The sequence below is a fragment of the Syngnathus typhle genome, linkage group LG7 (assembly GCF_033458585.1).
Source record: "Syngnathus typhle isolate RoL2023-S1 ecotype Sweden linkage group LG7, RoL_Styp_1.0, whole genome shotgun sequence".
NCBI classification, from domain to species: domain Eukaryota; kingdom Metazoa; phylum Chordata; class Actinopteri; order Syngnathiformes; family Syngnathidae; genus Syngnathus; species Syngnathus typhle.
Window position 1 is genome coordinate 7,487,167 of NC_083744.1, and position 119,454 is coordinate 7,606,620.

Sequence of the window (119,454 nt, forward strand, 5' to 3'; positions counted from 1 at the left end):
ACAGTTTCAACACCAATTAATGATCTCTGTGGCATTCATCAAGTTGAAGGAAATACATATTTTCATGCATTTATTCATTCATATGGACGACATAGAGTAATCAAAAGAAACGGGTTGCAGCAGTGTCAAGGCCGTCTTGCGCGCTGAGGTTATGCCCGGTGTGTTTAAGCACAATGATCAGGCATTATAACCGAGACCTATTTTTAGTGCCGCATTGTGTGATGTAAAACGATAAATGCACACTGATTATGATAATCTCTTAAATCCTGCAAGGCCGTTCAAACCATGCATGTATGATGCTTTATCATAGCCAAGGTATGGATTCAAGAAGAAGAATAGGGGAGTAAAACGACTATGTGGATTTACTTTGAGATATGAGTATGAAATTGATATACAAGTTCTCGTATATCAAATATTTTTTCCCCCATTGTAAACAATGGCAATGCAATGAATCCATTGCAGAATTCAAGCAAAATGTGATTCATATATTTCATTGGCGCTTGGCAAACCAGGTAATGGGGCATTACCTCCACCAGCTGCTATTTTCTTTCCACTGCAGCAAAACCAATGTGAAGCGATCGTGGCCGGATATTGTGATGTATGCTGCCACTGTCGTCTGTCGAGCCCTAGCTGAAGTGTGTTCAGATACAGATTTGGTCATGGAACAAATTGAACTCGTATCTCAACGCACCACGGTACGTTTAGAGCATGGGTGTCAAAGTCAAGGCCCGGGGGCCAGCTCCGGCCCGACAGATCATTTTATGTGGTCCGTGAAAGCAAATATTGTCTGTCAACTTCAATGACCCTTGCTACAATCAGTACCTCAATATTTGCCATGTGTAGTAATCGTTTAACCATTTTTACAGTAACTTGAACAATAATTTGTTTGTACCTTCAAATTAAATTTTAATGCACATCTGCAATGCAATGAAACAAAATGTATACATTTTACTAGTACTTCGACTACTAATAGTAATAATAGTAGGAGGAATAACTATTATTATTTTAAAGGAAAACTTATGCAAAAACAAAAGAAATGCAGTTCATTCCCATTGGAACGCAGTTCACGGCCTCCCGCGTGTCCAGGGGCAGAGGGGCTGTGAGACGGGGGCGAAGCAGCGCCCCTGGCAAGCCTAGTAGTGGGAATGTTTTGTCCCCTCCTCTTCCGACGATCGAACCAGAACCATTCATCTCTCCCCTCCTTCGGCTTTCACATCCGGGTTACGCACCAGTGTTTGTCTCCTGCGTCTGTGTCTGGACCGTGGAATCATTTCGCCCTCACCGAAGCAAGCACCGCGACGTGCCGCAGCCTGTCTCCCGACTCAGCGACTCGCAGACCGTGCACAGCTCCTGGCGTGAGTCGGTTATGCCGCCCAGCTGCGGCGAGTCGCACTGAGGCGGGCATGAGGCGGTGGTGGTGATGGTGAGATAGTAGGCAACCAGCCCGTCTGCGGTGAACCAAGTCGCCTCTTATAACGATGTCGAAAAGCCTCAAGAAGAAGAACCACTGGACCAACAAAGTCCACGAAGCGGTGATCAGCCGCAGCAAGGACGGCGAGCTGGGCTTCGAGCTGAAGGGGGGCGCCGAGCTTGGCCAGTTCCCATACTTGGGTGAGGTGAAGGCGGGGAAGGGGCTCGTCCAGAGTGGCAAGCTGGCCGAGGATGAGTTGCTCCTGGAGGTCAACGACATGCCCGTGGCCGGCCTCACCAGCCGGGACGTGCTGGCCGTCATCAAGCACTGCAAGGACCCGGTCCGCTTCAAATGTGTCAAACAAGGTGAGCAAGCCAGCCACAGCCGCGACGTATTTACGTCAATTTGCATCGGCGCGCGCGCGCGTGGATCTACATGATCATCTGCACACCTTTCCCTCACTTATTGTGCGCTGTCAATGGAATTTAGTGGGGGTTTTTCCCCTGGTAGCGGATTTTCACAAAGCACAAACAGATGCTAGCTGGGCCTGTTCTGAGTGGAGCTCCAGAACCGGAACCAGTAATAGTAACCGCAGTTGTGGGTATCACAATCCGGAGGGGGCGTGCCCGTCCCCGGCATGTTAGTGTCTTGCTCCGGATGCTGAAGGAGACAGTCACTGACTTCTGCTGCAAGCACACACACTGACCGACACGTGGATGCCATTACAGGGTTGTTGCAAACATAAATCTGTCTAATTAACCACGGACCTGACTCTTATTGATTACTGCTGCTGAAGTTAATGTGGCTTCAAGGAGCAAAATTCCAAATTCAATTCACAAACACTAGCAGATAAACAGACAGCTGGCTGGGTGGCTGAATACAAGAGGGATGAATGATCGGTAAAAAGATGGACGAAAGGGCAGATGGATACATGAGTCATTATAGTTGGGTTATAAATGCATTTTCATGAAAAGCTGAGTGGCTGGTTGGGTAGATGGGTGGATGGATGATAATTGCCTATTGATGGGTGGAAGGAAGATGATTGAATAGACTGGTTGGATAGATGGGTAGATGGCCTAATGGATAAATGGATGGCTATTGTATGTGGGTTTAATACACAAAACCCAGAAGACGGACGGACGGATGGATGCATTTCCAAACTGCCCTGAATGATCTCAACCAGTATGAATGGTTTGATTTGATCAAGATATCTGGAAGGAGATATGCAAAAGAAAAAAAAAATCAGGCTACAATGTGGAATTATTTAAAATTTGGAAATGCTGAATGTAAACAATGGACTCGTGAAAATGGGTTCCCCATTTTGGTAATGTGAAAAATAGTCCCCAGATGTCGTGAAAGTGCTGAATAGTTTGAATCTCAAAAGGAAATGATTACGAACTTTTCTCCTCTAAATTCCTTGAATAGTTTGCGTGTGTGTTCGTGTGTGCGTAAAATGTAGAATTTTCGGAACGTGAAATGAATTTTTGGAATCATTTAAATGTTGAATTTATGTAGAAGCGTAGAAGGTCAAAAACCATCAAAAAAATATATATATATTTTTTGGTGTGGGCAATTACATCCGTGAATGCTTTCTTCAGGCAATCAATAATAATCTTACACTTTGCATTTTACCCCTGTTTAGGGCAGCACATTTGTACCGCCTGTAATGGGATGACGAAGCATCCCCAACGCTATAGCGGATGCGTGTCGACTTGCACACTAAACTCCAAATAGGGCTTCAAGTACGATTTAGCGTTGGTCGTGGTGAAGATGTTTCCTCTTCCGCGGCATAAAAGCAGCATTCCGACAGCGTCTTGTTTTCTGGGACACGAGAAAAGCACAAATCAAACACTCGGGCCGGTTATTTTTGGAGCGAGCCGAGGATTTGCCTTCCTGGGCTGTTTGTGGCGCTCGCCTCCACGTGATTGATTATTGAGTTGGAGCTGTTGACAGGGAGGAGCGGCCTGCTATGTACTAACAGGTTAAATGCTAATGCACATCTATCTCACACAGGTCTATTTTCTCCTCCCTCTCTTCTCCTTCTCTTAGCCAGTTAAACATGATGTGTTTATTGAACTCGGCTCCTCACACTACTCCGTGTTCTTCCTTGAGCTCGATGATTGCTACTGTCACTGGATATTTCATGAGGCGCACTTGATCAACATAAATAGAAGAGGTGCTTGCTATAAAGATGGCTCTCGTGATTTTAACGAATGATTTTGTCGATTAATTGATGACTCTAAATTTTAAAATTCCACTCCTACATTAAAAACAAGATACTTCAAATTGAATTATTACATCAATTACATCAATTAATTATGATTCAGTTTGGTTTGCAAAATAAAGACAAATGTTGATCATTTCTTAACAAAATAAAAGCAGATATTTACAAACGTTTTAATTTGATTCAACGCAGATTTAAGTCTGCTTTCATGGAGGACTACAGAAATCAGAATTTTTTTTATAGTTGAGGGACTAAAATGATGAAATCAAACAATGTCCCTTATGATTGAGCCCAAAAATTTAGAAGAACTGCAGTTTGATGCAGTTCCAGAAATGTAAGATAATAATATTTTTTGCCAAGATGCTGATAGAGGTGCCCTTGAGCAAGACACTCAATTTGTGTCATAAGTGTAACACAAGCTTACGAGGCCTTCTGGAAATTGAGTTTTCGCCTTCAGCGATTGAGATTAGTATACTAAATTTAAAATAAATCTAATTGAATGCCAAAGTTGCAGCTTAGAGACCGGCCACTCCAAATAGAAAGTACATTTTGTATATCTGTTTTCAAATGATGTCAAAATTAAAGACTTTAGGGTGACTGTACAAACATCTGAAAAATCTACTCAAATAACTATAAGTCTTTGTGATTCGGTATTTCCCAACACCGCGTTACAGATGGAGATGGTGTGAAGGAGCTGGTGAGAGAGCGTGAGAGTGAGAACACACACACCTTCTGGGAGATTTTCTCACCGACGCTTATCTATACGTTGAAGAGGAACAAAAATACTTTATGACTGCTGGTTCTTTAAATGAAAAACACAGCAGTGGTTTCTATTGCAGCGTTTTTCTCATAAAAGGGGGGGGGGGGGAAAGGTGTTTGATTTGGTAATAATTGACTCAAAACAGTCAACTCTCTCCTTTTGTCACAAATAGCACAAATAGTGATAAAAATAAAATCCCAGCTATTTTGGGTTGTTTTTATTCTGATTATTCTTGGACCTTTAATTGACGCACGCCGTTGCCTTTGGTAGCAATCTCAACATGGTGCAATGTAGAAGTTGGCGTCCATAAAGCTTGCAAAGCAACATATGGCAAATCATCCATTTTTTCCCCCTACTCATTTAATTTACACTTTGGCGCTGAGGTTTTGTGAGTACAATATGTGCTGATTAAAGAGAAGAAATGAAATGATTTGAAAAGGTTGGCATGGCCTGTAACGTATAAAGGGAGCCTAAAAAGCTGTCAATAAATACAGTCAATCCACACTTCAGTGTACTAGTGAGGTAAAACTACTATTGGTCATTTTGGTGGCTACTATAAAGGGTTCCGAAGGCTACCAGTGATTAATTCATGCCCACTAGTTGGACCTAGTAAAGTTACTAAATACAACACAGTAGTTATCTGAGCGTGTTAATTGCATACTGAAGAGCGCACGAGCTTGGATATCAAGGATTTGAAAAAAAAAAGAATGCTCTCCATATCTTTCCAAAGCCTTCTTGAGATGATGGAGGGACAGATGGAATTGAAGGGAGGTCACCTCCCCTCCCCTCATTTTTCACTCTGGTGATGTGAAGCAGTCCTGCGAATCAGTGCAGAACATCCGATCGGTTCTGTGGTATTAATAACCCACCGAGCTAGAAGAGAAAGATTTTATTTCATTAAAGACGGGAAAAAAAATAGAACAAATTGGAGCTTGAAGTGTCACGGCTACGGCCGGAGGATCAAGCTTCACATGGAAGACAGCCTGCCAGTGAACGTCCAACTGGTCCGCTTGAGAGAATTGGGTCAGCAGCGCTAGTGTCGATGCTGCTGGGATAACTGCCATGTGCTTTGATGATGGTGATGGAATCACCATGGGAGAGTGTATGTAAAGTACAGACGAGGAAAACAAAGGCGGTCATCCGATACGGCATTTAAAGCGTGGAAAATAGCTTGAAGACTAATCCATTCACTCTGTTGAACTTAGTAAACAGCGAACACATTGTAAGCCTATTTCAACACACCCACAAAAAAATGCAAGAATAATAAATTATAGTTGGAGCAAAATCAATATCTAGATACTATGGACACAAATTACTACATCTAATAATCAGCATCTCTGGTGAGCATGAATTACTTTATTTAAATGTTTGACATTTTGGTCACATCCATGTTCACTTCTGAGAGCCAGAAGCACCTCCGTATCTGCGGTTGATGCTTTCCACCAGCAGAGGACAGCAGCAGGTCACTCTGATGGCTCTCAGAGTGAAACAATTTTGACCTTCTGCTGTCTGTCTGGACACACATTAGCCTGCCTGGGAAAAACAAAATATGTCATATTAGTAGCGGTTGTTAAAGTGATGGAGAAATGAAGTGAATGAACTCGGATAACCTCACGATGCAAATGTTGTAACGTTGAGTCATGTGGAAAGAAACTTTAAACTCAACTGTGAAGCAGGTCCAACTTCTTTAAAGGTTTCTGACTTCTTTCACCTAATTTTCTGCAGGTTATCAAAACCTTCATCAAAATGAACGAAATTGCTCCTGAACAATTGAGCCACGACTATCTCTAAGTTGAAGCAAATTTTCTTTAATTACTTCTTGTGCCAGCACATAACCACTTTTCCAGCTTTTCTCAAACTCTGCTTCAGAACAATCAAGACTGAGGTACAGAAATAAGCCAGTCGAGACCTGCTGTCAACTGCAACCGACTTTGTCCCATTAAAGACGTTCCACTTCCTTCGCCAACACGGCGCACCTAAAGTATTTTCCCGCAAATCTGTTTGCCGCTCGAAATCAGTTGTGAAGTGTTCAAGTCATTCCCCTAGTTACATCAAACTTTGAACGTGAAACACAATAAGGTTAGTGGTCTATGTAATGATGTTAGAATCAAAATGGCGTGTTTTCCACTCGACTAGTTAAGGGTTAAGCTATCGCCTCTCGTTCGGGACGTTATCTGCTGACTGTCATATTTGAGTGGGTGTAAGTGATGAAGGGAAGAAAGGAGCTGACAGGTCAGTACAGTAGAATGGAATTCGAGTCATTCCCGTTTGGACTCAGAACCGTGAACGAGGGCCTTAATCTCGACGGACAGACTTGATTAGACTATCTGGACCAGAGCGGCTCAATGAAGCATCGCAGAGTAGAATCATTATGGCCCCCCTCAGCCATAGATGCAATTATTATTTTATTTTTTTTATCTTTTTCAGAATTCAACCAGCATCACAGTCTTATTTCTTGGCAGACGCACCCCCCCCCCCCCCCCCTCACATTTTCAGGGCAGTTGTTAAAAACAAGAGTGTTCTCCACAAGTAGTTGAAATGGGACCTTTTTCAGACAACAAAAAATGTCTTCCTCTTATTTTATCAGTGTATTGTTTGCTATGTTCCCTCATATTTCTTTTCACAGGAATGCCAAATGTTTTGGCAGGTCATTGGCTTACTTTAGGAACATACTGCTCCATCAAGTTTGAGCAACACAATCAGCGACGATCTTTTCAAAGCTGCTCTGAAAGCAGGACGTCACCAAATTCATTGATAGCCACCTCACGCTGAATTTATCTCCCGAGCTCTGATATTAAGGGAGTGACGGGACTGTTTTTATTGGTCGGCTGTCAGAGGAGGATGCTGTCAGGAATATTAGGCCAACCGTTCCTGTGCCCCCCCCCCCCCTTTAATCTAGAAGTCTGGCTCTTGGTGGTCTCTTGTCGTTGTAAGGGCTCGGCTGTCGTAAATATGCGTCTGGTCTTGATTATGCCGCCGTCGAGAAAAACACGCAGACAAGCATCATCATTAGGATCAGTCTCAGGGTGCGGGGGTTGGAGTAGGAAGATCAATATTAAGACCTTTACGAGAGAGTCCGTGTCATTTACTATTAATAATGGACTTGGCTGTCTGCTGTAATAGCACCATTAGGAGTCCTGGAAGGAAATTGTTCATCCACGGCTAGAGAACACAAAGTGTACACATACATTTTAATGCACGCCCACACGCAGGACACACGTAGGCTTTCTAGGGCACCAAACTCAAACTTGAAGGTGTCAAACTAGGACACGGGAGGATGTTGTTCTACATCAGGAGTGCCCAGTATATCGCTGCGTAGGGTGAGGAAAAAAAAAAGGTTTTTGGTGTGCATATTATTATACATCCGTCCATTATATGTACCGCTTGTCCCCCGGGGGTCGCGGGCGTGCTGGAGCCTATCCCAGCCATCATCGGGCAGTAGGTGGGGGGCACCCTGAACCACTTGCCAGTCAATCGCAGGGCACACAGAGATGTAGAAACATTTGCACTCATGCTCACACCTAGGGGCAAGTTGAGTGTTTAATATGCATACTAAGCAGGTTTTGGGGATGTGGGAGGAAACCGGAGGACCTGGAGAAAACCCACATGGGCACTGGAGAACATGCAAACTCCGCACAGGGTGGGCCAGAGGTGGAATCGAACCCGCACCCTCTGAACTGTGAGACGGAAGTGCTGAGATGAGGTGGTGGCCAGGAATTTTAACTCACTGGACAGTGCTCTGCGCTCCCAATCTGGAACTTTACTGACAATTTTTGAATGAAAAAAAAGGGTAAATATTACTCCAAATTTGATTCAATTTGAAATTGGCTCTGAGTATTTTAGCCTTTTCCAAGTGTTAATTTTTTTACTCTGTGTTCAAAGTGAGACCCAAATTACCTTCGAGTAAAATGTACTCATCAAATTTACTTACTAATTTGTGTGTGTGTGTGTGTAGGTAATGAAATCTGCCTTTAAAATATCAAGCTGAATGTGTAATGTAATCAGAAATGTGCAAGAGTGTGCATGAGCTAGACATGTCATTAATTGAGGCTGAGAAAGGAACAAAAAAAACAATAGTTGAATGCTGGTATTACTGCACATCACACCAAAAAAAAGCCTCTTAAAAATGTGGTCGCAATGTATGCTGTCATGAAATCAGGCGGTTCTGGTCATAAACACAAAAAAAGCCTTCATAGACTGTGTATGTCATCTGCACTGGTTTAAGATGTGATTGCTGTTCAACGTGATGGTATTAACAATTATTGGGTGTGGGCCATATTGGTGCTTGGATTCCCACTTGTACATCTTGTGTGGATTTAAACATCCACAAGCTGTCCGTTCCTTCCCTCAACCCTCAGTAGTCGTCCATCTTCTCGCGCTCCATCTTCCTGACGTTCCCTTGGCGCTGCTTTGCCGTATCGATCGCAGCTCTCCACCGTCACGATGGCTTTTAATAGCGCTGAACCAGAATTCGTCTCCAGAAAACCTTTTCTTATTTGGCCAACTGCTTTGTGATCTCTGCTGCCCTTAGGTTCCCATACCTTGTGTTAGGGTGGTGCTCTGCAAACCCTAACACCTTTGCATCTGCCTGTTGTCATTGTTTTGTCCTCATTATGTAGTTTCACTATTATTTAAATATTATGCTCTCAAGGGAAAAATAATCAAGTCATTTGTATTTGTAGACGTGGTCAAGTTGATTTCAACTTGAGGCCGCAATCCCCATCAACATACAGCAGGGCCTTGGGAAAGACATGATGTTAAAAAAGCAGTCAATTGTGTGGAATTGGGTGTTGATCAATCTTGACTTGATATCTTCAAGCACTCTTGACACCCTCTCAACAAATTTGTGACATGAAGATAAGCAACGTGACCCCAGATGTTTTTTTTTCTAATGAATGATTGTTAATTACTGTAAAAAAAAAAAAAAACATTATTCCTGAAAATACACAATTTACTTAGTATTTTCTTAACTCAGATATAAACCAACAAAAAAATATTTTTCCCCAGCATTTAGCAATCCCTAATCTGGACAGCTAATATATTTAAATTTGGGGTGCACAGACATTGAATTGCTCTCTGGGTGAAAGCCTTCCTTTGCAAAGATTAGTTTTACATTGTTTATTATCGTGGTTGTATTTTGCTGTATTGTGTAAAACTGCACTGCAATGATAAACGTAGTGAAGCACAGTTGGAATTTTTAGAGGAACTATTACAATAGAAACAAATTAGACCTAAAGTCCCGGAATAAAAATTCTTCCAACTGTAATTTAAATGGGAATACATTTTGTGACTCCAACACAAAAAAGGACCATTTTAATGAGCCCAAACATTCTCATTAATGTAAAGTACATATAAAATGGGGGTGTTTTCACCGAAATTGGTCTTGCTGAGCTGACTTCGACCTTCTGTCGTGTCGTGCATACATGCAAGCGTGTGTGAGTACGGTACGACTGGTGCGTTTGCATGCGGGCTTGTGCTCCCGCAGCATGACCACGGGCTTGTTTACATTTTAGAGACGAGTGAATTCAAGTTAGCGAGAACTCAATGTGGCATGACTGCACTTCACCCTCAGCCTCCTAGGAGATAAAGTGGGCACGTCGCAACTAATTATGCCTTCCCAAATTGGACAAAGGGCTCATGTTGTTTTGCACCTCGTTCTACCAGTGTGCCATTAAACAGTATGTTGTGATTTGACTGTGTAATAACAGCTTAGAAAGTTCTCAATCCAATGTTACACTGTATTGTTGGAAGGAAAACAGCATCTCTGATTCTCTGCTGTTGCCATGGTAACCTTGGATATTTTGCTCTTTAGATATTGGTGGACCAGCAGGATTTGTTTTGTGTTGCGTTATCATCGATATGTTTCTGTTGAATGCAGTTGTAGATGCGGTAGTTGCTGCCTCAACTTTCTCTGGCCGCAGCATAATTGAGATTCTCACCAAAATGTCATCGATTCTTCCTTGGCCTGTTCCCAAACCCTCCACAAACAATCACTATTGTACTTTTTGTACTGTCAGTTGTGACTGCTGCAGTAAAGGCTATTAAAACAACAAATTTAGATTTGGCCTATCACCACAACTACAGTATTAACAGCTTCTTTTGGTATTAATGGCAATCATGGTTTTGTACGCTGAGTGACCTCAAACAAATTAGACAAATATTATATTGTCTTTAAAAAACAAAAAAGGTAACAGTGCCCTAGCTTCTGACAAAGAGTAGCAGGTGAGGTGTAAAGTAAGTCGGACTGCATTAATACAACCGGATTAAGCGAAAATGTACTTGAAAGGAACGTTAATAACAAAAATGGTCTATGTTAAATGAGGGGGAGAATATGCAAATCTTCTGAATGGGAGGAATAGTGTTAAGAACCTTGGTACTTACAGTCACTAGAGAAGAAAATAACAATGATGGAGTTCACGTTAGGTTCAGCTGCTACTGGACTGGGTTTTTTTTTAAATCCCTGTAGAAACATACTGAAGGGCCCTGTTGTGCTCCTTTGTTGACCTTTTACTCAATTACCATAACATTTGTGGTACGGGCTCATAAGTTCTCCTATTGCATTATGCATTTAGTATGGACACGGTCAGAAATATTCATTTAACAATATGCTTATTGTTGGGATTTTGGTGAATTACTATGCTATTATATATATTAGCCTATTAGCCCATCAATTGGTGTTCAGTAGTGTATTTTAAACATTAGCTTTTTTTTTTAGGTTGTCAAAAATAAAGCTCTTGTGAAAGTAACTCATCGTAAAGTTATCAATCGGTAAAAATATTAATGAATTTAAAGAGCAAAGAGGTTCATACAATTTATCAAAAATGAACAACTCATTTTTGTTGTAGAGACTCTTAATCGCGTGCGTGTGTGTATTTGTGTGTGTGCGTGTGTGTGGCTATTCAGCGAGAGGCAAATCAAGTGCTTAGTAAACAACTACTTTTGTGTTGCCAAGCAACAGACAGATGCACCTATTACCTGCTAAACAGATAATCCATGCAATGCTGTGTGAAGCTTTGCCTGTGGTTGCTAAGGGTTACACATTAATAACCCCTTACTCTTCTTGTTCTTGTGGTGAAAGTGGGAGATGATGGAATCAATGGTAGACATCTGAAATAAATAGAATGCTGGGCATCATGGTGCTCTGGTTGTTAGCATGGCTGACTCACAGATGTAATTGAGTGTGAATGCGTGTTTGTCTCTTTGTGCCCTGCGATTGGCTGACGATCAGTTCAAGGTGTTAACACTCAATCCCACACAAGATGGGATAGGCTCAAGTTCACATGTGAACCGGAGAGGAAAAGGACAAAATGCGTGAATGTGGATATTTTTGTAAGTTTGGTTGAAGGAGAAGGCTGGAGCTTTTGGTTGATGTTGTCGTTGACGTGTTAGTACAGGAAAAACTCCAATAGTGTCCATACATATGTTTAAATTTCCGTCTTCTACAGATTGGTCGGGAGCCAATTGCAGGGCACACACAGACACTCACATTCACATCAATTGCATGCTTATGAAATGCGAGAGGAAGCCATTGGACTGAGAAAACAACATTTTGCTTCCCAATCCCTTCAAGTGTGACTAAAAAAAAAAATGGTCCCCCTCCTCACTCTCCGCTTTTCTCTGCGTGACATGCAAGCACTTACAGCTGACAATGAGGCGCTCGAAAGCAGCTACGGCACAATCCAAGTTGAGGAAGGACGACGCATGTCGGGGCCTTTACAGATCTTCGCAATCACACTGCCTCGGTCAAATGGCATGTGATTTTTTTTTTATCTTTTTTTTTTTTTTTACTGGTGGCGTAACCAGAGATCGCTTGAGCTTTTTTCACCTGTAAGTACGTGTGAATTCATGGCGATATGATCTGTTAAATCTAAATTAAGATGAAAACAACTCGACTTGCAAGGAATCAGCGATTCTCAATCTAAATGAGCATTTTTCTTGCCTTTTTTGTTTAATTCCTCACAGCGAGCTCAATTGACGGACAAGAGGCCATGTGGCCGACGTGGTCTGGCGTACTGCTTCAGTGAGCAGAAGGCGAGCCAATTGCCGTCTGCCTTGATGGCTTTGTGATGGATTGCGGCTGTCATCTGTTCCCCTCTCGTCGCAGTGTGCTATAAAGCGTCCCCGGGAAGTGCTCGGCGTCAACGTACCGCCAGCCTCATAACGTCGACGGAGGCGCTTAGAGTGCTCATTTTTATGTTGATGTGTTTTTCTTTGCTGGTGTTTGTTTACGTCTTTGTATTTAGACCAAATCGGCGCTTGAGGCGTCCTGGCTGGCGTCTGCAGCTGTGAGCGCATCCTCAACGGGTTATATTTTAGATATTTTTTTGTGCTCCAGTTGGTGATGTCGACACAAGGTCGCGCAGGGGGAGCATATGGTGGGCGAGATGCGGAGCATTTGAGGAACATCAGGGAGCATCTGGGACCATTCGGACGCAGAAATAGAAAGTAGCTTTATTACACACACAAAAAAATGAAAGCCTCCCGTTGGGATACATTGAATTTATAATAGGTGTTACTCTGTGTGGAACAATGTAATACTTGTATGCTATTATACTAATTTGTCTTGTGTAAGTCAATGCAGCACGGTGAACCATTGGCTAACAGGTTTATAATAGTTTGGGATATTTCAGCATAGGTAATCGGTTTATATTTTGGGTTTTGAATTTAGTGAATTTTATTTAGTTCTTAGAGCAAGTTTATTTGAAAGCACTGTTTATTTATTTATTTATTCTAATATATGGCGTATTTGTCGAGTGGAAGTTAAAATAAGATCACTGATGACTGTTAAACCTTCCTTCTGCTGAACAGTAATAGCAAAATAAAGATATTTAAAATGAGCCCCCGAACGCTCAACTACTTTTTATTATGTTAATTGAGGGAAACAAAGGACATTTAATAGTTAATAATAGTTTTAAAAACGTGAACATTTTTAAAGTGTTTTCATTTTTATTTTAGTTCTTTAACAAAGGTGTTTTTTTTTTTTTAATCTTAGTTTATTGCTTGACAGTGCATGCAAGCTTTGGGTATGCTTCTGCTTGAGTGCATTGGGCCAGGACAAGCAGTCAAACACACTGAGGAGCATGGAGCAAATTTGGAAAATGGCCAACCAGAACTCCTGATGTCACTTGGTAGGCCACGCCCCATGAACTGCACACCATCACAAAAAAGGATTTTCAAAATCTTTTTAGTGGTACCCAAACCTCCCTCTAGTGGTTTGAGAAAGAGTCAACACCTAATAAGTACAGTTCTATTTATTTAACTTTTATCTCAATACACTTTGAATTAATTTTCTTTTCTTTGTTTTCAATCATTTTATTTATATTTATTTTGGGACGATTATGAAATTCCTTTTATATGCAATCAATTAAGTGCACTTCTTTATTTTTCTATACTGAGGTGCAATGTTGATTTTCAAAATATGCATAATGTTACTCGGTCTTAGAATCATCTAAAATGTTTTTAGAAATAAAATATCAACTTTGTTTTCGGGATCATTAATCTTTAGAAGTGGAGCGCAGTACCGTCTGTACCAGACTGGTGGTGCTGCGACACCGAGGCTTCGCCGCTCTCGTCTGGTTGGAGTCTCCGGCCTCCCGCTGGCAAATCTCCCTCTCCTCCTCCTCTCTTCTCTGCTCCCCTTCTTCTGATAGCCATCGTCTCTCCGCATCTGTCGCTTCTCTCTCCACATACACCCCCCCCCCCCCTTTTTGGGTTCCATCACCGTGCTCCTTGCCGGGATTAAATTCGTCTGCGGCCGGCTGCTGAGCGCTTGAACAGCAGCAGCTGAGGATCAAGAGGAGGACTCGGAGGAAGGAGGAAAAAGAGGAGGATGAGGATGTGCGGCTGTCGAGAGTAGAGGACGCCAGGGAGGACGGCGTACTGTCTGTGGATGTATACCGGGATTATTTTTGGAAAGCAACATCTGGGCCGGATGCAGATGAGGTGCATGGACTGCACTGTCTTTATGTCTTCACATACGGGCGTGTGTGTTAATGTGTGTGTGAGTAGCTCCGAGCGCCTGCGTGCATGTGATAAGGTCATTTTCAGTGCGACAGTATGAACCCGCACGCTTTTTGTTTTCTCTCTCTCTCTCTCATCCATAATGACCTTAAACACTTCATTGGCTTCATTTGTCTTCTCCATTTGCAGTACGGTGGGCGAGTGGTTAGCATGTCTGCCTCACTGTTGTGAGGTTTGGGGGTTGAAATCTGGTCGCTTCCACATTCCAAAAACATGCATGTTAGGTCCGTTAAAAGACTCCAGATTGTTCGTAGGTATGAATGTGAGTATGAATGGTTGTCTCTAAGTGCCATGAAATTGGCTAGTGCCCAGTTTAGGCTGCACCCCAAAGTCAGATGGGCTCCAACTCACCTGTCACTCTAATAAGGAAAAGCACTATAAAACATGTCTGGATGGATGAATTCATTTTTGCTGTTTTTTTTAACTGTTCCAAAGGCAGCATGGTGATTTAGTGGTTAGCCTGTCCGCCTGGGGTTGAGCTTCTGCATGTCTTTCCTATGTGAAGTTTGCATCTGCTTGCTCAAGGAGATGTATCACCCATGGCATTTCAGAAACATGCATACTAGCTTTATTTTTTAAACAAAATTCCTCCTAAACGTGGATATGAGTAATATTATTTTTTTATCTGCCCTGCAACTGTTTGGCAATCCATCCAGGGTGTATGTAACATGCATCGCTCCTTTAAAGTCATCTTAGCGTAATGAAATAAAAGACTGAATAGTCTCAAGGTGTAAATGTGAATGATTGTTTGTCAATACATTTCTTGCTGTAAGGAAACAATAGTATAGTCTGGTGCGATATGTCATAAATATGCCTCAAATCAAAAGTTATTCCCACAATTGATTTTATTGTAGTTTTTTGTATGGTTGGGGTAAAAAAGCCTATTAGGGTTCACCCCTCAATCACGACACCCTTTTCAAAATGGCTGTTTTTAGGTTGAATATGCCACATAATGACCCCTCTATGATGCGTACAATCATAAACTTGGTGTCTTAACTTATATTTTATAGTATAAATAATATTCTGGTAGAGAGCAGATTTATCACTCACAGAGATTTCATTTTATCAAATCAATATCACACTGCCACATGTATGACTTATGAAATAGAGTTTCTAAAAACTTTCATTTCCCCAGCAGGGAAAAAAAATACAAACCCATGTGACCCTCTGTGAAGAAGCGATTGCCCCCTGAACCTGATAGCGATTTGTGCCACCTTTGGCGTCAATCACTGAACTCAAGGGTGTGCGATAATTGGTCTCCAATATAATCATCCATGCACTCATAGACGAAAAAGCTTGTAAAATTTCATATTTTCTGGCAGCCAAATCGTTTTTTTCAAGATGGCTACCACTTCATTATCCCTTCACTATATACCAGGGCATCATCTGAAAGTATAGACGCAAAGTTTGATTGCGTGTAACTTGGAAGGGCGTTGTGTTGCATATTGAGTTAGCCAATTTGAAATTATATCAAATTGGGAAAATACAATCTGGCTCATTTGAACACCAACTAAGGCACAAAAAATCCCCAATAAAATCAGTTTTGGTAATAGTAATGACCAAAATGACTAACAGCCCCAGACAAATAGAAACTTAAACAAATTTAGCTCGATTGTCATTGATACCTCCTGCAAATGTGTGGTTTGTGGCATCGTAGTTTAAATTTTAGCAAATATTAACAGGCTGTCCGCATTATCTGTCCATGGTCTATATGTCAATGAGGATAAGACGTAGAAATAGATGAAAAAATGATAGACCCCAATTGTTTGGTCTTCAATGAAGACTTCCTTGTGAGATTCCACTGCGCGGATGCCGGTAAAGCCCCATGTCGCCGGACGAGAGTTAATCGGAGCGTTAATCTGCGCTGGCCGTTAGCCACGCCGCCGTCAACTCGATGTGGCGGGGAGGTCGCTCGGGTATGCATGAATGAGGAGACGTGTTTGTAAACGCATGCCATGTGACCCTGTGGCTCATGGAGGTGATGGCGAGGCCGCCGAGGTTCTTCTGACTCTGTCTCCTCCTGGTGCTAATTTGGGGATGGCGGCAGGAGGAACTCATCACGGATGATTGACTGCAAATGGGAAAAAGGGTTGGCGCGTCTCATCTTTCCATCTATCAAGTGTAAATGGCGTTTTTTCACAAGCAATGTATCCAGCTAGATTGTGTCATAAAGTCGTAGTTTTGCAGCTGAGCGTGAATGGCTTTCGCACTCTATATGTGCCCTGCGACTGCCTGGCGACCAATCCAGGGTGTAGTCTGTCTTTCAATCAAAGTCAGAAGGGATAGGCCCCAGCTCCCCGTGACCCTGAACAGAATAAGCGCTAGAGAAAATCGAGTTTGACAACCTTACATGTTTAATGTCGCAAATCAAAAATGTCTTTTTATGGAAGCACTAATCTTCTTTCAGCTGCTCCAAGTCATACATTTGTACAGTAACGAAATTTGACTATTTCCACCAAACGGCACTGATAAGGTTGATCGCAGGGGATCTCAGTAACCCTGATTGATTAATTGACAGTTGCAACTTTTGTCAATCATCCGAAAGCAGGACACTTGACTTAGTCCATGCTTTCTGTCCATTGATTCCATAAGCTAGGTGTCATCTTTTTCAGGGTGTTCTGTCCTCTACGGGGCCTTTGTCATTGGAACTGCTGACTTTGCACTTCCCTAAGGGATGGCAAGTTTACACAATTGCCATGATGTGTCAGTGTATTTGTGTGCGTGGGTGTGATTGTGAGTGTGTGCGGCAGCCTTTGTTGTTTTGTCTTTGGTGTCTGAAGCTTTTAACTTGATTGAACCGTGCGTGCTCTTATAGCAAGCACACAATTCTGATAAAACTTTAGCATGTACCTTAGTCAAGCCCAGTTATGTACTTTTGTGGACTACTTGTAGCCAACTTGTTTGCATGGTGTCACGATTGACTTTGGAGGGCTGAAGAAGATTTTGGAAAAGGTTGGAAGATTTGGAAATTTTGAATATAATCTCATCAGAATTGGATGACGGACCATGCCCATTGTGCTTCAACAAGTTTAAATTGTAGATTTGTCGGCTGTATGCATATAATGAGCCATGGGGCCACTCGCAAGCCTTCTCAGCTTTTCTTTTGTTCACAGGGGGGGTTGTTGACAAGGACTTGCGGCACTACCTCAATCTTCGCTTCTCCAAAGGCTCCGTGGACCACGACCACCAGCAGATCATTCGAGACAACCTGTACCTACGCACCGTTCCCTGTGAGTCTCCCTCCTCCACCTCCTCTCAGCATGCATTTGTGCAATTGTCTCTTTTATGACCTTTTTATCACTCACTTAGATAGATCACCCTTACCTCACCTGCCCATATCATTTCTTTTTCTCCGATTGAGTTTCCCTGCTTGCAACCCTCAGGATGTGTTGTGCGCCTTCTTCCATTTTTTCACATAACACACAGGCTCTTTTCTATCAGTCTCTCGCCGCGTAGCGCTCCTTCCTTTGCTATCGTCCGGCTGCTGGGCTTTCAGCCTGAGGTTTCCACGGCAACCACGGTTGCATGGATGCTCCAGCCTCTTGTCTGGAGGCTTCTGTTGCATAGCTGCCCCAACCCCCCGTCAGCTAACACACATATACACATGCACACACACACGCACACACACACAACACGCTTAACACACGCTTAGCACACGCTTAGCACACTGAAAACATCACTTGGTTGGTACCATGATCCTAATGGGTCTTTTACGTTAACACACACACAATGCCTCAAGGCTACATTGCATCGTCGACATTTTTTTTTCTTTGCGCTTTCTCTCTGCACCTTTTTGGAGGGCAATGTCTTTGCTGTCAGCGCACAGCAGCTTGTGAATCAGTTTCAAGGCTGAAACAGGTCCCTGCCTGGCATGACTCTGCAGACGACTAAACTCGTTATAGTCCCATTTAATGTGCCATGAGATCATGTTGTGCATGCATAAAAGCTTGATGGAGAAGGAGTGTGAATGCCGGCGTGCAAACATGCTCAATGCGGACGTTCTCTTCTGCATATTTTGATTGGGTTGCATAATGGATTTGATTGTTGTCTTCTTGTTAAGTCAACCATATTCTCAATTTGCTAGTGTTTTGATTGAAAGCCTTCTAGTAATGAAAGATAAACCGCAGTGTTTTTAATTTAGAGCTTCACATTTTTGTTGTTGGGTAATTTTGCATTGGATTATGAAAATTATAAAATGAAGAAAATGGGGAAAAAAATCTATAATTTATGCAAAAAGGCTCAATGGAAAAGGAGTGTGAATGGTGGCGTGCAAAATGAAGATTGCCAATGTAGAAACTGGGCGAATGAACCAAGAAAACAAGCATCTTGTTCGTTACGTCGCTTTTGTTTTGGTCGTGCATTTTGTCCACACCTTTTCCTTGCTCACCAACCCATTAAACCTTGGCTCATACGTCACTTTTCAATGAAATAAAAGCTACGTCTGGCTGTGGAAAGACTCCTCTGTGTGATGTGCGGGTACAGTTGTGACACCCCCGTAATTAAATGCCGATCATTTGACAAAGCCCATACAGTGTTATGGAACATTAGTTGAACATGGCATCCTGTGCCTTACTTTGGCTTCTTAAACATGCCATGTCACACTTGTTCTGCCGCATGACCTTTTGCAGAGGCAGCGGGGGGGGGGGTCACCTACGTATGGCCTACTCCATTTTTTCATCAAGCCACTCAGCATTTACATATTACCAAGATATCCTGTAATATACGTATGTTGCCTTCATAATTAATTAGACTATTTTTTTTCTCACTGAGGGATGGGCCGTCAATTCACAATAGTCAATCACTTTATGCTACCCGGTAATACCCTATACCGCCTGTTGTTTACAAACATGATGAAAATATTTATAGAAAATGGATGACAGATAACTAGACCTTCTTCTGTCGCTGCATAATGTGTGCTGTTTGTTGAGTGTGCTGCTCTACCTTCACATGCAAAGGTGTGGATACGGCGATGGCCAGCGGGCCGCTTTGTCGTTTTGCTTGGGAGCGATTGTGAGAATCCGTTTTTCCTGCCCGAGTCGCCACTGCTCTGACCACTGTGCTGTCAGTATGCGTCTGTCAGCTTGATGAGCAGACGCCATTCTGCATCATAACATGCTGTCACGCTGAAGGACGTGGGAGGAATCGTATCTGTGCGCGTGTATGTCTGAAAGTCAAACTGCTGCAAGGCTCGCATTCAGGCATCAACAGCTTCATTGTTAATATACAACTCATTGTTGGCTTGAACGTTTTATTGTACTCTATACTGCAAGCAGCAATTCATATATAGTAGTATGAATACCACTAGAGAGAAAATGCACACATCCAACACTTAAATCCTTCAGTAAACATGTAAACCTCAAGTTACAATCTATCCTGTTTATAAACAATCAGTGCACAAAATGTTTGTAGAAAACTTTCCTCTGTTTACGTACGACTGTCTCTTGGGTTCACTAACAGTCTTTGCATGGACCAGCGCGTGGGTTTTTGTGCACGGTTGGCTCTGTGCATAATGCATTGTTGCAAACTGAAAACTAGTTATCCGTCTATGCTGTTAAGTAGAAAACACTTGCTTTTGTCTGTAAAAGTTAAGCCTTCGAATACTTGATCATTCAATGTCAAATGCCATTTTGTTTTCGTTACAAAATACAATCAGCAAAATGTAGTTTTCTTTAATCAAGCAATGAATTCTTAATGTTGGTGTGATCACTCCTCCTACTACTACTACTACTACTACTACTACTACTACTACTACTACTACTACTACTACTACTACTACTACTACTACTACTACTACTACTACTACTACTACTACTACTACTACTACTACTACTACTACTACTACTACTACTAATAATAATAATAATAATTTCAGGCCAAATGCTAACAGACTATGCAAAACACTCTAACCCCACATAGATGGGTTGATGAATAGCATTGATAGTCTGATAGCAACAGATATTTGAACACAAATGGTGCATCCAAACATGTAGACAATGCTCACAGTCATGTATTGCGAGTTCCAAGGGATATTGGTGCAGCTTTCTGAGTCACTTCGAGTAGTTGGGCAACTCTTCTTTGTTTGTCTGCATGATTACCATACTGCATCCTAATGGCCAATTAGCACACACTGAAAAGAGCTGCAATTAATTCATCATGATGCACTATTGCAGCAAAATATTAACTTAATGGTAATGTTTTATGATGGTATATTTTCAAAACATACAATGTTAAACGTGTAAAAAAAACACACAATATAACAATATGTTGTCTTTTTTTTTTAAATTTTCGATACAAATGTTTGGAGTCACAGAATAGATTTCAAGGCACCACTATATGTGCCATGACTCCATAAGGTTGTGTCAGTAGAGGATGTTTTTTTTTTTTTAATGTAAGCGGTGATCGGGTCTTGAGGGAGAATGGTACAAGAAGCAATGGCGGTACAGATGGATGAGCGAGGAAGCACGATAGAGTGATGAGTAAAGCGCAGATGTGTGGCGAAACACGGTGGATGTGTAGCCAATGGGGGTGGATTCCAGGGAGCCTCTAAGTCATTCCCCTGGAGAGCCATCTCCCCTCAGCCTACGCGTGGGGGAATCAGTAAAAGGTCTATAAATAGCTGCAACAGTGAGTCGTGCGTTCCCCTTCCGCAGATAGCATATAAATACATGCAGCTTGTCACTTTTCATCTGGACGCATACTGGACACCCAGCAGTCTGCACTGACAGGGAATCCTCCCCATGGAGAGGAGGAGGAGGAAGAGGTGAAAGTGATGGAGGAGATGTAGATGTTGCCTGGTAATCTGGTTTGAGTGCTGAAAGAGGCTGTCAAGTAAACGAGATGATCGCAAGGCGGGGGAAATGACACCTTTAACGTCTGATGCTCACAGGGTACCGTAATTTTCGGACTATAAATTGCTCCGGAGTACAAGTCGCATCAGCCATAAAATACCCCAAAAAGTGAAAAAAAAAACCATATATAGTAAGTTGCTCCGGAGTATAAGTCGCATTTTGGGGGGCAATTTATTCGACAAAATCCAACACCAAGAACAGTCATGAACAAGCAACAAACGATAGTATGCTAACGTGACATAAACACAAACGAAGAGCTGAGAACGGCCGTGACGTAAAATTCAGAGTTATTCAAAGAATTATTACATAAATAAAACGTTAATAAAACCATCTGTGTCACTCCAATTCATTAAATCCATCAATCGTCCTTTTTCAACAATGCGTGCGCGCCGCTGACGCCACTTGCACTTCAAAATATTCCACAGGCCCATATAACGATATATAAATTATATATCAAATAACTATTATATAAGCAATAGTATTATCAAACCATCTGTGCACTCTAAATCATTCAATACATAGATCAAATTCCTCGTCCTTTGTCAACAACGCCGCACGTGCGCCCTGACGTCAGCCTCGTCGTTATTCCACATATCTACTATATAACTATATTGTAGCGTTAACAAAGTTCAAGGAAAGACGTGGGTTTGGTAAACGGCTCTTTATTTAACAAAACAAACTTCAAGGCGTGTGGCGGCGTGGAGTTCCAGCCACAGAAGTGGAAGAGAGCTCCATAGAATAGGACCGGGCGTGCGTAAAAGCCATACCGTTTTTTTCCATGTATAATGCGCCCCCATGTATAATACGCACCCTAAAAATGGCATGTTGATGCTGGAAAAAAGCCTGTACCCATGTATAATACGCACCCAAATTTTGACTCCTACTTAAGTCCGTAACCGTAAAATTATTTCAGAAAAAAGATCATCTTTGGGAACAACCGGATGTTATTCTGCCGGTCAGTATCACTGCGCATGCGCTAGCAAACTCGATAGCGAAGAAATGTTTCGGATTTGTGTAGGGTACATTGTGACAGCAAACGAGCAGGTGATCGAGCAAGCGTCTGATACGAGAGCATTGTGTTCGTATGGAGCGTGTTTGAAGTGAACAGCAGAGAAGAAAGCGCATCTGTAATGGCGGCCTCCGTATGATATCCGGATTAAAAAAATAAAATAAAATTGTACCCATGTATAATGCGCACCCCAGATTTTAGGACAATAAATTAGTTAAATTTTGCGCATTATACATGAAAAAAAAAGGTAATAGTTTTTCAAACCTTCTGTGTCACTCCAAATCCTTAAATCCTTCAAACTCTTCGTTCGCCGTGTCACTTAGAAACAAAGCCGCTAATGATGCCGGTAGTACGTGGGGTCCTTTGTCATCTTCGTCATCCCGTGATCAATCTTTGTCCTTTAAGTAAACAACCGCCACGCCACGCCGCGTCGGGCTGCTGACGTCACTTGAAGTTCAAATTACAGTAATCCCTTGCTACATCGCGGTTCGTTTATCGCGGGTTCACTTTTTTTTTAATGAAAATGTTTGGAAAAAAAACACATAGAAGTCGCTCCTTATTATAAGTCGCCCCCCCACCCAAACTATGAAAAAAAAATGCGATTTATAGTCAGAAAATTATTATTAGGTATTTTTAATGCAGTTAGTAATGTGCTGCAGAGTGCTTTCAAGTCCATGTTTACGAAATGGCTTCAATATGTTCCCATCCAGAGTTGCAAAGCAGCACAAATAGCTTTGTATAAACACATAGTGTCAGAATGGTGTGTTTAATATGTTGTTTGTCATGACTAAAAGCCCAGTAGCTTGAATACACAATGGATGAATAATTACTGTATGCACAAAAGATAATGACACAATAGTTAGTAATACAACACAGTCAACTTTTTTGAGTTACGAGTTTAATTTGTTCCGTGACCAAGCTCTTAACGTGGGTTTAAACAAATAATCTACCTCCCTCCCTCACACACACACACACACACACACGTAACCACACGCCATAAGAGAATCTATAAGTGGCAGTCAATGATCAAGCACATAGTGAATAATCACAAGGGAAGCAAAATGTTAATATTTTTGTGTAGCCCGATTAACCTTTCAAACAGGATATGTGCACATTTACGCGAAGCTATAAAACAGATTAACTGTTAAGTGTGGTTAGAATCTCCCCGAAGAGTAATTTCAGTTCAGTGCTGTAGTATGTCCCTAAAACTGCACAAAACCAAAATTTTTAACATGAAAAAATCTGCAGTGATATCTCATAAGACGGCCTCCAGAATATTATTAGAATCATTGCTCACGACTGACTGAAGCTGGTTTGTAAAGCCAATACGTATTCTTTAGGGAAATATCAAGCTTTAGATGTTAAATCCTCCAATATGCATTGCCAAGCTGTAGAAATACACAAAGTGTGCTTGCACTTAAAAGAGTGTGAGAGAAAAACATCACCACCATCGAAAATATGCGATTTTCTTTTCTCCATTTAGTAACTTTAACCACGTTTAATCGTCACCGTTGGCTTTATTATAATCATCTACTTTTCAATTAGGAAACATTTCCCTACTGTATGTGTATCACCTGTACTGTACATCACTGCAGTACTCGTTACTAAAGAAAAATTCATTGTTGTGTGACATCAGTTATCCTGCATGTGAGTGTTCGAGCGTGAGCCATGGCCAACAGCAGCGCTTTTTGAGCCTACTCATCACAACATTTTTCACATCTAAAGGAGCAGCACAATAACCTTTGAATTGAAGCAAAATGCCAAGCACATTACAAAATGGTGGTTGTTTGAAACATTTGTTGAACATCTTTTATGTGGTGTACACACATAACTGAAGCACACTCATACAGCACTGTCCATGAATTAGAATGTTTTCCCTCTTTGGTCAACAATGTGCTACAGAAAATGCGCAGCCAGACAGACGGACAGCCGTCGTCTATACGGAAGGCCTTTTGGGTGAACACTCGACACGGCACTCAGTCTCTGATGAATGATTTGCTGATAGAGCGACAGATTTCGCCGCCTTCTCTGTCTGCGTTTGTGCTTCTGTGTGATTACTGCCTCTCAGCACGATCCCTGAAGGTGTCTTTAGTCTTTTCAAGTGACTGTGAGTGGGCTTCGGACATGCATTTCTTATGTTAAGTGTTTGGATATTGACTTGGAATGATGAGGAAGGTGGAAGAAGGCTGCTTTCAGGAGCAAGGACATGGAGGCCATGGAGGTAGCGGGAGGTAATTAACGGTGTGAGCGTGGCCAAAGATGCATAAGGGAGAAAGGTGGAGCAGAAACTTAGGGGCAATGGCATGAGGGGCATCTGGGACGGTGTGAGAACCATAACGGGCTATATCAAGTCCAGGTCTGTCGAAGGGTCGATGGAGCAATCAAACGACTTGAACGTCTTTTTAACAGGTTTGACCAGCCCTTGTTATTGTAGCTATTTGTTTCTTATTTATTATCCTCCACTTTGTTTGTTACTCATGTGCAATGTTTTCTTTTGTGCTATTGTACTTAGCACCTGAGTTTCCTGAGGGAGCAATCCTAAGGGATGAATGAAGATGAGTCTAAGTCTATAAAACTATCCATTTTAAATGATGGTAAAAAGAACAAGCTACTGCACTTAATGGAAAATTAACAATTGACCTTCAACACTTTATTTATTACCTGACGATTATTATTTATTATTGTTATTGTCATTTATTTCTTACTCAACACTTTATGTATTGCTATGTGCTTTATTTATTTTTCTCTTGTTTGTTTGTTTGTTACTCATGTGCAATGTTCTCTTTTGTACTATTTCTGTGTAAGCTACTGGAACCAGAATTTCCTGAGGGAGCAATCTCAAGGGATGAATAAAGTGGAGTCTAAGTCAAGTAAATAATTTGCACCATTAACATGAATTGAAATCATCAGTCAGTTCCAGCCCCACAAGAACACTTTGTTTCCTTTTTTAATAAAAAAAATAGCCTTGCATTGCATAAAAAAATACAGCATAATAAAAGAGATGTAGATTTTGATTAATATGCATTATCAAGAAAGAGTTGCAAGAAAGATTTTCTCATGTTGGCTTTTATTTGATGAGGAACATTAATATTAAAAACAACTTGATAAACAATTGGTTAACTTAAGCTGTTCGATACATGTAACTGATTTCAAAAGTAGGACAAATTGATGAAAATTACATGACTTACATTATCTCAAAATGTACCTGAAGATTGTAGATTGCTTATTCTTTTTTCTATTGCTTCTATTTTTGCATCTCCCTCAAGCGGTAGCGTATCTACACATAAGACATATTTTTGGTTTGCAAACAAAGCCAAAAAAAAAATAGGCGAGTGACGACGCCTTCCTTGAAAAACGAAGTTACTGTACCGTTTGTATCTTTTCCTGAATTGATTCATCTGTTTCTATATTTTGTTTTCATGGGCTGAGCTGATGAATGAAAAACGGTGCTAGACAATGTGCTACGCGTGTTCACTCTTTGTGTGGCTGTGTGCGTGTGAAAAAATGTACGTCATTCCTTAAGGAGTGTCTCCTTAAAGGGTTGATTTGCCTGCTGGCAAAGTCTCGTTAAAGATGGCTGACACGCTTTGATGTGCTTGTGTGACTGGCACTCTGTGTCATTGTTGGTGCTTTGCGTACCAAAGAAAACTGCAACAGGAATTATTAGAATGATGGACTATTGAACATAATTGATCTTTTGGGGGTATATGTTTCTTCCCGGCACCCCTGCCTAAGAAAATAGGTCTTGTAAAAATATAATTATGTGAAGTGGCGTGAAAAATTCCGTATGCCATTCATAAAGATAAAACACTTTATATTGCATACTTGGCATTCTTTCATTAATAATTCACTTAGAATTTGCGTTGAATAGCTGAAAGATATGTAAAGTAAGCCAAATGTAATTATAGAGGAATATGAAAGAGTTACAATCACATAAACCAATGTAGGCAGGACCCCAACTCCACTATATTAATTATATATTTTCTCATCGTTATTAAGTCATTAAGCACTTTAATGGATGTCAAATTAAAGTTAGTTATTCTTTTAAAAGTATATGTGTTGTAAATGATTAAAGAACTAGGCAGGTCTTCATAAATAGACAGACATATTTACAACATGTGTGAAGTGTGTTTATTTCAGATCTTATTTTGACTCAAGCAGAAATGCAAAAACTGTGTCGTTTGAAGAACTGATAGCTTAACGTTTAAAAAAAAAAGTTATATTAAAATTAATTCATTCACTCATCGTCCGAGATGTTTATCCCCTCACTAGGGTCGCGGGCATGCCCGAGCCTATCGCAGCTGTCTTAAATTCAATCTCACATGAAATCAAGTAAATAAATATCTGTAGTAAAGACATAAATAAACATTTGTGGAAATTGGATTTTTTACTGTGCCACAGGACAGTGGTTGGGATTCACCGCTTTAAGGCACAGTTATTACTTATGGCTGCTTTGTTATATTCTATTTCTCTCTGTAGCTGAGGGACCAGAAATTGTGAGTTGTTGTTGTGCTCGTTCATATCTGAGCTCTTTCCGAGATCAGACTAATGAACAGCTATGTTTGACTCTTGTGACTCTCGCTGAACGCTGACATTTGCTAAAATCTGCCCTCACCTCCCCTAGCAAACACACTTAGGTGCTTTAACATAGTCAAAGATTGGGAGGCTTCTATTTTGGTTTGTGGTTTTTGTTGCCAGTGACAGTGCCACTACGTGATGTAGCCCTCTGATTCTGGGTGTGAATAACCTCCAGGTGCAAAACCCCTTTTTGGCACCTATGAGGCCGATTCAGTCCAGCTGACTCCAAATCATCTCAGCTTCTGTCCTGTAGATCTTCTGTTTGCTGACAGGATTTGGCCTTAGGGCACCTGGTTGAAGAGTCAATGAGCTAGTAATTATGTCAATTTGCAATTTGGTCAGCCCACCAAACTTCCCATTGTGTTATGTCGTGAAGCCAGTACTTTGCACGGCCCTGCCAGGTGAGACTACGAATTCCGTGGTGCCCTTCAGGAGATGAAGGTGACAGTGGTAGGTTGTCCAGGCTTTTAGTCCATAAAGCAATGTTGAGATGCTTTCTGACAAAGACAGCAGCGCTTGTTTTGATTTGAAGGTTATTTTCAAACAAATGGGAGCAAAGTTCACCAAAGGCAGAGGCATTATTCAGGCCTGAATGTTATGATCTAGCATGTTAGCGTCATGATACTGCTAAGGTAGCAGAACTGCTCAATGACCTTGAGGGGTGAGATGTTGCTGGTGAGATACGAGAAAAACTGCTCTTTGTCCATGACTACACATCAAATGGTTTCTATTTATTTCCAATTATTCGAAATACCTGGTCCAATACTCGAGTATTATATCAGTTTCATTTAGTCTTCGATCAATCTGTGATTCCGATGAATCTAAGAGTCTTGTTGCGAATGTTTTTGTTTTTGCTGCCATCAGACGATATACTGTATTTCAGTAGGTGCCAGTGCTTGGACTGACTGGGGTGTGCAACCGCAATGTTTGGTATTCTTCATCTGAAAGATGATGTTCGTGAGGATGAGGGGACAAAACAACTTGAGGAATTGGTGTTCAAAGCACAGTGACATGAGTTTTAGCTGATGCTGTTTACTTGCCCAGCTTTGCGAGTTCCGATTATCTCCATGCACAGATTGGCATCATTGCCGATTTGGGAATTGAAGTCACCCATGAGGACGATTTTATCGGATTTAGGGACCGGATAGGGTAGCATCAAAGGACTCATCCAAGTCATCTTTGATGTTTTTTTTGGTAAAACATCTACACCCACACATGGATGCCACTCTTAAGTGCTTTGTATGTGCAGATCAAAAAACATTTAACAATAATAATAAAAACAATGCATCCGATTTATATAGAGCATTTATACAACCTTGTTAAGTCAAGGTTGAATAAACGCTCAACTAGCTTTTCGTACATGCGTGTGCATCGTCACGATGCCAATGTCTGCGTGCGTCAGCCGTGCTGACTAATCAAGGAGCTTCTCCTGGAAATCCCTGAATCGGGGGGTTTATGATCAATGTCATCCTGAGACACAAAAAGATGCACTCCACGTTTCTTTATGTATGCTTTTAATCTGAATACAAGTGCTAGTTTTTTTTCTTTGAACCAATATATTTTGCATGCACTGATTGAGCAAATCAAGGCCATCTCTCTGGGTTGATTTTTATCATTTGATTACCTCCAGCAACAAGATTATTTTTCCACTGGGTCCATCTTTTAGTACTATTAACTCTTCTTAGCAGAGGACACAGAATTACTCTGTAATATAACGCTTGCTTTTAATACAGACTGTCAAAGAAATAAACAGAACTTGTTAATGAGCTGATGATTTGAATCAGGTATGTTGGAGTAGGGAGAAACATAAAACAGGCAGGACCATTGAAATAGTTTTAAAAAGTTGTTGATAAATCACCTGATGTTTACATACGTAGATCTCATAAGTCATAATATGTCATAAGTCTGCACGACTGTCTTAATTCAAACGCAAACCAGGCTATACAAACAAGCCAAGCAATGAATCTCCTTTACTTATTAGTGTATGTGCATTTGTCATACACATTTAGCACAAACATTGTGCACTCATCCCAAGCAGCGGCATCTTTAGAACCGAGAAAATCCAATGCGACAAGGCTATATATTCCTACTTATTCCATAATATGTGTTGACAGAAGCTGCTTCACTTGCTCTTGTCTTTTACTGGATAATACAGCATCTCCATAAAGACTTTAATGACTATCTGTCCTCTGCAAAGATGTTCATAAGCTCCACTCGGTCGTTTTCTACCAGCAGCTCGTAAAACAAGAGACTGTGTCCTTTTTGGTGTGACTACCTTGCACTCGTCTTTAAACATACTGATCATCAAGCCCAGTTTGAAGAGTTAACCCTCCCACCTCTCCAGAAAAGGCTCGATTGTTGAGGTGCTTAAAAGATCATGCCGAGTTATCATATTGTGTGGGGTGAAGGATATTTCCACCCGAGTCTGCAGTACAGTAGGTCACAGTTTGGCAATTGGTGCTAGCCTCTTCCAAAATAGTTTTTCATGTGTGTACCCAACCCAAGTATAAAACGCATTGTTACGCACGATGAGCAAATACACTCCAAAATTATATGAGCGCTGGATTGGTTTTCCGTAACTCACTGATGTGTTTGTCTTCTACTAACACTTCCAATTACTTCACATCAAATGATTCAGTTCATTTTTTGCTTTGAGCTTTTTTTCCAGAGGCGTGATCACACAGTTAAATGCTGGCATTTTGGAATCTTGGTTAATCAAGCCTCATAAGAGCACACCTATTTTTTTTCCTCATCATAAGTGGCTCCCTCACATTTTAGAAATCAGTTTAAAAAATTTTTTTTAAAAAAGGTTACAAGGTGTTTAAAATCACTTTGTGTAATGAACTTCGTTTTATAAAAACTCTGCATCACAAATTGATCCCTGTTGCTCCACATTGATGACAAAAATATGCTATTAGCTCTCGGCTTTATGCCCACAGTGTCTTTAAATCTGGAGAAGTGACCATAGGTGGCCCCTGTGAACTACGACCCCTCTCCCTGCCCTCTCCACTGCCACCTGAGTGAAAGCTGCCGACTTTAACACATTGATGTGAATGACTCCGACCTCACCAGAAGTTGTTTGATTCATTGATTGATGAAGGGCACAGCAGGCAGAAAGAGACTTGCAGCAAATATCACACCTCCAGCCAGCAGCGATTGTACGTCTATGAATAAAATGACATCTATAAAAATGAGGAGTCGTGCTATTAGTTTTTTTTTTTCCAAAGATTCCTGGAATGAAAAGACCATGTTGCAGTAACAGTAACGCTAGATATCCTAAAAAAGAAATAGAATTTAATTTGCTGGATCTGCGAAACCAACGTCTATTGTCCACTTGGAGTAAAATTCTGTGGCACAAAATGTCTCTTTGTAGATCCAGTCGAAATGCTCTACCACTTATTTGTCCAGCTCGTTGCCAGTACATGGACGTGTTGGCATGTTGTCGCGTGTTGACGTAACAACAGACGCTCCTGATGATCCACCGCCATGCAGCGAGAGGGTTTTGGAGTGGAAATGTGCGTCCTCGAGCATTTGATCGCTCCTTCTGCTGTCACACTTCATTTGTGCTGGCAGAGGGTTGAAGAAACAGGCGGGCCTGGGTAGCTTTTATTTGAATGGGATCATGACGACTTATTTCATTTTCTATGGTCAGTTGGGAGTGGCACATATGATACCCGGGCCTTCATTGGAACATATCCAACCTAATTCAACTCTTAATGCCACTACTACCGCATCTCCACCAATACAAAAATACCATACAACACACAACTGTGCATCAAATCTTTAAGTAAAATATATCAAATTCACATTCTGATTATTATGTGCAAATAGCTCCAGACATGGCTTGCTAGACAAAGTTGAGTATAAGACGTTTTGCTCAGAGTCAGACCAATCAATTAAATGCTGCTTTCATTGAAGGCCTGCACTTTGATGATTTAAAGAAACATCTGTTAATATTCAGCACGTCCCAACAGTCAAAAAACACTATTCGCTTTTACAGATGTGAGGCCTTTGACAACTTTGTCTTTGTAAGCTTATCTTTTGCTTGCCCATTGCCACTAGTTGATGTTGCAGCAATTTTGCGCAGTTGCCACTTGGCAAGACGTTTTTCTGTCCGCAGCTGCAGCCAAGCACCATCTTGGGAAGCTTTATGGGTGTAACACTGCTCTAATATGCGATCCAGGTTGATGAGCTTCATAATCTTCTTCTTGAAGCCTTTAAACCACTTGATCACTCCCCAAAAGCACACATATAGATACACACCCACTCTCACTCCTTATGGACAAATTTAGTCTGCAGTGAACGTAGCATGAAGGTTTTTGGAGTATGGGACAAAATTGAAAAATAATTCACACAAGAAGATGCAGGCTATGAAAATATCCAAGCAACTGAATCTTCTGACCACCTTTTATTATGATAATCAGACCATCGATAGTCTATTTTTAGCACACACCCCCCCCTCCATGCTCATTACTGCTTCCCCCATTCCTCTCGCTTCCTGTCTTAATTATACAAACATTCCTCATGCGTGAACATTTTCGCGTTGAGGGGGAGGCGCTGCGAGCTGTACCAATGGCACTCTCGGTCTTCAGCTGGCCCTCTCCATTATTCAGTAAAGGTCTTTGTCCTGCCCCAAATCTGACGTCCTAGCTGAGTTATTTTGGTATGCTCTTTTGGCAGCTCTTTTGGCTTCACTCCTAAATGGAATTTCCTTGTTCGGTTTCTGCGTCCCATCTTATTCAGGCACATACGCTCCCACCTGTTTTAGTTTGAATGTCCTCCTCCCCTCTCTACTTCCACCCGAAGTGGCAGCTCCGACGCTTATGATACAATTTGCATAAGCATGCACCCACTCAATTTTTTTTTTTTTTACATTTTGCTTTCATTTCACGCAGAAGTACAAGTACATAGTGTGAGTTCTTTAGCCACCTCTGACCCATTCACTGCGTCACCTCAGAGAGTTTCGGCCAAGTATTATTTTGGCAAGCAGGCAACTTTTATTAGCAAGAAAATGACATTCAATCAATAGTCAGATGCACTTTTATTTTTGTCATTTTTGTGCAAGTCACTTGAAGCTCCGTAAAGCCATGCAAACAACAACAACAAAGACCAAATTCAGTTAGCCGAGTTGAGTCATCCTGCCAGGATGGCCCTCCAATTATGAATTATAATAATAACATTTTGGTTTCTTGTTGTGAGTCTATCAAGGTAAGAAAAGAATAATTGTAGTGAATGAGTAAATGTCAGACACAGACGACATTTTGAGGGAATTTAATGGGAAGTGGGATTCCAATATTAAATGATTGATATACATGACTCATTGTGGCACATCTGCAAGCATATGAATAAGTAATTGAGCCAGATTTGCAAAACCGAATGTTGTAAAAGCCGGGAGCGGGGAGCTGTTGCAGTGATGATTAAAAAACACACTACCTTTAAAGTTTCTCCTAACAGATGTTCAGATTAGCTATATTGTACTGTCCCATAAGGATTCAGGGTCAGGAAGAGTTGTTTGGAAATTCAGCAATTTTATTCAGGGTTGCGTCCAACTATACAGTTTTCTTTCTCTTGGCATGTGTCTTTCTATCCTAGTATGTCTGCACTAAGAATTAGTGGGAGGGGAGGGCATGGACTGGTCATCAGTATTCCAGCAAGCTCTGTCTCCTGTGGTGTGGGTAGCAGAATAATTTGATTGTGATCGTTCGTCCTGATCGATAGCTGTGCCTGGCGGAAGGCGGTCTGCCGAGCACACGTCCGCTTCAAGATACATTTTTATTTTGTTCGGGGAATGTACTAAACTTTAACGTACTCAGCTCCATTGCACCGATATTACAGTCCGCTTTATAAAGGCATTTTATGTGGCGCAAAAAAAAAAAAGAAGAAGAATAGCATGGAGAAATAAGCAGAACATCTCCCACCTGAGAATTGCGTGGAATGTGTTTACTGTCCCTATAATTGAATTTGAAGAAGAGTGACACAAACAAAACAGCTAGAAATCAATAGAAACGCTAAACATACTTGTAGCAGTCACGTGTTCACTTTCAGGCTGCCTGGCTCTGTTCGATTTATGAAATGTAGTCAAATGTAGCAGCTCAGTGGCCTAGTGGTAGAGTGTCCGCCCTGAGACTGGAAGGTTGTGGGTTCACACCCCGGCTGGGGTTAAAAATGGGACCCATTGCCTCCCTGCTTGGCACTCAGCATTAAGGGTTGGAATTGGGGGGTTAGATCACCAAATGATTCCCGAGCGCGGCACCGCTGCTGCTCACTGCTCCCCTCTCCCCCAGGAGATGGATCAAAATCACATGGGGATGGGTTAAATGCAGAGGACAAATTTCACCACATCCAGATGTGTGTGTGACGATCATTGGGACTTTAACTTTAGTGATTTATTTGACTGGTGAACAGTGCACAATCAAGAAAGCTGGCAGACACCCGTCCTCCCAAAACTTGATAACATAATTAGTAAATGGGTCAATATAAAAGTAGAATGCAGGTTAATATAATGAGTAAGAGTACCTATTTCTTCCATCAAAAACGCGTTAGAATTTTTTTGCTCTTATTTTTGGATAGCTGGAATGGATTCATGGTATTTTCTGTCATTTTAATAGAGATGGATGATTTATGGACAAGACCAAAAAAAAGTCGCCTTTAAAATAATAAAGTATGTGACTTCGTAGCACTGACACACACATGGATATACACGTACACACACACAAACATACAAAGGGCATGATGTCTGTTCCATTACACCTCCACACAAACACATAGGATGCCACACACGCCAAACCTTGGCCCATCAGATCCACTTGGCTTTAGCAGCGTAGGCTTTGCTTCTGACCGTGCACGCACAGTCCGGCCCAGTGGACTTTCCGTTCTTTCATGTGGACTTCACTGGGCTCAAAGTGGACTTGGCTGAAGCGCAAACACAAGCACCTCATTAAGCCCAAAGCTGCCATTAAGGCCCATCACAGAGCCCCGCTGATGGTGCTCTCCGGAGCGTTGGCAGCCTCTAATTGCTCCAAGCCTAAATGCCTCTGCGTTACTGTTGTGTGCACAATATGTGCTGTGTCAGGAGTTATGCTTGTTTTTAAAAAGATTTTTTTTTAAAAAAAGCCCAGTTGATGTAATCATTACTGTTTCCTTGCTAAATCACGGATTAAAATGAGTTTTCTCTGTATACTGGCAACATGTATTTAAGAGTCGTACGTCTTCAGTTTAGTATATGTTGCTGCTCTGTGTGTGTGTCATGTCGTTGATGTTTGAAGACTTTTGAATACAGTGCTGTGTTGAGATGTGACTTCAATATGTTCAGTGACCACCCATCCATCTATCCATCCATCTACCCCTCCCGCCAACCATCTCTGTACTGCTAAATGTCCCAAAGGTCTTATTTGTGGAGAACGGTGAATGAGAGCAGATGCTAAAGAACGCTTTAAAAAGTGTGTTTTACTAAGTTTAACGTGTGTAAAAGAAATTAAACTCACAATTTCAAATACATTCAAGATAATCTCTTTGTCTTGGGGATTCACCTGCTGCACTTGCGTCTGGAAGGTGTACAAATGGGTGTCCACTGTGCTGAGAGTCAAGACAGCTCCAAGTTGACTAAGAGGAAGTGAATGATGGTGACTCTCGCTCTGTCCCTTTCCCACTGGCGCGCACTCCCAATTGTGTGAATGGATTTGGCGTTGGCACGTGATAACTTCTGACTCAGCCTCTTGTGTTGCCACTTGTGTTTCCGCTGCCTTCCTGCCTTTTCTTCTCAAGAGGCTTCCCTGATTCCCCCATCTTTTGTCTCTCTCACTAGGTACAACCAGGCAGCCCAAGGAGGGCGAGGTCCCAGGAGTGGACTACAACTTTGTAACTGTGGAACGTTTTATGGAATTGGAGCAAAGCGGAGCCTTACTAGAGAGTGGAACCTATGAAGGTGAGTCTCAGGGAAGAGTTGTTTTGCCATGCAATTTTGCCGTTTTCACCCAAGTAGTATTGGAGATTATTTTTATCACTACTTCTGAGTTGTTGTTTTTTCTCCTTAACTGAGTCACTGTCAATGAAGTGTCAATGGCAGGTACAGAGCCACTGATGATATAAAGACTGACGGACAAGTGGAAGTGATGCTGGAGATGTACAGTATAGTGCGTGCCTGTTTGTGTGTTCCTGTCATGTGTTTTGCTATGCTGCAAGGGGTACATGTACAGATGGAGGGGGCTTGCTGGTTCATTTGCCCAAAAGCTTTTTGGGCATGTGCGCTTTAACAAAGCCTCGCACGCACACTTCTCGAGAGGCATGGGCTGATTGCTCTCTGCAGTAGGTTGCCTTTTTTTTTTTTTTGCACAGCTGCGTGATGGTGAGTCATTTTCAAGGTAAAATGAGTCAAAGACTCATCAAAGAAAAATAAACGATAAATTGTCTTGGAGCGTCTCTGAAGTGAAACAATCAACAATGTGGTTTTCGTTTCACTTTTGTAGAGATAATTGAAACGAAAGCTACGTCCACGTGACCACAAAAAACTCTCCAGGTGTCTAAAATACAAATACCCCACAAATCAAGAATTATCGTACACCATACAGTTTTCATAGAAACCGCAGATTGTAGTGGCAAGGAAAAAGGTTGACACCCATACGATAAAAGCATTTTCACTCATGGAGGCATCGATTTGTGTCCTTCATTTGTAGTCCATGGACATATCAACAAAAAAATTGTGTTATGAGTTTAGCCGGAGGACAAATTAAACGTGCAAGTCAAGGAACCACTGTTGGACATGATTTAATCAAACAGAAATTGAAAGATGTTTTGTCATAACATTGAAGGATTATTTGGGTGCACATGCACATATTTTGAAGCAAATTATGAACTATTAGTTTTAATTGGAAAAAAGTCATTATTTCAAGAGAATAAAGTACCGAAAAACAAGGATGAACAATATATCCATAATTTTATTGAAATGAAAGTATTTTTTTACAAGAGGAAAGTCAGAATTTGAAAAGAATACATTTTATGGTCGTTTACAAGGATGAAATTGTGATTTTTCATTAGCAAAACCTATAAAAAAAATTCCATGATAAAATGTGAGTTTTATATTAAAACAAATTGAGTGGAGCTGAATTGCATTAATAGCCTTTAAATTCAGTTGTGCAAATTGGCTTTCTGTACAAATTAAATTGAGTTTACTTTAACTGCTATGTACTTGGAGGACACCTGATGTAGCAAAACATTAGGTACACAGAAACAATCTTACTACAGCCAGTACAAGACTTTTACAGTTTAAAAGAAAATCTTTGTTTACAATGATAACGGTATGCCATATTGATTGACACATTCATAGAGCTTTTCATTCATTCATCAAAAAAAAATGTTTCCATCACACAACAATGTGGAGTTTTGTTGTGAAACAAGAAAAGAGAATGAAATGGAAAGAAATTATCATTTGAGGCCAAGTGGAGGAATGTCCATGAAGAAGTGAACGAGAACATCGGTGGCCTTTCTTCCCACCTTCTCTGCCTAAATCTGATAAGAATGCTGAAAATCCAATTTGGCTGTGAGTGGAACACAATTCGAGTGCTCTCTTGTTTCCTCCCTTGCTACCCTTCAAACAAGAGCTGAGAGTGCTTGCTGCTTTCACAATAAATTCTTAACAATCCCAAAGGAAGGCCAAATGACCATTTAATAGAATCAACAAAGCCATTTAGAGAACCTCGTTCATTGCAAGAAATATTTTCCTGACCTAGCAATATGTGAAAATCCGTCATAAACTATTCGAGAGACCATATAAACAAAATATTTTTACACCCCCTCTAAACACTAAATACGTTTGATTCTATGAAAAACATATATTTTTTAAAATATTCTCAAGCACCCATTAGCACTCTGCACCTTGCAGTTTTCCAAATAAAAGGCAATACATTCATGCTCTAAGCTGTTTATATATATATATATATATGTGTATACGTATATATATATATATATATATTTATAAAATTATAAATATCTCTCTCTCTATATATATATGTGTATACGTGTATATATATATATTTATATTTATATATATATATACCGTTTTTTTCATGTATAATGCGCAAAATTTAACTAATTTATTGTCCTAAAATCTGGGGTGCGCATTATACATGGGTACAAAAAAAAAATCTTTTTTTTTTATCCTGATATGATACGGAGGCCGCCATTACAGATGCGCTTTCTTCTCTGCTGTTCACTTCAAACACGCTCCATACGAACACAATGCTCTCGTATCAGACGCTTGCTCGATCACCTGCTCGTTTGCTGTCACAATGTACCTTACACAAATCCGAAACATTTCTTCGCTATCGAGTTTGCTAGCGCATGCGCAGTGATACTGACCGGCAGAATAACATCCGGTTGTTCCCAAAGATGATATTTTTTCTGAAATAATTTTATGTTTACGGCCTTAAGTAGGAGTCAAAATTTGGGTGCGTATTATACATGGGTACAGGCTTTTTTCCAGCATCGACATGCCATTTTTAGGGTGCGTATTATACATGAGGGTGCATTATACATGGAAAAGAAATGGTATATATATATATATATATATATATATATATATATATATATACGCGATATATATAAATAAATTATCGCAAGGGGAAAACAGGTAACCATGAAACATCGTAGAAGATTTTGATGGGACATGTAGCAGCAGTCTCTCCGTTGAGGAAGCAATGGGAAAAGATTTCATGTTCCACCAGATAATTAACCCGTTTTTTTTCAGTGTCTTTGAATGCAACAGCAGGTTCCTGTTCCCCAACAAATGCTGCTACTTTGCCCCAAGGGACAGTTAGGCTACAAAGCAGGTGTGCAGGAGCAGGCTAAGCTGTCATTGGGATGCATGTGCACATGTGTGAGTGTGCATGTTTTTCGGGGTTGGAGCAGATGTGGTACAAAGGCTGGAGGCCTCTGATGTTCATCGCTGTGTGGTCGGAAGCTGTGCTAATATTTCATTTCACCTCTCATGCCATGGTGACTTTACAAGATAAATAATAAATGATGAACGTGTACATCCAGTGGTTGCGATACAGCTTTTATTCATTCTTTTTAAGAAATATACATTTTTCTTTTGTCATATTTGACTTATTTTTAGACACCATGCAAGCATCTGGAACAATTCTAGAACTAAAACAGCGACTTTAAACGGGGCATTATGGGTGGACTTGACACTATTTCCCATTGGTTGGTTCTGACTCCATTAAATTGAGAGCCCATTGTTGTGCTGCATTTAGGTTCATTGTAACGCAAAGAGCCCAATATTCCCAACTTGCCCAGTGGACTTCCCTATGGCTTTCCACTTCACTAAGTTCGACATGCCACTTTTCTTTAACTGTATTATAGAGGTTTAGAGCATGTTAACACATGCGCAGTGACATAGCCGAGGGTGTTTTATCACAGAGCAGGTGCACATTTGTTCCTGTAATCGATTCCTTTGTAGCTGCTAATGTGTTCCACAGGTAGAGTGACACAGCGGGAAGTCAATGCAGAAGCAATTGTTCCCTGGTTGTTTCCAGTTTACCATAAGGAATGGAATGTTGCAAATATAGTGTTAGATTTAATACTTAAAATGTTCTTCTAAGATAATTACTTGATTATAATGAATGTGATTATAAATCAACATTGTAAATTGACCAAATTTTCTATCATCTTATCATAAGAATAAAATAAAAGAAATGTACATACAATTGACTTAACTTTCATGTCTCTGTGGTCCTGGTTAGATAACTTCTACGGCACACCCAAGCCACCAGCAGAACCATCCCCAGCAGCCCCTCCTCTTAATGTGAGTGAGGCCCTGCTGCCTGGAGCCCGGCCCAGCGCCCAGGGCAAGAGGAAGAGGAACCAGTCAGTCAGCAACATGGAGCAGCGCGCCAGTCTGGAGCCGCCCGAGGAGGAGGAAGAAGAGAGCCCCGTTGTCAACGGCAACGGAGTGGCCATCACGCCAGGTACTATGAGATACTAGATCTCGAGTGATACAATGAAAGGCCCATTCATCTCAAAAAGTTATCTTCAAGAATATGTAAATCTGCAATTATGAAAGCATTATCAAATTTTTCTTTTTTAGCTGTACCCCTTCCCACTTCTTTAAAGACATGTAAATCGTATTAAACTTCAAGCTAAACACTTTTTAAAGTTTGACAGGAAAAAATGAGAGACTATCATCTCTATAACATCACTTAAACGGTATGAAAGGAAGACTCGTTTGCGCCGTTCTCTAATGAAGACGCAAAGAGTGCTGACATCAAACTGTTTATTAGTCACTTCCAGTAGTCCATGTTTACTCTAACACTGACACACACAAAATAAACATAGTTTATTTAAACACGCATATCTCTAATCAGTTTGGTTAGATATTAGATATGATTTTGCCAAACAAAAAAGTCCACTAGCTTAATGCCATCGTAATACCACAGATGGGCTAACATAAATTAGATAACTGCTATTTTAACACAGCAACACAAACAACAACTCACAGGCGTGTTATCTGTTCCTATTGTTCTTATTTGTATTTTTGTTCTTCATAACAAGACCCACTCTTCCTTGTACTCTTACGGACAATTTAGAGAGTATCCAATTAACCCATGAATGTTTTTTTATCTTTAAATGTACAATATTTGATATGTCACTTTACAGTCAACTGTGAGTGAGAAATCAATATCTGGAAGCAAACATGCGTTGCAACTTTGAAACGCTGGTAAACATGTTTCACTCTGTACAGGCACCAAGCAGTCTTCTTTTAAGTGTAGAAGGCAGTCAAATCGGATGAGTAAAATAGGATATAGGCAATACAGAAAACTAAGATAAAAAATATTACAGTTTTTTTTTTCATGCAACCTTTTTGTAGCATGTAGATAATTCAAAAGTCTTGAATTGAACTCTAAAATCAAGATGCGGTTTGCACCTGAAACCTGAAAAAAATCTAATTGCATTTCACACAAGCTGTCACATTTTACAGACCATTTCAACATCTTGTCAAGGTAAAGCATACTTTACTTCTTTCCTAAATGGTGGCACGGTAGGACAAAACCATTTTGTCATTCAAGGCGGCAGAGTGGGAGTGAATATTACACTGGTGATTCAATTTTTTGGGGGCATATGTTTTCACTATATCACAGAGTCTTTCAGCATCACTGTCAACTGATGAAACGCCTTTTGCTTCTCTGCTGCGGGAGGAAAAAAGAAGCGCACAGGTATCACTGGAGGTTGTTTCTGTCAAAGGCCAGATGTAGAAGCAAAAATAGCCAGACCGACCGAGGAGGAGGAAGAGAGGTCAGGAGAAAGAGCAGAAGAAAAGATGGGTGTTGTATTAATAGAACACAAGCAGCGGTGGCCAGTGGAGGCACAAATGACACTCCGAACAATGATAACATAGAGAAGCCATCAAGGTGCCTTTGAGGCTCGTGTTGTTAAGTTTACAGACCCGACCGGCGCAGTCGCATCGACCCCGGGTTGGGCGTCTTAATGTCCGCAACGAGCAGTCAGGGCACAGTCAGCGGGACAAATTTATAGACGAGCGACGGACAAGAGACAGACTGAAGATGGAAAGTAAAATCCTTATTTATCCCATTGGGGAGGAAATAAAAACAGAATGCAACCGCTCTTTTCTATTGAATTCCACCTGTGCTCTCATGAGTAACAACCCATGGGACAGTTGAAGGCTCCTAAAAGAAGTGACTGACTACCTAAATTTGATGCCGTGAAATATTTATATTCAGTGTAATAGAAGAAGAGAATAGAAAAAAAAAATGCTAATAGCAGTGGGTACTTCATTAGGTACATATGCGTAGTCATACAGTACATGAGCTGTGTTAGATAGTATCCATAGATAGATTGATAATCGGGTATGGCAAACCCACGTTCAGAAAGTAAAAACTGCGCCACACTTTGGATTTAGACACAAGTACTCATGAGCTCAAGCGTCGGTTCAATGGGAGCACCTGTGCTTGAAGCTCAGATATCCCATCTGCTTATAATTCACATTACACATAGCTAAGTTTGATGGATAATGTTTTCTGTAGTATTATCATTGTTGATAGTATTAGTATTTTTATTGTAATTATGAACTCTCTCTTAAAATATATAGTTTGAAATAACAGTGAAATTCAAAATGAAAGTAAAAATGGAGAGATGAAAAAGATCCTGTCAAAGCTACATGACATAACATTTGAAGTGTTAGAGCGGTTGTCTCCCAAACCAGAGGTTGGGGGTTCGATCCCCAGGCATTGTGACCATGTCGAAGTGTCCTTGAGCAACACACAGAACCCTCAGTTGCACCTGATGCGATGTAATCAAAAGGGTGAAAGAGGAAGCAGTGTGAAGCGCTTCAAGTACCAAACCGCGGTACAAGTGAAAGCCCATTTACTGGATTTTAGTTGTGGACTTTCATTGTACTTAAATGCACTTTGGAATGTGTACTTGTTTTGTTTTTACTTATTTACAGGAGTTGAATCAGTACTTTTGCTAAATGTGCATTTCATTCTGCCGCTCTTTGCTCCAGCACCTCCGGTGAGAGAAGCATAAATATTGCCGCAATCATTGTCATGCTCACCCCCAAAGCCAACCATGTGCTATGTGTGATGTCAAAAAAAGAGCTGGTGGCATCTATTGTCACTTTCTAAATCTTTTCCTTGTGTTTCTGACTCACTCCCTGACCCTGAAAGTCTCTGTCTTCGCCGGTTTCGCTCTTTCTGACGTGCTGTGTTGCTCCTCATGTTCGTTGTCCTCAGAACTCACTCACCCTCGCTTTCTCTCCTCTCCTCCCTCCTGGGGGTTCACGGCTCGGCTGCATTGACTCATCATGCATGCCGTGTGTGTGTGCGTGCGTGTGTGTGTGTGCGTGCGTGCGTGCGTGCGTGCGTGCGTGCGTGTGTCTGTGCGTGTGTGCACAGCACCACCCAGCTCGAAAAGAAAAAAGAGTCGAACTAGCATTTCCAAGTATTTGCAAGAAATAACTGTAATACAGCACATACAAATCGAAACAATTTTTTTTTTATGGCTCAAAGAGGACCACGTTCATCCAGCATACAAGATGACTTTGGGCGAGGGCTGGGTTGCAATCTGCACTGGGCGTCACAGGGCACATGAAAACTAACAACCATTCACATGCATGCATTCATGCAGTTTATTTGATTATTTTTTTAATACAATGAGATCCACAACCCTCGTGAGGAAAAACGGTTCGAAAATGGATGGATGGATATAATAAGAAGCGCTGACCCACATTTACAACCTAATACAGTATGGTGTTCAATGATTTTCTATTAATTTTATCCCGACATTCTGCAGCTTTCTCTTGGCTGCACTGCTTCTCGGTACATGCAATTTTTTGTTGTCCAATCAGATTTCAGCATCTCATTCTAATCTGTTGGGGGTATTCAGAATCAGTACTGCTGATCCATGTCACCTAAAGCATACCGTAATTTTCTGACTGTAAATCGCTCCGGAGTATAAGTCGCACCAGCCAAAAAAAAAAACATATACAAGTCGCTCGGAGTATAAATCGCATTTTTGGGGGGCAATTTATTCGACAAAATCCAACACCAAGAACAGACATGAACGAGCAACAACAGGCTAAACCAGTGGTCCCCAACCACCGGGCCGCGGACCGGTACCGGGCCGCGGACCGGTACCGGGCCGCGGACCGGTACCGGTCCGTGGGTCACTTGGTACCGGGCCGCCAAGCCGCACAGAAAAAAAAAAAAAAAGATCGACGATCAATTAATTCAGGTCAAGACACTCGTTCCGGTCACGTGACACGTTTCTCCAGTCGAGCCCGCAAAGCTAATATGTGGCGACAGGCTAACTAACCAGGCAATGAAGCATTCAAAACTGCTTTAACACATGGAGACCAAGCATCCTGCATTAAAAGACAAACCTTAATCACTTCGGGTGTCAATGTCTAGATGGGACCGGCTCGTTTCTGAGAAACAAACTCAGTGCTCCCACTAATTCAACGTAATGGTGAGTTTTATTTTTGTCATTTGTACTTGTTTTTATGTCAGTCGTATCATTTTATTTCATCGTATTTATATATTTATTATAAAATGTATTATTTATTTATTTATTTATATAAATGCCGGTCCGCGAAAATATTTCTGACATGTAACCGGTCCGTGGCGCAAAAAAGGTTGGGGACCACTGGGCTAAACGATACGGTATGCTAACGTGACAAACACAAACGAGGAGCTGAGAACGGGCCTGACGTAACATTCAGTTATTTAAAAAAAAACTATTACATAAACAACACGTTTATAAAACCATCTGTGTCACTCCAATTCATTAAATCCATCGATCGTCCTTTGTCAACAATGTCGTGTGCCGCGCCGCAGTTCAAATTATTTCACAGGCCCATACAACGATATATAAACTATATTTTAAATAACTATCACATAAACAACAATATTATCAAACCATTTGTGTCACTCCAAATCATTAAATCCATCGATCAAATTTCTCATCCTTTATGTCATCCTGGTGACAGAGGACATGTCCAGAGGATATGGCGCTTTAACGTGTTAATTACTTTATTTGATTTTCCTCTCTATTTTTCACGTTTTGAATATGTTCAAGATAAAGATATCAAAGCATGTGAAGTGATCAACTATACTAAAACTAACATGTGAAGTGGTCAACTATACTTGTAAGTAAGTGATGTGTTAATGATCAAGTAAATATTTGTGAAAAAAAACATATATAAGTTGCTCCTGAGTATAAGTCGCCCCCCCACCCAAACTATGAAAAGAAAACGCGACTTATAGTCCGAAAATTACGGTAATAGCAATGAGACAATTTCTTTAACCAATCATATAAGACTATTTAAGCCTGATTTGCACCAAAATGTAATGCAGTGGTTCTTCATTCTGCAGAGTCCAGCGAGCACGAGGACAAGAGCACTGACGCGTCTGGGGAGGTTGCCGTGGAAACCTGCAGCCAAACGGCAGCCATGAGCGAGGCTCCCACCGAGGCGGAGGATGCACCAAAATCTCCAGACAAGTCCCCCAACAAAGTCCCGGATGTGGACGAGGAAGAGCTGGGCCCTCTGCCTGACAACTGGGAGATGGCGTACACGGAAAAGGGGGAGGTCTACTTCATAGAGTAAGACAAAACAACATGCATGGGTTTATGTTTATGTAATAAAATCTGAGTACTGTTTTATATCCTATAAGTAAGCACAATGGTGACGTTCAAGCTGCATAGTGTTAAACTTCAAAATGTTAAAAATATATAAAATAGTAAATATGATTTATTTCTTAATGATGTATATACATACATTTTATTTTTACATTACCATTTAACCAGCCTGCAATTTAAAGTTATGAGAATGATAAAGCTCAGTTTTTATATTTAGTATTTACTACGACTACATTTCAACAATCTATTTTATGTAGTTTGCAATCGCTCATCAATACCTCCGTGACTGTGGTAGTCAAAGCACAAGTGTGCCTTTATTATTTCTTTGTGTGTGTTACAGTGCCTTCAACACAGTAGCATAGTCAAATCAGATCAGATCCTCTCTGGCCTTTCAGTGGAGAGAATTAATGTTAAGATATGCGAGTTTTGGGAGTTTCTCCTAAAAGTTCACGAGCTGGAAATTGTAAAACCTTGTCGAAATCCACAACAGCATTTCGCCAGATTGCAAGGCAAGTGTAAAAAGCTGAATGCCCCAGCTGGGGGTTTCAATCAAGTCGGGGAAGAAGTTAAAAAAAAAAAAAACATGCTGTGGGATAAAGTGTCAAACATTCTGTCTGAGGAGCTTAGAGTCCAGGGTGAAAAGTGAGTCTCGCATGAGGAAATTGGTTAGGAAGAAGTAAAAATATAGAGAGCCAGTTTAAGTCCCCCTTTGAGACATTGTGGTGGAAAAAAACGAGAGACTGAAGTAGTCGAGAATCTGCAGCACCATGTTGGGAAGATATCTTGCTGTAATGGTTGTCATGGCAAAAAGTAGTTTGAACTGTGGATGGCAAGATAAGAAATAAAGGGAGATGCTTCACTTTGAATGCTTATAAAAATGTCAGCGGCGAAGAACCCGCAGTAGCATACGCTCAATGGCAACAATTCTCAGCACACCTACACGATCTGATGCTACATTTACACGGCAAGTGACTACCGTATTTTCCGCCCTATAAGGCGCACCTAAAAACCTAAAATTTTCTCAAAAACCAACAGTGCGCCTTATAGTCCGGTGCGCCTTATATATGGACCAAATTCCTAAATTTAAACTGGCCCAAAGCATTGTGTCATGAAATCAATCATAAGTGGCCCGCTGAAGACTATGAATCATGACTCAAAAAGACTATGGATCATTATTTTATGATTATAAAGTAATTTGTTCCGTCTGAAGTTGAAATAAAAAAGATAAAATGGAGAATGATTAGAAATCTGACATGATGCATTAATGGTGCGCCTTATAGTCCGGTGCGCCTTATATAAGGATAAAGTTTTAAAATAGGCCATTCATTGAAGGTGCGCCTTATAGTCCGGTGCGCCTTATAGGCCGGAAAATACGGTAATTTGGATTTGATCGCATTCTGGCGAACCAATGGCGCTAAAGTGCTCTTTTAGCACTGCAATTTATAGCATGTTCTAAAGCTGGTGTTAGCTTGTTAGTTAGTCTGAAGACAAATGAGTCACAACTCTCAAATGGTAGTCAATCAGTTAGCTACCATTTGGATGTATCCAAGTGATTTTTCAAAACATTATGAAAAAGACTGATGAAACAATACGTATATGGACAAAAAACAAGTTTCACGTAACCAACTTGTGGGCTCTGGCACAAAAGACTGAAAGGAGTCCTTGAGTAATTTGAGTAACTTGAGTCAAAAAAATGCTCGAGGCATTTTCTTTCTGCCTTGAGTACCCACTTATTTATGTGTAGACTGCCAAGTCAAGCTAACGGAAGCAACAACTGTTAACGACAATAGCACGCCATCAACACGTCGAGAATGCCAACTTCAGAATAAACTTTGCCTTGTGTTTAATTAAACTGTAAAAATATTTATCTAAAAGAAGTTCTTATATGGTATTGACAGTATTTGAACTTCTACTTGAGTACTGAGTTTGACTCTGCTTTGCTCTTAGGCGCGTTAGATTCTCCGACCTGGCAGTGGTTGCGATCTCCTGCTTTCTGGGTGTTTTGTTGTATAAACTTGCCAGCACTATTAGACCTCTCTCTTGAATAATTGATGCATCTTAATGTTTGCGAATTTGGCCCGCTCACTTGGATCCAGAACGTTAGTGTTACTTTGATCTAATGATCTTGTCGTCTCTTTCTTCTTGTGCAGTCACAACACCAAGACCACGTCCTGGCTGGATCCTCGGCTGGCCAAAAAGGCAAAGCCTCCAGAAGAATGCAAGGAAGATGGTGAGTGCCAACTGTTTATGATCCTTCCATTTTCACATTTGTGTTTATCAGAGATAAGCTGCCGTTTTTTTTCTTGTTGTTTTTTTGTGAGTAGCGTTTCATCTCCTGCTGTTTTCATACCTGCTTGTCGATTTAGTGCTGTGGTACAAAATGGTTGTGTTTATACGAGTGTGAGCCTCCCGGTCACGCACTAAAACACGTCCGTGAATTTATTTTGAAGTAACAATGCAAACTTGATGTTTTTGAGAGCAACGCAACTGCTTGTCTTTTTGCTTTGTCAGGTTTTCTTCACACAGGTACCTTGAAGTACTCAATTTTCACGTTTTTTGAGTGATGAGCCATTTTCTGTTGTGGAGCAAAATTGGAGGTAAAAAGCGAGCTTCGGATCCACCGTCAATGCCGTCAGAACAAGATAGTCAAAGACACAAACACAAAATGAGAAGACTTGCAAGCAGCTGCTGTAAACCACAACTCGTTCCCAGACAAATGCAGACGCAAAAGCCAACCTGACTCTAGTTTTGTGCTTACTCACTAGGCCGTACCGCCTTAAAGATTCACATTCAATGCACAAATCCTTCACACCGATTGTATTTTATAAAACGGGTTGTTGTCATCAAAATTATCTTGAGTAGGAAATGACTTTTAGGGTAAAATGAAAGAAATGTAGAAAGAAAAAGAGCCGCACAGTTATCAAGTGATAGCGGTTTAATGGCAGGCAAACCTGCATCACCACTGCTGTCAAAGGTTTGCGAAGTGAATCTCCACAGACTTAATCAATTCCTTCTTTGCGTCTTAATCCCGTCTCCCCTCCCCTCCAGACAGAGACCCCTCGTGTAACCCATCACGCGCTATCTATTCTCCACCTCTACCCCCCCCCCCTCGCTTGTTCATTTACTGACATTCCCTCGTCCCTGCCTGGTAAAGAGCCAAAATGTGCCCAGAATTCCAAGTGCGCTGCTGGGCTCTGCACAAACACAATCTTACTTCTGCTAGACACACATCGCATAATGTTGTCATAGCTGACGTGATTCATCTAGCACTTCAACCGAGGCAAAGATTACTTTTCACCTGCAAAAATAAAATTGGCAATCACTTTTTATTTCTGTCTTGAGCCAATGATCACTAAGTTCTATGTGTCTTTGTTAATGTATTTTCAAATCAAAACACGCCTTGTCTTTGAGTGACATGGCGCTGTTGCTTGCTCCTATTTCATTTGCGTCTGTCAGTTCGCCAACGTACCTTGCAAGGAAGAAGGAGAAGAAAAAGTAACACATCTCAGGGGTTTTCAATCTATAATCTGACATAAGTGAGTTAAATTAGACTATGTTTATAGGCTTACCCGCTCCATTTGTCAATGACTGCTTCCATGTCAGTCTAAGGAAATCAATGGTGACAATCAACCCTGTAGAAGCTTCTTGGAAAGACGAAGTATTGATGGACGGTAAAGTGGTCAACTATGTATTTGGGTTGGCTTTCAGTGAGAAATTTCCTTACAAATTTTGACAGAATCTACTTAATACCACCACCACCATGTCACAACTATAGACACCACCTGTGACTGCACTTGTGACTGTGCAAGCAAACTGTAGTTAGCACAAATCGCATGCAAACTAAGAACTCAAACGAACAAAAAATATATATCTAGATAGAATGAACTAAAAAAAATATTCTTTCATTCATCTTTTGAACCGCTTCCTCTTTACGAGGGTCACGGGCGTGCTGAAGCCAATCTCAGCACTCTTTGGGCAGTAGGTACCTGGTAACTAGTCGCCAGCTAATCACATAATTACTAAATGAAGATGCCACACATAATTCAAAACAACTTTAACCTACATTTTCATGTTTGGAATATGTGTAATAACATGAAAATGGTCATTATTATAATTGTAAAAGGGTAAAATGGTTGTCCTTACTAAAACTACATCAAAATGTTGACAGTTTTTGTTGACTAAATCTAGACAAAAGAAATCCTTGGACAAAAAGTGTGATTGGAACTGGACCAAATCTGAGACTAAATTTAAACATGGCTGACAAATTTAACACAATTGTAAGTTTCACTGGATACATTATAATCGTATCTCAAGGCAACATTATTTTGAAGTTGAGTCCAGTGCTTCTGATCGTGTTCAAATCAAAGAAGGCCTTCCTGGCCCTGAGCACCCACCACTGCAATTTGTACTCTCTGCCTCGCCGACCATGCAAAGTCGACTGGGTAGTCTCCTCCTGTAGTCTGGCTCTGTCTAGTATCTGGGGAAAGTAGTGCTGCAACTGCCAAAAAAGCAAACAAACATTTATGAAGCTCCCGGATGAGAGAGCTCATCCTCTGGAGCAAATGCCTTCCAGCGGTGGGAGCCAGGAAACATTATTTTTATCAGGGAAAACAGCCGCTTGGACGGAGCAGGCATGCGCGGAAGCAATAATCCGGCAACCTGCTCCTGCTCATCCGCATATTGTTCTCCATTCCACGATGGCTCTCATTTTACTTTGTGCAACAGTGCATTTCAGCACACGTTGGGCAGCAATGATGCGTATGCTCATTAAAAATGCATGTATTTGCTCAGTGCTACAACTTATTTCCATGGCATGTTAAACCAAGCCATAATTAAACTTTTACTAATCACAGGATGTCATATACAACACTTTCAGTCTTTTTCTTTCTTTTTCTTTCTTTTTCTTTCTTTCTTTCTTTCTTTCTTTCTTTCTTTCTTTCTTTCTTTCTTTCTTTCTTTCTTTCTTTCTTTCTTTCTTTCTTTCTTTCTTTCTTTCTTTCTTTCTTTCTTTCTTTCTTTCTTTCTTTCTTTCTTTCTTTCTTTCTTTCTTTCTTTCTTTCTTTCTTTCTTTCTTTCTTTCTTTCTTTCTTTCTTTCTTTCTTTCTTTCTTTCTTTCTTTCTTTCTTTCTTTCTTCATTTATTTATGTATTGTCTGTGTGTGTGTGTGTGCGTGTGTGTGTGTATATGTGTATGTGTATATATTGGCGGTCACAATTGGTGCGTGTATATATATATATATATATATATATATATATATATATATATATATATATATATATATATATATATTGTGTGACCGCCAATGCACCGGTTGTTCGGGAATCTCTCAAAATTCCTTATGCCCACTTCGTCCCTCAGCAATTTACCGCTCCAAATATTATATGCGAAAAGTTTGCTGCTAAGTCTGTAAGTCAGTGAAGTCTATGAGTGGTTTCAAAAAGCATTTATTGTGAGGAGAGATTTTTAAAAAAAATGGAAAAAGTTTTGACATAAAACTTCTGATGTAATAAATTGAATAATATTACAGAATATAAATTCCCCCTCCCTACTCACTGTCTCATTCTCTTTGTAACACCAACCAAAAGGCAAATAACCAAGCAATTAGTTTAGAAAACAGAGATAAGAACATATTTACTTGTTTTATTTCACAATTGTTTGGTCAGCAGGCATTCTAGAGACCCAACTGTTTATATGCACGCAATTAAATAGTCAATTTTCCAGTCGTCCATAATGTTTTTGCCTTGTTTTGAATAATTCACCCACGTGCGAATAAGTGTCCACTTGCATTTTAAAAACCACACGACATCTCTACCCTGCACCGATGTAAAGTCAGTTTCCTCTTTGTGTGTGCCGACACATCGTGCATGAAGTATGGGCCAATAAAATATATATGTAGACAAGCAGAGTGAATAAAACAATACATGAGCAGCTTGACGATGCGCTTTGCAAACTACCCGTTTGCCTTGAAGGTCCCACCGGTTGGAAAAACGCACACACAAAAACAACACACAAAACAAAATCACTCTTGGAAGTCGCATTTCTTGTATTTTCTGTCACTGCTCCCTTTATGTCACGTATTTGTTTTTGTCTCAGTCTCTCTTTTCTTTTCCTTTTTTTTTTTTTGAAATGTCACACTGTAACCTCATTGGCAATTCCCTTTTCTCAGGCCTCCGGAGCTGTGTTCAGGGTGATTTGAGGAGCCGATTGTTTGAGGCAGTGCGTTTGAGCAAAAATGTGACTTGTGCGTTGTGCGCCTGCCACAAGCGCATATAAATTTCTGTCTCAAATATATACAGTGTGATGTGGCAGACTGGTAGAGTTCAAAGGCTCGTCAGGAGTCTGCTTCTGATAGGTGGCACGGGCTGATAACGCTTCTCAACGTTTCAAACGACAGCGCGCTTGTTGCTGCGACTTCTGCCTTTGATAAAGCTTTCAATCCCTGCACCGTCCTCAATAAAATCTCACGTCCCGGATTAGCGACGTGGAGCTTCGCCGAGGCAACCGCGTCAGCGCCCTGTCGGTGACTGAGTCAGGAGGAGGAGAGGAAGAGAAAAAAAAAAACTGGCAAGTGATAAGCTAAACTTGAAGTGGCGGAAAGGCTGTCACGGGCCTCGGCAACAACATTGTTAGTATAGTCGTCCGCAGCAATAGTGCATTTCATTTACGGCGCCGTTGCTTTTTTTTCATTTTTTAAATCATTGCCATGCCACTTTTATCCAGTGACAGCCTCAGAGAACTAATACAGGTGAAAATGCTTGGTTTACCCATAACTAACATGATCATTGAGAGACTGCCTCATTCATTTACTTTTGGCTGCTTAGTTTAATGGCACACACATGCACTCGTGACTTTAGCATGCATTCTAGCCAATATGTAATGCTAATTTACTAAAAGTCACATACAAGCACTTTTGACTTTAGCATGCATTCTAGCCAATATGTAATGCTAAATTACTAAAAGGCACACACATGCACTTTTGATTTTAGCGTGCACTTTAGCCAATATGTAATGCTAAATTACTAAATGGCACATGCATGAACTTTTGATTTTAGCATGCATTCTAGCCAATATGTAATGCTAAATTACTAAAAGCCAAACCATTTATACTTGTAAAAAATGCTTTCTGTAAACTTTTGAACAAAAGCAGGGTGGTCATGGAGAACAGAAGAGCTTTATTGTTGTTGTACAAACGGTCTACATCAAAATTGGATGGCTGGGATTGTCTATCCCAATAGTATTCTGGGCGGTAGATGAGGTATACCCTGAACTGGTCGCCGCCGGCCAATCGCAGGGCACACATAGACAAACAGACATTCTAGCATTAGCATAATACGTAGGCGTTTCTTTTTCTTAAGTAGAGCGATGGATCTCAAAGGAAGCAAAGACAAAAGGAGGAATGGATGGACTTATATATATAAAAAAAAAAAAAAAGGATGGACTGAATGATGCAACTCAAAGGTAATATTATAACATAGTTAAGTCATTTATTGAGGCAGGGAAGTGGTGCTTCTGAACTTTTAGTGATGAGATTCCATATTAGACGACACACTGTGGCCAAAGTAATGTTGAGCTCGCTTGCAGTGCAACTATCTCCTCGCGGCGAAAGTTTCACTTCACAATATGATACACCGCAGGGGGTGAAATATTGTAACTGCCAACTGCCGTCCTCTGTGGAATATTGCTTTTGAAACATTACAATTATTTTCTCACAGATCTCTCTGCAGACTTGTGAGTCTCTGCCCTCTTTTCATCCAAAAACAAACCTTTTTTGCTGATCAAAAGTGATTATAATCAGACCATCATCAAGCTATTTTTCCACATTATCAGTCTTCAATGACCTTGTCGTCATAGTTTGAAACAATTGATGTACTTTAAAATAATGGCTTGAAAATCATGATGGTTTGGTAACAAGGGGAGTAAGATTGCTGCTAAAATGGCCACCTCAGATCCCTTAACAGTGTTGTTTTACTAAGAGTAATGGTGGTGGACCAGTCAGCTTGTAACTCAATGTATTGGTAGAGTACAGCAAATCAATTTTGAATCAAGTTTATTTTTAAGTCAATGAATCTGAATCCCCCAGTTTCTCCTGATGCCGTGACCTCAGTAGGTGAACGAGGAGGCTGTGTCTAAGCACTTTAATAATAATAATAATTCATTAAATTTGTATAGCGCTTTTCAAAAACCCAAAGACGCTTACAGGGAACAAGACAAAGACATACATGAGGGGAGGGGGACGGGGAAGAAACAATCGGATAAAATTAAGAAGAGGAAACCGGTTATGGGTAGGGAAGGTCATGAGCTTGGGAGAAGAGGTACGTTTTTAGACGGGACTTAAATATGGGGAGTGTGGGTGAGTCACAGACAGACTGAGGGAGAGAGTTCCAGAGTTGGGGTGATGCGCAGGAGAAGGCTCTGTCACCGAAGGATTTTAGTTTAGATTTTGGGACTGTCAGACGTGAAGTATTGGAGGATCGGAGGGGACGGTTAGGGCAGTAGAGGACAAGGAGGTCGGATAGGTAAGTGGGAGCCAGGTGGTGAAGGGCTTTGAAGGTGAGGAGGAGTATCTTGAAAATGATACGCTCCTTAATGGGGAGCCAGTGAAGAGGGTGGAGAACAGGAGTCATGTGTTCACGGGACCGGGTGTGGGTAAGGAGGCGGGCAGCAGAGTTTTGGACTAGTTAAAGTTTATGGAGTGAGTGAGCAGTGATTCCAGTGAGAAGAGAGTTGCAGTAGTCAAGCCGGAATGAGATGAAGGCTTAGATGAGGGATTCAGCGGCAGGGAGAGAGAGGCAGTGCCGGATTTTGGCGTCGGAGGTGGAAGGAGAGTGTGGGGTCAAAAATAACGCCAAGGTTGCGTGCCAGAGAGGAGGGAGTGATGTTTGAGGAGTCAATGGTGAGTGTGATAGATCCAGTTTTATTAAGGGAGGATTTAGTGCCTATGAGGAGGAGCTCTGTTTTGTCACTGTTCAGTTTGAGAAAGTTGTGAGTCAGCCATGTTTTTATTGTAGAGATGCAGGTTTCAAAGTGGGTGAGGGAAGGGTTACGGGTTGGTGTGGTACGTATATAGATCTGGGTGTCATCAGCGTAGCAGTGGAAGTCCAGATTGAGTTTGCGGATGACAGTACCAAGGGGAAAGAATTAACAGATGAATAGGAGGGGGCCAAGAACTGAGCCTTGGGGGACCCCTTGTGTAACTGGGGAGAGGATGGATGTGTGACCGGAGAGAAAGATGAACTGGTTTCTGTTGGTGAGATAGGAGGTGAGCCAGTCGAGTGCAGTGCCCTCAACACCTAGTTGGCGCAGCCTTTGGAGGAGGATGGAATGGTTCACAGTGTCAAAGGCTGCGCTAAGGTCAAGTAGTAGTAGGATGTTGAGGGCACCAGACTCTGCAGAAATTAGGAGATCGTTGGTGACTTTAACTAGAGCTGTTTCGGTGCTGTGAAGTGGGCGGAATCCGGACTGGAAGGGTTCATAGAGGCTGTTGGACTGGAGATGGGTGTGGAGTTGGGCGGAGACAATGCGTTCAAGGGTTTTGGAAAGGAATGAAAGGTTGGAAATGGGACGGTAGTTGGAGAGGTTGAGTGGGTCCAAGGTTGTTTGAGTGCCTTGTGTTTGGATGACTGGATGGAGACGGATGAATCTGTTCCTGGATGCTCGTTAGTGCTGAAGATAATGTGCGAGAGGGAATAGAAGGGATTACAATTGCACACTTAATTCAAGAGAGACACCAATGCGCAGCGTTAGTAACGCACCCGAAGAAACACTGGTACTTGTATGAAAGGCAAACATACGATGAATGTGCGTTTTTGAACACACGCAATGCAAACACAGACTCGTAGGCGCATGCACACACAGACACACACACACAGTAGGAAATAGAGACAAGACTGAGCCCTCAGCTTGGAAACTGGGGGTTGCCATGGAAACTGTTTCCTGCTCACTTTTTGGGGGGGCATTTAACGGTGGCTCGTGGACAGGGTGGGCGGGAATTTAAGGCGGGTCGGAGTCGGAACGTGTCTGACTCCTGCGCCTGCGGGAGGAGGAAGATTGTGTGAGGTGACAGCCATGCACACACCGTGACTGAGCACGTACACACATACGCGCACAGACAAGACTAATACCAAGATCCCAAATCTGTCTGTAATTACATTACAGCATGATGCCATAGTAATTGTAAAAATAATAGGGTTGGGGAATTGGGAGTGTCCGTGTGTTTCTTTTCGTTTGTATGTATGTGTGCGTGTGTTTGGGTCCATTTGTGTGTCCACAGGTATGGGTGTCAGTATGTTCCATGTATGTGTGTTCTTGTGTGTAGATGTGGTTGTGTAAATGTGGATTGGAGTGTTCGTGTCTTTGATTGTGTGTGTTTGTGTCAGTGTGTGTCAAATCATTGTCAAAGCATTCTTAATAGTAAGACAAAAATCACAAACCGACATGGCAACATTTTAAAATAAGCAAAACGAAAAGCGAGTTACCCTTTCTGCTTGCCCCCACTTTTTTTCATTGTATTAACATTTTTGTATTTTTGATTTATTTGGATTGTGAGCTTCTCCAAATGCTTGGGAATTAATCCTAAAAAAATGATGGCCAAAGTTTTTATCAACATTGAGTATAATCCAATATATATGAATGCATGGTATGGTAAAGTGTGCACTTTTACCGTTGTTAGCGGTGTACATTCAAATATGTGAAAATGGCAAACTTTTACACTTCCGCGCAGTGAGCTGCACCAACATATGCTATTGTTTGATTTAATGTGAATCGGTACTTGGTGCGATCTCAAATGCATGCGCCGCTATTGAGGAAGACAGAGTCACTTAACTCACACTTTAAAAAGAAGACAAAGTGCAATGTATTTATGAAAAGCAGTTTGACACACAGCATGTCTCCAGCCCACGTTGGCTCAGTGGCACCCACGTCACTCACCAGGCCACAACCCACCTCTAAAAAGAGATAATGGTGACGCATAGTGGATCATAAAATTACCCGCATCTCTCATGCGTAGTTTGTTGCGTAGACATATTTTTGGTCAGAGTGTACTCGTACAACTCAAGGGCTGTTCAATTTTGGGGATGGGGGTGAACCCTTACAAAAAAAATGTCTGATGAATGCGTATCACAAGTGCTGAATTAGTAGCGTATGCTTGTGTGGGAGCGGAGCAGCTTGAGCAGATGGACATTTTCAAAAAAGTGCAAGTTCAGTCCCCTTGTTGTGTTCCTCCTCCCGCCGAGTGAGCGCTTAACCAAGAAGCTATAGGTGAAAATGCGCAATGTAGAGGCTTTACTTTTCACTTTCACACATTTAGATTTCAGTTAGAGCAGAACAGTTAGTTCTGACCAAGTGATCAGCCAATCATATTGAAGCAGAGCAGGTCCTGCACAAAACTCCAGTGAAATTCATAAAAATGCGCTTGGGAACCAGCTAATTAACGATGATGCTAAATGCGGAACTATTTGTGTTGCATGGGCTGAATAACTGAATAAATAAATCATAATTTGATGTTGCTTATTACTGGTAATCAAATAGTTCTTTTAGAATTGTTGTACAAAAGCAATCACACTCAAAGTTGTAATATTGTACTGTATAGTATCATTCATGGCTGCAATTATAGCCATAATAATATCCGACATAAAGCTCTCTAGTGTGCTATTGCTAAATTAAACTGTTAGAACAGGCTTTTTAAAGTATTCTTAGTGCCTGTCCTTGCTGACAAGAGATGGAGATCATCATATAACATCACTTGGAGATCAAAAAGGATCACAGGAATGGCGCTACATTGGGGCTCGAGGGAGCTTTATCTTCGGCAGGAATCCGTGTAGCCCCAGTTAAGCCGCTCAGGCATTTTATTGCATATTCTAAAATATGTTTCGAAATGATTTGTTTTATCCCCCGGCCCCACCTTTTGGTCAAGCTATGCTTCCTGGGGAAAAAATAAATCCTTCAGCTGTTCCTTCCAGTATACCCGTAGACCTGACCTGACCTGTGCTACTACACTAAAAGCATGCAACTCAGAATTCTGACTTGTTTACAAGCCCATAAAAAAAGCAATGGCTTAAAAATCTGTCATAAAGCAGGCCAGTCAACCATGAACCGGGATATAGTCGGGTTCACTGCACTTGTATCTTACTCTGCGTTGTCTTCTGGCTAGAGGTGAAAGGCAGGACAATAAGGCACAGAGCATTTTAGCCGCGCTTTGACCCACTTTATCCGAAGGCAGTAAAAAGGAGATAAATGGGAGAAAGGATGGATGGCAGTGAGGACAAGACAATTAACATGGAGAAGCTGGAAGGCCAAAAGGGAGTGGGCGGCTGTGAGGGGGGAAAAAACAGAGACTAATGTAAAGTCGTGATTGGTACACACTTCTTCAGCCCAGAACAATTTGTGCTGCAGAACAGGGACAGGCATTAGATTGAGCCAGTTAATGGAGTGATCATTTTTAATATATTTTTACGCTGGGGGTGTGTGGATCCTCAAATTAAGATTTTCCCCAAAGAAGGCCTTAATTATCCTTAAAAAATGACACATAATCCTTAAATCCACTGTTCACAGGTCTTTAAATTTGTCAAATCCACAATGCAATGAATGAGCGTGACTACCACCTTTAATTGCGTTGTGTGTGTTTTGTGGATGGATATTTAAAAGAAATTCTTAAAAATACATCTTTTCAACAGGCAAGATTACGGATTTCTGGTGTCCTACCTTAAAGCAGACTGAATGTATTGTGTTAGAATTGACTGGCTAACTTGAGCTACACTCTCATTTGCTGACCCCCACATCAATCAACAGGCCTTGCCCCGCCTTATAATAACCAAGTTATGTGGATTCTGCAACAGTGGCTGGGAATCACAAGACTAATCAATATTTATGTCCAATCTCGCTGAAGTACAAATACAAATTTTTTTTTTTTTTCAAGTATCGACTGTAAAGGAAATTTGATAACGGGAGTGCAGGCCTGTGACCTTAAGATGCGTGTTGCCTTCTTTTAATGGGTCGAGTGTTATGTTTTGTTCTGCTGCTCACGCCATAAACTGACTTCATTTCCCTCGTGTGTTTCCCCGCATCTCAGAGCTGCCCTACGGCTGGGAAAAGATCGATGACCCCATCTACGGCAGCTACTACGTCGAGTAAGTCGCAACGACGGAAGCAACCATTCCATTGTTTGCATCCTTATGAATTATGAATGACTTTTTGCTCTCGCTTGCCTTAAACGCCTCGACACTCGTTTGTCAAAAGCCTCTCAGGAGAATTCTAATCGGCGCCGATTATCGAAATGTGAAAAGTTTATTTAATGGTGCAATATTTATTGGGTGGATTTATTTTTTTAAATGCCCTTTGGCTGTAGTCACAAATTGCCTTTACTATTTACCGGTTTTGCAGGAAATATACAGTAGCTTGCAGGTGCATGGTAATACATTTAAATATTCCATAGAATATCATTTATTTCAGTAGTTAAATTAGAAAAGTGAAGCTTTCAAACTCGAATTCCACCAAAAACAGTTGCATTAACACCCCTTAGTCAGTCATAAAATAGCTTATGTCGTCTCGAGCCCATCCACCCAACTTGGGTGTACCCCACCCAAGTTATTTACCATTTGGGCAGTCTGTCCACATGGAAACGACATTTTGGAGTCTGAAAACTGTAACTTTTATTAGCGGTACGCAGAGTGGATTAGCCAATCAGCATCTTTGTTTGGATGCATGCATTTCTTGATGTACTTCAAAATTTACAGGATTATTTTAAAGTATGAAGCAGGCTCCGTTTCCGTGTCCGTGTCCACTCATTGTTAAAACAAGGTGTCATCTAGATTGAAGACTGATTGGTGTGTATTTGAAATTGAAACCACACCTTGACGTGATGATTGGAGTTGACTGGTTAGAGTCAAGAAAAAAAAATTCTGTACTGTCGCTCTAGTATTCTGACCCTAATAGTCAATGTTCTTTGCAGCCACATCAATCGCAGGACTCAGTTTGAGAATCCAGTCCTGGAAGCAAAGAGGCGCCTTGAGCAGCAGAGGCAGATGCAGAGTCAGGGCCTCTCCGCTCTCCCGCTGCCCACCATATATAGAGGTACACTGCATGCTGATATTACGCCATGTGGAAGTGTTGCGAGAACATTACTCTTGAGGTCCTGATTCACTAAAGGCTTGACAAACTTGATTGCACACACAAACAGAAGTGAAAGCCAATCTGCTAACCGGGCGCACCAAGGAGCTCGTGTGCTACACATGCAAATTAACCAAGCACTTCATTTTGCACGTGGGTGAAACATACCGGAAGACGGAAAAGCGGGTAGATTCGTTGAGCCCGCCTAATGAGATGTATCAGAGCTGAGAAATGTTGGTGTCCGAAAGGCAGGTGTAAACTGGAATCGACTGCACTTATCGTGGTGCAATAAATTGGTAGTTAGATTATTCAGGAACAGGCCAGCACCAGTTTCAAAAATAATTTGATCAAATGAATACAGTTTTACTTTGTTTTAATGTAATTACTCAATATTTTTAATTGTATTCGCTTATTTTGGAGGGATGTAGACTCCAAGCTCCTTCTTGTCTAGAGCCCAGGGGGACAAGAAAAGCACACCTGGCAACCATAACAACAACAAGCCTCATGTCACCACCCTCAGGGGACACATCCACCAGAGACATGAAAAGGAGTCTCCACACCTACAATTTAGAACTAGTGAAGCAATTTTGATTAAATGTTAGATTTCTTCCACAACCAGGAAAAGATAAGTTGCCTCCATTTAAATTGCGCGGATAACTTGAGCCTACAAAGTGGAAATGCAGACTGCACCGTGCCGACGCACATCAATTTTTCATTCTGTGTCAACTGTCCATAATGTAAGATGCAGCCCTGGTGAAGAAATATCAGACAATGTCACCATGTACAGGGTGGAGTTGAGAGAACCGCAGGCAGGTTGGTTGAGACGGCTGAGAACATGATCACCCTGAAGGCCTCCAGTGAGCTGAGCCAAGCACCAAGATAAGGGTGTGCGGGACCATTCCAAAATAAGCTCAGAATGACTCACTGATATTCGGGGGAAAGTTGCACACAAAAGCTGGCATAACATGCAGTAAAGTCATCAGAGTGTTAGAGAACTAATTTTTAACACACACCAGCATGATGCACCACTCTTGAAAAAGCGCTTTGAGATATTTTATGTACGACTCAACTGCACAAGAAACCCCTTAAACCCCTGGGCGTCTGTTTGTCGTTCCTGCAGAAAAGCCACTGTTCACGAGGGACCCGACCCAATTGAAAGGCACATTTCTGTCTACGGGCCTCCAGAAGAGCAACATGGGATTTGGCTTCACAATAATTGGAGGTGATGAGCCCGACGAGTTTCTGCAAGTGAAGAGCGTCATTCCGGATGGGCCGGCTGCTCAGGATGGAAAGATGGACACAGGTACTCCAAAATTCTCTCCAAGTCCTTGTAATGTGAAAAGTAATGAGGCACTCCGAAGCGGCCGGGCTGAATGGAAATTTTATTTTCAGGTTTGCAGGTATAATCAGCTAGCACATGCAGCAACATATCTCAGAATTCACTTTAAAGGGTCTATAAGTCTTCACCAAGGTATAGTTAAGTCTGCAGAGCAGTATTTTAATTTAAACACTCGGTCACAATGGGTCTTATGCCGTGTTTTGTTGTGCAAATACATATTTATCTTCATTTTCAGTAATGTGTGCCACTTAGGAGGCCCGGTGGGTCCCAGCAGGAGAAGCATCACAATCAGATTGAGCCGCGCAGTGTCATTATGCCAGTTTCACCCTCCAAAATAGAATTGGCTACTTGCGTAATGCTCTGTAATGATTTGATATCTAATACCAATGTTAAAAGCACCTACAGTTATACTGTATGGACATGAGTCCTCTGTTTATGACATTTTAAGGTTACAGTGGACTATTGTTACAATTTGTGACTGTTACACGTACAAGCTAATTGCACTGCATTGTGCTTCTTCATCAATCATTTCAACTCAATTTTCACGGAGTTGTGCCTGTCGTAACAACATTCCACAAACTAATAATCTGTCGGCCCCTTGTAGCTAAATCTGTTTTATCTTTTACCACTTTATTCCAAGTAATGAACCCCCGCCCCTCCCCTTCCCTTCCCTTCTTCTGCATCTGTTGCCAGCAGCGTGTTAACTTGGATTATTTTTGCTCTTGCGGATCAACTTGAGTTCATAAAGTGAAATGATGTAAAAAGCTGATGTGATAGAAGTTACTACGGCGATGCTGGGTCATGGACATCACGAAGGTAACGGAGGGGATAGGAATTTTTAAAAGGACAAATCAGAAAAAAAAAAATCTTATTTCGCTAAAATACCCTTCTGCACTCAGTCTTCACTTGTAGCTGTACATTTACAATCATGGTTACTTTCTCATTTTTTCTCATTTCTTGTCTCTCTGACTTGGACTTATTGTGTCTGGCTATCTTTGCATGTCATCTGATTTTTTAGCCCAAGAGTGTGTTTTTTTCTTCATCCTGTCTCTTCTTGACTTTAATTCTTTCTCCCTGCATCCCTTTTTTCTGATTTGTGAGCCCCCCCCCCCCCCCCACTGTCTCTATTCTGATTTTATTTTGCCGCAACTTGCTGCTATCCCCTCTGTGACATTGCCTGAGCTGCTCACAGGCACACACACACACGCACGCACACAAATTTTTGCTCCCTGGCTGAGATTAGCTGGCCTATTTGAGCTGAGCGACATTGCTCTTAGGGATTGTGCGTGATGATGCATGTGACATGTATGTTTGTGTTTGTGTATGACCGTGTGTGTGTGTGTGTGCGGTGAGGGCCTCCAGTGGTGTGTAGAAGATTTAAGGCAACTTCATTCGTCATGGGAGTGCGACTTTAAAGCAAAAATCCATAAATGTCCGCATATAAAACTGCAGAGTCCATCCAGTGTTGCCTTCTTGAAGTATTTCATTCCCAACAATCCCTTTTCACTCCCCCCAACAAGTTATTTAATGTATAAATCTATTAGTGTTTACACTCTTGCTAATATAGTAAACTAATAATGTTCAAAACCACTCATTTCCTTTCTGATTCAACACTACTGCAAATTCAATTGAAGCTTCTTCTTCAAAATACATCTAATCTTTTTCTGGGGTATCAAAAAAGTAAAAAATGTCAAGACATAGTGTCATAAAGAATGTATTTTAATATTTATTACATACTAAAGAAAAAAGTTTCCTCCTGCACTTTTCCATTCTATAATAATAATAAGCAGTAGAGTGTGGTTTGGTGTCACTAATAACACTCGTTTCTGAACAATTTTATGTAAAACAAACAGAACAGCAACTTTGATATTTGCTATCTTCTCAAAAACAAAAAAAAATCCAAGATCTGCATTTAATGGCACGTTTATATCTGTAAGTGGCTTTTTTTACATGTTCATAATTCACTTCATGAACTGTGTACGTGTATAAAATAATAATAATAATATATAAATAAAATAAAATGTGAGAATTTTTATATCTCATCATTATAAATGTAGCTAATTAAGCCTAATGCGGCTCTTGCATTGGATATTTTGTGACTACGGCTCAGCATTCAATATGGAGTGAATGTTAAAAGACATACACTCAATGCATGAGTGCGTTTAAAAAAAAAAAAAAAAAAAAAATCAAGGTGAATTTAATGAGCTCTGCCAAGCCCAGGCATATTTTTGTTTGATAGCGTCATTTGAAAAGACTTCAATAAGTGATAATAAGAGAAAAATGAAGACTTGATCGTAATGTTATTCAGGCATCACTGATGGAGCATCCTCCCTGCGCGCACAGTTAGCGCCACATAAAGTCAGATGAGGCTTTTCATAGTTCCACTCGAAGGGACGTGCAACCTTCTGCTGCATTGTGCACGAGACGTGACTCAAACAGTTGCTCCACGTGTCTGTCGCCGGGTCAATTGTGACATTTCCACAGAGGCTCTCTCTGCAGATGCCGCACTGTTTGTACTGGATATTCACAAAGATTCATCGACCTCACCTCCATGTCTCTCCGGTGCCTTTGTGTGTGCCATCCACTGGCATAACCCAAATACTGTTATTGTGTTTTTATGAGACACTTAAGCGGGACATCATGTTGCTCCACTATGTCGCGGCAGACTTTTATGAGAGCGTTCCCCAATCGTAACGGGTACCAGATCGCACAGAAAGTCATATTTTTCCTCATTTCATTTTTTGGGAGAGCATGCTGGATGTTTTCTGTTTTGAAAATTGACAAAATGGATCTTTTCATCCGGTCCATCAGCACCTCTTTCCCACACTTCAATAATATGAACACAACATTGTATGAAAACAAGAAATGTATCTTCTCAACCAACTATTTAAGTTGTGTTACTATAACGCCGATACAATATGTTTAGAAATAGCAATCCTGTATTATTTATGTCATATTCACACTTTTTAGCTCTATGGTGCAGAACAATAATCTTACAGACATAAGCAAGAATGATTCAGTAGATTTTTTTTTTTTCAAAGAAACCCAATAAGGTGTGCAGGATTTGTCTACGTGTGTTGCTGCATCATTCTTGTTTAAATATACAGTGTTGATGATATTTGCACCTCTCGGGGTTTTTGCATTGTGTGTTAGCGTTAAGGGAGAAGGCATTCAAAGTGATGTGGTCCTTGTAAATACATAATGTGCAATCTCTTCGTGGGATTGGCAATAAACAGCTTGAAGCTTTCTTTCAAGAATTGATCACTATCTGCTCAACTGCTGCTTTGCGTGAAGGGAATTGTTTTTCCGCCCGTTTTTTGCAAAGCTGAATATAAATTCCCTGCAAGTGACGGTGTTCCTCCATGTTTCCTCCAGGTGACGTCATTGTTTACGTGAATGACATCTGCGTGCTAGGCACTACGCACGCCGACGTGGTCAAGCTCTTCCAGTCGGTGCCCATCGGTCAAAGCGTCACCCTGGTGCTCTGCAGAGGCTACCCTCTGCCCTTTGACCCCGAGGACCCCAACGCGGCGGCTAGCAGTTCCATGACGCCTATCGGGATGGAGCACCGTCCACTGGTGGTGAACGGTCGCAGCAGCTACGATCCCTACCTGGAGTATCTGTCCCTGAGCTCCCAGCTGCCCGCTCAGGCCCTGGCGCAGGCCGGAGCTTCCCATCCCGGGGACACACACCTAGATGGCTCTTCGCTGCCGCCTACCACACCCGGCTCGTCGTCTGCGCTCACGCCGCATGATGACAACGTGTCTATGGCCTCCTCGGGTACGCCGGGTGTTGTCGGAGCGACGGTGCAAGCAGCCGAGCTGCTGACGGTTACCATGGTGAAAGGAGCCGAGGGTTTTGGATTCACCATTGCAGACAGTCCTACTGGCCAGCGAGTCAAACAGGTCAAGTCTTTGAGATGAAATATATTTTCGATGGGGTATTGCTCATGTATCCCATCTCAGTTATGCACGAGACAATCCAACAGCACACACATCATCTGGAGCAGTTCATAATCAATATTTATCTAATTCCATGACAGTACCGTAAAGATAAATGTCAAGCAAACACATCATAGTCAGCACAGATGATTATGAAATCAATTAACATGCGCAAATCGTTACAGATGTGATTTGCCAGTCAAAGTTGGCTGGACCCAGTTTTACTCTGACCAACCCAGATAACAGAAAAAGCAAACATGGCACTAAACTTCATTTTCGCGTTGGTGCGCCCAAATGTTTTTTTTTGGGGGCACCCAAATTTTCCCCTCCATTGCATTCGAGTCTGCACTTTCATCAGTTCACTCATTTTTAAAACAAAATGACATAAAAGGCCTATGCTTCTATGCTTCTCGCAGGTGCTGGATCCGGGCTCGCAGGTGGCGTCGGGCCTGATCGAGGGCGATCTGATCCTGGAGGTGAATCAGCAGCCAGTGGCGGCGGCCGGGCACGGACGTGTGGTAGAGATGCTCAAAGAGTGTCCTGTCGGAGCTGAAGCGACGTTGCTCATTCAAAGAGCGGCAGGTGAGACGGGATTCTTGTTAACGTGCAGTAAGACGAGATTGTCCGTCGCATGAGAAGAGAAGGCGGAGTAGTTTTAAACATCAATCCCTTGCTGACTGAATTTATAAAACATAAAAAAAAAAAAAATGAAGTTGTGGTAGTTTTAAATCGAGGTACCAACTACCTAATCTGAAGTCAGTTCAGAAGTGCTGCTGAAGTGAAAGTCCAGAAAGAAAAAGGTCATCCCAGTACTTGAGGGTGCAGGGTAACAACATTTTTTTGGGTTTCCCCCGATGGACACATAAGTGACCTCTGACTGTAGACTCTTCCAGCTGCAGGCTTGTGCGGTATTAAAAGGTCAAAGACGATGCAGCTATGAGGCTACAAGAAGCCTTAAAATAAATGTTGTAACTTGGACAGAAAAGGATCAATTGTATAAAAAGGTTACAAAACATCATTTACACGTCAATCTTTGCTTGGTCGAGATTTTCAACTTATTAGGCACTGGCTGAGGTTCCAAAAAAATAGTGTCCTTATTTATTTTCAGCAATTATGTAATGTAACTCCACTGCATTGCCCATAGGTATATCCACTTTAATGACAGAGTTGCTGAGTCTCAATTCAGAGTGTAATTTTAAGTCTCTATGCTAAGGCGAATTGTATTAAAAGAAAGACAAAGTCATTTTTATTATCCTTCCCCAAATTATTTTTTAATTACACAATGGAAAATCCATTTTAAAAATCAATATTTGCAAAACGATGCACTTGAGTGCATTCAGCAAACGCTTGACTACCAGTGTACCAAAGTAGATATAAAAGAGATTATCAATGTTTGGAAGAATTGTTTGCTATCTTACTATCTAGCTCCTTATTGTGGTGTGAGTTTAGTTCCCAACGACAGCTTGTATATTAAAAAACTCAGTCGAGTCACTCGTATCTAAAAACACCACTGCATCTCAAATTCTGAGTGAATGTGGTTTCATTTATGGTCATCGTCTAGCAAGCTGATTTGGATCTCAAATTTTTGCTCGGAACATAAAGTTGAGGGGGAAAAAAAAGGATGCCGCATAGCTTGAAAAAAATTATTTTTCTCTTCTGATTCAGCATTTCTACAATGTGACTTCTGTTATTGGAAATTGTGACAAAAGAAGTTAACGATTCATGTTGTGTCAAATGTCAACTTCTGAGCCATACAATTTAAAACGGATTTGCATCTTTGTGCCTGATGATTCCTGCAGATGACACACAGTTCCCACCTGCACCTAAAGCAGGTTTTGCTCTTACAAAAGATTTCAGACTATGGTGTCGTTCCTTGACACCTGTCACTTGAATTATAATGGCTGCTGCTGCTCCTTTGATTACCTGCATATGTCGGGCATTTTAGCTTGCCTGTAAGGCCAAAGACTGTGCGGGAATGAGTTCCTGAAATAGTTGAGGAGACTTTGATGGTAGGCTGTGAATGTCTTCCGAATAAGTGGCCACCTGTGAGCACACTGACACTTGCGGAAAGCCTTTTTAGCATTTATTCCAGATCCAAGTCTATGTACTAGTAGGCTCTATGTCCTCACTAGCAAGAACATCCAGCGCACTAGTAGAAGGGCTACTAGTACCACTTCTAACCCACTAGTACATCTGCCTTAAAGGGACAGTGAGTGGATTTTTATTTAATTTTTTTACTGATTATTTATTAGAAAAAAACTTACTATTAATTAAAATAATTCATTCTCTCCGTTACACGTGTCTATTGACTGACTCCTGGCGCATGTTAAGTTGCCACAGTTGCTAATATTAAGTCCCCAAGCAAGCAAAAGAAGAGATATAAACAGACATTTTGGATTTTTTTTTTTTTCTGCAATGGGGCAAAGATGCAGTGAGGATTCAACACAAGAGCCTGTGCCCTAGAAAAAAATGATGAGATCAGTGTTACTTGCCTACAACTGCTCTAAACTGTTAGACTCACTACATAAAGGTAAAAACAATCGGAAGACATTGGCCATTTGGCCGATTATTTTGGCCGATATTTAAAGGGCCATAATCGGCTGATTTACTCGGCCTGACTATTAAACCGCGCAAGCCTTATTTTGGTGTCTTGTCTCCTGTCCTGTCAGCAGTCATGGCCCCAAGTTATGTCAAGTTTTCAGTTTCAGTGTTTGTTATTTTGAATGTGTGTGCGTGTGTTTAAATTGTGTGTATGTGCTTGTGAGAGGTAATTCTGAATAATGTCCCCCAACAGCCTCTCATACAATCAATTGTGTGGTCTTTTGCCACACCTTAGTTCATGTTCTCCAGCTCATTTCTAACATTTTAAAACTGCTGTTTTTTTGCCCGAGACAAAGTGGCAGTTAATTTGCATTGTATTTGAGATGAGAGTGCAACAATAAGGACGTTTGTGTTTGTATTTAATTAGCGGGGAAAGCGCTATCTCTTTCTTGCTCTCTCTCTTGTGCAAATTTAATGAACTGAAGTGTAAAAAGAATCAGAAAAACACAAATGACAAACGCATACAGTGTTTAGCTGACAGGCAAGCGAGCCTGGAGCTTGCCTGGCATAATTATTGAGCAGCATGTTGGACTGATGTCAGCAAACTGTTGCCAAATGTAACTCAAGTGAGTGTATTGATGTTGTGCGGTGAGCGATACCATTGGAGTGTGTAACCACTGAGTCAAATGTGTGAGTGTCAGATGGTTAACCAGTGGAGCATGGTTGTGAACAAGCACCACTTGCCAACTGCCACTTCGTGGTGAGACTTTGCTACTGCAGATGACTCAAATGAACCCCGCATCAACTCCAAACTCAGTTCACCCACTACGCAGACATTTTTTTTAAAATTATTTGACCAATAAAAAGTCTGAAAGTAACAATCAACCAAGGCCAGCGGTTATCTTTCGCAATTGTGAAGATCAGTCTTCTAGCTTGCTATGCATAAGCCCGTAACAGCTGGCATGACCTCTTTAAAGTGCCTCATTATCAGCCTTGAGTGTACGCACATCAAAGAAAGAATAGAAGAGTGAGTTAGAAAAAAAAAGTTTGTGTGGGGATCAGTGAAGATCTTCAGTTGTGTGATTGTGTAACTGATTATTCTCCAGAGTAGGATTGTTTGGCCTTTGACCAAGGTCCGTTTTCTATTGAGTGACATTCTAGCTCAGAAATGTATTTGAATCAGTCACAAACAACAAGCGCAAGCCCCCAAGGAGGACGTTTCGTTCTTCTAGCCTTACCAATGTTTTCCCGCTCTCAAACAAGGGAGGAGAACAAGCCTAGAGGGACTATTGGCCTGTCACACCAGGAAGTGTTGTGACTCAGCTGTGCATGTGTTTTTCTGCTCCAAAAAGGAGGACAAGGTCTTTTAAAGCACGGGTGTCAAACTCATTTTCATGGCTTGCCTCGTAATAGTTATAGTCGGCCCCTGGGGGGTTATAACGGTGAAACCACAGAAGTGTGTAATAGCAAAAATCATGATTCTTGATGTATCTTGTTCACGGTTTGTGTACACTAAGGGAACGCAATGCAAAACAAACTCGTGTTTTGTATAAACAGGAATAGCATTCATGACATTTGAATCTGAACATCAATTGTTTGGCTTTCTTTGTCGGAAATAAAGATGGACACCAAGGTTCATAAAATGAAACAAATGATGACAAGTAAGAATAAAAAGCATTTTTTGTACGTGAAATAAAAGTAAAAGTGAAAATTCAAATATATGAATCCAATATAAAAGCCAACAGAGTCAATCAAACCAAAATGTCTTTCTATTAAATAAATCAGGCGTAGTGGGAAATAAAGTTGATTTTTGCTGATTAAATTTGATTGAATTATCCCTTCTGTTGAGATTGACTTATTCTGGCATTTTTGAGAATCTTATGATGAAATAAACTGCCACTTCTGTCAAGTTAATAAATGCATCAAACTAATCTTTTTCCCACAAAATTTGTAAACTACTAAAAATTAGCAAACCTCTTCAAGAATTATAATTAAGCGAATTCGGAAATCAATAAGGCAAACTCAAAAACTAAAATCAATGAACAAATCCTAAACTCTAAGCTAAAAGCAAATAAATGCAACGATACAGTTGAAGCATGTAAACACTAAAAATGGCGTTTGCTATTTTGGCAAAGAATTGAAATGCCAACTTTTCTTCACTTTCAACAGATTTTTCACCAAATCCACTCATCTAACAAAACTTGTACACTACAAATTCTCTGCCAAGACAGTTGATTTTGGAACTGCTGTTTATTGTACTTAGTTTGATGACCATAGGTGATTTCTGAGGTTTCCAATGTGCAAATGAAAGTCAGGCATCCATTTGCTTTTGCAACCATCTTTCCAGTTGATTTAACCGAGGCACATGTGCAACATGTGCTTTTGAGGGAAACCAAAATCACAATGTGGCTCATGACATAAATGAGTTTGGCATCCCCATTGTAGAATATTTCAAGTGAGAGCACCGGTCATTAGTGGAACACCGACAAGGTGTCAGCCCTGCACTGCATGCGTTTGTCGGGACTGCTTTGGCTTTCCCATCGCGGGCGCTCTTCCAGACTTCCGCTGAGCTCCGTCCCCTGACATTCCAGCTTGAAGCCGAGCCAACCGCAAGCGAGAGACAGACACTCCCGGGCGCCAAACGAGGGCGAGGATCTCTTCAGGCGGAAACCAAACCGCACGGGCCAAAGGGGTCGGGGAAGCGAGCACCGTCCAGAAGTCAGCGTGCTGGGTTTGACGCCTTAAAAGCTCCCCATCAGGCACTCATTTGGAATTCAGCCGCACGCCTGTGTGAGCGCCGCTTCCTGTATCCGGCACATATGCTGTTGAATTTGATGAGCATTTAAATGAAGCCTAAATGCCACATGTGAGGATGACGCTCCGTTTTAATATGAGTGGACAATTGCCGTGTAGAGCTGGCAAATTTCTTTCCTTGTCACATTAAGGGAAATTTCCTATGCATGAGCTATTAGAATTCCTTTGAGGCTTTCTCTCGCTTCTTAGTTCAGAGAAGCCTCCACGGCAAAATGACGGCATAGTTCAAGCTACCTATCTAATCATGTGCGCCAAAGAGGCCTAATCTAACAGTGACACAATGACTTACGAAGAAGGGTGGCCATAAGACAATCAGTGGTGGAGCTAGGGGGGGCACAGGGCCACTGCCCCCCCTGAAATATGCTTGGATCTACCAGGTGCCAGGCCAGAACGTTGACTTTAGGACATTTTCAGGGTTTTTTTCAGCATTTCCACTCGTCCCCTGTAGGGAACATAAAATTAATTATTATAGAAGCCGTCTGAAGAATGTTTTGGGTTTGTTAAAAAAGAAAAAAAAAATATGACAGACTGACCTTGCGCTTTTTACTAAAGGTACCAAAGTTGAAAACAAAATAAAAACTGTATATATTCATTTTCCTTATTGCTTCTTCAGGATCACATTAACATGGCTTGCTGTCCAAATTGTTTCGAAATTCTTCTTGGTCTTTCTATCAGTAATACATATTTTCTAGTAAGGAATTTATACTCGATTGTGTGGTATTGAATGTATTTGGGTCTCAGCATTACAGGCATTACTGCTCGCCTCCTTTGATTGTGTGCTGTCGCAAGGGAGCTGTGCTGATGAGAGCTGGAGTGCTCCCCATTTCCTACACCCACATGAAATACAGTGTAGCTCACAGATTGCTGTTTGTGTTTGTGCGTCAGTGTAGGGTTGGCGGGCGGGCGGGGTTCTGTGCCTTCGCTCGCAGCTAATGATGTAATTATGTTGAGAACAAATGCAACAGCGGCACACATTAGGGAGCCTTTCACAAACAAAGTCAAAACAATCCCACTTTGCTCTACATATTAGCACATTGCCGCCAAGACGCATTGGATTTTACACTCATATGCATTTTGTACACTGAAAACATCGTCTTTTAATTTACTAATAAATGTACTTTGTGTGTTATTGCATGTGATATGATACATTTATTCTTGTAAAATTAAAATTTAATTGTCAGAACACTGAAAAATGTTTCTCATATAATTGAAAATCTAGGCTCCTAAAATTGAGATTTATTGTCCCTTTTATTTTTTCCCCTCAGGAAATGACAGCTATATTTTGTTCGAAATCAAGCTTTTTTTCCATGTCATGAATGTTATTAGTTCATGCATGTCAAATTATGCTTTTTTAATTCTCATTATTGTAATTATTGTTTTCTCACCAAACATTTTTTTCTTACAAATTTGATGTTCATAAAATAAAGTAAAAATCTCATATCGTATATTTCTTTTAATATGGCATATTTTTCCTCCTGATTTTATGACTTAACAATATAACTGAAAATACTTTTTAAACAGTTTTATAACTTTATGGTCTTGAAGAAAATTAAGATTTATTTCCCCCTTGATGTTTTGACTTATTTTGGGGGTGAAATCCCGTAGAAAAAGTGTAAGTCTGAGTTCATCCCTTCATATTTATCATGACTTTTCTGGGCTTTAATGATGTGTTTGTCTCCTTAGGCCACATCTCTCCATGGAAGGCCTCCAAACAGGTACGACACCGGTTGACATAATGTTTGGCATCTTGCAGTAATGAAACAAGTTTAAGGCACTGTGGTGCCTCAGAGTTAGTTGACCTTTGGCTTTGTTTTGAAAAGAGCAGGGGTCTTCAATTTGCGCATCAACCTGCACCATCGTCTGCAATCACCACTCATTCATAGCACCAAGCCGGAATATTTAGCCGTGATGTAGTATCTCTCCTCACGGATATTGATTCGATTCATTGTCGTATCTGCTCCTGACCAAGTGGCCGTTTGTCTTTGCGGTATAATCGAGGGAGCGAAGCTAACACGCACTTTCAGGGTGACATAATTCTTTGAACGCCAATCATCCATCATCCAGACGAGCTGTCTGGATTTGACTTCTTTGCGCTTTCTTCACATTCTTGGCTTCTAAGTCAACTTGAACTTATTTGACTCGCCATCTGGAGACAGATCATTTGTCATCTGTGAAGTACTTGTTTGTCCTTTTGTTGACTTCAAGATTATATGAGTGGTTTTCACTGTAGGCAGAAAACTTCATAAACTCACCTGCAACTTTTTTACTGCACACTGTTTTGTCAATGAACTAGCTGTGCAATTGACTCAAAATGGCTGCTTCATACCAAAATAGCCAACTCCAGGTTTAATTTCTGGCATGGCCACAAAGTTAAAGCTACTGGGGCTGGCTGTATGACAAATAGCTCTTCTCAGCTGCCGCTATGCCAACCAGTGTTATCAATTAATTAATCATCAAGATAATCATCAGAATTGTAATGCAACATTGATAAATTGTAAGATCGTATCAATGATAATTAGAAAATTGCAAAAATATGAATATGAAGATTATCCTCTATCTCTCAAGGAAAGCCCATATGCTTAAATCTTTAACACCATCCTATCCAAGCATTTAACTCGTGAAAAATACAAGACACCCCAGACAATTTATTAGGTACACCTACGGAGTTTTGACTGATCCTATACAAAAATTGATTGATTGATTGACAGACAGGTTTCTAGGTAAAAAATAAAATAGAATTGGGCCTGTTAAATGTGCGAAAAAAATAAGAAATGTATTTTAAAAATCACATATTGTCTCATTTATCCTGTTCGCAAGTAGTTGATCAATTATTCAACACCGTAAATAGAAATAAAGTTCTTTTTTTTTTAATTATTCACAAGACCTGAAACATCCAGTTAGAATGGGATCAGTTCGATTAAAATTAAATAAAAGTATCAATTAGTAGGGATTTTGGCTCAATCAATACATTCAATATTATAGATAATGTAAGTTGGTAGACCTGATTAAAGAAGTACAGTATAATATATTTACAATATATTTTAAATATCGACGTCAATGTTTTTTGGTTTTTTTTTGTGCAGTTAACTGACCAGTGGGACCCTCACGGAAGCCCCCAAGCCAACCTGTCAGGCCCCGTCCTGCCTCCGGGCACGCCCTTCCCCAATCAGCCCCAACACCGTACATCCGTGCCAGATTCCACCGAAGGCTTTGATCTGAACAAACCCGATCCCTACGACCTTTACGAAAAGTCCAGGGCTATCTACGAGAGCCGACGTGAGTTTGTTTGTGTCGAGGCAGCGTGGCCGATGGAGGGGCCACCCAATCAAACATATAGAACAATTTCAAGAAATACATCAACAGAATCTTGCTAGAAAAACAAACATACAACACAATTCTCGAATGACTAAGCTGGCAAAAAAAAGAGCGATAAACTATGACATGTGTGCATCAGGTCCGGAATACGAAGAAGTGGAGGTGCACCTGCTGAGGGAGAAGACCGGCTTCGGCTTCCGCATCCTGGGGGGAGACGAGGCCGTGCAGGCTGTGAGTCCGGACGCCCGTGACAAGGCTCGTATGGGACGGGCTGGACCTCACGCTTACTTAACTTTCACACTCTGTCTATCTAACGTCACGCTTCATGTGCACTCGCTGGCCACTTAAACACCTTAAACAAAGATGCTGGCTGGTGACTAGTCCGGTTAGCTAGGATAGACTCCATGTTTCGGGGGCTATTGCAACTTTTATGACAGTTCTAGCATAGACCAAAGTACAAGCCCTGGAATGATTCTCTCAGACTCTGACGATCAAAATAAAACACTTATTCTCAATGTAAACGCAAAAGCTTTCATAGGGTGTGCCTAATAAAGTGGCTGGTGAGTATGGTATACTCCATTCTTCTAACCACACACGCACACGCCGTTACTACCCATCACTGACCTTCCATACTGAACAGCGCCTTGCTAACCTGCAGTCGTAGTGTGGTTCAAAGCACAAACATGCCCATTTTGCCCCGTGTGTGACTAATATCATCTCTGTCCTGGAACAGATTGTGATTGGCGCCATTATCGAGAACACCCCCGCCGAGCGCGACGGCCGACTCCGGCCGGGGGACGAGCTCATCTCGGTGGATAAAAACGTGGTTGCCGGGAAGCCGCACAAGTACGTCATTGACTTGATGCACGCCGCCGCTCGCAACGGCCAAGTCAGCTTGACTGTGAGGAGGAGGCTGCACATGCCCGGTGAGGAGACAAATACACCGAATGTTAGGATTATGGGGGGGGTTGTGAACAAAAAGGTCTTTCTGTACCCCAAATATTTTCGGGAGAAGCTCTGGTCTATAAAGCTCCACACATTGGTTGTTCCATCCAGGCGAAGGGTGCCCCGTAAATGGCCGCAGCCCCAGCCTAGTGTCGACTCAGCACAGCTCACCCCGCAACGACGGCATGCCTCCGGGCACCGCCGCGGTGGGCGCGACTACGGAGGGATCGGCCCTGCACACCAGCGACGTACTCATTCAGCGCAAGGAGAACGAAGGCTTTGGTTTCGTCATCATCAGCTCCCTCAACAGGCCGGAGAATGCTGCCGTCATCAGTGAGTCCAAGTTTACCTTTCTATCTCTCCAAGTAATTCAACTTGTATAGTAGCCAACTTAAACCAATGTGGTGAGCCTTATGAGTGAGTGGTGTCTTTCCAACATACTCGTTTCTAATTGTGCTTGCTTCGTGTTCTTCCAGCCGTGCCCCATAAAATTGGACGTATCATCGAGGGCAGCCCTGCAGACCGATGTGGCAAACTAAAAGTTGGCGACCGGATCTTGGCCGTTAACGGCCAGTCCATCATCAGCATGCCGCATGCTGACATCGTCAAGCTCATCAAAGACGCAGGCCTCACGGTCACGCTGCACATCATACCAGAGGAAGGCAAGTGTGCGGCTTTTGTTTTTCCCCCATTTCATTTCCTCTAGATAAAAGTAGGGAAGATGGAAATTCCCATCACAGCGTTTCACCTTACGCAATTTTATGCCTCCCCTCACAGGCTCCCAGTCTGTACCCGGTTCAGAGAAGCAGAGCCCCATGACCCAGAAACATGGCACCCAGCCCAACCCCCCAGCCCAACTGCCCGGTCAGGTGGCTCCTCAGCCGGGTCAAATGGCCCTTCAGACGGGCCAAGCGTCCATCCAGCCTACTCAAACACCAGCTCAGACCGGTCAAATACTCATTTGTCCTCCGGCACCAGCAGCATCGCACGCGGCACCGGCCGGAACGCAGCAGAGTCCCGTCAGCCATCCTTCTGGACCGCCGCCGCAGCTCTACCTACATGACGGAAGGTATGAAGGATGGGTGGGTGGGTGGGTTGGATGCATGGATGGACGGATGAACAGTCTTACTAGTGATGACAAAAAGTGAACCTCAATCTGGCTAGTGAGTAAGTGTTCAAATGGCTTTCCATACCGGAGGGCAAATAACAGTGACAAATAAAACCTTTACCAAAGAGGCAGAGCCTTAAGTGTGTCAGTAAGGTCCTTGCAGTAAGTTCCCGACTCTCTCTTTCAACTTTGTCCAGTTCCATTACTCGACTTATCCTGTCACTGACGCTGAATAATTCACCTTGAGCTATCGTTTGTATAATGCACGAATCCAAGCAATCAGTGACAGTTATGTCAGTGTGTGTGCGTGCACTGTGTGCGTACGCACTCTGGAGTAGCACTCCGAATCGGCTGCAGCTTTTTACTCATTTTACAAGTGAGAGCTTGATGAATGTTTCAAAAGCTTCTTTAGTGACCTGTGCCTTACACACGGACACACATAAGCGTGCACAGACACAAAAGCCACAAGGAGAATTCAGCCTAAATGTCAGCGAGGAACACTGAACACACCTTTTTTTGTCAAAATATTTCTTTAATAATATTTAATCTTTTATTTAATAATATGCTCAAAGATGATTTTTTTAAAAACATAAGTTACGATGAAAAAAGTTAAAATATAGACATATATATATGATTTTGACTCCAAATGTTTCACGCAATCCATCTCGTGTCACCGTTGAGCTCTGTGAATACGATGTACACATTGTCTTTCAAACAAAACTCTCTCAGATGGTGTTGCTTTTTCCCTCCTCACAGGTCTGAGGTTAAAGCCAGACAGGATGTGAAACCTGACTTCCGCCATCCTCCCTTCACTGATTACAGGCAACCACCCGTAGACTACCGCCACCCGCCGGTGACTGATTACCGGCAGCCCCCGACGCTGGACTACCGGCACCCGCCCGGCCTGTTGGACTTCAGACAGCACACGGCGGCTGCTCAGTTTCCGCTGGGGATCGCCGCAGAGTTTCGACCACAGGTATCAGAATCACTCATGTGAATGTCTGAACACCCACGGAGATGTTTTCGTCGGCTTTTTATGACATATATTTTGTTTGTAGCAGAAGCTTGAAGGTTTTGTGCCAACTGCTGTTTAGAAACTCAGGTTGATGGATAGATGGATTGATTAAGGTCTTGAAATGGTTTGTTTCTGAGTAGAACAGGTGTTGGTGCACTACTACATTTGCTTTCACTGTGCAGTGTCTGCACAATATGTTCCAGCTACCTGCTGCGCTTTTATGATGACTTTTTTTTTTTTGAAGATCCCCCCTCTGCAGGACTTTGATTACTTCACAGTGGAGCTAGAGAAAAGCTCCAAAGGTTTTGGTTTCAGTATTCGGGGGGGCAGAGAATACAAGATGGACCTGTTTGTGTTGCGCCTGGCTGAGGACGGTCCTGCCATCCGGAACGGGAGGATGAGGGTGAGCATGCAGAGGTTTACTTAAAATATGACGCATGATCTCACTTAGCAAGATATGATAAATATTACACATGTGTAATACAGAAATATTGAATCCACAAATTCCCCCCCAAAAAAGAAATACTTTTCATTTAATGTTTTGTTGTAAATAAAGCGACACCTTTCCACGCATGTGTGAAATATGACCAAGGTTGCTTCTGTGTGTGTCTATGTGGTCTTCAGGTTGGGGATCAAATCATCGAGATTAACGGGGACAGCACCAGGGACATGACTCACGCCCGGGCTATCGAGCTCATCAAGGCGGGGGGTCGGAGGGTCCGACTGCTGCTGAAGAGAGGCACGGGACAGGTGCCTGAATACGGTGGGTCTTCTTTTCAAATCTTCTCTTTCTGTCAAACTCACTTTTACACTACTCCCAAAAGATTTGGCATATTCACGCTGAACCTAAAATGCACCATGACTTTTACAGGTGAATTTAATTTGACTGTCTGAAAACTTTCTGTGACTTTTCCAGTGTGTCTCATCCAGCTGCAACCAGCTGATGACTCTCTAAGCTCAGTGGTCATCTCTTTCTCTGAGAAAATCCTCTTTGTCCATTTTTTAGACCTGCCAACAAGAAGGGTTACCAACGTAAATGGTGAACCTTCAGACGAACGCTACTTAGTATTTGCAGCAGCAGCAACACATACAGTGCATATCCTTTGAAGCCTCACACCATGATTGTTATTAACAAGTTACAGCAGAGATAGAGAGAGACTAGAAGAGTCACAGATAGGCGTAGAAGTCAAACTGTTTGTGTAGCAGACACCTAAGCTGTGCAATAACTACTGAAACATTCAGCAGTTGGACACACAGATGAGAAGGTTCGGGGCTCAAAAAAAGTGCACTGAAAGCTGAGTATTCCTAACTTGTGAGTAGTGTATACATCCAAAGAGGCTTTTTAGTCTAGATCACATTAACAAGCATATTAACCTCCTACTGCCATTAATTGTGTCTCTCTCTGTAACATGTTTACGCTTGAAGTCGAACGATTGGCATATAGGCTTTTACTTGCCTTCCCTCAGGAATGGTACCTTCCAACCTGTCCATGTGCATGAAAGGTGACACACTAAGCTCCTCTTATTTCTTCCTAATGGGCCACTCTAAAGACACGGTTTGTGCAAAACTGCATGTCTTCTCTTTTCTTCTCGTCTCGTTGCCATGTGGAGTCGTGCGATGCAGCGTGTGTGTTGGCATGATCATGTGGTAATGCACAATGACGTGTTTGTTTATTGGCGAAAATCTGCCATATAGAGATTATTTGAAACTATCTCTCCCACACATTTTACTGCCATTAAACCTTTTAAAACACACACAGACTTCTTTTTAAAGTATCCCTTAGCAGTTCTCCAAATAATAGGAAAGGTGTGCATGCAAGATTTTTTTTTTTTTATCTTTATTTGTTAAGTTTAGAGTTAAACTGAACATATACTTTAATGAACGTCTGCTAGCCTAATGCTAACATATACATGATACACCAAAGAGCCAAACTGAAATTAGCATACAGTAGATGTGATGCTAATAATAATAAGCCTTCAAACAATTGCTACTCGAACACACACACAGCACTGCAACATATGCAAACAAACCATACGATTGTCTATTACAGGGGTTTAGTTTTAGTGCCGAAGTTTCTCTGCCTCTTCTTCTTAATTCTGCTGCATGTTTATTTTATTTATGCGTTTGTTTATTTATTTCCACAATGTTACGTCCATTGATGACCTGTCTTCCAGTAAACCTCAGTGATGTCCAGCATGTCGTGTGGCACTGCACTGAAGGCGTGCAACTCCAAACTTGGATTTGCCCGTATTTTGGAAAACCCCAGAATAAGGAATCTTGAATGACCTCAGTGATTGATGTTGCTGTATCCCTTCTCTGAGATCATCCTTTAACAATTTCTCTTGTCTTCAACAGACTGTGGCGGCCCCTGGGATTCCCTTTCTACAATCCACTCTACCCTGCCGGAAGTGACCCTCGAAGCCCACCAGAATCCATTGCCTCCATCCCATTCAGCCGCATCCCTGGATTCCCCTCATCAGCTCCCTCTAGAGGCCGCAGCGTGCATGGCAACCGATAAAGCTCCACAGGTGACGGACCACGGCTCCTCGGCTCGAGGGGCCGCAGGTGGCAGGTCCACCCAGCAGAAGTGCATGATCAGGGGGCAGGGAGGAGAGGCAGAGTGCGGGCTGGGCATCGAGCAGCCTCGGGTTTTGCCTGCCAAAACCGTCCTTGGGAGGCAGAGGGACGCTTGCTCCCCCCGCTGTGGCAGAAAGGGGCCGGGCACCCAGGCGGCAGGCGCTCTCTGGCTGTGGGACCCTTACGTGAGCGTCACTCCCAACGGAGCCTCTCTGGTCAGCAGAGACGCCCACGCCAGCCTCCAGGAGAGGCTGCTGTCCAGAGGGGTTTACCCCAGAGAAGAGGAGCGTTCCGGGGGCCACGCCAAGAGCGCAGAGGAGCCCCCTCCCAGGAGAGTTGCCGCCACCTCCCCGGGGCCCTGGAACATCCCAGGGCCAGATAAACTGCCCGGCACCCTGAGGTCCTGGACCTCCACTGTCAGCAGGTAGACAGGATCGGCTTTTTTGTCAGCCCCGACCCGCCGCCGTTTGTTCTCCTTCATCTATTCCTCAAGTTATATTGTTTTACTATAGGATAATTACACCCGCCACCTTAAAAAGCTGACCAACTCTCACACATGTTGTAACATAGTGAGGAGCCCGATGATGTACACCAAAAGACTGCATTTAGTATTTCTTATTGAAACCAGAGAAACTTCTCGAGCAGTGTTTCCCAACCTTTAGTAACAATTTGCGTGAGACAAGGACAGAGCCCTGCCGTGAACAATAGTTGACTCCCCCCAAAAATATCTACAATCGCTCGTATCTATTGTTCAAACCGTAAATATCTGACACAAAATGCTTAATACAAAGATTGGACTCGGAGGACACTCACGCAGTCACATGGAGAACATGCAAACTCCTTACAGGAACTGTGAGGCAATGTGCTAACACTAATATTCAGACCACAAAAGTGAAATTGCATAACTAGCAGTAGTTGGGAATCACTATTCTAGAAGTGCATCCATTGTTACTCCTCACATGCCTAACAAATATATATCATATACTGTAAATGATGTCAAAAATGTGTACATTTGTCATTGTAAAGAAGCAGAGGAAGGAGATTAAAAAAAAGTAGAAAAAAAAACATCAGGACGGAATAATTTAGGATCGATTGTCCTGTCCCGGGCCTCAACTATGACAACATATCAAGGACATGTGGGCAAAATGGCGACCCGTGCATGGGACTCCCAAAACACGTACGAGGACCACTTTCTCCTCCATTGTTTTTACATTCGTGACAGCAGGCTTGGTAAGAAGTCACACTACTACACTGCGTTATGTAAACAAGCAAACGTTAACCATTGTGCAGAGTGGCGTTGTGCTCATGGAAAATCCTTTGAGCAAATCCTTAATCCTTGTACACTGACCTTAAAATGGATACCAAGGATACGGAATAAATGCTCAAAGGACTTTTCCTATGTCTTTATTCAGTGTGCCAAAACTAACAAGGAAAACAGCATCATTCATTCCACTTCTAAAAGACTTTGAACTGTGCTACGTGCACCACATCACTGTGGGAGAGAGGCATCTATGAGCAAAATGGCGAGAAGGAGGAGGGGGCAGAGTGCCTTACTCAAAACCCACGCAGACAAATTGGGGACGCACGGCCCGCAACAAGCGTGCACGGTGCACACGCATATCAGCCTTGTTGTCAACTCAAGACAGCGTTGGAACACGGCCTGTAGCATTGCTGCTAATCATAAAGCTGGGGATGCAAAAGTAGAACAACATTTTTTACAAAGAAAAATAATATTGATTTAGTCATGTTTACAAATACCTACAATTTACCAAGTGGCAAAAGTACCCAGTAGTAGTTCAATAGAAGTACAAATAATGACTGGTAAATGTAGAAGTGTTGCTTAAACGTCTTATAGAAATGATTTATGTACATACATTATTCAAAAATGTACTTACCAGAGTAAAAAAGGAATAATTGTTTTTTGTCACTCATACCAGGGACGTGCGGTCAGAGGAGGCAAGGGAGGCTACACCTCCCCTGCCATTATGAAAAGGGGAAAACCAAATTCAATTGTTTTTATTATAAAGTCATTTTCCTTTTTGAAACAAAATCGCTGAATTTTTATAATTTTTTTTAAAACCGAAGACGATTCGCTAAAAGAAGCCAACTTCTTGTTTAGCCTCCTCTGAGGATTGCGTAATCACACGGCTGCCTATGTTGACAGGCTATGCATTTAGGCTGAACTGCTCTCTGTCTCTATGTCACTGTTTAAGTGTTCAAACACTGTGGCTATATTACCGTTTTTTTCCATGTATAATGCCCCCCCATGTATAATACGCACCCTAAAAATGGCATGTTGATGCTGGAAAAAAGCCTGTACCCATGTATAATACGCACCCAAATTTTGACTCCTACTTAAGTCCGTGAACGTAAAATTATTTTGTTTTTTTTGTACTATGTATAATGCGCACCCCAGATTTTAGGACAATAAATTAGTTAAATTTTGCGCATTATACATGGAAAAAAACGGTAACTAATATCCGTAGTTAAGCTGGTGTATATAATATCTTGTGTTTTTTGTCATCGGTCTGTAACGTCGTGTTTCTTTGGATGAACAAAACGGCTTTGAAAAAAGATCTTACGGAGGCTACGAAAAAAGGTTCTCCAGCCTTACGGCAGGGGGTGCTAGTGATCCTGGGATGCTTCATGCGCCTACCTGTAGAATAAGAGATCCCCAGTTCAAATTTACAGTGAACAACTGAGGAGCAGTGGTCCATTTGTTTCGTTTTACCTTCGTTTTGTTTTTCCGTTTTTACATTTCGTTTTACGATGGAGGATTACATATCCAAACGATTTTCAACGATTGATTTTCGGTCGAAGCAGGAGGTCATCAGTAAAGGAAGAGCAACTCCGGAGTTAAAAGGTTAGATTCGGACAACGGGACTTAGGAGCATGTCTTTTCAAACGGAGTGGTACGCACGATCGAGAACAGGTTTTTGATTCCATGTGCTTTATTGAGTGTTTTTATGTGTGAAGACTGCTGATATGAGATTTTAATTAAAATAGATCAAATTAAATAATGTGCCTCCCCAGTCATGAACCTCACCGCACGTCACTGACTCATACATAACAGTATTCATAACGGACACGATTGGTCTATACAAAGTTCATTCAAGATACAACTCTAAGAGATTGCCATGGCTATCTGAAAAATATTTTTAAAAGTAATACTTTTGCACCCCCTGTTCAATACACATTTCACAGAGGAGCCTCCAAGGGCTTCTGTTCTGCTTTATTTTCTGCTGCTTAAGTGACAAGAGTAAATCAAATTTGACAAGAAATTGGAAATAAAAGAAAAACTTAAGTAATGATTCATTTAAAATGTATTTCATATAAATGTTTTTTTAAGATAAAACTGTTCTAAAAGATTAAACGCTAGTGTACTAATAGGTTCAATAGGCATCGATTCTTCCCAATGCCACTAGAGGGAGCCCGCGACTATGACCATAATCGTTACTGCTCACAAATTTGTTTTGAAATGCCAACCAACCAGTTTATGTTGGACCTTGGAGGTTCCGCTGACTTTTTCATCACCTTTGTTTTTCTCATGCTTTAGTCTGCAGCAATATTATGTCTGAGCTAAAACGCGAAGAAACCCACTTTGCAGTCTTGTTCCCTCCCTCAACAAGGTGTCTATTCATGTGGGACTTTAATGGTGACTTGATTTGCCATCATGTGAATCTGAGCCAGCATCAGCTTAAATTCTTTCATGGCATTCCAATGTCATATTGACAAACATCAGGGTACAAAGTAGCATTAACCTTGGCCTAACCATGAGGGATCAATTAGGGTTTCAATTCCGGTTATAATTGAGGCTTTTTTTTTTTTTTATCATCTATGAAACCAGAATGTTAATTTGAAACCCTGAATCCCAACCATCAATTATTGCTCTGTATAAAAGGATCAGTTATAAAACACTGTAGCAGCATTTGCTTAATGCTTTAGTCATTAATAAAGTGGTGCCTTGATATAGGAGAAGAATTGTTGCGTGACCAAGCTTTTAACGCATGACACACATCCCAAATAATCATTTTGGCCACTAGGGGGCGGCATAATGCAAACAAACCTTAATGAGTCTTACAACTACTTTAAGACACGCTGTAAGGTGCACTAACAAGTTTTTTTAAACAAAGATTTTCTGTGTTCCTGCACCATTTGTGTTTATTTATTGTTTGAGGTCTTATAACTGCGACATTAATGCTATTTGTTAGCCTGTCTCACATTTTTGCATCGTTACCATTAAGTGAAACAAAGGCGGTTATTGGGCGCTTTTAAAACCATCTGTTTCATGCACAAATTGACTTAAACTGTTATTTTTTAAAAAAAAATTGTATTTTGTGCTGCTTGTAATTCAAAATTTTGACCACAAATCCAAGCAAAACAAATAAATAGTTCAAACAGCTCATATCTCAAGGCACCACAGTAATTTGTAAAAACAAAAAAGACTCATGTTGGACTGACCAGTAGTGTTGATTTTTGATCATATTTTGACATAGGCTCCCGCCCAACAATGAAGATACAGTATGTTGATGTGTAGTGTGAAATGTCACATGCCGACTACATTCTGGCAATGGTCCAAGACTTGCAAGATCCAGCCTGATTATCACTTCTTATGAAGCAAAGTTGAGGATTATTGAGTAAATGGTCTGAATATGTCCTCCATCTCCGCTCACTCGCGTCCGGCTTGTCTATTGTGAGTCATTTTTGTATAAAGAAAATGAAGAAGGCAAGAAAAGAAAAAAAGAAGCCACCTCTATGTGAACAACAATGGCATGTTCATGATCCCATCAAGTATACAGTACCTGTGTAGTGTTAACCGAGTACTTATTCACCTTGTACAGCTGTATTCCTACAACTATGGTTTACTGTATCATTGATACTGTAGTTTCAAAGACGTGAACTATTTTTATGAAATGCGACAGTACGGATATATTACATTTTGCTAAGAAAAAAAACACCCACAAAAAAAAAAACTTGTTTACTGAAAGATATTCTGAAATACTGTCAAACTTTTGACAGGGTCTAAAAGAGACACTTTGACGTGATCCTATACATAAGAGGCAATGACGACGAATCGAGTGGAGAGATTTTATTTAATAAACATTTACACATAGGCATCTTTTGTGTGGTATTTTTTTCTCTCAAAATTTAATGTTTGTCTTTAAAGCGATCTAATGTACATGAAGTAATTAAGAATGTATTTGAGTGGTTTGTTTGTTTGTTTGTTTGTAAGAATGATTTGCACATTCATTTGATATCCTTCTAGTGGGCCCGAATTATGAATGGGAACAATAAATGCTCAAGTCAAATGGCTTTCCATACTCAAGTTGGCATCTGATGTCAGCTCATTGACTGAGTCAAGTTCGTGTCAGCAGGGGGCACCGCTTGCTCCTTTGCGTGTTGCATTTGCACAGGATGCTCCTGGAATGACAAAAACATTTGAAAAATGAGGAAGAAATGGACCACAAAAAAAGAGTAGCTTTGTAATGAGCTAGAGACGAGCACCTTGAGAGGTTTGTAGATTCCCATTTGGAAGCGACAGCAGACCACATCTACAAAGAAGCCCATCACACTGTGCAGCATGCCTGCGGCACACGGAAGCAAAAATCTATTAATTTTCATTCAAGCTATTCATGAGGTTCATGAAAAAGACATTTAATGTGCTAGCAGGATGTTTAATGTGTGTAATATTTTTAATGTTTACATTTTCATCACACAAAAGATAAATACATTTTAAATTATTTTTACAACTAAATGTAGATAATGTATTCAATCTTCAATAAAAATGTAACAATAATTTGAAATATTGAAATAACTACTTTAACATTTGTAAATTGTTTAAATAGTTTAAAATATTTTCATTTAAATATTACAACAAAATTCGAAATGCCTCAGTTGCAAAACGGTTTTGAATATACAAAATTAATCTGAAAATTACAAAATGATTGACATAAATTCTACAAATGATTTTTAAAAATATTACATCAAATGAACCAGAAGAGAAAACAGTGTGACTTGAAAAAATATTTTAAATACATGAACATAATTACAAAATGCCTTAACTTGAAGAGTTTATTACACTTTATTAAAAATAATACAATAAATTGATTACAAAATATTCATCTCAACATTGAAGTGTTTTCACAAAGCATATTACCCAGCGAGTGGCATACCTGTGGTGGAGAAGATGCCTCCGATGATGCCGCACAGACGCACAAGAAACTTCCAGAGCGGCATGTGTTGCTCGCTCACTTTCACCATCAGAGAGCTGATGTCGTACTTCATGAAGATCCCTGAGATGCCGTGGCTGCCCGCCGCGTGGTTGATAGCTCGTTCCTGCAAGCAACGCACACACAAGGACCCCCCACACGTGAATCCCAAACGCACACAAAAAAAAAACACACACAATGAGAGAACTCACTTACACGCACAGACAATAACAAACACAAAAATACACAGGAATGAATACACACAAGAACACACAACATGAATGCTCACATGGGAGCAAACAACACAGACATACAAAAGCAGGAGAGCACACCAAGAGAACAAAATACACACAGATGAGAACCGAAACACACACATGAGAACGCAAACACCAGAGAAAACACGACAGAAAACATGCAGGCAGTGATCAGAATGCTCCAGTCGTGGCGTCTTCCAAAAGTAAAGCAGAGGCCGCGTACCCTCTCTGTGACAGAGTACTGATGCGTGTCAGCCACAACCTTGTACGTGTTGAGTTTAGTGGGGACGATGGTGATGAAGTACTGGAACATGTGATTGGCTAACAACAATAGACAGAAACAGAAACAAAGTTAGAGCTTACAATCAAAGTAGTCGTGAGGTGAAAGGTGTTACATTACGTTCGGTCGTGACTTTCTCGGTGCCGTCCAGGGTGCTGATGACGCCCGGGATGTCCTCTCCGAAAGACAGATGATCGATACGGTGGGAAAAGTTGAAACCTGCAACACCAATGCAATCATGAGAATAGCATCAATGCTTACTGCCTGCAAGGTGGAAGAGAAATTAACTCACTGTCATGGCTGATGAGAGCTGCAAGGTGGGCGTGGCCTCGTGGATGAGGAATGGACCTGTGCACATCATCAACGTTTCATATTCATACTTAGGAGTTGAATTCATTCCATGACCCAGCTCGTAACTCAGTTTACACAGACATACACCAACATTCATTGTTACGTGCTTTGAATAAAGCGATAAAAATGAGTCGTGGTTAATTCCCGTGTGTGTTGTGTCCTTACTTTCCAACAGTGATGTGGAAGTTTCCAGCCACCTTGTTGACGTACAGATGTCCGTGAATCCGGCAGGCTGTCGGCGATGGGCTGCTATCCATGCTGTAGAACACATAAAATCACACTTTTACTGCCCAACATTGCTTTCTCTCCAATGTGCAGTTTACTTTTAATACTGAGCCGCGATTCACATTTTAAATACTAATGCTCTACAGCTCCAGTGTTGTCTCACTCTCTATTGATCCATCTATCTTTTCATAGACAAAACTATTTGAATTGAACAATATCGTGCTGCTGCTGCTCCTGCTTGATACTTTTTTCCAAATGGGAGGGAGAATCACTGAATCTTCTACTAAGACTTCCAAGAGTGACTAATTTCACACGACACCTCCCGGAAAGAACATGACAGTTTTGGGGGGGGGGGGGGGGGGGGGGGGATTCTGTACTTTTTGGACTTAGCAGGAGGGGATCCTTTCATGGCAGTCTTGAAAATCAAGTCTTGCAGGGAGTGCTCCACTCGCAGACGCTCCTGGATGTGAAGAAGAGTCCTGTAAAAGACAATTCATGAAATTATTCAAAGAAGGCACTGACCCATGTTTAAATATTTAAAATAGCACACAGCTAACAAAAAAGTGTGTGTGTGTTACAATCAAACGATGTGATGTCATCATCACCTCAACTTACATGTGCCATATCTTTTGCTGGGGCGCCAGCTCAAAGCTGACCTAAATTGAAAAAAAGAAAAAATCATAAAGAGAATTGCAACACATACAGATTTCAAAAGGTGCCAGCAGAGCACTAAAATTGAGAGAATCATAAAGCCACATCATGGATGTATATGATAAATAGCCGATTCAGGAGTTAAAAATAACCTTCTCATGAGGCTCATCAATAGTATCTGCTACCAATTAGTCTAAATATAATATAATTAGATTTCTCATAACACATTTCCAATTGTATCACTTGAACCACCCAGCATAAATCCACCAGAGATACTGACCGGTTCATATTTAAGGCCATCAGAAGCAACCATGGTCTCGGCCAGATCAAGAACATCTGCACCAATGTCTGCATTCAAAATTTGACTCTCATCAAGTGTACAAAAACACAAATACTTGGACACACTGACAGGCAGAACAATTAAATGGTATTTCACTAGATGTCACACAAAGTGGATACACAAGTCAGACATGACTGACTTGTGTATCGACTGTGTAACACTATGTGGTGTTGTGCCTTGAGATGTTTTTATTTACCGTGGGTTAATGTGAGCTATTGTCTGCAACGAAACAAAATGTTCACGTATTGATTGACAACTTACACTGGCATCTCATGGCTACTGTGATGTCAATGTTTATCCGCAGTTTGCTGGAACAGAAAGAGCAGTAGTATAAGTAAAATATCATGAAGGAAAAATAAGCAGCTGACTTCCTGGTGTTGGTACCTGCTAAAATCTTTGTCTACCTCGTACTCGTATTTCATCCATGTGTCCCTGTAGACAAAAAACTCCAAGAAGGCGAGGACAGCCATGGCACTAAATGCAATCAAAGACACTGGAAGGAGCGTCGACGACACACACAAAAAAAAAAGAATTAATAATGTTGCAATAAATTAAGATGAGGTGTTAAACGTGTGGTGATGAGTGCATCCAGTGTCCGCCGTACCTGTACCCCCGCTGGCTGACGACTCCACGTAGCTCTCGGGGACTTTGGGGAAGGCATCCAGCTCCCTGACCAGTGTTAAAGCTTTCTTTTTGCTCAGTCTCCTCATCTTGCTACGGGTGTGAATGAATGTCGCTGGTTGTGCTTTTTATTTTTATTTCAAGTTGACGTGCTGGCGTGGCAGCTTAATAGATAGCTAAGGAAAGCTAAGCTGGCCGGTTAAGTACAACATTCATGCTTTCATTTAAGCTGAATCGTAAAAAAAAAAACAGTACAGGGAAGAATACGTCACTCAGGTTTTGTGACTCGTTTTGGGATGAAAACGACACACGTTTTGACGTAGCGCCCTCGGGTGGATCCTAAGAGAACTACATTCTTGAAGATTATTATCTAAGAGTCGTTGACTCATCTGAAGGTTTGTATTGTAATATATATTAAATAGTTTGTCATTTTGACGGCTTTGCAGTACAAGCTCAACTTGTAAACACTGCCTAGTAAATTTAACAAATTTAAATTTCAAGAAGAAAAGAGACCGAGTTGAATATATTTATTTATTTCACTCATATGAAATAAATTCCCCCACTTCCATGAATTGAAATGCCGTTAATGTTTTAATGAAGACAAACAAGCAAGTGTACTGTTTAAAACCAAGAATCTGCAAGTGTAATCTACAATTACAAAAACATTTGTAATCAAAAGTGGATGCCACAAGATAGCGGCAAAACATCTTTTTTCTATTAAACAAAGCTATACTCTGACTACTGAAGTACTTAGTTCAACATGGATGCTTGGCACCAATTAAAAGCTTTGATATCAGAAATAATGGAGGATCGGTTTCCCCTATAAAATCTGTGAATTTGCAAATGCCAAATACAACAATCGTACCGTCGTATAAATATGTACCTTTGAGGAGCATGGCCTTGTGAATAACATCAAAATGTCTAGGCATGAGTTATGGCCTAGAGCAATTCCATATGCATGTTCATATTTTCTATTAGTGTGTGACTCTTGTCCCGACCAATTAACGGCTGAAAGTGCATTAGCGACTGTGGCTCTTATTCCCCAAATGTGATGACATTACAGAATTTACCTACTTCATTTTTCCCACTCCATTCAAGGGGTTCACAAAAAATGGAGGATGGGACACTCCAAAATCAAAGTACCACTGTGGCAACAAAACAACAACATTGAAGTTGTGTCGCAGTAATAAAGTCTATCCACGCACAACATGATGCTACTCAGCAGGCACAGAGTCTGGGCCCTCATCCTGCAGGCCAGCCGTGCGATGGGCGTCTGAGGCAGGCGTGTCAAGTGCTTCTTGGGAGATCTCCTCGGAGCATCTGCTTGCAGCAGGCGAAACCACATCGGGACTGGAGTCGCAGGAATCCGAACTCTGGCCCGGGGTAGCCGTGGTGATAGTGGTGGCCCCGCTCGGCGGCGCAGGGTCCAAGTCATCGTCGTCATCCACAGAGATGGGTGATTCGTGGATGTCTGGCCAAAGAAGAGTTAAATTAAATTAAATTAAATTAAATTAAATTAAATAATAAAATGAAATAATACATAGAGGGACCGCTAAGTGACCCAGAGGTGAATGTCGCCATTTGACCCAAATAGTAGTAGTGTAATTATGACTTTACTGCTGTGTTAGCGTAACTGAGCATTTTGGGTTTCGACACTACCATAGGAAATCATAATTGTTTGTTTGACATGATACACAATTGTTAATAACTTACTACTGAAAGCCTCTGGGTACTGCTTGCCAATCTTCCCCTTTAGCATTCTGAAAGGGAAAAAACAAAGACTAATGTCAAATGTTTAAATCACCAATGTCCATTTTTTCCATTGAGAGCAAAAATGTTGAAATCTGTTTATGTGGGCCGTGTTAAATGTAATGATTACAATGCTCTATATGGTAAGCCAGTACCAAATGACCCCAGGGCTGGACTTCAGACTACCTCTTTTAAAATGACCCAACCTGATCCGTCGGAAGATGCTGTCCAAATCTTTTTTCATTTCGACGAGTGTACGAGTGTGGAGCAAGAAGCTCTCATTCATCTGCTGTAGTCGCATGCTGGACAGTACATTGAAGTTGATCAGCATTTCATTCGTTTTCTCAAAGCGGTCCAGCCTGATAGAAAAAATAAATAAAGTTTTCCAAAATCTGTGAATACTCAAGAGTGATGGCACAGGTGTTTCAATGTGGACATTTCTATATACAATTAAAGTGACAAATGGGAATGTAACTCGTAAGCCAATTTAAGTATTAAAAGATTAAAACTTAAAACAAAAGACGCTTCTGATTGTGACGTACATGTGTCGCTGAGCTTGGATGATAGCGTTGACATCTTCAGAATTGACCATGCTCAGCATCCGGCTGCAGAACACCCCGGAGGCAGTGGGCTCCACCATGATGCGGCTCCAGATACAGAGCACTTCCAAATGCCAGTCAGTGTCAATACAAAACTTCTAGTAATCTGCTAAACAGCAAAAAAAATATTAGTAAAGACCTACTGCTTTATTTGGATTTATACAAGAGCACGGCAAGTGGTAGCTACTAGCAGGTGAGAGGTGATTGATTTAACATGAGTTTAGATGTGATTGATTCGTTTTGAACACAGACACATTCCCACTTATGAGATTGTGTGAACACTTGTCCAACAACGTTGCCTCGATTGCAGTGGAATATGTTTAAAATGATATATCTTGGTCTCGTTTTAATCAATATACAGTCTATCACTAAAACCTGGCAATTGAAAAAAGGTGTGTGGAATATTTTATACATACTGCATGAGAAAATGACAAGGTTATGTTATTCGTCTTTATTTATTATTTGGGTTATATCCCATCAACTTGACTCTAGCACTGTTCCTAAACTAAAGGTGACTTTCCATAGACGCTCAAATAAAATAAAAAGGAACATCTACCTTTGGTTCCTCAGAAGATGTCTATATTGACGAAATTCCGTATTCGGGCTGCATAACCGTAAAACGGGTAGTGGGCTGCAGAATCAAAACAATAAAGTACTTCCGTGTTTTAATCATTTCCGGTCACGAGAATTGTATATCCGGAGGTGTCTCTTTTTTGTATAGTTCCCTTTCTTTGCTGGAAACACAGTAAAGAGAAAGGTTCTGCCATTTCTTTACCCTCCATATGCGTCGGTCTGCGATGGACTTTCATTCCTTAAATCGTGATGTAATCTGCCTTTAAAAAATTACATACACACAAACATAAAAAATTAAAACATTAAGGAGGTGGTAAATTACGACATATTCTTAAAGCACTATGAACATTAGCACCAAATCTGATCAGAATATGAATATGATTAATTTATTATCATTATTGGCATTCTCAAAATTACTAAAAGGACTAGCAGTATTTATTCTACGCTGAGTTTATACGTTTGCTCACTTCAAAATAAAATGCATTTTCGTAATAGAATGTCCACCAAAAATGAAGAAAAACACAATCCAACAATGATGTGCTTTTTAGTGAACAAATGAGTACTTTAACTACACAGACTGTCAGCCTACTCCGGATCTTGCATATGGTGTGTCCAATAAAAATAGGCAACTGTGTTTAATCTTAGGCTTTGTGCGACTATCACTTTCATCTTTGTGGACAGTTTTATTTTGTTTTTGCACTGCGTGACCTTCACCAAACATCAGCTGATATCATATAGAATAAAAAAATATATACGATTTGATGTCAACAAAAGGTCATTATTAACAGACCATACGACCAGGCCTCTCACCCAGCAGGGCTGCATTAGGGGTGGGGTTATATGTATGTTCTTTATTATATCATATTGTCTTTGTTGCTTTAATGACTTTTGTCTCACTTGTTGGCAGCCAGTCATAGAATAAAGACTTTTTTCCACAATTACAGTACACATAACTTTGAACAATGATGAACTATCTTTACATCTCTTACTTATTCCATCCCAGAAGAGCCACCGGTGAAATTTTAATGAGGTTTACAGAATACAAATTACTTTTGGGGCACACTAGAAATTGCCCCTGCTTGAAACTGCTGGTTTGTGTTCTGAAGACAAACTGACACAGAACATTCCCATAAAACTCACAAAATTACTTTTATTAAGGGACAAGTAAAAAAAGTACATGATGTATAAAAAATACAAAAGCGCGTCCTCTAACGTGTAAGCGAAATAAATGCGAAGCAAACAATCCATGCATAGTCTAGCGCGGTGGATCCTAGTGATCTTCGTCTAAGCTACAGGACTAAAAACAGGGAGAGTGGAATACAGTTCTGTTGCAATCTACCAGCTGCTCAGTCTACGGTGACACACATCTAAAGTAATGACGGCAGATAATAAGTTAGGTTGTACACGAGTCAAATGACAAGGAAATAAATATGTAACACTACACAAGTAGGGACAACCGAGTCATTTGATGTGACCGCAAATCTCACGGGAGAATTTGCGCAGCTAAAGTTCACGATGCGGCCGCTTGAGATGGAAAGAATTCAGAGCAAGTATTACAACTCAAGAAGCAGGGATGCAACGAGAGAGAAATAAATATGAAATAAATAAATAACCAAACAATTTCAGGGCCCACCCAAGATTGTAATATATACATAATCTAACAGCTGCCTCCCAACTACAATATGAAATGTCATATTAGTGTTCTTTTTTTCTTCCTTTTTTTTTTTAAGAACATCAAACATACATACAAATGACCTCAGACAAGCACAAGTATCCTTAGAAAACCTGCATTGCTTTTGACATTGGGGGGCAAAAGAGAGGAATTTTAATGTGCTTTGGTTTCCACTTGATGAATAGTCATCTTCTACGCTCACTTGTCCAGTTATTAAGCAAGCACAGAAAGAAAAATTAAGAAAATTTCTCTTTCGGTCAGTTTGCATGCCGCTTGGAGGTGTCCCTAACATTTAGGTAAGCAAAATCCTAGAAAGATCTTTTATTACACAAGTGATCAGTGTCAAAAATTGAAAAAAATAAATACACAAAAAAAATCCACCTCTCTCAAACCGATTTTTACAAAATAGATGATATCTGGAGGTATCACAACACATTTGTGGTATACAAGAGCATTGGCATAGAATTTTAGCTTGTGTCCAAAGCCATTAGAACATGTATTTGATATCAACAAAATCCATCTTAAGGGCCATGTACTAGTATACAATTCATGGCACTACTATAACACAAATGCCTCAGTAGTAAAGTTGGGTTTTTTTTGGTCACCACTTGGGCCACTTTTGGTCTACTAGTGCAATCTTAAAATTGAATATTAGGTAAATTATAGACGATAATGTTCATTTTAAGATTCATTCATTTCATATTTGAGGAAATACTGTCATTAGTTGACAGGAGATACAGTAGAATAGATATCCTAATAGCGTTCCAAATTGTCTTCCTAGTGAAGACAACTAGTGTACTACATGTACATGGCTCTTAAGATTGATATAAAAAAAATGGAACTGGAGGAACAGCTCTCCAGAAGCGTGTATAAAGTTACTTTTACATCATATACTGACCGGGGAATGACAGAAATGGTTGATATCGATATTGCTGAAAAGTTGATTCTCTGTTTTTGCTGTCGTGGTGTGTGTTATTGTTAGGCAAAGACACTTCTATTTTTTCCCCACATTTGTTTTTTTCCCTGTTTGCATACAAAAATAATCTCATCAAGAGAAATTGCTCCAAAATAAAAACAAGAATTAAACTAAGTAAGATTTACACTTTCTATAAGGCCATGCAATTTATTCGACTCACGCATCAGATCGTGGGGGTCTTTTGGATGAGTGGGCTTTGCCAGTTATGCAAACAAATGCACTATGTGTTGCTGAGGCCACAATAAATAAACGCGACTGGCCCTTTTTTTTCCCCTCTGTCTTTCACTCATGTTCGTCAAAATTGATTGGGAAGGAACACTATAAGCATGTTGTGTGCGCGAGAGAGGAAGAGAGACACTGTAGGCTGCGAGTAAGGCTGGTGCATTTGCTGTTGAAGCTGTGAATAGGCCTGCCTGCTTTCAAACTGGAGCACAGCTCAGTCAGTGTTTGCACACACGTCACACTAATCCGCTTTGTTAAAGAACTTTGGCAAACTAATAGGACAACTGTTTTTTACTATTGAGGCAAAACTGCACGCAAGACTAGATGATGACTGCAAGCCCCTGAAATAAAATCATACTAATAATAATTTCACTCATAGTACTAGTAGCCTGCAGATGTCAGTTTTGACTCACTAGTTCTACATCGATGTCCTAGTCAACCGTCATAAAGTAGTGAACGAAACTACTAGTACAACTCTTTTTCTACTAGCGAGGACAAATCATATCAACACTATCTCAGAAATATCTCAATCGTCTTTTACCGAATAACATTACGGGAGTGGGGTGACCAAAAAAAATGAGCAGAATAGTTGGTGGATCACGGCGCATCTAGAAGGCGAAACACAAAGAAAACTTCAAAGTCTCTTAAATTCTTTCATGACAAAAGGGCTGTGTGTGTGTGTTTGTCTAAATGTGCTCATTCTTTTGAGGATTACATCCAAAATTGTTGCTGATGAACCTAAAAGTAACACAGAGGTCTTGGGGAAGATATAAGGATTGACGATATGGCATTGTGGGATCTAAACGTACCTGCAAACTAAAAGTCCAGCATGTATCTAAAGACAAAAAATTGAGATGGTCCATTTGTCAGAAGGGTGAGACTCAGTACAAGATGAAAGGCATCAGTTTTAACTGCCAGATACAGTTCAGTGATTCCCAACCAGTATGCCGTGGCAACGGGGATGTGTTTATGTGGTTAAAATGACAATACAAAACTCAAGGTTGGCTCTAATAGGGAACTTTAACTTTGTGAAGTTCCGCTAACAAAAATCTGTTGAAATGTCCTGCTTGTTGTTGTTTTGGACGAATGCCTTATGGCAAAACAAAATGTTTGTATATGTGCATGAATGTGGTAATTTCCCCCCCAAAATAACCCTCAATTCCAAGTTACAGTGGTGCCTTTAAGTACTTTCTATTATACTTGTGACGTGAGATAAGAGTCGAGTTATTGACATAGAGACTCATACAAAGTGTTAAAGCACCCAAACTCAATTCATCTTAATGCTTACAATGACTGACAATATAACAATAATCACGGGCATATAATTCTGTGTCATCAATATTCGTGCCACTTATCAAGTCAGTCACATTTGTGAAAAATCATCTTTGTTTGTGTCTGCATGACTATCATAATTTCCCCCAGTGGCCAAGTCATGCACAGCAGAGGGAGCCACAATTGATTAATCATGAGCACAAACTGCTTGATTCTTTGAATCCAGTTAATGTTCTCATGTCTTTAGAAAGTACAATAAAGAGCGGTAGTTTCCTCTAATTAAAAAAAATACAGATTGCAAACATGTTTGTTGGGGGCGGAGGCTAGAACAGATTAATGGCATTTCAGTTCATTTCAATGGAGTAAGTTGATTTGCAACTTGAATTACAAGGCACCGCTGCGATTTAGAGGGAAGGTTCCCAAACAGGAATATATCATAAAAAATTGCCCATCTTAATGGAAACTTTCTGGAAAATGTACGTTCCTTTGTAACTTTTCAATACCGTATCATCACTTTCGGGACATTTTTTGATAGTGTGATGTGTGTGATTGTTTTAACCATGTCTATGCCTTGGCTCAATAAAGGTTGGGAAACAATGGTCCAATACATCAAAAAAAATCTCTAGCCTTTTGACAAAGAAGACCAGAAGATCTTCAGCTGCTTTAAATCACCGAAGGCAGCGTGACGCGCCTTGCAAGTGCTTGAGGAGGACGGGGTGGGGGAATGTGCGTAGGAGACCTTTGCGACTTTACCAGCTTCCTTCTGACGTCGTCACCACGGTAACGCATAGCTGTGCCGCCGCCGGCGCTACCTCCGCCTTCGTCATTGTGGTCTCCGTTGCCTGCTGCTCCTCCTCGGATGTGGACGTCACGCGGCTGACGGGCACATCTCCCACCTCAACTTCCACCTCCTCCTCCTCAACCTCGTCATCATCCTCTTCATCTTCGTCCTCTTCCTCATGCCGCAGTTGTTGTTGTTGCTGCTGCTTCTTGCGACAGCATGGCTTGAACAAGTGGGGATCGATGAGAACCTCACCGAAGCGACCCTTGTAGATGATTCCGCAACACACCTTTTGTCTGGACAAAACCAAAAAGCAATCATCAAACAATCTTTTACAAACATCCTCCAATACTGCGGTCCCTTCTCAAGGTTTCACATTTTTCCCCAGTTGGAGTTTTGTGAGTTATTTCTTGCCCTCCTGGAGGTTGAGATCAGGGGATGTTGAGAATATTTGTTAACTGTGGTCCTGTGACGTTTAAGACGTTTTTGTGATTGAGGGCCATATAAATAAATTTGACTTCACTTGAAAAAGCACTTTTGTTTCAAGTGTGCGGTCTCACATTTTAAAAATTAATAATGATGTTACCATTTTTTGTAATCGCTGCTTGAGCAGTTGAAACGACTGTACCTCTTCCAGTAGGTGAGATCCAGGAAGGAGAAGACAGGTGAGCGGCCAGACCCTTGTCTGAGCTCAGTGTCCGAGCCGTCGTCGGACAAATTGCTGTAGCTGGGAGACTGAGCTGGGGAAGCGCTGGATGTGGTGCTATGTGCGTCGGAATCTAAAGGTGCATAAGAGAGCACCAAAAGTTCATAGCAGGTCAAATGAAGTTCCCATATAAAGTTTTGAGGTTCATTCTGATATTTTGTTTTAGTGCCACTTTGCAAAGAAACACTACACGCTACATGCCAGGTTTAAGTACACAAGGCAGAACTAACTGTTTCTTTTGAGCTCTTTCTGCAGCCTGTTGATCTGGCTCGGACGGGCTTTCTTGCTGATGGACTTGATCTTTTTGGGCCTGGAGGTCAACTTTAGACTGGGACCACCTCGAGCATCAACCACCTGCGCAGACAAGACTTCAAACTTTCACTGTTCACTCGCTATATCACAGACTTTTAATTGATCATTTTTAATGTGTATTTCCACCCATCCCTCGCAGAGATCAACTCCCCTGCCTCCAAGGAAGAAACTCCTCGCTCTGGCAGTGTTTCGGCCGAGGTGTCACACTCACGTGGTTCCAGTTCTTTTTTGTTCCCACCGGTAGCTTTTTCCATCGCTTCACCAGGAGCACACAAGCGTTGCAGATTTCTCCAGACCGCGTTTCGCTCAATCTGCAAGGCAATTCGTTAGAGGGGAAAAGTGACACTTTCTCACTTTTTCTGTTCTACACTTACCCGAAACAGCTCCTGAAGTCTTTCTCGTAGCGCTTGCTGTCCGTGAAGCGAGAGCTGGAGGACTTTGCTCGACAGATGCAGCAGCCGTCCAAACTCCTGTACATTTTTGGCTTGTGGAAGCCAAACATCTGCGAGCAAAAAAAATCACAGTTAGATGTTATAAATTGTAACCTTTTCAATGACATCAACAAAATACACTGATTGATGACAAATACACACCCATGTGTGCTTAGAAAACACAAATAAAGTTTAAAAAAAAAAAAAACACCCAGTGTAGATACATCAATATAGGACACATCATCTCAATAAATTAAGATCTCGTAGATATCGTATCAGTCATTTGAATAATTCTAATTCAAGTCAAATCACCCCAGGTAGGTGGTGGGAGTAAAACCATGTCCTATAAAATTAAATATATCCCCTGGGATAAATCAAAATTGGGCACTAAGGTAAATCCAACAAAGGTCAAGTTCAGACCAATACTTTATGGTATTTGTTTCACGTGTAAATTAATCCCACAACGGGATGCTTAGTCACGAACCAGGCCCTAAATACTTTTTTTTGCATCCCTTGCTGTGACCCACATGGGCTGGTGTTGTTGGATGTGTGTGTGGTGGTGGTGGTGGTGGGGTGGGGGGGGGGGGGTTGAAGTAGGTCAACAGTCAGACAGCGTGTCAGACAGATCATGTCACCATGCTGAGTTCTCGGCATGCATGCCTTGGTTTGGGCCAGTCCAAAATATTACACGGCACGCACGCCCAAGCTGCAGGCAAGCATTGACGTGGACTGAAAAGTCCAACCATGATTATGAATGCAATGAGCACGCCCACTGTAGAGGGATGCCGCTATGTTGCTAGGCAAAACTGGAGTCTCAACAGCACATGGTGAGCACAACTGCGGCAAAACGCGCAGAGCCGCACCCCCCTTGGACTGAGAGTGTGTGTGTGCGTTTTTTTCCCCCCATCAATCCTAGGGGGTCTTCTGACAGTATGAAGTCACAGAGATATCACAAGCGCACAGAGAGCACACTCGGATGTGGATATCCAACAAGACGAATAAAATACAGATGCTTGTAATAACTGCCATTAGAGGGCATTTTTACTATTTAACCAAATTTGGTCCAATTATAATGTGCCTTTTTTCATCTATCAATGACAACAGCGAGAGCCACTTTTTTTATTTTTCCCACAAAAATATGGGCACTTTGTTAATATTTTGTGAGTGACACAATGGTAAAAGAAAATAATTTAATGAAATTAGCACAACCTTCATCTCACATTGCAGAGAAGAGAAGTCTATCTGAAGTTTGTTTTAGCCAAGTCAGCATTGCAAATGTAAAAACTAAACTTGTTTTGTTGGCACAAATGCAAATTTTCAAAGATATTTATTTTGTCACATACTTCAATGAGATTATTTACATTATTTTTTTCTGGAAAACATTTGTAAGAATGTCTAAAAAAAGGTAATTACTGCCAGAACCACTCACTGAAAGGTAGTAGGAGTTTATAATTTAAATGATTTTTTTTGTGCAATATTTTGCCATACCATTTAAAAATAACGCCATGTTTTGAGAGCAATGGCATGTTGCAGGTACATAACAGCAAGCAAATTCCCTAAATCTTATCTACACAAAAAAAAGCAATATTGACTCCCTGACACAATTCGACCACAGAGGGACATTTTTAAGACGGGAAATATGCAAGCTTAATGCCTTCAGTTCCTTTTGAAAGCTTTCTGGGAACCCTCCGGTGTGCAGCCCACCAAGTCAAATCTAATTTCGAAGGTCAGAATTATTGTGAGGAAAGCCCCTGTAACTTGTGTAATAAAGCAAAGGTCAAGTGTAAACTCACTAAAATCGTGGGCATCTCTGACCTTCACTGCTTTATTGTTCTGACAGGATAAGTAGCAACATTGATTTAAAGTGTTCAAATAATAATTATCATTGTTCTACGAACAATCCCATGCTGAAAAGTGACTTTTCTTTCATGGTAATTTTTCTAAGGTATTGTTATTGTCCACTATGCTCTGTTAAGACAAAACATTTTATAACCTACACAGTATAACGGTATGCATATTAAAGTAAGGTTAGCCCAACAGCATAACAGCCAGTCATTTCTAACATGTATGTATGTTCTGAACACCTTATTGAAGATTGGATGGATAGATGGAAGAATAGATAGATGATAAATGGAACGAAGTGAACAAATTAAAATGCATTGCTACTTTTTCTACATTTTCCACTTATTGCCCAACTTGTGCTTCCGATCTGTACCTGTACTCCAACATGGCAGACAAGTACAGAATTATGAGAACAAAAACTATGCTTAGGAGTGCCATTTTTTAAATTTTAAATAAAGCATGTTATACCAATTTTGTTGGTGCGTTTTTCAGAGGGAAGTACACTGGCCATTGCTTTCAAAAGGTAAAGATTGTTTGAGATACGTGTTACTTTTTAACTTCCGTGCACGGTCACGGAATAAATTAAGATCTTAAATCAAAGCGCAACTGTACTCGATTTACAAGGTAGAGCTGTCACTCCGTTTCCGGAGTGGCGCATCTTCGTAGCCGCACGCGATCTCCGCAACAGCTACAGTACTGTGACGTAACTCAACATGGCAACGGACACACACTTGAAAGGCGGCGGAAATAGCGCGTGGCGGAGGGAGCTGTGATGCAAACTAACACAATTATCCCTCACACGGTTGTTTTAAAAGTCCCACAAATCACCATCAAAACTATCGCGACCTCTTCTTTATCTCTATCAAAGCTTGGTTTCCTTAAGCGGAAAAGTGCAAGTCGTCATTTTGTTTTCCACCGCCCACTCTTTGGCCGAGGCAGCATGGCACGCCACACGACGTGCTTCATGCGCACCCATCTTTAAAAAAATAAATGCACCGCTACTAGGCTACTTTGTTTGGTGTGCTCGACGACGTTTACTTCGTTTTACAACGCCAAGTAGTCAAACAGTCGAAAATTTAACACATTTTCACTCTCGACGAAAACGTAATGGTGTAATTTGCACTCTTTAGCAGCGTCCACTTCGATGCTTTTCTTTCTTCAAAGCGTCGTGGAACATGCACAGCCTTCTGTTCTTAAACGCAAATAAATATTAGCGGAGGAGAAACAATGTTGTTGTTTTTTTTAAAGTGTAGCATTTGCCGGGGACAGCGATGTGTGCGTGTTAGCTTGTTTTGTTGACAGCCTGCCGCCGCGTGCTCCCGCACACGGGTGGGCGTGAGAGCTCCTCCAACTTGGCTGGGACACACGCCCCACTAGCGCCACAATGTACACTTTAAAGCGTACAAACGCACACAATTGTGCAACTATTCTATTGTAAAAAACGACTTATATCGACATTTTGAAGTGGTTGCTTTACCCGCCCCGCAACAACACCCTCCCCCCCGGCCCCGGTTACCAGCTTCATCGACCTACGAACAACAACAGCCATTGCATGCGTTGCGAATACAGCAAGATCAGTTTCTTTTTTTAGCATAAAGACATTTTCGGCATTTTTCTTCACTTCAAATCCAACTTTAATCTCATAACGGCGAGTAACGCGTTAAACGGCCGTTGAACGGAGGGAAATCGCACAACTCAGGAGGAGTTTGTAAAATTATATTGCTTAAGAGTCCGAAGACTCCAAACCCACCAGCCTTGAAATATTTTTTTTTTTAAAATAAAAAAAACTGAATGCTTACCTTGCAAAGTTGTGTAAAGTTGGCGAAAACAAAAGTAGTATTCCGTTTAGGGTTTGTGTTTTCAAACGGGACTACGCGTCTCTTGTTGATGTCTGCGCCTGTGGGCCGGACTGGAGAGTTGTGGACACGAGTGCGCATGCGCCGTCCTAACACGCCTCCATTTTGGAGGCCGCGATATGATTCTTCAATCGTGTTCATTTGCATAAACGACATCGTGACGTCAACGTGCGTCTGCATTCTGATGCCCATATAAGGATGGGAACGTTGCGCGGGAACTGGGGGCTCGGCCCCGGTTGCTAGGGCACATTGGAGAATGTCGGCAATGGGGCCTGCTTTACTCCAGACCCGCCAGATGGCAGAAAGCAGACCGCTCAACTGCGATAGCGGTGCTATCCGAGTTTAAAGTATTTTACATCAATATGTACCTAATTTTAAGTTGATAAACAACCACATTTCTTGCAAATATTTTAAGCCTCTATTTTTAATGTTAATAATAATAATTCAGATTAAAAACAAAATATGTCTGAAAACCATAAAAAAACAAAACTATTTTTTAATGTTGATAATAATAATTCAGAGTAAAAACAAAATATGTCTCAAAACAAAAAAAAAATCGACTCAATGTAAAGCAATTGTTTACCTCGCAAAACATTCAGTGTAAAAACAGTCCATGTCGAACAATTCAGGATACACGGAGGATTTATTTTTTAAAATTGGATTGAAAAAAAAAATCCACATTAATTTGAATATGCATGACAAATCAATTCTCAAATGCATCCTTTCCTCATGTATGGGTGATGGGCCTTCCATCACCCTTTGCTTAGTTATGGATTCCAGCATTGCATCAAAACTTGCTGACAGCACTGTCACCAAATCACACCCCTTAAAAGGCACTCATCCGCAGTCAAGGTACAAATTTAACTCGTACAGTAAATCAAGACACTCCTGGACTTCACAACCAAATTTAAGGTAGGTAAACAATGAGGGGAAAAAAACCAATCCATTCCACTTGTTTCATTAGTAACTTTAATCTGTGACGTCACATTTTCATAAATAACCTTCATTTATTGCTCTCTCTAATCTGTATTTAAATGACAATAGAGGCTGGGTTACATAGTGCTGGCGGGGCAGTGCAGGACAAAGACAGCATTTCCTAACTGGTAAATGAAATGCAATACAGGGAACCACCGCTGTATCACAGATATTTTTGCAAGCGCTTTTAGGCAGTTTTACAGGACCCAAGCAAATCTGAATTAGGCTTCGGTCTAGTACCCCATTGTTCCACAACATGCCGGTCAGAATGGAGGTCTTCTCAAGAGATACAACATAATTAACAGCAAGAATAAGAGGTAGAGAATGTCGCAAATTAAACTTAAAAGTAAAATTGCTAGTTAGTCTTAGCTTCCTGTTTTTTCTTTATTTTTGTGCAAAAGTAAACTAAGACAACCGAGCTCTCCTTGTTTTCTAAAAATGCTGAAAAATGACTTGGGCAATTAAGCTCTCAATTAAGCCTGTATGTTGTGTTGTGTTGCTTGTCTGCGTGTTTGAAAGGAGTTGCTTGAAAAGTTATAACCACTAACATCCATGGCTAGTTGCAGATGAAATGATATGGTTTGGGTGAACATTTTTAATGTTCAATATGTCGTCATTTTTAGTTACTGTAGATTTCAACTGCACACTTTGCATTTTAATAATCAAACCAGTCCTTTTCCCCAAAGTGATTCCTTGACAGAAAGAGCGTGAGAATAGGCGCTAAAGAATATTTTTGCGTTTGGATTCATTTAAATATGTTTCAAATATCGGGGAGGATGGAAAACTGTTTTCAAAAGTTGCAAAATATATCCTTCTGATAAAAGAGGAACACTGTATAATACTTTTGTGGTTTTTACCAGCTGGCGCTCTCACTTTCATGTATAATACAAACAGTAGGACCACCATACACAGGATCAGAATCTACAGTTTGGACACAAGAATGATGTATTTTAACTGGAAAACATGTCACAATATTGAGAGATTATTAGATGAGGCAACCATATTTACAAGAAAGGAAGTGGACCTGGAATATTCAGAGTCTGATCAACACAAAAAAGTGAAGTTAACAGCACCGATATAATAAGAACAAGAGCATCATAACATACCACAACACAGGGGAACAAAGTGTCGAAATAAGTAAATAAGGCCCAAGTCCTGATAGTTGGCATCACAATACACTATAGCGACAAAACAAATGGATTGGCCATGCATGTGTTTCGTTATAAGTCAACAGAGTGCAAGCAACAAGAGTAGGAGGGGAGTAAACACTGAAAGGGGTAAGTACACGCTCAAGGCAAAATAGGATTATTATCTGTGTATAGGTGCATCTTATTACGAAATAAAATTTAGTCCAAAAGTTCACTTATTTCAGTAGTTCAAGTGAAATTCATGTTTGACCTGTGACTGACAAACAGTTTACACCAACTAACAAGTGCAAAAAATACAGGCTTTACTCCTAAAAAGTACCGTATTTTCCGCACTATTAGGCGCACCTAAAAACTTACATTTTACTAAAAAAAAAAACACAGTGCGCCTTATAATGCAGAGCGCCTTATATATGGATCAATTGATGAATTTGTTGATCCATACTGGTTGTACACAGTGCTCTGCCAAATTGTTTCAGTACGTTTTAGTACGACTAGTAAATTACAAGGTCGCATCGCTTCCCAACATTACGGCAACTGTAGTCAGGGGGCGTCACCGAATAGCTGTTGTACCCGCGAGGCTATTTCATTTCAAAATAGGCTGCTCCGTTAATGTTTCGAGTACATTTACGGATTGATATGGAAGGGAAACATAGGTAAGCAGTACCAATGCGTTAGATCGAACTTTAGTCAGTTCCGATCATTTTATAGGAAATCGTTTGAGAAACGCGATTGTTTACAGAGGGCTCGTTGGTTATTGGCTAGTGGATGCATACCGCAACCCTAGTCAACCTCAGTTTGTTGCAGTATAGCTTCTATTTTATGCGCTTTATAATCCGGTGCGCCTTATATATGGACAAAGTTTTAAAATGGGCCGTTCATTGAAGGTGCGCCTTATAATTCGGTGCGCCTAATAGTGCGGAAAATACAGTAAATGTAATATTTTCGGAAGCGATTGTAGCATTATGCCGTTTGAACGCTGCACTTAAATATTGGAGAACTGAAGGACTGTTCTCATTCAATTCAATTGTATTCCACATAAAAGATGAATATTTTTTTCTTATAAATCTTTAAATGTTTAAAACAGACAGTTCTTAAATATTAATCACAAATCTATTCAACTTGAAAATACAACTGAACTGTACTTAGACGATGTTTCTATTTTGTAATACACTTTGAGAATCACTGTGTTAAAATTCCAAACACATGATAAGAACTTCTGATTTTTAAGTGATCATTTGGGTTTATGGATTTATAAGTAGTATACTTAGCATAATGCTTTTGCAAGTAGTGGAGAGCTAGTGATCAATGCACTTTTTAGCCGTTAATTGAACACAGAGAGAATTGCAAAACAGAACAGAACAGCTGCTTTTGAGCACAATTCACGCTCTGCCACTCAAATGCAGACTCGCCGATGTAACACGCCACACAATATTTTTCTACACGTTTCACTTCCTCAATTGAACCACTGAGATAAATGAAGTTTTCCACCATATTGTCACCGTAACAGTAACAATTGTCACCTGTCTTGTGTTACCCAGTTAGTTTCTTGTCCCCTTGACACTTGACTATTACAGGCCTCGAATTTTTCAGGTGAGGTTTGTGCGGAAATTGTAAAGGTAAAGCGTCAGAGGAACAAAAGTAGTCTTTTCAAGGGTATCAGCCATTTGACAAGAAACAACTATGCGCTTTTTTTCTGAGCGTGCACCCGATGAGGTGCAAAAAATAAACACTGACCGTCTGTCCATGTGAAGTTGGAATTGATGAATTTTGTCCACATATTCTTTTTTCTTCTCCACAGTGTAATCACACAAGGGGGATCTGACTACATCCCAAAGCAGGTACAGTGTGTAAAGACATTTACAGGGCAACAAGTTTGGACCTCACGTGGCATCTTTCCCGTCCACAGGGGATTTTTTTAAAGATATTTCTATAGCAAATGAGAAGTTCAGAAGGGGTGACCACCGTTAGGGGATGTCAGAGGGCCACGCCCTTGACCAGCGAAGTCTCCAGCGTGACGGTGAACTCGTTGAGCGTGTGCAGGATGCGAGAGAGAGAGTGCACAGCAGAGCGGTCGCGCATCAAGGCGCCATCCTCGTAGGTGCGAGACGTTAGGGGACACTCGGCCAACAGTGGAAGCCACTGCGAAAGGAGTCGGTCCCTAAGAAGAGAACAGGCCAGGTGGTTAAACATGCTATGTTAATTTCTTTTGGCTTATCTATAGTGTTTTGATCATATATACAGCTAGTTGCATGAGTCGATTAGTGATCAGGTAAATGTGCGTATTGTGGAGCCTCTCACCTGACTCCCAGGCAAACCAAAAGCTGGAATTTGCCCTCTTTGCCAATGTTTCGTGGCGAAGCGCTGATGGAGTTGACATAGTGGCACAGTAAGTCGCAAGGCGGCTCCTTTATCAGCATTGAGCCCGGAGGGTGGCCCGGCTGGTCGGCCGTCTCCATGGAAACCACAGCCTTTTCTATTACAAAGAGATACACACATTTACATAACTTTAAGAATGGATATACACTGCTGTTACAAGTGGAAAATTCACATTTTATGCCTATATCAATTTTTACAAATATTTCGACTGACAAATTTTATTTCTATGAGGTGCCAAAAAAGATTTAAAAAGAAAAATCACACTTAAACCAGAAATTGCATACCTTCCTCCAAAACTCATATGCACCCAAGAAACTGTCATACCAACCATAAAACAACTCACAAAAAAATTCGGTGTCATAAAAAAACACCTAAAAAAAACTTTCTCACCCAAAAAACCTGTGACACACACAAAAAAAAAAAATCACACATCAAAACCCCTTTCAACTCATACAAAAAAAATCTCACACTAGTCCAAATATAGCCTTAGATTTAGCATAAAGTAAAAGTGGAATGGAGTTGAATTCAGTTTGGAAGCCTATATATAGAAGGAGACCAACAGAAAGTGTACATTACATCAAATAACTCACCCACAAAGTCCCAAACAAACACATTTCTCTGGAAAAGACGACTGGACTTGAAGCCATGGAGGAGGAACTTCTCCAAAGAGGGAACCAGGCCTCCCTCGCCACATAGCAACATGGTCAAGTTGCCTCTCTGCCAGAATTGAAAGGGACAAAGAGAGACATTTTCACAGTAAATATATGGCCTGAAATTGATTATGTGTTACATTCCATACACACACCTCTTGTTCAGGTTTGTGAAAGTGCTTGACGAGATTATTAGCTGCCTCCCTCATGTCTTCATGGACTTCAACAGACACCACTCCTGCCAAGAGACAAAAACAAGAGTACAGTCAGAGAGCGAAAGCAAGTACACGAACTGCCATTGCTCACAAACAATACTGTCTTCTATCCAGAAGAAGTTAACGTGTACTTTTCCGTACGTACTCGTCCTGTTTCCAAGGGATCCCAGCACAGCGCGTACGCCCTGGGAAGGCGAAGCTAACTCCGGCGGCGTCCCGGTCCATCTTCCGAAATCCTCCTCGCCACCAGGTGACACCAACTGCCCAATGAGGACTCGTTCCAAGCTGCCGTCGCCCACGCCTTTCCCTAACCATCGGCCACAAGGGAATCTGGCAGGGAGGACCATGCATATTTTAGAAGCAGAAGAAAAAATGATGCAGGGAAAAAAGATTGTCCTGAAGTGCACCTGCACAACTAAAGATGTAACCAAACTAGAGACATTTTCAAAAAACAGCAGCTTGTGCTTGTATTTGATTTTATTAGAATGAGTAGGTGAACCTAATTTTGCGGCTGGTGAGTGTACCCAAAGAGGAAGTGTAAAAACCTGGCTGGCAGAGCACAAATGGCACACATTAAAAACTAGAATGTCGTCTATTTTGCATATTTGAAAAGCATGTAGCCTTCAAAGAGTGGCTGCTATTCTTACTTGTATGTGTGTCCCGTGATCTCATTGTAGACCATCACACAGTCAATGAGACACTTGGCAAGCAGGCCCGAGTTCTCCTGTCCCAGCTGCAAAGTACTCAGTCGGCCCAGGTTCTTACACTGGAACAAAAACAACTGTTGTTCACGCAAACTCATAAGATGCGATAAATTTGACTTTGCCTCAAATTAGATCATTATGATGAAATGACCTTTTTATGATCCTTTTTATTTGTATTTTTTTAAATATTTCTTTGTAATTTATTATAAATACATATACATTTTATTATAATAATAATTATAATATATATTATATTGTAAATATTTTTATTTATGAGACAAACCTGGAAAAAAATCTCCTGGGTATTCTTGGGGATCTGTCTCACTCCAGAATCTCCCATTTCTCCAGACACACACACCCACGGGTTGACCGTCGCCATGGCGATGCTCAGCTTCTTCATGGGGATGATAGAGACTCGATAGGGAATGTCTGTAGAGAGGCGGGTTGTTTTTTAGCAATAATATCATTGCTTATTTTTATCATCCTTCTGTCAGTCTATTCATCCATTCTATCTGATGTCATTAAGAGTTTTTTTTTTCTTCCGTGTAAAACACTCTGGATTTGCATTACGTATGAATGGTGCTGTTCAAATAACCTTGCCTTGCCTATGGGCGCTTTTGTCACAGTTTTATTTGTATTGACTCACTGATGGAGGCAAAGGCGCGCGTGAAGCAAAGGTAGTCCACCGTGTTGAGCGACAGAAGGTGGAATAGAAACTGTTCTCTTTCTTCCTCGCAGAGAAGGAAGGCGTGAGGCTTGTATAGCTGTCTGCGTAGAAAAACAAAAGCAAAACAAGGTCATAAAACGGCACCAGAAAAAAGCAGGATGAAATTCATTGTTTACCTAAGCAACTCCTGGTTTGTAAGCATCTCTTTAAGGTGCTGTGAGAGCATCTTCTTCTCCAGAGTCAAGCTGATCCAGGCCCGGGCTTGTGCCACCTCAGACATTCCCTCACTCATCGTCTGGATAAACCTGAAAGAAGAGAAAAATATGCACATCAAGAATATTAAGTAGTCATTTGGACGTGACATATTGTTACTAACCTCATATCTTGTACCAAGGATCCTTTTTGAAGGACAGCGCCATCGTCATATGTTCTCTGCTCTGTGCCTGGATATATTTAACAAAATCAAAACTGACTGAATCTCACGCAGGGATAAAAGGAACCTTGGACTACACTAGATGATGTCTAATACTTCATTCTAATCTCTCTTACCTGGAGATTCAGCAGGCACCTCTGTTTTCTCTAAAGCCGCTTGGTAATGAAGCAGATGCGACCACAGAGCTGACTTTCCCTGTTTAAACATACCAACACACATCTGTTAGTGCCCTGAAAACATTTTCATTTGGTTGACGTGAGGATGCAGGATCTGACCTGTTTCATCTGCAGACCGTGGCCCCAGGTTCTCTCCAGTAGGTCGCACAGACCGTGAATCAGAGTGTTCTCCTGCAGGCCGGTGATATTGACCTCCCCCTGACCCACTTCCACATTCTCCTTTCCCATCCTCTCCATCAACATACGTTTGGTCTAGAAGAGTAGAGAGAATTGAAAAGCAATAGACCAATTCAGAATGTTGATAAAAAAAGACATCAATTGTCAGACGGACTGAATGCTGACCGTAATTACATTTTTTAACAGTAAGTAAAGACATTGTCAAAATTCTCATTGAGGACTGGCTAATTGAATTCTTGGATTAGTGCATGAATTTTGCAGCTGAAATGGATGATGTAATGTCCTCTACTAGCATGCAAGCCATTGTTTTCCTGCATTACTCAAAGATTCCAAACACTACTTAGCAGAGATAATGACTTTTGTAAACTATCAAGAGAATCTCACCTTCAGTCGACACTCGTTCAGCAGCCCTTGAACAAACTCTCTGTGCGTCTGAGCGATGACTTGAGGCGAAAGGTCCAGAAATTTAAGATGGTTAAGGTGTTTTCTTACCAATGGGTGCTTCTGCTGAGGGAACCAAAATCAACCAAGGCATAAGGGAAGCGTGTTTTTGTACGGACTTGTTTTTGAACGGCAAACAAAGCACCTGTCTTTGCTCAGGATCAGGCTCTGCTGATGTCCTCCAGGAATCGGATCTGCGTGATGGTGTGACACGACTGGACCGCCTGGACGTAAACACACATTTTGCACTGAAGAAATTGCAGGCACCAAATATTCCCAAAATACCATCCTTGTGTAAAGTGAGTTCTAACACTGCTCAATAGCAAAGCTTTATGAGTCTCCAAAGATTTGATTTTGTAAATCTGTATATTATTATTATTATTATTAGACAGATTCAGAAAAAAATCCTAGAAAGATTTACTAGCATTGCGTCTTTGATTAAACATTAGTTGACTAGAGAATTTTGGTATTGCTTTGTATGACGTAAATAGCACTTGCTGCAAGCAACTAGCACTCTTCTCTTGAAAAAGTTTAAGTGTAAGAGTCATCTACTGCAGTGTGCAAATGAGTTTACTTTATGCCATCAGCGTTAATCATGGCAGAAAGAGCTGTAGCAGAAAGAGCTGTGACTGACTACATTGAAGCAAGCCAAGTGCCATCCACAAAAAGACAATCAAGCTGATTCGTAACCCCGATTTGGAAATGTGCCTTGAATCCAAACTGTAATACAGTGTGCCCCGGCTATAAACTACATTATTATGGCTCGGTGTTTGCGCCTTTGACATACTGTAGTAATTTTTTTTTTTAGTTTGTATGTGTTGATGTTCCATGTGTGTTAAAGTATAAGTTGCTTGAAAGTTTATTACTGTAACTATGCTATACTGTAAAGTGACTTGTTCTTTAATACATAACACATAATAATTATTAATAATAATTTATTATCATTATCATACAGTACATTTAATTTGTCCAGATTTTTTGCGCCTGGCTAGAATCAAGCCCAGTGATCCCCCGTGAGAATCTGTGGTTAACTATTCATTTTCTGACTGATAACGTCATCCTCCCCTTTGTATGACACCATCTGCTTTAGACATTGTTCGTCAACCCGGGATGAAAGACTCACTTGGTGCTTTGGGAGTGTATGAGGACATCTGCCTGCAGCTTGGGAAAGTAGCCCGGCTGGTGGCGACCCTGGCCGATCCTCATGTCCAGGAGGTGAGGGTGTATGGCGGTGTGGTCGGCCTTCAGCAGCCTGCGCTCGATGGCCTGAGCTGCATGCATGGACACAAAGTTTACATACAGTCATGGAAACACAACGGTGCTTGTCACTTAGAGGGGAAACAAAGGCCTGTTCATAAAAGATGCCATTCTAATACTAACTCAAGTTCAAATTAAATAAATAAAAAACACAACACATACAATGAGTGTATATATACCCAGGTTTTCTGACACATTATGTAAAGAAGGGCAAACACACAGCGATGGTGGCACCGTCATATATTCGGCATACATTCAAAAGAGCTAAATGAGCAGACTGGAAGAAGGGACACAAAAACAGCTCATCCCCCACCACATTCTTTGACGCACCCCCATCTTTAATGCTCTTCCATCCGCACCCCGCCCCCTCTAAGCAGCCTTATTCCTGCACTCGTTTTGCCTTTTATGGAAATTGACTTTGATATTCATACAAGAAATGTTTTATTCGGTTTGATGTTCTTGTGCGCAATAATGCTGCAGAGAATCATCAACTGAACACAAACCAGATGGGCAACTCTGATTAAATATGTTTTTTTTCTCCTTTCTTAAAAAAATTTCTTGATTGATATTTAAATGAATAATGAGTGCATCGTGTTAGCAAATTTCATGTAAATGCAATGATTTATCTACGAATGTATTTAAAATTGCAATCGACTACATAACAAACACAAGATACGTAAATATTAAAACACGCCTTACAAACACATTGTAAATTCATGCGTAGAAAATATTGTACGATTCGTCTGTGTACGTCCGTGAAAGAGGCGGGGCCAAGAAGTGTGACCTTTGCTGCATGACAACCCGTGGCAAAAAGGACAAAATACGTTTTGATGTTGTCATTACGCATTTCCAGGGTACCTGATTCAAAGAGCGTGGAGCATTTCCTGTAGCGACTCCCGGGAGACTCGGCCTGGTCCGTGTCGTAGAGTCGCTCCCTTTCCAGGCGACTGTCAAAGAGCTGTTGCAGTGGCTCGCGGTCAGCCCAGCGAGAGATCACCTTGCCGTCGGCAAAAGATGAAAACATAGACGTCTCCAGGAAGCGGGATAGGAAATGCAAGTGGGTCACAGGCTGAGCTGAGAGGAAGGCACCCTGGAATACGGAAGGTCCACAAGGAAATAATGTTGAATGAGATCCTACTTCTTAAATAAAATTAAGATTGACATATTGATGATCAATATCACAATATTATATATAACAATATTGAGCCAAGGCACACATCAAAACTCACACAGGAATATTTGGCATTTACAAAATCACTTTTTCTCCATTACTTTGGACAAAAAAACAGCCAATTCATCATTATGTAACGTGGCAAAAAACAATTTAAATTTTTTTTTTTCCAATTATTTTGTGGGAGAATCTCAAATTTTTGTGTGTAGGCCCAAGTTTCACCTACATATACTATCAGCTCACTCCATGTTGGATAAAAAGAATCCGAAACAAACAGCACCAAAAATATTTTTTGAATAGCATTCCATGCTAGTTAATGCAATTTTAGGCAATTTAACCAAGCTGTTGTGAGGTGCTTCGATTTACTAGAAGCGCACACATTAAAAAATAGCATTATTATCTACCATTAAACATGACTGCTAAAATGCTGTAAATAGTACAAAACAATTTCACACGGTGAAGAACAAACAGTAAAAAAAGCGTGGGAAAGGACAAAGAAAAGTAAAGGTTTGCTCTGCTGGCTGGTGCACTTCATGACCTGCAGCTAATATGTCCAATTAGATGCACATAAGGGGAAGCCGCACCAGCCTCAACTAGACGACTGCCAAACCTTGGAGTCATTTGTGTACTTAAGTTATTTTTGTCAGTAATCCAAAGCTCTCTGATAACCTGGCAAGTCCGCTTAGTTTCTGAACTTTAATGTACTCCATTCGTGCTTTATTCCAGAGAATAAACGAATACTTTTTGTTTCTCTCATTCCCTGTGGGGCGGGGAATTACCGTTTTTTACCATGTATAATGCGCAAAATTTAAATTAAATTTGTCCTAAAATCTGGGGTGCGCATTATACATGGGTAAAGAATTTTTTTTTTATCTGGATATCATCCGGAGGCCGCCATTACAGATGGGCTTTCTTCTCTGCTGTTCACTTCAAACACGCTCCATAAGAACACAATGCTCTCGTATCAGACGCTTGCTCGATCACCTGCTCGTTTGCTGTCACAATGTACCCTACACAAATCCGAAACATTTCTTCGCTATCGAGTTTGCTAGCGCATGCGCAGTGATACTAACCGGCAGAATAACATCCGGTTGTTCCCAAAGATGATCTTTTTTCTGCAATAATTTTACGTTTACGGATTTAAGTAGGAGTCAAAATTTGGGTGCGTATTATACATGGGTACAGGCTTTTTTCCAGCATCAACATGCCATTTTTAGGGTGCGTATTATACATGGGGGCGCATTATACATGGAAAAAAACGGTTAGTCCAACGATAGAGGTTCCATTTAAAGTGGTTCCATGCTCTTCCACAGTTCATTCTGACATCTTTTGAGAAAAGATGCAGCATAATAGAAGAAGGCCTCCATTTAAGATGCAGAGAAAATATATGTACAAATCACCTTCAAAACTTTAGTACAGAATTACATCAATGTCCATTTTCAGTTGTTTTTTTTTGGTTGAAAAATATAAACAAATTTGACTTGACTTGAATCTCTTCTAGAATATTCCTGGGGGAAAAAAACGCAAAAAAAAACAACAACAAAGGTTCACTTTACCTTGTCGAAGTTGAACGTTCCCTCTCGATTACTCATCCAGGAATCTAAATCGTGTGCACTGTGGATGACGAACTCCTCATAGCGGCCAAACATTGTAGCGAATCGTCCAGCAAACACCTCTCTTAGTTGAATGTTCATCTTCGCATCACTCAAAGCCTTCTCCTCTTCCTCCAATACGCGCCCCAGCGTCTTCTCTTGGCCTGATAACTTGTCTCCTCCGCACCTCCAAGCCAGAGCCTGCAGCCTCTCTAACGCTTCCAGCTCTTCTCCCCTGAGGTTCCCGTTCCTTCTGTCCTCCATCAGATCCTCCAGGACTAGGCTGCTCAGTTGAGGGGAGGCCGGGGTGGGCTTTGTGAGAGCACTTCCCTGCAGAGGGACCCCAAAATGCTGCAGAATGTCGCTCAGTTCCCGCACTAGCTCAGCTTGGTCCGGAAAGGCAGGGAGACCCTCTGGAGGGTCCACGCAGTGGTTGTCAATGTCCACGAAGCAAAGGTTGGCCTATGCAGGGGGAAAACAAAAATTCAATCACCTCTCCCATCAGATAATTAAAATTGCATGAAACTATGCAGTCCTTCATATCTTGGAGGCAAACTGGAAGAGCTGCAAACATTCAATTAAGATCCCAGATCAAGATTTCCATCCGCTCAATTGGTTCTTGCCACTTTGAAACCCGAAAGAGGATGAGCTGAGCTTTTGCAGCAAGAGAAAGAAGAGACCGCCAGCACTGCACAAATTACATTCATTACCGCCAAGAAACAAGCATTTGCACCTTAAGATTAAAATGAAATAAAAAATGTTTTATGGAAATCCCAAGCAAGCAAAGAACATGCCAACACAGCAAAAGCCGAGATTCAAACCCAAGCCTGAATATGAACATGCTAAGCGTACTTTTGCCAATTGATTACATATCTGAAATCATGAGTTTATATGTGTTTTATATTGGAATAAAATTCTCTATTGCAGAGACAATGTTGTCCTTTTTTGTCTATTAGCTATTCATTCCGATATTGCTAAGCTTTTTCATCTACAAAGTTAAAGCTTTTTTCCATATCCAAACGTTATAGCTAGTAATTACTCTAATTAGTTCATTTTGACCCGTTCCTTGTATCTAAATGTTAGATCGACTTTAATTGTGATTCCAGAACCTCTTGAGAGAACCTCTGAGAGCTATTTGTAAAATGTTGACTATCTCAGATAGCCACTATTAATTATTATCTTTGCAAAACTGCATTTCTTGACCTGAAATCATTGTGCAGATATAGCCAGGGAAATATCACAGTCGAAGTAGCGCAGCTTAGTCAGTAGCCACACAACCTTGAGCAGCGACCTCTGACAGTCAGATTAATGCCTCAGGGGGGACGATTGGAAGGTACACGTTGATCCAGCCTGACTCAGCTTCATCCTCCTACTCTCTTCACTTCCTGGTTTGTTTTGAAGGTTGTTTCCCACCCCGTGTCATCAAATTGCACGGAAAAACAATGTGATCATTAAGTCACATGAATTATTCACTATCTCTCATGCTCATACACTGCAGCCTTTCATCCATGCCCCCAAGCGACTCGGTTGCCTTCTTTCTAGGGCAACTTTAAAAGAGGCTGGGTCGAGATATTCACACAGCATGCAGTAATGTTGCACGATTGACTGGATTAGTGAGCGGGGTACAGCAGAAAATACACTGGTTCAAGAGGGAATATTGCGCAAGATCTCAAATGTTGCTTAAAGTGGAAATACAGTATCAAGTAAAAGAGACTTTTTAGTGGCTTGTAAAATAATCAAATGTCAAGCCAAGTAAATTGTTAGCTGCTACTTTTTGAAGATGTTGTGTCTGCATCACAGTGGCGCTAATTGACAAATTGATTTCAAAATCCAGAATTTCACACCTCATGAGGCAGTTGGAGGGAGGCTCGCTGAGCGCCATCCCTGCGTTGGATGCCCATTAGGAAAGGTACAGGAGCGTCCAGGAGGTGGTGTAGAGGTGTAGAAATGATGGGAAGGTAGATGTGCTGCCACTGGAAGGGGAATAACAATGTCGTGATGCCCTCCGCCACTGTCATCAAGCGCTGGTAGTCTGAGGAGGAAGATCAGCAGTGAAGACACACTTATGGTTCGAAAGAAGATTTTCATACCTTGAGAGTAGAGCAGGATTTGCGTCTCCAGGAGGGAGCATGTAAGCAGCTGCACCATGTTGTCCACGCCAAGCAAGGAGAAGGCTTCCCTCAGAGGATACTCCCCGAGAGGAAGCTCACCGGGGCCGGGCCGTTGACACAAGATGGGGCCCTGCACGCCGTGAAACCTCAGCGAGCGGCCGGGCGGCGGTAGGGGCACCTCGTAGAGGATGTTGTGAATGTAGCTTTCCAGCGGGAGAGGTGGCGCCGTTTGAGAGGCGACGGCCTGGTGAAGCTGAGACAGGAAGTGGCGAGACGCTCCGAGGAAGGGGAGCGGCGTGAGGAGGCAGAGGGCTTTGGACACGTACAGCGTGTCATGAGACGGGTCGAAGGAGCCGGCGCAACCCAGACAGGTGGCGGCGGCGTTGCCGGCCGCTAGAGACTCGCCGTCAGACTCATCCAGGCTGCTCCCCAGCGAGTCCATGCTCGAAGTGGAGGGAGAGGAAGCGGACGAGGGGGCGGAAGAAGAGGAAGCGGAGTGATGCTCCACGTGGTGCATCCGGTGAAGGGTCTGCATGGCTGTGATGATCTGCGCACCTGTCACCTCCTCGTAGAAGGTGTGGACAAAGCCGTAGGAGCGCGAGCCGTCTTCAAATCCGATGGTGAAGGAGTGGAAGTGAGACTCCAGGCGGTCAGCCTGAGTCCGGAAAGAAAGACCCCTCGGCATGCAGAGCTGATGACGCAGAGGGAGAATGACAACAGTGACAAGAATGTAACAGTTTTGCAACAGTTGCATACAGTACAGTGAGTGGTGCCTTGCAAAAATGGAAACAAATTAGTTGCGCCTGCTCATTTGTAGTAAATTAATCATTTCTGGATTAATCAACTAAAATTCCACTACATGTCACCATTCAAAGTCATTTATTTGTAGTAAATAATTTTCTGACCATTTCACCTCAATTTAGCCTGTCAGGATATATTGCTGTCATAGAAAGCTAAACAAAAGTACATTATCTTTCATTTTGAAAAAAATCTGACTAACTAACTAACTGTAATTCTGCATTTCACTATACTATACGAAGCTGGCGTACAAAATTGACTGAAGATACACTATTTGCAGTAAATGATAACATTTGGACCAATTAAATGAAATTCTACCCGTGACTGAAAGTTGAAGAAAGAAAAGACAGGAGATGACAATCTAAGCTTTTATCTGATCTGTTTTTTCTTCATTACAACAATAAACATATTCAAAAATAAAGTCAACCATTGTTTTGTTTACACAGTATATCATCTGCAGCCAAACTATTTGTATTTTGTCATTTGCATAAACATCACACCGATTTAAACCACTGGTATTCATTTTTAACCAGAAAAGTCCTCCTTACTCGTTGAACTAATTCTACATTCTCACCGTGTTGACTGCATCCTTATTGAAGATGTTCCTGTCTGTGCTCTCGGGGTAGTGGACCAGAACCCTAGATTTGAAGGACCGGTGAATGGGGCTCTGCTCAAAGCTCTCTCCTGAAAATCAATTGAGAGATAATTTGTTTCAACTGATGCACAATAGACAGAAAGTGAACATTGCAAGAACACATGTCAAAATCATGCTTCTTGAGTGGTTGCACTCAAATCTCCATGTTACAAATGGTGACTGTGTCAGAAGCCCGGAAGAGAAAATCGCCCTGTCTTGAAAGTGGGCAAAAGAAAAAAGCAAGTAAGGAACTGAATTGAACCCAAATAACCTCAATGTGCCCTGCAACTGATTAGCAACTGGTTCAGGGTGTAGTTTACCGTTTGTAGGTCAGTCAGATGCAATAGACTCCAGCACCCCGTCACCCTGAACATGATAAGTGGCATTGAAAATTGATTGGCTGTGAGCAAAGAAAAAAAATTGTACATCAACTTGAATACTAAAATTGGCAATACTAAAATTGCAAATTCCCTTCACTTTTACAAAATAGAGATGTTACTCGTAAATTTTATTACCATTAATCTTTTTTTAAATTTGATCAGTTCTTTCTAGTCTCCAATTTCAAAACTAGTTATTTATCACTGTGTTATGTAGCCTTTAATGTACAGAATAATATGAGAAGTTCATACATTTATTTGGGTTGACAGTCATGAAGGAAACTATGACTACGATGCAACAAAAATGAATTTGACACCCCTGGTTTAAAGCGTTTCGTCTGGTTTGACTGAACGGCAGCTGCAAAAGAATGACTCGCCCGTGTATTAACACTTGAGCAGATGAGGACACACATATCAAGTGAAGGAGATTAAAATAGCAGCCGGCATCAGCTGCTTCTAACTTATAGCCAGACAGTAGTGGGAAGTACTCCATTCGATTTTTTGGCAGGAATCTGTATTTTACTCGGGCATTTCTTTTTCTGACAATTTCGTATTGAAACTATTTTGTGGTTTTGTTTTGTGGGGTCAGGGAGTCCTCGTCATTCCCCTTCAAGCACCCCCCCCATGACCGTCATCTGGAGCGAACGGGTCGAATCTGAAGCCTCAGCCAGGCGGCATTCCAACGGGCAGCGTCATGTGAAATTTGATTAGGCTGCACAACACACTGCACTGCATTGAGGAACCAACAACAGCAGATTGTTCCTGGGTGCTTGGCAGTTCTCTATTGACTCACATTCGAGAGCTCAAACGTCTCAACATACATAAATCGTTGAGAAGTCTTGTTTACGTGGAATAATTTCAGTTTAGGAGTTCCAACAATCAATGGATTAAACTGTCAAACACTAAATAGTATAAATCATATCATATAAAAAACAATGTAAAATGGGTAATTACTACATAGTTTTGACTTATTCACAAATCACCATATAAATTTAAAGGTGTTTTTATTTAAACGCTTTTTTTTTTATCTTTGAGGACAGTTTTAGTGTACTATACAGGAAATTGTTTATTTGGAGGTTACCTACCTGGAACAGATCTAAAAATCTTTTTTTATGTATAGTTTTGCCCCACCCACACACTAAACACACCTTTTAAAGGATACTTTGCCTCTCGAAAAACATGACTGGCTGAATGAAGAGACTCACTTGTACAGTTTCGAGGCAAGCTTGGGTCAAGCTGCTTTTGTCACTTCCTGATGAAGTTAACAATAAAACTGACACTAGATTTAAGTACAGTACCCTTGGACGCATTGATGCGTATTGCATCCAATTAGTTTACTGAACATGGACAATGTTGTCAAAACAAATCTTAATCCCGATCCTGCACATTCAGCAGCTGTCTAGTCTCATGGTGCGAAACAACTAATTTAACAAGCCATTGAACACACACACACACACACATGGATGTCCTCTGTTTTCACAGACATGGAAAATGATGTGAACAATCTTACATTTTCAAACTCCAAATTAATGAATAGCCATAATATGTATAATGTGTAAATCCTTTTCATGACATGAGATCAGTCCTCATACTCCCCAAAAGGAAACACAGATAATGTCATCAGCAATGTACAGCACAAGAGCGAAGAGTACAGATAATTAGATATGACGTAAACTCGGTACATTAGAGATGCAAGGACCATTAAATGACATGAGTAATGCTGTATTTCAACCAAGGGAGAGTTAGTCCAGGCTGACTTAACGCTACAAGTACCAAAAAAAGGATTAAGGTACCTTGCCGGCGAAATTGATACTTCACTGGAATTATTTTGTCTACATGGCTGACAGACACGCACCAAACCTGTCTACGAGGTGTGTTTCAAAGCCACTTGATAAAAACATATCCAAGATGGCACTGATGACTAATGTCTGGAATTATATGAAGAATTCAAAGAGCAACAGGTTAGACTTCCCTTCAAGTGAATTATTTGGTGAGAAACAATCTTGTTCCTGACTGGCTGCATTTGACAAGGCAAGGAAATAATACTGTGCTAGCTGAGTAAAATGTTCTACATTTGTTGTACTGTTGAATAAAAATTAATGAAAGAAAATCACTTTTCACAAAAACATTTTCACCTATAGGTATACTCACCTTTGTTGCCAGGTTTATACATTATGTTGACTGTTGATTTATTTTGATCAACTTGTAATTTTCACAGTTAGGGGTGTGAGATAAGAATGTATGACTAACTCTTCAGCTCGGTTGCGGCTTAAGGCCCAACGTTCCCATGAAGGCAGGAAATCCCTTGAAGAAGCATATCCTGCTGCCGCTTCTGCTGCAGTGGCGAGGCGATGGCCTGCTGTTACATAAGCAGATTGACAACGATCGCCGCAAGCACCCAAGCAGCGGAGCGGTCACCCTCTCAGTGGGAAGCCAGCGATTAAAGGCGATGCAGTTAGTTAGAAGACAAAAAATCATTGGCAGCTTTAACATCAGCAGGGTTATTCCTTCCATCCCTGCCAGACTAGTGTCGCATTTAATATCATAGTGACGGAAGGCTATTGTTTTTTTCCACAATTCCAACCAAGACATGACGTTTGATGTTCCAGACAGAATTTGTCTACGCCACGGTTCACTGTCAACATCGAGGAGAAAAACAACTGAAATCTTCCCATTTCTCTTTGCTCCATCTGTAAATAAAAGCCTAATGGCCCCCTTCACAAGACAAGAGCATCTCCCTGCGTCGATTGTTATTGCCATGACAACCCCATGGACATCTTACACAATCAATCACAAAAACACCTTCCTTTAAGTCTGGATAATGTCGCCAAAATAGGATTGTTTATTTTTAATATGATGGGCAAAAATTTAGGGAAATTAAGTTTTTTTTAGGATTGGAATATGACGGAGGTGGAAAAAATCCTGCTAATATTAAGAAAAACTATCTTGTGAATGATGCACCTAAATATTGTGCTGAATAATGATGATGGGCTAAACACAATAGGATGCTGGTCGAATGTCAGTTTATGTCTTTCTTTTGGCGAGTTATGCTGAAATATATTTAAAATGAAGGCCCCGGTATTTTATTAGATGTGCCTTCAGAATAGTGGATGCTATTTATTTAAATAAATAAAAAAGTGGATATTAAAATTGAGCTGACAGGCTTCCGAGTGGATCTCATACTTGTAAACAACGACATTAAACACACCAAATTGACCATAGTCTCCTCTAAAAAACACATATATTGACATTTAGAGGCTTGTCGAGTATTTGTTTTGCTACCTGCTCCATCGTCCGGCTCCAGGCCCGTCTCCGGGTCCAGTCCACACACGACGAAGTAGTGGGCGAAGCGGCAAGAAGCCGATCCGGTAGCCGTCGCGATGGTGCTCATCCTCGGTCACACGGAGAAAGAAAGATACGTAGAAATCGGTCTAAGCGTCTCGCTGCTGGTTCCACATAGCCAGGTCGAGCCGATCGCTTCGGAGGAACGTCGCCTGCCCGGACTACTGGCAGGGCGTCGTTCGCGTTAGGATCCGATTGGTATAGTGGAGGAGAAGCACCGGATGGTACGACGGTCATCTAGTGAGGGTTGGCCGGGGGAGGAGGCAGCGTGTAGGGCCCGGGGAGGAGCGGGTGAGGTGGGGTGGGCTGGGGTGGGGTGAGGTGGACGCTGGAGGAGGCGGAACAAAGACATTGAACGGATCATCATCATCATCACTGCTTATTGGAAACGGGTTCTTAACGTTACTATTAGGCTATTATGAATATTTTTAAAATGAGACTGAAACAAAGGTGGGCAAAAGCAACCCATTCAAGTGCAGTAATATAACATACATGAGGCTTTAGAGTCTAAAGGTGTCAAACTCAAGGCCCGGGGGCCAGATACGGCCCATCACATCATTTCGTGTGGCCCGCGACGACAAATTGCCCATCA

General features: G+C 41.2%; 5 protein-coding genes and 2 long non-coding RNA genes across 16 annotated transcripts; 3 read left to right on the top strand and 4 right to left on the bottom strand.

Moving 5' to 3' along the window:
* The first annotated feature begins 1,197 nt into the window (after positions 1 to 1,197).
* Positions 1,198 to 78,834, top strand: LOC133156926 (membrane-associated guanylate kinase, WW and PDZ domain-containing protein 2-like). 7 transcript variants are annotated; one of them, XM_061283042.1, is made up of 23 exons: positions 1,198 to 1,776; positions 17,529 to 17,645; positions 34,655 to 34,774; positions 38,589 to 38,813; positions 43,734 to 43,962; positions 46,149 to 46,228; positions 57,065 to 57,122; positions 57,944 to 58,065; positions 59,222 to 59,404; positions 62,816 to 63,345; positions 63,798 to 63,963; positions 70,420 to 70,451; positions 71,820 to 72,012; positions 72,191 to 72,306; positions 72,785 to 72,977; positions 73,108 to 73,329; positions 73,473 to 73,658; positions 73,774 to 74,065; positions 74,861 to 75,080; positions 75,364 to 75,522; positions 75,744 to 75,882; positions 76,586 to 76,674; positions 77,475 to 77,667. In XM_061283042.1, exons 1-23 carry the CDS (start codon positions 1,479 to 1,481, stop codon positions 77,529 to 77,531), a joined length of 4,026 nt encoding a protein of 1,341 aa, XP_061139026.1. In that variant the 5' UTR covers positions 1,198 to 1,478; the 3' UTR covers positions 77,532 to 77,667. The 7 variants fall into 7 exon arrangements, with proteins under 7 accessions (XP_061139026.1, XP_061139027.1, XP_061139020.1 ...); XM_061283043.1 differs by having other exon boundaries at positions 72,191 to 72,282; XM_061283036.1 differs by lacking the exon at positions 76,586 to 76,674 and having other exon boundaries at positions 1,199 to 1,776; positions 77,475 to 78,834.
* A 3,936-nt stretch (positions 78,835 to 82,770) lies between these two features.
* On the bottom strand, positions 82,771 to 86,891 carry ergic2 (ERGIC and golgi 2). The gene is made up of 13 exons (XM_061283044.1): positions 86,611 to 86,891; positions 86,391 to 86,499; positions 86,268 to 86,314; positions 85,947 to 86,014; positions 85,631 to 85,671; positions 85,393 to 85,494; positions 84,956 to 85,048; positions 84,732 to 84,787; positions 84,560 to 84,658; positions 84,383 to 84,480; positions 83,870 to 84,032; positions 83,202 to 83,281; positions 82,771 to 83,117 (listed from the first exon to the last, which is right to left on the bottom strand). The coding sequence occupies exons 1-13, from the start codon at positions 86,714 to 86,716 to the stop codon at positions 83,037 to 83,039; spliced, it is 1,143 nt and encodes a 380-aa protein (XP_061139028.1). The 5' UTR covers positions 86,717 to 86,891; the 3' UTR covers positions 82,771 to 83,036.
* A 253-nt stretch (positions 86,892 to 87,144) lies between these two features.
* On the bottom strand, positions 87,145 to 89,807 carry kxd1 (KxDL motif containing 1). Of its 2 annotated transcripts, none has more exons than XM_061284099.1 (5): positions 89,532 to 89,807; positions 88,919 to 89,081; positions 88,583 to 88,735; positions 88,341 to 88,387; positions 87,145 to 88,098 (listed from the first exon to the last, which is right to left on the bottom strand). In XM_061284099.1, the coding sequence occupies exons 2-5, from the start codon at positions 89,014 to 89,016 to the stop codon at positions 87,842 to 87,844; spliced, it is 555 nt and encodes a 184-aa protein (XP_061140083.1). In that variant the 5' UTR covers positions 89,017 to 89,081; positions 89,532 to 89,807; the 3' UTR covers positions 87,145 to 87,841. The 2 variants fall into 2 exon arrangements, with proteins under 2 accessions (XP_061140083.1, XP_061140082.1); XM_061284098.1 differs by having other exon boundaries at positions 88,919 to 89,084; positions 89,532 to 89,806.
* An 871-nt stretch (positions 89,808 to 90,678) lies between these two features.
* sinhcaf (SIN3-HDAC complex associated factor) lies at positions 90,679 to 99,713 on the bottom strand. The gene is made up of 6 exons (XM_061283383.1): positions 99,562 to 99,713; positions 95,864 to 95,991; positions 95,701 to 95,800; positions 95,408 to 95,531; positions 95,100 to 95,250; positions 90,679 to 94,767 (listed from the first exon to the last, which is right to left on the bottom strand). The coding sequence occupies exons 1-6, from the start codon at positions 99,697 to 99,699 to the stop codon at positions 94,440 to 94,442; spliced, it is 969 nt and encodes a 322-aa protein (XP_061139367.1). The 5' UTR covers positions 99,700 to 99,713; the 3' UTR covers positions 90,679 to 94,439.
* A 688-nt stretch (positions 99,714 to 100,401) lies between these two features.
* Positions 100,402 to 105,047, top strand: LOC133157142 (uncharacterized). 2 transcript variants are annotated; one of them, XR_009714942.1, is made up of 4 exons: positions 100,415 to 100,530; positions 103,540 to 103,579; positions 103,648 to 103,919; positions 104,934 to 105,047. It is a non-coding gene; the product is annotated as an uncharacterized LOC133157142 (long non-coding RNA). The 2 variants fall into 2 exon arrangements; XR_009714941.1 differs by having other exon boundaries at positions 100,402 to 100,530; positions 103,540 to 103,919.
* Positions 100,571 to 119,118, bottom strand: LOC133157141 (DENN domain-containing protein 5B-like). 2 transcript variants are annotated; one of them, XM_061283436.1, is made up of 21 exons: positions 118,803 to 119,118; positions 115,084 to 115,193; positions 113,691 to 114,402; positions 113,445 to 113,632; positions 111,565 to 112,062; positions 109,696 to 109,927; positions 108,704 to 108,851; positions 107,726 to 107,804; positions 107,524 to 107,643; positions 107,062 to 107,214; positions 106,903 to 106,981; positions 106,730 to 106,796; positions 106,530 to 106,658; positions 106,333 to 106,454; positions 105,970 to 106,115; positions 105,630 to 105,748; positions 105,128 to 105,312; positions 104,923 to 105,005; positions 104,708 to 104,834; positions 104,040 to 104,214; positions 100,571 to 103,899 (listed from the first exon to the last, which is right to left on the bottom strand). In XM_061283436.1, exons 1-21 carry the CDS (start codon positions 118,909 to 118,911, stop codon positions 103,716 to 103,718), a joined length of 3,765 nt encoding a protein of 1,254 aa, XP_061139420.1. In that variant the 5' UTR covers positions 118,912 to 119,118; the 3' UTR covers positions 100,571 to 103,715. The 2 variants fall into 2 exon arrangements, with proteins under 2 accessions (XP_061139420.1, XP_061139419.1); XM_061283435.1 differs by having other exon boundaries at positions 107,524 to 107,646.
* On the top strand, positions 107,643 to 109,829 carry LOC133157143 (uncharacterized). Its single transcript, XR_009714943.1, has 3 exons — positions 107,643 to 107,879; positions 108,671 to 108,795; positions 109,691 to 109,829. It is a non-coding gene; the product is annotated as an uncharacterized LOC133157143 (long non-coding RNA).
* Positions 119,119 to 119,454: the final 336 nt, after the last annotated feature.

What these genes read in the sequence shown, in the direction of transcription:
- LOC133156926 (XM_061283036.1), top strand. Translation starts at nt 1,479, where the DNA reads ATGTCGAAAAGCCTCAAGAAGAAGAACCACTGGACCAACAAAGTCCAC. An exon ending in CATGGAAGGCCTCCAAACAG is followed by an intron (nt 70,452 to 71,819) that starts GTACGACACCGG and finishes TTTTTTGTGCAG; the next exon opens with TTAACTGACCAGTGGGACCC. An exon ending in GAGGAGGCTGCACATGCCCG is followed by an intron (nt 72,978 to 73,107) that starts GTGAGGAGACAA and finishes TGTTCCATCCAG; the next exon opens with GCGAAGGGTGCCCCGTAAAT.
- ergic2 (XM_061283044.1), bottom strand. Translation starts at nt 86,716, where the DNA reads ATGAGGAGACTGAGCAAAAAGAAAGCTTTAACACTGGTCAGGGAGCTG. An exon ending in ATGGCCTTAAATATGAACCG is followed by an intron (nt 85,672 to 85,946) that starts GTCAGTATCTCT and finishes TTTTCAATTTAG; the next exon opens with GTCAGCTTTGAGCTGGCGCC. An exon ending in CCTCCTGCTAAGTCCAAAAA is followed by an intron (nt 85,049 to 85,392) that starts GTACAGAATCCC and finishes TGTGTTCTACAG; the next exon opens with CATGGATAGCAGCCCATCGC.
- kxd1 (XM_061284099.1), bottom strand. Translation starts at nt 89,016, where the DNA reads ATGGTGGAGCCCACTGCCTCCGGGGTGTTCTGCAGCCGGATGCTGAGC. An exon ending in ATCCAAGCTCAGCGACACAT is followed by an intron (nt 88,736 to 88,918) that starts GTACGTCACAAT and finishes TTTTTCTATCAG; the next exon opens with GCTGGACCGCTTTGAGAAAA. An exon ending in AGCATCTTCCGACGGATCAG is followed by an intron (nt 88,388 to 88,582) that starts GTTGGGTCATTT and finishes TTTCCCTTTCAG; the next exon opens with AATGCTAAAGGGGAAGATTG.
- sinhcaf (XM_061283383.1), bottom strand. Translation starts at nt 99,699, where the DNA reads ATGCGCACTCGTGTCCACAACTCTCCAGTCCGGCCCACAGGCGCAGAC. An exon ending in GAAAGAGCTCAAAAGAAACA is followed by an intron (nt 95,251 to 95,407) that starts GTTAGTTCTGCC and finishes ATGCACCTTTAG; the next exon opens with ATTCCGACGCACATAGCACC. An exon ending in GATCTCACCTACTGGAAGAG is followed by an intron (nt 94,768 to 95,099) that starts GTACAGTCGTTT and finishes GGTTTTGTCCAG; the next exon opens with ACAAAAGGTGTGTTGCGGAA.
- LOC133157141 (XM_061283435.1), bottom strand. Translation starts at nt 118,911, where the DNA reads ATGAGCACCATCGCGACGGCTACCGGATCGGCTTCTTGCCGCTTCGCC. An exon ending in GAACGTTCAACTTCGACAAG is followed by an intron (nt 109,928 to 111,564) that starts GTAAAGTGAACC and finishes TCCGTATTCCAG; the next exon opens with GGTGCCTTCCTCTCAGCTCA. An exon ending in TGAACGAGTGTCGACTGAAG is followed by an intron (nt 107,215 to 107,523) that starts GTGAGATTCTCT and finishes CTACTCTTCTAG; the next exon opens with ACCAAACGTATGTTGATGGA.